At 42.4% G+C, this 116,355-nt stretch overlaps 2 protein-coding genes across 3 annotated transcripts; both read left to right on the forward strand.

Annotated features, from left to right (window-relative positions):
• The first annotated feature begins 2,699 nt into the window (after positions 1-2,699).
• Positions 2,700-55,123, forward strand: NCK2 (NCK adaptor protein 2). Of its 2 annotated transcripts, none has more exons than XM_083173994.1 (4): positions 2,700-2,851; positions 37,421-37,661; positions 46,748-47,469; positions 54,055-55,123. In XM_083173994.1, exons 2-4 carry the CDS (start codon positions 37,436-37,438, stop codon positions 54,247-54,249), a joined length of 1,143 nt encoding a protein of 380 aa, XP_083030120.1. In that variant the 5' UTR covers positions 2,700-2,851; positions 37,421-37,435; the 3' UTR covers positions 54,250-55,123. The 2 variants fall into 2 exon arrangements, with proteins under 2 accessions (XP_083030120.1, XP_083030119.1); XM_083173993.1 differs by lacking the exon at positions 2,700-2,851 and adding an exon at positions 2,859-3,009.
• Positions 55,124-95,446: 40,323 nt separating this feature from the next.
• ECRG4 (ECRG4 augurin precursor) lies at positions 95,447-108,131 on the forward strand. The gene is made up of 5 exons (XM_083171165.1): positions 95,447-95,601; positions 104,213-104,325; positions 106,476-106,523; positions 107,052-107,209; positions 107,624-108,131. Exons 2-5 carry the CDS (start codon positions 104,244-104,246, stop codon positions 107,783-107,785), a joined length of 450 nt encoding a protein of 149 aa, XP_083027291.1. The 5' UTR covers positions 95,447-95,601; positions 104,213-104,243; the 3' UTR covers positions 107,786-108,131.
• The last annotated feature ends 8,224 nt before the right edge of the window (positions 108,132-116,355 follow it).

Genomic DNA, 116,355 nt, shown 5'->3' on the forward strand with positions numbered 1-116,355 from the left:
TATATCTGTCTATCTACATATATGTCTGTCTAATATCTATCTATATCTGCCTGTTTGTCTAATATTGATCTCTGTCTGTCTATAAATGTCTGTCTAATATCTAGCTATCTGCCTGTATGTCTTATATCTATCTCTGACTGTATCTATCTAATACCTATCTGTCTGTCTGTCTAATATGTACCTGTCTGTCTAATATCTATCTCTCTTTGTATCTGTCTCTGTCTAGTATATATACATATATCTGTCTGTATCTATCTATCTATCTATCTATCTATCTATCTGAATCTATCTATCTATCTATCTATCTATCTATCTATCTATCTATCTATCTATCTATCTATCTATCTATCTATCTATCTATCTCTGTCTAATATCTCTCTCTGTATCTATCTGTCTGTCTAATATCTATCTCTGTCTGTCTGTCTATAGCTATCTCTGTCTGTCTATTTATTTATCTATCTAATGAACTCCCCTTCAGCGAACATGTTATAGTGTACATAAGACCTGTGCTGTTGGATGCTAAAAATATACTCACATGTACTGTATACTGTATCTTAAGTGAGGTAAGAAATGTGGACTGGTGGATACTATTGCCCTCACCCTTACCTGGTGAAAATAGGTATAAAAGGTGTATATTTCAGAATTTCCCTCTGGCAGTGCGTCCGATCCAGCAGTTTTAATTCACGCCAGACGTCAGATCAGGAAAATAAAAGTAGCGACCAGTGACTGTCCAGTGATGGTGAATGTGTTCTTCAATGTGTCACTTTCACGATCTGATGTCCGGCGTGAATCGAAAACTATAGGGCGCACCTTTCTTTAAAGCATGAGTTTTCCCTTTATGGGCTATGGAATGGGGGTGCAAAATTTCAGTTTGCAGGGGGGCACCAGACACCCGAGCACTGGCCCTGGCTGTACCTGAAACACCTCCTGCCGCAGCCTCCTTCCTTTTTGAGCCGCTAGCCGGATGCTGGCCACCGCTGACAAGTAGCTTCAGCGTGCAGCATCTGGCCAGCGGCTCAAAAGGGAAGGAGGCTGCGGCTCCCGCAGGCATCTGACAAGAAGAGCGCACAGCGCTACCCAAAAGTGTGGCTTCTGGGACCACTGGTGTGCAATGCACACACTTAGCAATAAGCATGAAACTCACCCTGTCAACAAGCATTTAACCACCCCCTTCCCAGGTAGCATGTAACCCCTGACGTCGAGCAAGAAATCCCTGGCATCAACCATGTAACTCCTAGCAACAAGCATGTAGATAGTTTGTAAGCATATATATAGATTGTAAGATCCACTGGGGCAGGGACTGAATGAATGTTCAAATATTCTCTGTAAAGCGCTGCGGATATGTATGCGCTATAAAAGAAACTGTTAATAAATAAATAATAAATAATGTAGGTAAGCCCCAGTTGTGTGGCATAGTATGTAATAGGCATTACGGTGTGGGGCCTAATATGTCATTGGCACTATGGTGGGTGGCGTAATGGGCGTCAGTGTGAGGCATAATGTGTAATAGGCATCACAGTGTGAACCAAAACTTGTAATGGGCATTACGGTTTGCGGAATAACGTGTAATGGGCATTATGGTATGTGGCATTTTAGGGGTTATTCTGGTTAACCAGAACCCACCCTGCAAATCGTGTTACACCCGCCCCCACCTTGTAGCGTGTGTTCGCAAGCAGGGCCTGAAAATGGATTTTTAACATAAACATCCATTCGCAGCCTGTGTGTGAATACCTACATCATTCGACAGTCGCCGACCTCCGAATGACGTGGAACGTGCACGCATATCCAAGTAACTCTTTGGTCACATAGATTTGCGTGCACCCTCTTGAGGAAGTGGGCAGGCTGCTGACATCTGGTGATGTCAGCTGCCCGACTACCATGGAAACGCTCAGCGTTTACATGGGAACGCCCATGAAACGCTTGGCATTCCCATGGGTGCGACTATCTGCCGCCGCCCCACAGCTACAGCCTTGGGTGTATGCACATGCGCAGAAATGCAGCTGCGCATATGCCAAACATCGTTCCCCATGTGAACAAACGCTGGCTGCGAACGGACCAGAATAAGGTCCTATGTGTAATGGGCATTACTGTGTGTGGCATTATGTGTACATAAGGTGTGTGTGTGTATTAATGCCCAGAAGGTGGTGATGGACACGCCCCTCCAATGGTGAACCCCCTAAGAACATGGGCTGCACACGCCTATGCTTCCAACCCCGTCGCCCTTATCCAAGTCGACCTTCAGTGGTTGACCTTAATAGTGTCGACCTAATGACTGTATCATGTAGCAGCATTTGCATACAGACACATCTGTAGCCATAACTGCGACCAACATGTTGCCAATAATGCAATACAACCACGAACACCCCCTATCCCGCTGCTGTATTGTGAAAGATATAAACTGTGCAGTATTCCACACAATCCGTGCAACGCGCAATGCAGTGACAGTACAATGGGATCCCTCATTATACAGCTACACACTCAGGGGCAGATTTATTACGCTTGGAGAAGAGATAAACTGGAGATAAAGCGGAGAAAAGGTAAAAGGAGATAAAGCACCAGCCAATCAGCTGTGTTTGAAAAAGACAGTTGGGAGATGATTGGCTGGTGCTTTATCTCCTTTTACCTTTTCTCAGCTTTATCTCCAGTTTATCTCTTCTCCAAGGTTAATAAATCTGCCCCTCAGAGTCAGCAGCAGCAGAATGGGGCGCTGAGGCTGGTCATGTCATGTGACGCACGGGATCCCGAGGGAGCACCGTACGATGTCAGGTGACGCCGGTTGTTTGAGCTGAGGAGGAGGATACGGGAGCGCGCCGGGTGGCGTGCACTAGCAGCAGGCGGGAGGTGACAGCCGGTGAGCGCGCTGTGTCGGTTGGCCGGAGAGGGAGCATCAGGGAGGAGGAGGAGGAGGGAAGAAGTGGGCAGGGACCGACGGGAAGAGCGATAGAAGGTGCCGGGCCTGGGAGCGGAGATACGGGCAGCCCGGGAATTTCCGAGGAGCGGAGCCCAGAGGTGTGTGTTAGTGCATGATGGGGGTGATGTATCCAGATGTTCTGTCCTGTCTCTCCGCCCCACCCACGGTCCCATTGACTGGCCATCCCGTTGCCCCGTGTGCTGCCCCGATCCCTCCATCCCTCCCAGCCTTTGTTGTGCGTCCTCCACTCCCCTTCTGTGCTACGCTGACATCCCCCCTCATCTCCCCTCCCCGGGGGTCTCTTCCTGCCTGCTCCCCGGGGCGCGCTGTCCTCATGTGACATGCCGGGCTCGTGTTATCACGGATGCCTCTCCCCGGGCCGTAGGGGAATGCGTGTCCCGTGCCTGCTGGTCTGACAAGTTTTACTTTCCCATAAGTTTTTTTTCTTTCTTTTTCCTTGGAAGAAACATTTATTTTCCACCTTTTTTAAAGCACGTTGGTTAGATAATTTCTCAGGGGGCAGGTGTAACGCTCCATGTGGTGCACTGCATCCCAACTGGCTGCTCTCTGCCTATGGGGAGGGACGCATGAAGCTAGAGTCTGACAGACAGTGGTGCACGTTTCCTTTGTTGATGTGTTGCACAGCAGTCGTTCTGCTTTGTATATACAGTGCGGGGAGGATGTCTTTCCCATAAGCTCATCAATGTGACATGCATGTAGGGTTATGGTGTGTACACACGGGTACAATCACCCTGAGATTCTGACTATATAGTAGGAATCGTATCGGTTTTAACCCTTGCAATCCAGATGCGCGCTCCCGTTTCGTATGGCAGAAAGTTTGGGCTGCCTTGACTATATAGTGCAGATCTGCACTATATAGTCAACATTGTATGCCATCACATGCATGCCATGCGATGCAAACACATCGGGTATCGCATCGCACGGCACATCTCACCGTGTGTACACACCATTAGATGCCACACATATGCTAGACATGCTCAGGTAAGGGCTGCTAAAACCATGTGGGTGAACATTATGCTGTGTACACACAGGCCCTTATTCTGGTTGGTGCGGTAATATCCGCGTGCGTTCGTGCCGCCGATGTTTTGTGTCTGCGCATGTGCAGAGGCGTCTCTGCGCATGTGCGAGCGGGACGCACGGCCACATTCCGCATGAAATGTGTACACTACGAACAGGGGGTGGAGAGGGGTGTGAAGGGCTGTTTGGGCTCATTACCATATGTTTACACCCCGCGTTTCATGGGCGTTCCCATGCAAACGCTGGGCGTACGTATGGTAATGCAGCCGTGACGCACGTGTAGGGGGCGGACATATGACGTTGCCGGATGTCAGCTGCCCGCCCAGATCCCTGCTTTTGCACAGAGAAATGCCCGTGTGGTCTGAGGTTGCGGGAGCTGGCGGACCACTCGTTCTGCATTCGATGTTCTGCAACCATCGAATGATGGGGGAGGTGCCAAGAGATGGAGGAGGTGTATCTGTAAGAAATTCACTCGTGCTCCGTGCGGTCGGCGGATTACTGCATTCGGACGGAGTGAGCGATCCGTACGAAAGGCGGGGTTTAGGTCCTGGCCGCATATTCGGCTCCGGCCGCACCGACCAGAATAAGGCCCACGGTGAGATCCCCTTGCTATTTGACTTAAGATTTGAGTGCTATGCAATATTTGCTATCTCTGTACTATATTTGCACTATATAGTCATTGCTGCCCTGTCTATCTGGATTTCGATTTGTGCTGCCACGGGAGCACACATTGGGATCGCACTGTAAAAAACCTGTGCGATCTGCACTATATAGTCAAATCTCATGCTGATTGTACCCGTGTGGCAGATGAGCATTTTTTTCATTGTGTCATTTTTATTTATTTATAGTTTCGGTCGGTACTTATGTAATATTTGGGCTCCCATTTTTCTTATGAGACCGCGTCCCCTCGCGGGGCTCACTGCGCTCACCACGCTTCGGGCACGGTGGCTCGCTGCGCTCGCCACACTATATAAAATCAACTCCATGCGTAGTTGGATAGTAGGGGTATGAAAAAATGGTGTGCATTTAACATGGGAGCCCAGATAATACATAAGTACCATAGTTTCTTTATAGAGCATCATATTCCATTGCACTTTACTATTGGAAACAGTGAAAAAACATACTGGGTAGTATCAAACCGACAGAGATCTGTGATGTGTTTTATGAGCTTAAGGTGCGTACTCACGGGGCAATATGATCGCTGGCAATATATCTGCATGTTTTTGCTGTTTCATCATCCATAACTTCTCTAAATACTGTATGTTGCACTGCTGATGTCTTGGGACTATCATAGGTATGCAACACATACTGTAGCACATATGAAATAACTTGTTTGTGAAGTCTTCTTTTTAACTTTTTTTTTATTAATTATTTTTCAGGTAGCATTTATTATGGTGCGCTTTTATAGATAATATTTTATCAGTCACATATGCTTCCACAATCAACTATGTTCTAGTCCTCACCACTTAACTGCCAGTTGTATGCTATTGCAGAGTATACCAGTGCTGTAAAGTAATACTGGCAATAATAAGGCTTGGCTTACTTACCCTAAAACATCCATGCTCACTCAGACAAGTGTTCACTGTAGGATTTTTTTAGGGCACTGTGCTGACCACCAGACAGGGCACTTTTTTCAATAGGGAGGGCACCTTTTATATTAGAAATTTACATAAAAAAAAAATAAATATATATATATATATATATATATATAACAGTCCTGTTAACCGGCACTCTTAGCAGACAATAGTAGTATCACCCGGTGCATGCCCTCCTGGCCTTAGCTGGACACATATTTCAACGATTCCGGCTGCACACTTGGGTTTTCACTCGAAAAAGAAACTGACCTCCATACGTGGGGTAACGGCTTTAAGCAACGTTTCAATGTTTTAATACATTTTCATCAAGCTCACATGTGAAATAGCGTTTCCGGATCCGAGACTGCACACCCGGCCGGGACGCGCTGAAATGACATCATCACGTTATCCCCGTTGCCAGGGAAACGATGAAGCTACCTAGTGAAAAACCCAAAACCGTTGGTATAATGTATATTTGTTTTGGGTTTTTCACTAGGTAGCGTCATCGTTTCCCTGGCAACGGGGATAACGTGATGATGTCATTTCAGCGCGTCCCGGCCGGGTGTGCAGTCTCGGATCCGGAAACGCTATTTCACATGGTGGGGGAGTACTGGTATATAAGGTATGTCGATTTATTTTGTATTGTGAGCTTGATGAAAATGTATTAAAACATTGAAACGTTGCTTAAAGCCGTTACCCCACGTATGGAGGTCAGTTTCTTTTTCGAGTGAAAACCCAAGTGTGCAGCCGGAATCGTTGAAATATATATATATATATATATATATATATATATATATATATATATATATATATATATAAACACAGGGAGCCCAGCACTCACTACAACAAACTGACTCACCTTAACATTCAAATAATCAATAAATAAATAATGGGGTTTTAGTTCATGAATTGATCAATGCATTTAAGCTTGCAGCCCATCGCCAAGGGACCCCATTTCACTGCAAGTCCTACACTAACAACTGTTTTTCTTGAGAACCTGGCACCTGCTTACACATCATAGCTAAAATGAACATGTGTTTTTTTTCCTGGGTTAATGCTCAACTGCCAAGTAACTTATGGCTTTTATAAGGTGAGACAATCCCAAACACAGCACCTGAATTAGTATTAAAGGGGCAGCTGTCACAGGTTTCAGGTAAATGAGCTTATCTAGGGTGCATGAGAAAGCTATGATCACAGTAACAGAGGTTAATTAAAAATCAACCCTAATATATAGATACAAAAGTACCAACACACTCGCCATTCCTAGGAATGGGGTGCAAACTGCACCCACATCCCAGGGTGGGGTGCGGTGGCCTGTGACCACACACTCTAGTAAATACAAACACAGGGAGCCCAGCACTCACTACAACAAACTGACTCACCTTAACATTCAAATAATCAATAAATAAATAATGGGGTTTTAGTTCATGAATTGATCAATGCATTTAAGCTTGCAGCCCATCGCCAAGGGACCCCATTTCACTGCAAGTCCTACACTAACAACTGTTTTTCTTGAGAACCTGGCACCTGCTTACACATCATAGCTAAAATGAACATGTGTTTTTTTTCCTGGGTTAATGCTCAACTGCCAAGTAACTTATGGCTTTTATAAGGTGAGACAATCCCAAACACAGCACCTGAATTAGTATTAAAGGGGCAGCTGTCACAGGTTTCAGGTAAATGAGCTTATCTAGGGTGCATGAGAAAGCTATGATCACAGTAACAGAGGTTAATTAAAAATCAACCCTAATATATAGATACAAAAGTACCAACACACTCGCCATTCCTAGGAATGGGGTGCAAACTGCACCCACATCCCAGGGTGGGGTGCGGTGGCCTGTGACCACACACTCTAGTAAATACAAACACAGGGAGCCCAGCACTCACTACAACAAACTGACTCACCTTAACATTCAAATAATCAATAAATAAATAATGGGGTTTTAGTTCATGAATTGATCAATGCATTTAAGCTTGCAGCCCATCGCCAAGGGACCCCATTTCACTGCAAGTCCTACACTAACAACTGTTTTTCTTGAGATGGGGTCCCTTGGCGATGGGCTGCAAGCTTAAATGCATTGATCAATTCATGAACTAAAACCCCATTATTTATTTATTGATTATTTGAATGTTAAGGTGAGTCAGTTTGTTGTAGTGAGTGCTGGGCTCCCTGTGTTTGTATTTACTAGAGTGTGTGGTCACAGGCCACCGCACCCCACCCTGGGATGTGGGTGCAGTTTGCACCCCATTCCTAGGAATGGCGAGTGTGTTGGTACTTTTGTATCTATATATTAGGGTTGATTTTTAATTAACCTCTGTTACTGTGATCATAGCTTTCTCATGCACCCTAGATAAGCTCATTTACCTGAAACCTGTGACAGCTGCCCCTTTAATACTAATTCAGGTGCTGTGTTTGGGATTGTCTCACCTTATAAAAGCCATAAGTTACTTGGCAGTTGAGCATTAACCCAGGAAAAAAAACACATGTTCATTTTAGCTATGATGTGTAAGCAGGTGCCAGGTTCTCAAGAAAAACAGTTGTTAGTGTAGGACTTGCAGTTAAATGGGGTCCCTTGGCGATGGGCTGCAAGCTTAAATGCATTGATCAATTCATGAACTAAAACCCCATTATTTATTTATTGATTATTTGAATGTTAAGGTGAGTCAGTTTGTTGTAGTGAGTGCTGGGCTCCCTGTGTTTGTATTTACTAGAGTGTGTGGTCACAGGCCACCGCACCCCACCCTGGGATGTGGGTGCAGTTTGCACCCCATTCCTAGGAATGGCGAGTGTGTTGGTACTTTTGTATCTATATATATATATATATATATATATATATATATATATATATATATATATATATATATATATATATATATATATATATATATATATATATATATATATATATATATATATATATATATAATGTTCACAGAAGAAGCAGCACATCCGCCAATTCACAAAATACTTTTCAAGGGTGCACTCCCAGAGGTCCCGTCAGAACCCCAGCAATATCTCCATTAGCGGTGGCACTCCCAAAGAAACGACAACAAGTCAGGTGTGTATATATATATATATATATATATATATATATATATATATATATATATATATATATATATATATATATATATATAAAGAGAAAAGGTGTAGAGGTGCGCTCAAAGGTAGTTTCACCAATCCACAATTGGGAAAATATAAAACATTTATTACGAACAGTAATACAATTAAAAAACTTTCATAAAAAGCTTCTCATTTGGAATACATTATACAGTTTCATGGTGTGTCATTGTCATCCAATATCGTTTTGATCATAGGTGTTTGAGAGATCACGCAGAACCCTACGCGTTTCGTCCACTAGGGACTTCTTCAGGGGTAATACACCAGGATCTAAAAAAGGGGGGTGGTGAAACATTGCCGTAAAGAAATGGAATTTTACCGAAAAAACTGGTTAAGAAGGATGTTTCTATCAGCACATGGAGGACCGGAGGAAGAGACAATAAAAGGAGAGAGCAAGAGGAGAGACATGTGGGCAGTTCCTCCCAGGGAACTGCAGAGTAAGTTTCAGGAAAAAAGTTTTTAAGTCAGGATTTCCCAAAATCACCTCAGTGAGTAACAGCGATAAATGATAAACATACCTATGAAAATTATGTACCTTGGTTCGATACACACGAAATTATATAGGGTGGCTCTTTTGAGAGTTATTAAGGGGAATGTGGTCACTGTAGTTAATCCGGTGACCTTGTAATAGTCCCCTTAGTAGTAGGTATAATGGAATCTGTAAATTGATATAGTGCGCAGAAATGAATACATACATCTTAATTTCCGATGGGGCCAATTTTTAACACTTCCAATAGGAAGACTTAAAACATATAATCATCCTCTATGGGTATATACGTGTCTTTACACATGGCCTGATGGTCAAAGCAGGGTACAGTTGGAAAATGTACAAAAACCACCAGTATGGTACAACGTATGTATGATTGATAATACAGGTACTTAGATTAAAAATAGAAATAGAATGGAGGAGAAAATGTACATACCGAATCAAGAAGCACAAAAAAACTCCTCTCCGACAGAATAACCAACTGCACAGTTAATTCTAAATATTGATAAACAGCAATCAGTTACAAATTCATACATAGGAAAAAACTTCTTATACTCAAGCTAACCACAGTGTGTCAGCCTAGAAAAAAAAAAAAAATGGCTATAGGCTTTGATAGTCCACACATGGGTATGGAGGTACATAAAATATCCATATAGTTTAGCTGGTTCTCCATAGCGCCTTATGCCAATATTCTACCACCTGCCCAAGGTCCACAAGGATAAAAAGAAACCCCCTGGAAGACCCATTGTGGCTGGCGTGGAATCTCTAAGTGCAAATCTGTCACACTTTGTAGACCTTCTCCTACAACCTTATGTGAAACTCAACAAATCCCATCTGAAGGATTCAACAAGCGTTCTACAGAAAGTTCAAACCATCAAGTGGCAAGAAGATTTCCACTGGCTTACGGTGGACGTCCAGGCACTATATTCGTCCATCCCGCACTCTAAGGGAATGGAAGCTGTTAAATGGACCCTCTCGAAGGACCCAAAGAAGTCCGTAAAAGAAGTGGATTTCATCATTTAGTGTATAGGATACATCCTTACACATAATTACTTCGAATTCAACGGTACTCATTATCTCCAACAAAACGGGACAGCTATGGGGACGAAGTTCGCCCCCTCATACGCCAACCTCCTAATGGGGAGGTGGGAAGAGGTATACATCTATGGCTCCAGATTTGAAAAACACATCAAATTCTTTTACAGATATATCGATGACCTAATATTCATCTGGCAGGGAGACGCTTCAAGTCTGGATGACTTCAATACCTATCTCCAGATAAACGACTATAATCTGAAATTCACTTCAAAGGCCAACAATAAAGAAATTGATTTTTTGGACCTCACCCTCAAGGGAGTACCTGGGGAGTTTATTAACACAAAAACGTATTTTAAGGATGTTGACGCCAACAGCTTCATCCCTTATAATAGCTGCCATCATCCAAAATGGAAAGATGGAGTACCATATGCTCAGTTCCTCCGACTTAGAAGGAACTGCACAGAACTCCATGACTTCATACAACAATCTGAAGTCTTAAAAGAAAGATTCATCGAACGCGGCTACAATAAGGAAAAAATCGAGGAAGCCAGATCAAAGGCCGAAAGATCGGACAGACAAGCAATGTTACGTGATAAAATGGAGAATAGGGTTCAAAAAACCTCATGTCGTCCTTTTATCACTCAATTCAATAAGGAAAACTATCGTATTAAGAAAGTTCTGGCCAAACACTGGCATATCCTATTGAAGGACCCAGTCCTGGGACCCACATTGCCCCCGTCACCCAATGTGGTCTACAGACGAGCCCCTAACTTGAGAAGTCTAATAGCTCCTAGTCATTTCCGTTTGGATAAAGCAACTCAGAAAAAGGGGAACCACTTTCTAAAGGATACCATCAGATGTACCCCGTGCACTAAATGCATATGTTGCAAGTACATGGAAAAGCAACCATTTCTGTGGAAGACCATCGAGAATAAATCCTACACTTTGAATCAATCCTGTACTTGTGTCTCGAACTATGTTGTGTATAGAATCACTTGCGGATGTGGCCTATATTATATAGGCAAGACCAAGAGAATGTTGAAAATAAGAATTCAGGAACATCTTAGAAGTATTAAGAACAAGCTGACTTCTCATAATCTACCCCGCCATTATCTTCATCAACATAGTTCCAATCCGGAAAAAAACTTTTCCTTCACTGTCCTTGAATGTATCCCCCAGAACCCCAGAGGCGGGAATAGATGATCTCGCCCTATCCAAGCGGGAGACATTCTGGATATTTACCTTAGGGTCTTTAGCCCCCAATGGTCTCAACGAGAACATAGACATTGTTTCTTTTTTGTAGAGTAACCAATAAGGACACATACCACTTTCCCTCTTCCTGCATTCTTTGCCTATACCCCCCACTCCTTCTTTAAATTTTTGAAATTTTTTTTGAATAGTGTGATGAAAAATGTTGAAAATATGTACATACAGGACCAATTGGGCTATAAACCTCATGTTTGTAACATTGATTGATTTAACCAACCAATGTTCTCCACCCTTTTCATACCCCTTATTTTTTATGAAATAGATTTTTTTTTTTTTTTTTCTTCACATTTCTAATATCCTCTACCACTCTCGGAAGATACTCCTTTAAGCTCGAAGGACAGTTCTATTGCGATAATGGGTTATAAGCCATGCTCGTCCTTCCATTTTCTTTGTATTCATTAAACCGTATCGACACTAGGACCCGTATAAATTGAGAAGGTTCCCTACCCCCACCTTCCCCTGCCCTACACACGGGATACCACATCGGTGTAGAAGTGTTATCATTTGACCCTTTCTCCCTTATTTGTTAAGATATGTCCCTTATATATCTTTGATATTTCATATTATCCACCTTAGGGGTTTAGTGTCCCCGTTTTTTTTTTTTTTTCCCCACATATTGAATGAATGGGAGCTCTCACCTAATGAACACCTGGATTACTGCACATTTATAATCTTTATAATAATGTATTATGGCTCTAAAACACCTTTTTCTAGCTAAAGGTTGAATAAATTATTAATATATCAGTTATGTGGACTATTTGTTCACTTATATATCATATATGCCACAGACCTATTTTAATAATTAAAATTAACTAATTTTCACCATTTAGGGACTTTTCCCCATCACACATATTTATTACACGTCAACAGGACAACTTGATTGATAGCCAATTACTAGAAACATAGTTACACTTGCACTTCCCCTACACTGCGTTTTCAGGGATTATTACATTGTTCACATTGTTTCATAATTAGAATATGGAGATACACTTGCCTCAGTATTAGAATATTGAGCGATACTTGTAATCCCTCCACCAGCTATTTTAGGGAGCATCACATCCCTTTATTAAGTGACATAGACTGACATTCACACTATCCGTATACTACAGGTCACTATGGTTACTATGGAACGCAAACTGACACGCAACACGTGATCAGTTAGACTTCATCTATATTGGTGGGTCTGATCTGCCATACAGCTGCGGCGCCCATACACACGTTGTATGTGTGGAATGAGGCGCGCGCCCGATAGCTTTAGGTCACGTCCAGCAGCTCATCTACGTGGTTAATACAGAACACGTAGGGTTGCTACGCAACCTAGCAACAATAAGCGGGCTTAATGCCCACCCCCTCCTGCTCACGTACAGCCGCCCATCGGAGGAATCCCCTTTACGTGATCAAGCCACTCAAACAGAGGGCTGACACGCAAAATGGAACGCAGAGCGTTCCTGGATATGCGGCATCTTATTGTAATGATTATTAACACTCATATTATTCCGGAGGACTGGGGTTTTGCCCTGTTAGAGTTATAAGTAGCTGTACCCCTATCCCAACACCTCTTAATAAGTCCGTTTACTGTGTCTGTTATTAATTGAAAAACCGGAAATGAGGTCATCTTAAGAGGGGTATATTAAGCCTCACTCCACAGAGGGTAATTATCTCTCCACACGCTGTGTAAGACTGAGGCTTGCAGTTTCAGGTAGGTTGCTCCCAATTGGTCTTGTATATCTCTGATCACTGTATGTTTTTGCTCTTTAATGTTCAGTGAATGTCTTTGCTGTTTTTATAAAATGTTAAACTATGTACTATTCAGATGTACTGGTATTTTAAAAAGCTCACATTGATTATGAGTAAAATCAAAAGCTACATATATATACTATTGTCCCAGTTAATCTTGGAGGCAACCAATGTAATTTACCAGCTTTACATAAGGTTTATATTATATTATATTGTAACCTACTATGGAGAACCAGCTAAACTATATGGATATTTTATGTACCTCCATACCCATGTGTGGACTATCAAAGCCTATAGCCATTTTTTTTTTTTTTTTTCTAGGCTGACACACTGTGGTTAGCTTGAGTATAAGAAGTTTTTTCCTATGTATGAATTTGTAACTGATTGCTGTTTATCAATATTTAGAATTAACTGTGCAGTTGGTTATTCTGTCGGAGAGGAGTTTTTTTGTGCTTCTTGATTCGGTATGTACATTTTCTCCTCCATTCTATTTCTATTTTTAATCTAAGTACCTGTATTATCAATCATACATACGTTGTACCATACTGGTGGTTTTTGTACATTTTCCAACTGTACCCTGCTTTGACCATCAGGCCATGTGTAAAGACACGTATATACCCATAGAGGATGATTATATGTTTTAAGTCTTCCTATTGGAAGTGTTAAAAATTGGCCCCATTGGAAATTAAGATGTATGTATTCATTTCTGCGCACTATATCAATTTACAGATTCCATTATACCTACTACTAAGGGGACTATTACAAGGTCACCGGATTAACTACAGTGACCACATTCCCCTTAATAACTCTCAAAAGAGCCACCCTATATAATTTCGTGTGTATCGAACCAAGGTACATAATTTTCATAGGTATGTTTATCATTTATCGCTGTTACTCACTGAGGTGATTTTGGGAAATCCTGACTTAAAAACTTTTTTCCTGAAACTTACTCTGCAGTTCCCTGGGAGGAACTGCCCACATGTCTCTCCTCTTGCTCTCTCCTTTTATTGTCTCTTCCTCCGGTCCTCCATGTGCTGATAGAAACATCCTTCTTAACCAGTTTTTTCGGTAAAATTCCATTTCTTTACGGCAATGTTTCACCACCCCCCTTTTTTAGATCCTGGTGTATTACCCCTGAAGAAGTCCCTAGTGGACGAAACGCGTAGGGTTCTGCGTGATCTCTCAAACACCTATGATCAAAACGATATTGGATGACAATGACACACCATGAAACTGTATAATGTATTCCAAATGAGAAGCTTTTTATGAAAGTTTTTTAATTGTATTACTGTTCGTAATAAATGTTTTATATTTTCCCAATTGTGGATTGGTGAAACTACCTTTGAGCGCACCTCTACACCTTTTCTCTTCATTCCTTACATTAGACTCCCATTAGCGGCGGAGCCTCTAGAGTTGTGCTGCTCACCCAACAAGCGCAGGATAGGGTCACAAACCCCCCCCCTTTCTTTATATATATATATATATATATATATATATATATATATATATATTGCACACTGCACTAGGATTACGCCCTGATTACGCTCTGCTATGCCTATTAATATTCTGTCATAATGACAATTACACATTGTGGCACACACACTGTATTGCCTCTTACACATTATACCACACACCATAATGCCCATTACACATGATGGCACACACCAAAAGTTCTCAGCGGCATGTCAGCACAGTGGGCGGCAGCGTAAGGGCACACAGTGCCTCACACAAAATGGGCAGGGTGCATTTTGAGGTTTTAAAAATGGACACAGTGTGGCACCCTGCAAAAGAAGCTTATACCCCTTTCAGACAGAAAAATCCCAAAAACCCAGGTATTTCCCGGATACAAAAACCCGGGTACAACTAGGCAGCAAGGGGCTGATCCCCTTTCACACAGGAGCAAAAACCCGGGTATTTCCCGTGTCGACCCCTTTCACACAGAAGCCGGATTTTTCCTGCAAAACTCTGTGTGTCATAAGAAAAGGACAGTTTTAAAGGCACACAGAGATGAGATCATGAAAAGTGGGAGGTGTCTGCTCACTGCATTGCATTAAACATGGCTGACAAGTTGCAGAACCTGGAGGTCATGAGTGCTCTGTGTGTTTTGCTGATTTCTTCCTCCCCTCATTGAGCAGCTCACGGATCTCCTCATCTTTCCAATGCGCCATGGCCATTTAGTGCTGCGCTGCACGCCACTGCCACGCCCGCTCAGCTAATCAGGGAAGCTGAAAAGATAAGCTAATCGCGCAGCGCCATGCTGCACAGCCAATCAGCATGATTTTTCAATAGTCGGGAGAAAAACACGGGTCGGACCCTTTCACACAGCCGCAAACACGTGTCTGACATGGGAAAAACCCAGGTAAATACCTGGGTCGAAGTCCCGGAACTTAAGACCCGTGTTGACCCTTTCAGACAGAAGAAAAACCCGGGTCGACACGGCAAGAGCAGGGAAATTCCCGGGTCTTTTTTTCTGTCTGAAAGGGGTATTAGAGGGAATATTAGACAAGCCTTTTTTCCAGATTTGCAAGCAGAAATCAAAATTAGTGCTTTGGCGTTAGTCACTGGGTTGCCATTTGCCGTAACAGCGTCGCACCCCACATTTAAACTGGGAGGTGCAGTTTACTGTGGTTAAGCCCCTGGTATTGGTCATCGTAAAGTGCAGTTCTCGTAAATTCAGTTACTTTTTTGCTCAGTTCCCTTTGAGTCCAATTCATAATTGCAGATTTGTGCCTAAGCAGAACAGAGAAATTAGCTAACGTGGTCACAAAGTTAGATGCTTTCAGCCAAACATACGGTTGTGACAAAGATTGGCTATGGAGCAAGTGCTAAAAGTCACATGATCTATCGCAAATAATCTCTTTGGAATCTGATGTGAGCAATTTATCCTCTTTAGGTGCCCATACATGGTGTGTTTTAAACTATATCGCATTTAATTCAAAACACATGCGATGTGCTAAAGCGCCCATGCGTTTTTAACTAGATGCAATGCGGGATGATGCACCCGTACATGGCACTGTGTATGGGCACCTTTTTCATTTTTATTAAATAGCGGGTATTATTTTGTAATAACATCCTGAAACCTCTGACAACATAAATTAGAGAGTTCGCTGCTGTTGATTTTCCACACCAAGCCCATCCCAATAACTAAACCTAGGCCATGACCTATACTAACCTTCAAAACTTTTCCCATCAAATGTTTGTTGTCAGAGGTTTGAAACTCAGTGGGGTAAATGTAATGAGTCAGAGCTGTCAAAATATGAGTTAAGTGCTAACTTAACTCTCTGATTTAATAACACAACCAATGTACAGGTTGAGTATCCCTTATCCAAAATGCTCGGGACCAGAAGAATTTTTGATTATTCCATATTTCAGAATATTTTTATATTTCAATGATTTATCTTAAGGTATCTTGCATTTATGTTGTACAAACACGTAAAATACACACAAATATATTTAATTTGTGAATAAAACAAGTTTGTGTACTATCTCAGGTACTGAATTTGGATGCGAAGCAATCATTTTCTTGCACATATTTAGTGGCAGTTACATATCTAGTGTTCATTCTAGCACCCTCCATCTTTGAAAACCCATGCAGTTCCTGTTCCCTGCCTGGGGTGTCGCTGTCTGCTGTGGTGTTTCTAGCAAAGGTCTGGTTTCATATCAGTCCTGATATACAGACCACACTGTGCTAGAAGCACTACAGCAGACAGCGACACCCCAGGCAGGGAAGAGGAACTGCATGGGTTTTCAAAGATGGCGGGTGCTAGAATGAACACTACATATCATACCCCCAGTAGTGCTTTTAGCAAGAAAAAATTGTGTTAATTTTTTTGGATACTCAACCTGTAATAGGATGCAGGAACATGTTTCTTACAGTCCCAGAAGTCTCTGGCAAAACTCGCTTCCAGATGTTAGAACTCATAGGGCTGTTTTCAAATGTTTGTGGGTCCGGCAGCTACTAGAGGTATTTAAATGTAGCTCCATTCAGGCGTGTCTGGCTGCCAATCTGCAAAAAGTCACCTGCAACCAAGGTTTGAATGTTTAAACTGGACATTTTTAATGGTGTGCCCATTAGTTTTAGTGGGGTTTAGCTGCTGTGTGTGATGCAAAGACATAATTTGCATATTGCCTCGCGATCTCCCGTTGCTTAAGATGGGAGATCGGTGCAATATGACAATTGACAGTGGTCTAAAGACACCTCCACCTGTGGATCTTTTTAAATGTGTCAGTCAATAATGAGTGCACCTGTTGGGTGACCTGGAAAACCTAACTTTGTTGGGTCCTGAGGACCGGGTTTGAGAACCACTGATTAAATGGTTGATTAATGATACGGATTGCGTAAGAAGTCAATTCTTAGATGTTAATAACAGAATGTATGGTAATTTAGGACAGTGGTTCTCAACCTTGGTCCCCAATGACCCTCTACAGTGCATGTTTTCCAGATCACCTGGCAGGTGCACAGGTGCTCTCATTATTCACTGACACATTTTAAAAGATCACAAGTGTAGCTAATTATTTCACCTTTGGTTCGGTGTGGAGACCTGGAAAAGGTGATCTGTTGGGGGTCCTTGAGGACCGAGGTTGAGAAACACTAGTTTAGGAGCAGTGCTTCCAATGTCCTTCTAGTCCCAGTAGTAGTTTTGCTGCAGAAGTCCGCTGGTGTAGAAGTGATAGTTGTCTTCCCATGGAACGCCACAATACAGGTTGTGTATCCCGTATCCGAGTATCCGTTATCCGAATTATTCCGAAAACCATACATTCCAGAAAGTGAAAAAAAAAAATTTTTTTTGCTAAAAACTCACTGGGGACATTTGTAACAGCATCACTGGGGACATTATATGTAACTGGCACTATATATGTGCAAGACAATGATTGCTTGGCATTCAAATTCAATATCTGAGATAGTACACACATTTTGTTTAATGTTTTGAAACCTTGTTTTTTGAACAAATAAAATATATTTGTGTGTATTTTATGTGGTAATAAAATATATTTGTGTGTATTTTATGTGTTTATACAGCATACATGCAAGATACTTCAAAATACATAATTGAAATATTAAAATATTCCGAAATACGGAATAATCCGTTATCCAAAATTCTCCTAGTCCCGAGCATTTTGGATACGGGATACACAACCTGTAGCAACAAGTGCTATCACAGAGGACGCTCATAGGGGATCGGTATAAAATCCCGACGCCGGAATCCTGACTGCCGAAATCCTGACAAGGGGGCTCGCTGCGCTCGCCACGCAGCGGGCCTGGTGCCTCGTTACGCTCGGCACACTCATTTATTCTCCCTCTATGGGTGTCGTGGACACCCATAGAGGGACAAAATGCCGGGATACTGACTGCATTCCACTGATAGAGGATGTGACATGTCAATGCATAGAATTTCTTTGGAGACCAGATAAATTACCTTACAAACAGATTATTGTCATTGCCAGCTGTTTCTTACCCCTATCGTATGTTTTGTAGCCTCCACAATGGTGGTGGTCCTTATTTGTTCATCTTACAAACTGATCTAGTTGTGTACAAAGTAATTTCAATATTAATTATTTTTGGTAGTTTGAATAGCTTTTTCTGCACCCATGATTATTTTTATTATTTAAGTCTATTGTTTTCTGAAGGGAAACTCTTGCGGGAGGCAATGCAATTGATTACTTTCCATCTAAAGTGATGGTGTGTTATTCAATTGATCTTATCTTATGCACTCCAATTGCACTTATCGTGGATTTCTGCTGGCTGTGTAAAGTAGGGATTCAGAACTTGTTAGTGCTGGACACACCGAAACTGCCCCCATCTCTGCTCAGCCCCCACCTCGTCCACATCTCGCCCCCTTCACCTCATCTCCTTCACACCATTTCACCTCCCTCTCACCCCTCTCTCCCACTTTCTCCCCACCACCCAGTCTTTCATTTTTTTTCTCTCTTGTACTCTCTCTCCCACCCCTGTCTTGGCTACCCTCTCACCCCTGCTGTGTCTCTCTGTATCTCTGTCTCTCTCGGTCTGTCTGTCTCTCTCTCTGTCTCTCTGTCTGTCTGTCTGTCTGTCTCTGTCTGTCTGTCTGTCTGTCTCTCTGTCTGTCTGTCTCTCTGTCTGTCTGTCTCTCTGTCTGTCTGTCTGTCTGTCTCTCTCTGTCTGTCTGTCTCTCTGTCTGTCTCAGTCTGTCTCTCACTGTCTCCGTCTGTCTGTCTCTCTCTGTCTGTCTCTGTCTGTCTATCTGTCTCTGTCTATCTGTCTGTCTGTCTCTGTCTGTCTCTCTCTCTCTCTGTCTCTCTCTCTCTCTGTCTCTCTCTCTCTCTGTCTCTCTCTATCTCTCTGTCTCTCTCTGTCTGTCTCTCTCTATCTCTCTGTCTCTGTCTGTCTGTCTCTCTATCCGTCTCTCTCTGTCTCTGTCTGTCTGTCTCTCTATCCGTCTCTCTCTGTCTCTCTCTCTGTCTCTCTGTCTGTCTCTCTCTCTCTCTCTCTCTGTGTCTGTGTATATTTCTCTCTGTGTGTCTGTGTCTCTCTCTCTGTGTGTCTGTGCCTCTCTCTCTGTGTGTCTGTGTCTCTCTCTCTGTGTCTGTGCATCTCTCTCTGTGTGTCTGTGCATCTCTCTCTCTGTCTCTCTCTGTCTCTCTCTCTCTCTCTCTCTCTCTCTCTCTCTCTCTCTGTCTCTCTCTCTCTGTCTGTCTCTGTGTCTCTCTGTCTGTCTCTCTCTCTCTCTCTCTCTCTCTCTCTCTCTGTGTCTGTCTGTCTGTCTCTGTCTGTCTCTCTCTCTGGGCCTTATTCTAGTTCACTCTTTCTGACAAAATCCTTCTTAGATGGACAAATCCATGTGCACTGCAGGTGGGGCAGATGTAAAATGTGCAGAGAGAATTAGATTTCTGTGAGTTATATTGTTTCTGTGCAGGGTAAATACTGGCTGCTTTATTTTTACACTGCAATATAGATCTCACTTTAAAGTAAAACCCCACCCAAATCTATTTATTTCTGGACAAGTAACATCTACCCCACCTGCAGTGCACATGGTTTTGTTCATCTAAGAAGGATTTTGTAAGAAAGAGTGAACTAGAATAAGGCCCTCTGTGTCTCTGTGTCTCTCCCTGAAACACACTCTCATTCTCTTCCCCCAACACCCCTCTACCATGTCTCTCCATGACACCAATAGCTGCTGCATTTCCCACCCTAGGCTTATACTCGAGTCAGTTTTCCCATTTTTTTGGTGGTAAAATTAGGTGCCTCGGTTTAAATTCCGGTTGATTTATACTCTAGTACATGGGTCTTCAAACTGTGGCCCTCCAGATGTTGTAAAACTACATGTTCCAACATGCATTGCCACATTTTTTTCCTATAAGAGCATGCCAAAACTGTCAGGGCATGCTGGGACATGTAGTTCCACAACATCTGGAGGGCCACAGTTTGAAGACCCATGCTCTAGTATATACGGTAATTAAAATAATCTAACAATAAAAAAAGAACCCAAATCCCAGAATTATAATTTAAGATATCAGATGTCCCATTGAGGAGTTGTGATCGCTGAAATCATTGATGGTTTTCCTTTTTTCCCCTATTTTCTCTAAAGGTGTTAAGCAGAGATCAGTGACAGTTTTTTTGTGATGTGTAGAATAATGCTCAGTAGGTTTAACAAAGATAAGGGATCAGATATAGTTAACGGAACAGTTATGGTCATCTTAAAATAGACTACATTCCAGAAATACCTAGGTACATTTATATGCTTTGCATAATTTTATAACCTGTACAATACCGTTTATGACCTCCCTTTTTTGAATGTTTTGTTGTTGTTTTTTTGAGATATGAACTAACCTTTGGTGAGTGATAAAATGTATAGAAATAAAGAACAATTTTCTCCTTACTGACATGTTACAGGCTCCAATCAGGCTAGGAGCGGATTGGAGAGAAAAACTACCAACCACTTTATCATTCTCCAAGGTTTACTATATCTTCCCCTTTATTTGTATATGTGTGTATATGCTATTTGGTGTTATAGTATTTCAGTCTTGTTCATTGGGGGACAGGGACTCCATTAAACTGGGATGCGCGTGCGTCGCACGCGCGTCCCAGTCTCTCAGCGGCTGGGCAGCGGCACCCTGCCAGTCTCTGATTCAGGGGGGGGCGAGGGGGACCGTCGGTGGCGGTGAGTGAGGCGACGGACGCACCCGCCCCCTGGGGGCTGGCAATAGAATCGCCAGCCCCTGCCAAGATGACAGGGGCTACATCTGTACTCGCAGTGACAAAAAAATTTTTTTTTGTAAGTAGGACTCTACTTTTTCAGAAATGACTACTTAACAGAGTATGCTTTCTTTCTTCAAGTTTATCTGATCATGGTTACTCTTGAACTTTTCAATGTAATATTGGACAATATAAACTTCTGCAGAAGTAGCGCTTTACCACCATTGGGTATATTCAATTCCAGTTGAAACTGCCATCTTGGCGAAAAGATGGCAGTTTCCGACTAGAATGGGTCGGAAAGGGTTCTCTCCTATTCAATTCTAGCTGCTTTTTTCCCGACCAGTCAGAATGTTCCAACCTGCCGGAATCCAGGTGGATTGGCGTAATAGCTGCCAATCCACCTGTTTTGGACGTGATGGGTTTTGGACCTGTTTCTGACCATCTCAAGTCGGATTGAGGCAGGGAGGACTGCGCTGGGTGAGCAGCAGCAGCGTACCCGGCGCCGTCCACTGGCCTCCCGCATCACTCACTTGTCCCGCCGCCGGGCCAAGTGAAAGCAGGTCACCCGGCACTGACCCAGCTCCCGCCACCTCCCGGCCGCATACCGACGTGTTCACCTAGCACTGGCTCTGCAGAGTTCTCCTGTATACCTCCTGTATACCCCTAAATCTTTCCATTGGGGAGTTGGTTGCTGGGAGATGCAATGATTTATTTTCTCTTTTAATTGAATAGGAAAAAGTTTTTCATATATCTGCGCACAAATGAATATGCCCTATAGTCTAGGGCTGAATTACATCTGCTACCTTCAGGAGAAATAAAGACGTGGCTTCCTTTAATAAATTACCAGTGTAATCAGTTACTAGAGTCAATGACTGAAGTAGTCACAAAGGTCAGCAGCGCCTTAATAGACAGTGTGTTCATTCAGTGTTTGCCTTCAGACAAAATGTCGTGCAGATGGCTTTCAATATAGTCGTGCTGAGCTTTCCCTGGTGTTCTCTGTCCTTAGAAAAGTTTACAAGTAGATTTTTATTTATTTATTACCATTTTTTTATAGCGCACACATATTCCACAGCGCTTTACAGAAAATATTTAACATTCGCACCAGTCCCTTCCACGGGGGAACTTAAATCAAACACTTGATTTGATGTACAAATCATAATATATTAATAGTGAATATAAGACTTCAGTTCAGACATTGTTTAACTTGCACTGTTAGCTATGCATATTATGTTATGTTGACATTTCAGTCTAGAAACTGGGTAAATCATTCCGTCTATATTACTGATTATAAACCTTTTGTTTTGGTTTAATGGTGTGCAAAAAAATATTGACCATTAAGAAGGCATTTGGCAAATGTAGTTTTGATTTAGTAATGGTTATGCAGCAGAGGTGCAAAGTTCCAACTATAACATCTTTGAGTTTCCCTTGCCATCTTGTGTTTTATTTTTCAATTTGCATTTTGTGTTTTGAACAGAGCTTGAACAGAGATAGTCTATTCATTCTGGGGTTGAAACTAGTTATGCAAAATTTCGGTACTTGTTTCCTAGCACGGCGCCACCGATTTTGATTGTATTGATCGGGTCGGAAAAATCGCGTCCATCGCATGCCAACTAAATCGCATGCGATGCGACCGACCCGATTTTTACATTGGAATCAATCTAAAATGGTCCCTGAGACCCAGTTTTACATTGATTTCAATGTAAAAAGCCCCAAAACCCCCATTGTTAACGCCACCCCACTATTGACGCCAACCCGAAGCGTGGCGAGCGCAGCGGTATGTGTCCTCCGACCTTTTCATACCCCCACTATCCACGTTGGCGTGGAGTTGATTTTATATAGTGTAGCGAGCGCAGCAAGCCACTGAGCCCGAAGCGTGGCGAGCGCAGGCGCATAACTTCACAGGTATACGCGTCCCCTCGCGGGGTTTGGTGGCTCGCTGCGCTCGCCACACTATATAAAATCAACTCCACGCCGACGCTGCGCTCACCACGCTTCGGGTTGGCGTCAATAGTGGGGTGGCGTTAACAATGGGGGGACATTAACCATACTTTCTAACCCTATACAATGAGAAATTGGCCATAATCTAACATTATTCTCTATGGGAAAATCACGTTGATCGCGTCGGTCGCGTCGAGGCCGATTATAATGGCCCGCGATGGACCCTATCAACGCGAGTTTGGCTTTCACCGGCAAATACACTGGTGATTGACATAAAATCGGGTCCATGGGGTTGATCGCATGCCTTAAGTACATTAAACTTAAGGCATGCGATCAACCTGACGGGCGCCGTGCTAGGAAACAAGTACCTAAATTTCAAAAGCAAAATGCACATTGTCTAATGAATTTTGCTGCTAATTTGCGATAGCAGTCGCATTCCAAATGGCAACTACTCCTAATATGTATGCTTTTAAAATCGAACCATTAACATGCGATATATACCTTGTGCGCAGCAGGCCATTTGCTGTAAACCAATACAACAATTTTATGGGTGGATATGGCATTGGATTGCATAGTAGTATAGTAACATAGGTTGAAAAAAGACGTTAGTCCATCGAGTTTAACCCATCTAATTGTCTATCAGACTAGTGAATAACTATGAACAGGAAAAAAGACCACCCTAGGGCGGTCAGAGGGCGCTGCCTTGGGATGTAGGTCAAATTGAAGCTGCTACTTGGAGGGACTGAGTAGGTCCCTAAATATGGAAAAAGAAATGTAGGAAAAAAGTAGCGCTTACCATTGAGGAATTGCAATGTAAAAAACTTTTAATGTACATACATAACAATAAAAATTACATAAACATAATCAATAAAAAATCTCTCATGTACGGCCCTTTCTATGTGCCACTGTGTAGATAAATATTGGTTAGGATCCGCTCCTATTGTGCCGCCTAAATAAAGTCCCAAATTTGGAACAATGCAGTTCTAAAGAGGGGGTAAGTTGGCTTTCCACTGGATTCAAAAGATGTTATTGGAGGTAGATATATTTACCACTGTTGGTCCCCTTGGAGTCTTGTATCCATTTAGGATTGCATGAAAAGCTGTGATCTCCGTTGGGAGGGGTAGGTGGAACTTTCTCCGCTTTAAGGAATCACGATGTCTGTGGAAAGCGATGTATATTTGTCCCAAATAAGCAATTCTCCAAGAGGTGAGGAGATAAAGATGGCTGGTTGGATCCAAAAGATACACAGTGCAGCGATGGCAATGAGGGGTCTTGAGAGTAACAGCTCCAACGTGTTTCACTGCCTCTAAGGGCAGCTTTTTCAATGATTTTTCTTAGTGAATAACTATGTCATTCCCTTTGTGTACATAAATGCATCCAGTTTTATTTTAAACTCCTTTACTGTGTTTGCTGTTACCACATTTTCTGGCAAAGAGTTACAGAACTTAACTGCTCTCACGGTGAAGAAACCTCTTCTTAATTCCGTATGAAATTTTGTCTCTTTAATTCTTAGTGCATGCCCCCACGTCCTAAGTACAGCCTTGTTACTGAATAAGTCATCTCCAAGCTGATTATAGCACTGAGTGAGCCACAACTCACTCTGCCAAGGCCATGGGGAGGAGGCTGTTGATGATGCCAACGGCCCTCCTTCACAACAACTGAAGAACACCTGTGTTTTCTGGGGCACTCCCAGAAAATGCTGGTGGCACGCCCACAGGGTGTCAATCACCTTGTGAGCAGCAAGCAAAGGCTAGTCTTCGCTCGTTGGCATGTGTGGACATTCGATAATTTGCAGCAAAGTGAACGGGTCTGAATGACTCCCACTATTAATTTTTTTTCTGCATATTGCTATTTATGCAGTAGTTTATCAACACACCCTGTACGTTACCTTGTAATTTGTTTTTTGTTTGCTATGTACGGCGCTGCGGACACTTTGTGGCACCTTATAAATAAACGTACTACTACTAGTACTAGTATATCCTTTTGAAAGATCATCTTAGATCGATTTTTGCTATTAATAACCAACGAGCATCAGGAATAGAAAAGTCCAAAACAATTCATTCAAGATCACTGAAGGAAGTTCTTTGAACAGTTAAAATGAATCAGGGAGCTGTACTGTCATCTCCATGATCAACATTTGTTGCTTAGGCGTCAACTGATGGACAAATGTGTGAGAAATGTCCAATACCTGTATATAAATTAAAAAGGCAAGTTTTCATTTTTATTTAGTAGTGCCATATTATATTACAGTGTGCACTATATCTATATATATATATATATATATATATATATATATATATATATATATATATATATATATATATATATATATATATATATATATAGACATTTTTTTTTATTTCATATTTACATCATGTGACTCCACATTTAGTACACATGGACACTCAAGCGCTAGTGCCACTTATTCCATATAAGTCTACTACTAGCTTAATATGGTAATGAAATGTTAGTTGTTGACATCATGTTTTAGTCTCTGTGACTCCTTGTATAATGCACTGTGTACTATATAATAATTCAGACCAATATATTCAAGATGTTGGTATGTAAGGTGTGGTGTTCTGGAAAGTGCTCCTTGAAAAATAATACATTTTAAAACGTGTTCTTCGAAACATTGGCTCCTGGCTCTGAAGGTGCCAATACACACTGCAATTTCAGCATGCGTTTTGAACTTTTAAAGTTCAAAACGCATCGCATCGGCTTAAATCACACCGTATACCTGCGGGGATGCGATGCGCGTCCTCGCGGGTACAATATTGTAAATCACAAAAAGTATCTGGAGGCAGTACTTTTTGTGCTTCATTGCATCGCATCAGTTTTGGAGTACATGCGATGGGATGTCCATTAGTGACTTTAACTTAAAAGAAAAAAAGAGGCTGAAATCGCATGGTACCTGTAAAGTTCAAAACGCACAGCACATGAATTTCGCAGCGTGTATGGGCACCTTGAAACACATTTCTTCCTATGTATTGTAAGTGGTAGTTAGCCGTTTTGGTCATATGTTGCAAGTAAATACAAGTTTAATGCAAGCATTTGCTGTTGAATAGGACTGCATTGGAATTTCAGTCGCATTATAAACTAGAGCTAGAACATTTCAAACCTAATATTTAATTTGCATTTTGCTCTCGTAATTAAATGGATCTATAAATAGTATGTGAATGATGCAGTTAATTAGCTATAGCTGAAAATAGCTGTATGAACACTACAGTTTCACAGCTAATTTAGTAGCTGCATTCTTTTTTTTTTTTTTCAATTTAGCACCAGTGATAAGTGTGTGCTGGTTTTGACATGTTTTTTTTTTTTTTTTTTTTTGAATATGCGGCTTTAGATAGAATGAAGTAGCCACATGAAGTTATATGATCTATACATGTTCCTAGGTATAAACCTCCCTATATTACAGCTCATCTTGAGGACTTACAAAAAAGAGAATGGCGTGGGTAACTAAAGAAATGGTGCTAAAAATATGGTACTTGTGTATTTTGGCGGCGCCCATCGCATCGCATACCATAACACATACGATGGTATGCGATGCAACGCGATCTCGTATGATAGTGCACGATGGCATACAATTTTGAAATTGTATGCCATTGTACATGGCATACGATGCCATACGATGCGATGCGATGCGATTAAACATTGTATAAGCACCCTAATGGGTGCTTATACAATGTTAAGCACCCAAATGGGTGCTTACAATGTTAAATGCACCCCCACGCCACCCCCCACTATAAACGTGAACCCGAAGCGTAGCGAGCCCGCGAGGGGCGGCGGTACGCGTCCTACGACCTTTTCATACCCCCACTATCCACGTCGGCGTGGAGTTGAGAATAGAATAGTGTGGCGAGCGCAGCGAGCCCGAAGCGTGGCAAGCGCAGCGAGCCCCGCGAGGGGACGCGGATACCTTCACAGTTATACGCGTCCCCTCGCGGGCTTCACAGGTGTCCGCGTCGCCACGGACACCTGTGAAGCCCGCGAGGGGACGCGTATAACTGTGAAGGTATCCGCGTCCCCTCGCGGGGCTCGCTGCGCTCGCCACGCTTCGGGCTCGGTGGCTCGCTGCGCTCGCCACACTATTCTATTCTCAACTCCACGCCGACGTGGATAGTGGGGGTATGAAAAGGTCGTAGGACGCGTACCGCCGCCCCTCGCGGGCTCGCTGCGCTCGCCACGCTTCGGGTTCACGTTTATAGTGGGGGGTGGCGTGGGGGTGCATTTAACATTGTAAGCACCCATTTGGGTGCTCAAAAGCACCCTTTAGGGTGCTTATACTATTTTTGGTCGTATAGGGGGTCAAAATCGCGTCGCATCGCATGCCATCGGGTGCATGGCATGCGATGCGATGCGATCTGTTCGTCGTACGACGGACATCGGGGGCGCCGCCAAAATACACAAGTACCAAAAATATTTTTTCTAGATTTTCTATTGTGCAAGACAACTTAAAAATTAGATTATTTTTTTTTTCTTTGTCAATTTTGAAAATAAGTCATTTACTTCTCGGAACTGGTAGGTTGTAGGGAAAAAAAAGGGGGATAAACCCCTTTTTTGTCAGGATACATTTACCCTTCCTTGAAAAGTAACTGCCTTTCATGATTTTGCTTTGCCATGAACAGGATAAAGTAATAGTATATGTTTAGATATAAACTGCATGTATTATTCCTGAAATGTAGAGCAGGGGTATCAAACTGGTTACACCTCGGGAAAATTGTGTGCTGTGGCAGAGCTAGTCAGTTTGCTTACATTCCAAATGTTTCAAATAGTATTTTGTTAAAAAAAAAAAGCGATCACTACAAGCAACTGCTTCTGATAGCACTTTTATTGTCTGCTAGATAAATGACATATCTGATTGGTTGCTTTGGTCACTTCCTCTATCCAAGGTTTGACGCATCTTCCCTTAACTCTTAAGGCAAATACACACTGGGCAACTTTAAGCTGAAAGCCGATCAGTTAACCCGTTGAGAGGCTTTCAGCTCAAAAGCCCGCCCATTGTGTACGGGACAGCAATGCGCACTGATGCGGACTCCCACATCATCGCTGGTCCAGCCGCTCATCTCCTGGTATTACCAGCAGATGCGCGGCAGAGTGAATGGCTTTCCATAGCATCCTGCTATGTAAAGCCGCCCACCATCGGGAAAAATCACTAAAACTGGCAAAAAATCCCAGCGATTTTTCATCGGGCACTATACACGCTGGGCAAAATCGCATAGTGTGTATGGACCTTCATACTAAATATGTATATCCTACTCTTTCAGGCTGAAGCAATAGATTTATGAATGCAGATTTACGTATGTGGGGGTATTTAATCCTGGGTTGCGACTGTCAAGATGTCCCGACAGTTGAAATCCAGGCCGTTTTTCGTTCCTTCTGACAGGAACTAGACAGTCGGTATTCAATGTACTGAGCGCCGAGAGTCCGAAAGCCTGCAAATAGGTGAAAATGGCCACGGATTGACAAAAAACTGCAGTGAATTCAACAATTGGCATCAGTTTCTGACAAAACACATCCGACTTGTTTTAAAGTTGGATCTGTTGTGTCGGAAACTGCCTTCAATGCTGTCAGTAATGGCTACATTGAATAGGCGATGGCTGCTATTTCTGCCGACGGATTGAATACCCCCCTGTATCTGTTAGAACAGGGCTTGACAAATGTTTTTTAAATCTAGGAGCCAGAATGAATGTGTAACTAATCGGCTAGGGGGCCAATTCTAGCCTTACTGTATTTTTGTTTGTCAAACTGTAATTTGGGGTACACCATTTTTGTTCACATATTTTACTTTGCTCATTTTACTTGAGGATCCTATTCACTTCAATTTTGATGCTGAAACTCCCTGTGTGTGTGTGGGGGGGGCTTTATATCCTTTATTTTTTCAAGCAGGGGGACTGCAGCGATTACTGCTTAAGTAGAGCCCCTTTTCACGCACAGCAAAAAGAAAAGTGTCCTGGGTACCCCTCACTTTATAAAAAGTTGGTGCCCTACTTCACTGTTTCTGGGTCCCATCACAATGCTTTTGAGGATTTCCCCCACCCCAGTACTGTCACTACGCTGCCTTTTTGGTGGGCAGAAGAAAGCGAGTAAAGTGAGAGATTATCTGGGAAAGAGCGTGAAGGCGAACAAAGAGTGGTGGGCAGGGTGAGAGAGCTTCATGGAAAAAGAGGAATTGAGAGTAAAGGTGCACATACACTAGTAAGATTTATCTGCAGATCTGGCTGGTTGGAACAAAAAAATGGTTATGGATGAGTGACAGTTTGTCAGTTTTCCAGCATTACCATGAAAATGGTCAACTGTCATTTGCTCTCATCCATAACCAGGTTTTTGTTCCAACCAGACAGATCTGCAGATAAATCTGCGTGTGTATGGCCACCTTAAAAGATGTGAAAGAGAAGGAATTGTGTGAGCATGAGTAAGAAAGTATGTCGGGAATAGAGAGAAAGACAGGAGCAAGTGTGAGTCAGGGAAAGACAGGGGAAGCGTGGGAAAAGGAGGGTAAAAGAGAAACAGAAGAAAGACCAACTAGGGGCAGAGACATCTACAGAGAGGGGGCAGAAGGAGGAGTGCAAAAAGAGGAGGGACAGCAAGCAAGGGTGACATACTGGGTGGGGGAGAGAGAGCGAAAGGGGAAAGAGATGGGCTGAGAGAGGGGAGACGACGGGTGGTGGCTTGGTGCCAAAGGAGTGAGGTGATGGGGACAGGGGGAGGTGACAGCGGACGAAAGGGGGTGAGATGTGATGCGGCAAGATGTGGGGGGGGGGGTCGCGAAAAGTTCCAACGATGCTGTGTCAAAGCACCCCTACATTATCTGGACCCTTAAAAACGATGTTAATGGCATGGAAATTGAATGGAAATTATTAGAATGTAAAGGGCTATTCCCGACTGTCATACTACTCATGTTCCAAGCAAGGAAAAAGGAGTCTTCAGACATATACTATAGTATTCGGAAAATAATTGTTGACTGAGCATGTGTAGTGATGAAGGCAGACACAGCCTAGATCCTGCAAGTGTGAAGAATTTTATGGGTTATCAGTGGCCATCCAGAAGGTTCAAATAACATCTTAAACAAAAAGTTATCAGAAGATAATTTGATTAAAAGGTTCTGTCAAGATATAAAGAGACTGAGGGGTAGATTTATTATAGCGGCGCTAAGAGCGCTGCTATAACAGTTCCTGCTTCGCCTCATTAGCGAGGCGAAGCAGGAGGGGACGACAAGATCTACTAAAATCTTGCCGCCGAAGCGGGGGAGCGTTAACTCCCCCTCCGGCGATGTCCCCTCCAACTGATGCGCTGTCTCCTTCCCCCCGGCCAGCTGGACTGTGCATGCGCGGGATCTCGCTACTCACGTGAGATCCCAGCGCAGCTGAGAGCCAGCAGCAGGGACAGAGCTGTCCCTGCTGTAGGCATAGGGCATCGCCGCCTGCAGCTGTCGAAGTCGATAGCTGCAGGCGGCGGAACGGTCAGCGATGCTGACCATTCATAAATCAGGCAGGGGCGCAGCATGAAATATCGTAGCTGCGCTATGCCTCCTGCCCCACACCGCCGCCGATAAAGTACCCGGCCAGCAGGTGTGATTGATCAGGGGAAGCGCTATCCCCTGCCTTAAGGCACGGGTATAGCGCATATTCCCCTGATCGTTAGTTAATAAATCTACCCCTTAGACCTTGAACTAAGTCATTCATTCCCTAATGGGATTTTAATTTGTTTCTCAATGCACTTATGTAACCTCCATTTGAACCACTGGATAAGGTGAAGTTGAAATTTCTAACATGGAAAGTTTTTTTCCTCACAGCAATTACATGTTCTAGAAGAATTGGAGAGTTACATGCATTGTCGGCGCAGAAGTCTTATCTTAAAATGTTTCCAGACAAGGTTGTTCTTCAAACAAATCCGTCCTTTTTGGAAATGGTGTTCTAAACAAGAACACATTGTGTTTCTCCCTGAAGACCATATTCTTTTTGTTAGAATCTAGTCAAGTCCTTTCTGAAAATAAAGATTTTCTCCTTCACCATGGTACTTGGCAACATGGTTTCATCAGTCAAGGGAGTCCAGCCTTCTGTTTCACTCTTGGAATTTTCAGTTAGTGCTGCTTCAGAACATACAATACTCGGTACTTCTGTAGTTTCACGGTGCCAGCATGGCGCCGTGCTACTTCCGGGTTCATACTGACGCCGTGAAACTACAGAAGTAAACAATACTCTTATGGCTTTAGAGTTTATCAACCCATATCTCAGGACGAAATACTTCCACCTTTGGTGGCTTTGCAGCCACAATCTGAATGTGTTCTGTTGCTGTCCTTTTTGGGCAATACATAAATAAATGGTAAACCTCATGTGCTCTAATAATAATAAAACTATGTTAAATGAGATGATTTAATTCTTTGAAGTCCTTTTGTATTCCAAACATTATTCTGAGGGTACCAAACCCCTTAGGGTTAACTACTCCCCACAAATGGGTGGGACACTAGCATAGCTTTATTTCATTAATAGACTGATGTGTAATCCTTTCTGTGAATGCCTTTCTCCATTTTTCTCCATTTGTTTAATCAGTGATGGTCTTTCTTTCACCATAGGAAAATGGATAAAAAGAAAAGAATGCTATCCTAGTGTATTGAATTAATTAAATTCAATAGATTCTGCAATGAAAATTTTTTTTTTTTTTTTTTATATTTTCAAACTTTCAGTTCAACTAAAAAGTAAAGCTAATGTCTGCAGAAATCTCCATTACAAGAAGTGGTGAACAGATGCACCTATGATTGCTTTTAATCATGTGAAGGCCTATTATTTTAGTGATTGTTAATGTATACCCTATTACACTGTTGGATTTTTCCTTTGAAACCCTCCGGTACAGATGACATGGTAATGCTAACTGCAGATTCTACAATATTTGCAGTCATTTGAGCAATTGTAATGCGCAACAGAATATGCTGCGCTATATCAGAAACTGCAAATAAATAAGTCAGATTGTTTTTGGAAGCCACTTGTAGAGTTTAAGAGTAATCCTCCTCCATTTTTAATCACAGTAGTTACACAGTATTATACTAGTGTTTCTCTCTATTCTAGGAAGGACAATCACATGCTGGAAAGAATATCACCTTTTAAAGTCTGTTGACAAGCACTTCACTACATAATTGATGATTCTAATCAGTTACATTATTTATCACTTTTAATGCACTATGTGGCACTCCTTGTAATATTACTGGAATTCTTGTGTGTCCGTGCCGGTTTTATTACATATTTGTTCCCAATTGTATGGTGCATCAGAATGGGTAAATGTTAATTTAAAAAAAAAAAAAATTTCCTCACTAGCTGCTTAAGTGGCCGCTTTCGGCAGCACCTTTTCCAATGTGACAGATAAATACAGCAGTTCTATTAGCTACAATTTTGTGTGATGGCAGAAACTATTTTTAAGCAACACTTAATATTGACTACTGCACCTTTTAACAGGTAGGAGGATTGAGCCACTCTCCTGAAGGTGCCCATACACTATGTAAAGTTGACCCTTTAACTTCAACTGGAAATGGACATGTCTCCTGACCACTGAGACATTGTCAAACTACAGTATCTTCAGCTAATGTTGTTGACTGTAATACAATGTCAAGTACAGGTACACCACCGATTTTCCGGCATCATCGGTTCCAGCACTGAGCCGGATTACTGATTTTGCCGGATTTTCGGTGGTGTACCCTGTATGCAGGGAGACCCCCGCAGCGTGACCCGCCGCAGCTTGATTCCCCCCTCCCCAACCCCCCGCAGCTTGTATAATGATTACAAGCCTCCGCAGCACATCTCAGGCTCACCTAATCAGCACGGCGCCGCCCTTCCCCGCAGCGTTACTCTCTCCTTCTGCACTCCAATACACTCCCACTTCCCTTCTAAGCCCTCCTGCTGCTTCTGCTGGCGTCCTAAGCCCTCCCACAAAATATTTTACAGACAAAACACATTAACTCCTACCTTCCCCCTGGCACCCGATGTGTCCGGATTAAAAGAGGTTCCGGACCATCGGTTTCCGGAAAATCGGGGTTGTACCTGTATTTCTATTCAACTTGATCTATAGAGAAGATATAATGAAGTCCTAAAAACTATGTGTTACCTATTACTATACTCTATGTAATACACCTTGCTTTTTTTTTTTTAATAAACTACCTTGCTTTAAAATTATTTTTAACTATAATACATTATCCCCCCACTTTAACATTTCGACTAACATTAATCTGACTATTGATAGAACAACTATTTATTTATTTATAGTTTCTTCTATAGCGCAGCAGATTTCGTTGCGCTTTTCAATAGTAGACAGTAATAAAACAAACTGGGTAACAGACAGACTTTGAGGTAGGAGGGCCCTGCTGCAAGCTTGCAATCTATAGGAATATAGGAGGGAAACACAAGGACAGGCACCAGTAATAGCATAGCAGCCCCACCAAGTTACAAGTCCAGAGGGGAAGCTATATAATACATAAGTGCCTTAGAGGGTTATGCGTGTAGAACTTAAATATGATAGGCTTGCCTGAAGAGGTGAGTTTTCAGGGAACACTTGAAAGTTTGGAGGCTAGCGGAGAGTCTTATTGTGCGTAGAACTAGCCACCAAGTACACTGCCTTGGCATTATTCTTGATTCCTCTCTCTTTTTTAAACCACACATTCAACACCTCTCACAATCCTGTCATTTCCACCTCCAAAAATATTTCCAGGATCAGGCCCTATCTCACCCAGGATGCTATAAAAACCCTCATCCACTCACTAATCCACTCCAGATTGGATTACTGTAATCTCCTACTTTCTGGCCTTCATGACAAACCCCTCTCTCCACCCCAATCTATCCTCAATGCTGCTGCCCGTGTCATCCCACTCTTCAAATGTACTATATCTACCTCCTCTCTCTTAAGCTGTGTACACACGGGTACAATCTGATGCACGCTCCCGTGGCAGCACAAATCGAAACCCAGATAGACAGGGCTGCAATGACTATATAGTGTAGATGTGCACTATATCGTCTAAATCGCATGCATGTCGGGTGGCTTGCCATGCAATTCGATCCCGATGCAATCTGATCACATCGGGATTGTATAGCAAGCATAATCGACCGTGTGTCCACACCATTACACTTGCTCCCCTTCAGAATACAATTCAAGCTCGTCACACTCTGTTACAAAGCCATCACCCTTTCCTCTCCCACCTACATATCTGACATTATCTCTTTTTACACTCACCTTCCCTTTTCGCTACCCTCTCCCTATTCCTGCCTCCAAGATTCTCTACCCCTCCCTATCAGACTCTCCACCTTCCTACAAAACTTTTAACGGGCTCCCAAGACCCGCTTCTTCATTAAATCTAACCATCTCTCATACTTCTCAAGAGCAGGGCCCTCTCTCCTCATGTGCTTTTCTTAGAATATATCTCTGCCACCCTGATGATTGCATCAGTGTCCTGTCCCCTGATAGAATGGCCTTTATTTATCATGTGCTTGTCCTAAATTGCATTGTAACGCATTTCGTTATTTTCTTGGTTTTCATCTATGTATTGTTAGGTGCTGTGGAACCCAGTTCACATTTTTCCAATCAGCTGGCAGGGGCACAGGTGCATTCATTACTCATTGACACATTTTAACAGATCCACAGGTGGAGCTACCTATATTTCTTTGGATTCTGGGGTAAATGTATAAAGCAGTGATAAGGGAGGGGAAGTGATAAAGTGCCTGGTACTGGCAATCAACTCCTGACTGAAGTTACAGGCTGGGTTTAAAAAGGCACAGTTAGGAGCTGATTGGCTGGTGATAAAGTACCAGGCACTTTATCACTTCTCCTCCGCTACCACTGCTTCATACATCTACCCCTCTGCCAGGAGACCTGCAAAACATGCACTGTGTGAGGACCTGAGGTCTTGGTTTGAAAACCTGTGGCTAAGAAGATTGGTGACTTGTATGATAATGATTCAAGAAAATAAGTAGATTAGTGAAATATAACTATCGTGCAGTTATTCTAATTTTCTAAAGGGTATCAACAAATCTGTTGCAGCTATTTTAGAATAAGAAAGTGTGGGTAGGGAGGTGGAGCGATGGCACTTGTCGCCTTTAAGTTGTCCAGAAAACCTGTGATCCGCAACTTGGTTACATATATTGATCTAAACCTTTCTTTTGTTGCAAGGCTGATGCATATTACCAGGGGCGGATACAGGAGAAAATGACAGGTGGGGCACTATGATTGGGGAGGTCGGGGGTTTTAGTGGTACCAGTGTACATGCTCAGAGAGTGGCGAAAGAGAGGAGGAGAGCAGATAAAGGGCAGGAATGGTATTAAATATATGCCCTGGCACTTAAAGTACCCAGGCCCACCTTGGCTTCAAAAGTGAAGGATGTAATTCTGTGCATGCGGAAGTCACGCATGCTCCAGAAAAGGGGGCATGGCCATGATTGTAATGTACACCACACCATAAACCATTTATACACATTATGCAACAAAATACATGATGGCACATAATGCCACACAGATTGAGCCAAAATGCACATAATGCTACACGGATTAAATGAAAGATTCACAACATGCTGAATAAACAGGGACATAGTGTGCCGAAGGCGCGGATCGAATATTGAAAACGTAATGTCAATTAAAAATTATGCTACATAAGTGCTGCTTACCTACATGCTCATTGCCAGGGGTTCCATGCTCTTGGCCAAGGGGAATACATGCTTGTGGAAACTGGGGGACAGCTGCACCGGGCAGAAGTGACAGATGGGCAGAGAGCTGGGGCTGCCTGGCTGTATTCATAGCACTGCAGGTCCTGGCTATTTGAAATAATACCCCTTTTACACCAGAAAATGCAGAGTCTTACCTAGGAATATTAGTTCACTAGAATGAACACTAAATATGGTCCCTAGATCATGCACTGACATTCCCGGATTGGCCCTGTTCACCCCAGCCTTGTACCTGCATTTTCTGGTGTCAGGGGGGAGAGAGAGACCTTCCCCCCCCCCCTTTTTTTTCCGGCTATATCTTTGGAGCCAATTGATCCATTTAAACAAGACCAGTATCATGTTAAAGAACTTTCAAGTGGGCTTTGAATGATAGTTTTCGTAAAACTGGGCTGCTTGGTTCCAGAGAACTCTGCCCTCAGAGAACATGAACCGCCATGAAATTACATTTCAGAAATAAAAAATGTGGATTATCCGCAATACTGTAACTCTGGAACCAATTGACCCAAATGTATCAGCCTGTATCAAATTGAAGGCCTGGTGATTTGGGTTCAAATGAGATTGAGCTGCTGTGCAGGGTTTGGATGTGGGGTCGGAATTAGCGGGTCCCATGTTATTAAAAGCCCCGGTCCTCCGCTACAAAATGAGTTATGTCAGAAATGACAGGGGAGGGGGGGGGGGGATGCCCAGGTGACCCATCCCTGAATCCGCCAGTGCATATTACTGTTAATATTATCAGACAAAAAAAATTGTGAAGTAGAAAATGCAAAATGCCGCCTACTTATGCGGCAGGTTCTTCAAGGATCAACTGTGATCCTTGAAGAAGCCACCGCATAAGTAGGCGGGGAAACGCGTTGATCTACTAAACGTCTCTCTGCTAAAAAGGTTCAGTCGGCTGGCACCTACTTTGGACTCCACTTCATACCTCTAATTGGAGTCTCTGGCAGCGATACAGCAAACTGGAAATGGTTTGGAGACCCCCTATGTGGTTATAACATCTCTTCCTAGACCTGTATGCTAGCTAATCAGCTACTGAGGATCTGATAACTATCAGCATGCTGTACTATTGACTTTGCTTTAACACCTCGTTTGCTGGACTTTACTTACTAATCCAATTAACAGATTGGCTATAATCACACTGGTCATCGTTCTATTATTTGGACAACTTAAATAAACTTGCTTCAAGTTGTTAATAATTTTAAACAATCTCTGGTGCACTAAAAATATTTTTAACCATTTTTATTTTATTTTCTAGTGGTATCAGCCGGTACCTTATGTGAATAGTATTGCTATATGTATACTGATGTATTTGTTTTTTTATTATGTTTACATAAATATTGTATTTTTGTGAAGATTGGTTGAACTGGCTATTGGTTTAACATACTGTAAGTCCTCTTAAGTGCATCTTTCAATTAACTAATGTTGTAATGTCTTTGTTTACAGTTTGACTCATGAAAAATGACAGAGGAGGTCATTGTTATTGCCAAGTGGGATTATATGGCACAACAGGACCAAGAACTTGATATTAAGAAAAATGAACGTCTTTGGCTGTTGGATGACTCCAAAACATGGTGGCGGGTGAGAAATGCAGCCAACAGGACTGGATATGTGCCATCAAACTATGTAGAGCGTAAAAACAGCCTAAAAAAGGGATCCCTGGTAAAAAATTTGAAGGATACTTTAGGTAAGGTCTTTTTATGGTTTAAGGCTTAGAACTTGGTAGCTGCTCCTAGTGCAATTGATGGATATTAACATGAAAGTCTACTCATGCCTGTCATGAGTTAGCTGTAAGGTCTCATATAACTAAGCTAATGTTGGGCGTATTTTTTTTTTTTTTTTGCCAAAAATGTGTCTAAAGCTGGATAGACACTATAAGATATTCTGTCCAAATAAAAATCTGGTGTTGTATGGGAGCAGATGACAATTGACCATTTGCTCCCCAACATGGGAAAGCATACAGAACTGGTCATTCAGACAAATTAGATAAATACAGTTTGATTTAACCAATTTATTCGAATTAGCATTTTTGGCCAATTTATGGCTTTTGGGAGCAAATAGTTCATTAATATTGTACGCCCAGACATTACTAGAATTTCGTTCCAACCAGACAGATAGTGTATATCCAGCTTAAAGTCTCATGCACCCGCCTCTCATTCAATTAAGTGAAACCCGGCAGTGATGCAAAAGATTGGTGCATGTGGCATATCGTTCACATCATGGTTCAACTATAACATGCTGCTATAAGCCACAGAATCATAGCGGGACACATCTGTACGTTGTGTGTAGTCTCTGGGACTCAGCCAAACACAGATATACAAGTGTCACATCAAATTCATAAGCACAATCTCTTTGTGTGCGTCTAATGCGGGATACACACCAGGACGACCCACTCACAATGCACATAGTGAGCGGGTTGTCCGTGTATCTTACAACCCGCTCATGATGACGCAGGGGCACGACCCGCTCACGATGTGCACCGTGAGCGGGTCAGATCCGATGGTGACCCACACCCGGGAGTATGGTTGTTTCCAGATCCTACCTGCTGCAGGTAGGGTCTGAATAACGACCAACCGACCTGCGGGACTGCGCATCATATCGGTATCGGACCACACCAGGACAGAAAAGGGCCCAATCACCAGAAAATCTACGTCCAATTGGTCGGAATTGGATCTAGATTGATGGGATCGGACCCATGTCGTCCTGGTGTGTACCCAGCATAAGTCACAATGTGTTGTGACTAAAGGTGGCCATACACGCAGATTTATCTGCAGATCTGTCTGTTTGGAACAAAAACATGGTTATGACAGTTGACCATTTGCTTGGAAATGCTGGAAAACTGTCACTCATCCATAACCATGTTTTTGTTCTAACCAGCCAGATCTGAAGATAAATCTTACTAGTGTATGGGCACCTTTAGACATGTGCAGGTAATTTGAAATGTGACACTTGTATAGCGGTGTACGACAGGTTCTGTATACTAAGCACAATAAAAGCCATGGTCTCTGCATTGCAGCACTTTTTGTATGCATGTTCAGAGGATAAATTTACTAAAGCTTCTAAAAATGAAAAGAGGTGATGTTGCCCATAGATATAAATCAGACTCTGTCTAGAATTTCTCTATCGCATAGAAAGTTATAGACAGAATCTGATTGGATGTGCCGAGGAACATCCCCTCATTTAATTTTTAGAATCTTTAGTAAATTTACCCCTGAGACTCCAGGGCAGATGTTTTAAGCCTGTTGAATTAATAAAGTGGCCGGGAATAACGCAGCAACCAGTCAGCTTCTGTCCTTTTTTTTTAAATCCAGCCTGTAACTTGATAGTTAAGAGCTGATTGGCTGGTGCGTTCTCACTTTCCACTTTCTCATTTCACAAGGCTTAATAATACATCTGCCCCTCAGTCACACATACATAGAAGTGTTACACATCATATTAATCAGCACAGTCAGACTCTTGGCGTGTCCCTGTTGCATAACATTGCAACAGAGATGCATTTTCGGGTAGAAAGGGCCACACGGAAGGGTCTCTTTGGCACAAATGCAGCAAAAGTAAACCGAGCGCACATCCATAGCAAAGCATAAATAGTTCAATAGCCTATATCAACAGAGTATGAGGAAATAGCAGCTTTGTGAAAAACTTAAATGTTGTAAAAAAGTGTAAATCCCCCCCCCCCTGCATTAATACCATAACAATTTTAAACCTAACGAATGTAATATATATGTATTCAGAAAAATGTACATAGGTAAAGAGTGTTACTAAAGTTTACCCCCCCAAAAAACAAGTAAAGCTCAAATCTTCATGTGGTTTATGTGAGGACAACGTGTTAAATCTATATGATAAACGTAATCTTGTATGTATGTATTTTTTTTTTGTATATGTATTTAGTGGTGCAGGTAAGACATCAGGGAAGTCGCAAGCCTCATGAATTTTGCGATTTCTATTTTATGTACCAAACTTTATTTTGTTTTCTGTCGCATACATTTCATGCACAATTGGCTTTTACCCACCGACCAGGATGCAGAGTGAAATTATAATTAAGATGTGTAGTAACAGCTAGGATTATATAGAACCACTTTAAATGTTATTCTTGGCTAAGATGTTATGTTTTGTATGGTTTTTTTTTTTTAGTCTTTAATATCGCATTTCTAAAGCGTCAAACCGCTGTGTGCCGGTATACGGATTTTTGCTCATGACGCAAGACAATTATTTGGGTTCTTAGTAGTACTTATTATTCACCTCTTCTTTAATGTTACTTCTTGTTGTGTATGTAATCACCCACTGAAAGTAGGCAGTAGAAATGCTCTGTTGGCTTCCTTGGTGGGCAGGATCCTTTTTAGAAGTTATCACCCAGTAAGCTTACATCTCCAATGTTTGTTATACTCCGCATATGCAGAACAAGTCCCGGGTCATAGCACGCATTGCCCCCTAAGCTGCAGCACAATTGACATACTGCAGCCATTTGAGGGGCCGGTGATGGAGACCATTTTTTAAAACTGGGACTTGCTGAGGCCCAGGTCTGCTTTTTCTGTTGTAGATTCACTGTCCCGAGCAGCTCGAATTCCCTGGCCATCTTGAGTAACTTGAAGGTAATTTAGAGGGCTGATAATTATGTCACAAAAGCCAGCAGGAGGCATCTATTTAAATAATAGTCCTCTGCAGCTATTGCATATTTTCATACAGCAGCTGTGTCAAAAGATGCAGCTGCTGTATGAACTGCACCCATCTATGAATCCTGTCCTCTTTTGAAGGTAATGTGTAAATATTATAAACTAGTAAGCCCGTTGTAAGCAAATGCTTCGAAAGATTGTCTTTTATGCATGTAAAAGAGAAAGAGACGAAGTTTCACTCGCTGCCAACAGATGGCAGTGTTTCGGAGACACACAAACGGACACTGCGTGTGTGTGTGTATATGTGTGTGTGTGTGTGTGTGTGTGTGTGTGTATATATACACAGAGACAGCGTCACTCCGGTCTGGAAGAAAAGTTTAAATAAACAAGACTGCAACCATGGTCTTTCAGCAACATTTCAACTCCTTTATTTGGAGTTTTTGTCAAGCCACATAGAACAAATGCACAGCATGCTCATTATATAGCAAACACAGACAAAACCAATTAACAAATCACCTCCCACATCCGGATAAGTCCGTTGGGGGCGATGTCAATCAAAAAAGCCAGTTAAAACACATAAATAAAACAATACACAAAAAAATACACAAAAGATACAACACTAGAACAAAAATACTTAATGTAACAAATTACATCAGAGACAAAGTTAAAAATCACAGTGATCAACAGTGATACAAATGTTAACCTGCAGGGCAGATGATATTAACTAGTTACATGTCGTAGCAAACTTATGTTTCAGTTTTATTAATTTAATGACACTTTATCATGTAAGCAGCATCAACATACAGGATAAACAGCAGAGAGTATATGGAAAAAATATACGGTTATTCACAAGTAACACTGTAGGCCGAGTGTCTCATTTAAACCTTTAGGTGCAAGAGTGTCGAGCCTAGTGATCCAGCGGGATTCCAGTCTCAGTAGCATTTTTTACCTATCACCGCCCCGAACTAGTGGGGGGACGTGATCGATGATACGATACCTCAGTTGCGATAGGCTGTGTTTAGCTAAGGCAAAATGCCTAGCAACAGGCTGTTCACTGTACCCCGACTGGATCGCTGCTCTGATGGCGCTGCGATGTTGATTCATGCGCTCTTTAAAGGTACAGTCAGTTTTACCTACGTAAATAAGAGAACAGGGACAGGTTATAGCATATACAACGAATTTGGTTGAACAAGTCAAATGTTGTATCTTAAACTTTTTCCCTGAAAAAGGGTGATTAAATGTGGCCCCTGTCTGTAAAAAACTACACGTAGTGCAATTAGGGCATTTGAAACAACCCAAATGCTGTTTTCTTAGAAAATAAGATGGTACAGGGGCTTTTAGTCTAGAGATGTCATTCTTAACAACCAAATCTTTGATGTTCCCACCCCGTTGATAGCATGGCATAATCAATGTATTTTTTAAAATTCTCAAATCATTATCGGTGGTAATTACTGCCCACAATTCCTTGGCTTTTTTTGCAGCCATGGAGGACAAATGATTGAATTTGTTAACCCATACATGTCTGTTTGTTTTGTTCCCGGAGGCAGTGCTAAGATGAATTTGATGGACAGGGATTCTAAGGATTTTATCCTTGACAGTATCAAGTGTTGCTTTTTCATAACCTCTGGCCAGAAACTTATCATACATCAGATCTAATTATCTGATGCCCTCGCTTCTGTCAGTTGATAAACATAATGCTCGTAGAAACTGGGAGCGGGGCAGGGCTTTCTTTAAAGGCTCGGGATGTGCACTGGAGGCCAGCAACAGGTTATTCCTATCAGTGTCTTTACAAAACAGCGTAGTTTCAAGATGTCTATCAACTTTTTTAATGGTTACATCTAAGAAATTCACTTGATCAGTATCGATGTTAAAGGTGAATTTCACCGGGTTCTCTAAAGCATAAGGAAATATTCACTAGGAATATTCAGGCGCTTTGACAGTGAGCTGATCCTACAATGTAAGCTGCTGCCTGGGTGTGAGGGTAGTCACTCCTCAATGGTACAAAAAGGAAGGAAATACTCGCACAAGGCGAGTTTAGGCAGCGCTTAAGTCAATGAAATGGAAACAAAATTTGTTTATAAAGGTATAAATCTTTTTACTGGTTAAAAAAACATGTATACACAATAATAGTACAATTTATAAACATAAAACTGTAATATAACTGAATAAAATTGAGAAGGTGGGGAATAAAAGTAAACTGGAATTAATGTAAATAAAGTTAATAAAGAAATATCCCGCCTCAAAGGACTTGTATTTGTGGGCAAATAGTGTGATCACTTGATTTGTGGAAAAACAGGTAAGTGCACTTTACCAATTGGAAGTTCTGGATCTTTGTAGAACAAATGGTGGTGGGAGCTGGATAAGTCCTCACAATAAATACGGCTGCTTGTCGTGCCGTTGGAGGGGTCAGGGATCGCTGGATGGAATCAGTCCTCTGTGGTGAGGTGTGAGACAGGTGGATAAACGTCTCCAACACCGGAGGGATGTAACTGTGGCGATGTGACCAATGGAGTTCCAGCAATGTTGGAGTATGGCTTCCGTGACCCAGGGATGGCCTCACCGGTGTGGATGTTGGTAACCAGTGGTGTCTGGGAGCATGGTGTCCGCCTTGTAGTATATTATCCAGATAAATAGCTGTAGATGGATGTCCACAATGGGGTAGATCTCACAGTAGGGTCCTGAGGCTGGGATAGGGCTAGAAGATCACCTAACGCGTTTCACTGCGTCCTGCAGCTTTATCAAAGGTGTGGGGGACTGTGTACCTGGTTCAGGTATATATACCTTCCTTAATGAGCAAGTTAGTGCACCTGTGAGGTGCAGTTTAACAATGCAAACACAATAAATAAATGAAACATCAATATGAAATATAGGTAGGCAGACATATGTCAAATAAAGTACCATAAATACTTAATGCACAATCAAAAATAATGTAGCAACTCACTTAAAAAGTCGGGTACTTGTGAGTTATCTGGGCGCCCGATTTCTAAATCGGGTCGGATCGGGCACATCGCATCGCATCGCATGCGACCATCGGATGCGATGCGATGACCCGATTTTTCCATAGGAATCAATGTTAAAATGGACTGAGTCCATTTTAACATGGAATTCAATGGGAAAAAGGGGTCCTTTTCATACCCCTACTATCCAAGTAGGCATGGAGTTGGATATAAACCTGTGGCGAGCGTAGCGAGCCACCGAGCCCGAAGCGTGGTGAGCGTAGCGAGCCCCGCGAGGGGACACAGAATACCGTCCCCTCGCGGGGCTCGCCACGCTTCGGGCTCGGTGGCTCGCTACGCTCGCCACAGGTTTATATCCAACTCCATGCCCACTTGGATAGTAGGGGTATGAAAAGGACCCCTTTTTCCCATTGAATTCCATGTTAAAATGGACTCAGTCCATTTTAACATTGATTCCTATGGAAAAATCGGGTCATCGCATCTGATGGTCGCATGCGATGCGATATCGCATCGCATCGCATCTGATTGTATGCCTTAACTTAAGGCATACAATCAAAAAATCGGGCGCCCAGATAACTCATAAGTACCAAAAGTCGTTTTTGCTATAATGAGCTACGGTCACGTGACTTGAAAGGGTCACGTGATCGGAACATAAACATGGCACATAGAGGAGTATTACATCAAAGCCGAACGTTTATAAATATATTTATTCAGGTGTCCAACACTGTATATCTCTATAAGCGCTAATGAGAGAGTAGAGAGATGTATAAATGAGTGTAAGGCTTTGATGTAATACTCCTCTATGTGCCATGTTTATGTTCCGATCACGTGACCCTTTCAAGTCACGTGACCGTAGCTCATTATAGCAAAAACGACTTTTTAAGTGAGTTGCTACATTATTTTTGATTGTGCATTAAGTATTTATGGTACTTTATTTGACATATGTCTGCCTACCTATATTTCATATTGATGTTTCATTTATTTATTGTGTTTGCATTGTTAAACTGCACCTCACAGGTGCACTAACTTGCTCATTAAGGAAGGTATATATACCTGAACCAGGTACACAGTCCCCCACACCTTTGATAAAGCTGCAGGACGCAGTGAAACGCGTTAGGTGATCTTCTAGCCCTATCCCAGCCTCAGGACCCTACTGTGAGATCTACCCCATTGTGGACATCCATCTACAGCTATTTATCTGGATAATATACTACAAGGCGGACACCATGCTCCCAGACACCACTGGTTACCAACATCCACACCGGTGAGGCCATCCCTGGGTCACGGAAGCCATACTCCAACATTGCTGGAACTCCATTGGTCACATCGCCACAGTTACATCCCTCCGGTGTTGGAGACGTTTATCCACCTGTCTCACACCTCACCACAGAGGACTGATTCCATCCAGCGATCCCTGACCCCTCCAACGGCACGACAAGCAGCCGTATTTATTGTGAGGACTTATCCAGCTCCCACCACCATTTGTTCTACAAAGATCCAGAACTTCCAATTGGTAAAGTGCACTTACCTGTTTTTCCACAAATCAAGTGATCACACTATTTTCCCACAAATACCAGTCCTTTGAGGCGGGATATTTCTTTATTAACTTTATTTACATTAATTCCAGTTTACTTTTATTCCCCACCTTCTCAATTTTATTCAGTTATATTACAGTTTTATGTTTATAAATTGTACTATTATTGTGTATACATGTTTTTTTAACCAGTAAAAAGATTTATACCTTTATAAACAAATTTTGTTTCGATTTCATTGACTTAAGCGATGCCTAAACTCGCCTTGTGCGAGTATTTCCTTCGTTCTCTAAAGCATTGTGAGTGTTAATGAGAGAGCTGAATTCTGCTGCAGACCCCCTCTAGACAATAAACAGATCGTCTATGTACCGAAAAAATGCTACAATGTTATTGGATATCGCACTTGAACTGAAAAACACATCTTGTTCGATCATGAACATGAATGAATTGGCGTACGATGGGGCCACGGCCGACCCCATCGCACACCCCTCGCATTGGAGGAAATAACTACCATCGTGAAAAAAATAGTTTTTACATAGCACCAACTCAAGTAACATTAGAAACAGATCTAATGGGGGACCTTTATATAAAGCATTATGTGTCAATATTCTCCAACTTCTGAAACGGGTCCCGGTTTCCCATACAGCCCAAGCTGGATGCACTGGACTAGAGATGGACTGTGGGTTAGGTTGTAGTAGGAGTTTGGATGTGGAAGCTATAAGCTGTGTACACACGGGCAAAAATTGCTGCCAATATGGTCGCTGAGCGACCATATTGCCAGCGATTGGAGTGTGCACTAGCGATAAATCGCCGGGTGCGCACACTCCCGTTTTCAGCCCCCTAATGGTCGCTGGTCGGAGGAGCATGCTCCTCCGACCAGCGACTTCCCCTGCTTCTTCTCCTGGGACACTGAGCAATATGATTGTTGAGCAATATATTGGTAGCAATATATTGCCAGCGATCATATTGCTACATGTGTACACAGCTTTAGAGTTGGAATGCCAAAGGTTTAGAGTACGTTGTACGGTAATAGGAATTGGGATGTGGAAGTTTTACAGTAGGTTATAATAGGAGTTTGCTGTGGAGCTACTTTATATGGTAGGTTGTAGCAGGAGTTGGGATGTGGGAGGGTTAGAGTTACTGTCATGTTGCAGGAAGTACTTGTAGTGACTGAGTTTTATTCATACTGCACTTACTATTAATACTTGTTCAAAACATAGCTGATACCTGTTTTGCTTATACTGTAGGTAGTACACTGTAATATACAATTTTGCATACACTACTGTGTTTATTCATTAAGTAATATTAAACTGTAGCATATATTTTACTATTTATTGCTATGTATTGAAGGTGAAAAATTTGTAAAAATTAGACATATGAGATATGACACACAACATGAATCTCAGTAATACAATGGTGGTACTATTGTAAAGCGCAACGGAATCTGCTGCGCTATATAAGAAACTGTAAATAAATAAATAAATAAATGATAATACTCTCTCAAGAAAATGCAACTAGTCTTAGCAGTTTAACTGCAACTGTGAATTAACTGCTGTAGGTATCAAAAAGGAGCAAGGTACTTCATATTATTTTATTGCATTACAAACATTTTGCTGAATACTGCATAAAGATGCACTAAAAGTAAATGTATTCTTTTATTTTATTTTTTTACAGGTCTGGGTAAAACAAAAAGGAAGACTAGCACTCGGGATGCCTCCCCAACTCCCAGCACTGATTCAGAATATCAGTCTAATGGTACCAACACTGACCGAATCTATGACTTAAACATACCTGCATATGTAAAATTTGCCTATACGGCTGAAAGAGATGATGAGCTTTCCCTTGTGAAAGGCTCACGAGTCATTGTTATGGAAAAATGTAGTGATGGCTGGTGGCGCGGAACATATAATGGACAGGTTGGGTGGTTTCCATCAAACTATGTAGTGGAAGAAGTTGATGAAGCCACAGCAGATTCCCCCAGTTTTCTCAGTTTGAGGAAAGGAGCATCTATAAGCAATGGTCAGAACTTTAAAATTCTCCATGTTGTTCAGACCCTGTACCCATTTAGTTCTGTAACTGAAGAAGAGCTGAACTTTGAGAAAGGAGAAATCATGGAGGTCATTGAGAAGCCGGAGAACGACCCAGAATGGTGGAAATGTAAAAATGCCAGTGGGCAAATTGGTCTTGTTCCCAAAAACTATGTTGTCATTTTAACAGATGGTCCTTCTTTAAATAGTTCTCATGTTCATCAAATAAGTTATACTGGTCCTGCTTGCATAGGTCGTTTTGCTGGCAAAGGATGGTACTATGGTGGAATTACAAGACATCAAGCAGAGTGTGCCCTAAATGAAAGAGGAATGGAGGGAGACTTTATCATTCGCGATAGCGAGTCTTCAGTAAGAAACATTTCAATTATTTATACATTACACCGTCTTTTTAAATACTAACCACTAAGTAATAATTTATTTAACTGGATTGAATGGTACTCCATGTTTTGCAGTACTGTACATTAATGTGTATGCATACTGTGCAAGTGATGTCCTTGTTTGAATCCACTCATTCTAGATTCCGGATGTTTCCTTAGATGCTGACGACTGTTTATTATAGAACAGTGGTTCTCGATTTCCGCCTGAAAGGCATGGCAGGCCATTTACGTTATTTATACGCACAACATTTGCAAAGTATAATATCAGTAATGAATATATTTATTATTAGTTAAATGTTTAGGTGTAAAAGTATATATTAATACTAAAGAGTTCACATATCCATTTTAAGGATTTTTTTAAAGCTATGTTATATTCTATCAATTTCTGGGATATACTTTAATTTTTTTCACATTTTCCTTTTATTTTACTTTTCTTAACTTTCTGATTAAGACTGTTAAAACCTACTGTATGTGGACATGCTATATCATAGGCTATAGTCAGTCACATTTTCTGGCATAAGGAGGGGCATGGTGTTATACATTTATCTGGATTTCAATAAATCTAGATAATCTGGTTTATGCAGGAAACACCGATCAGGTCACTGTAGTTTCCTGCATGTTGTTAGTACACTACTGAGAAGCATATAGATGGGGACCTCTCTAGGATATTGCTTTCCATATGTTTCTTATTATTAGCTAAATAATCAGTCTGCCCTATTGCAGGATATTTTTTGCATACCACAATAGGACCGCTGTTCTAAAAGATTAATTTCCTGGTAAAGTGTTTGCTAGTAATAAGTTTTCCTTATGTGAAATCTCAGACAAATTGAACTGCTAGATTGTGTTTTTTTGTTTTTTGCAACAAATGTCCTAATTCCTAATCTTATTTAAAAATGAGAAGTAAATTACGTGAGCTTTTCCTCCTGTATGCCAAGTGTAGACAACTGTGGCACTCCAACTGCTTTGGAACCCTGGGGCAGATTTATTAAGCTTGGTGAAGTGATAGTGTCTGGTTTTTATCACCGGCCAATCAGCTCCTATCTGTGAAGTTACAGGCTTGGTTTGAAAAATGACAGGTAGGAACTGATTGGCCGATGATAAAAAAAACAGACACTTTGGGCCTTATTCTGATCGGTGCGGCCGGATCCGAATATGCGGCCAGCCGTGCGTGCGAAACCCCGCCTTCCATACGGATCGCCAACTCCGTCCGTACGCGGTAAAAAGCTAGCCGAACGGACCGCACGTGTATTTTTCATGGAATACGCCTCCTCCATCTCAGGGAACCTCCCCCATCATTCGATGGTCGCAGACCATCGAATGCAGGACCGAGTGGTCCACCAGCTCCCGCAACCTCAGACCACACGGACATTTTTCCGTGCAAAAGCAGGGATCTGGGCAGGCAGCTGACATCCGGCGATGTCATATGTCCGCCCCCTACACGTGCGTCACGACTGCATTACCATACGTACGCCCAGCGTTTGCATGGGAACGCCCATGAAACGCGGGGCGTATGCATATGGTAATGAGCCCAAATAGCCCTTCACGCCCCTCTCCACCCCCTGTTCGGAGTGTTCACATTTCATGCGGGATTTGGCCGTACGCCCCGCTCGCACATGCGCAGAGACAAAACATCGGCGGCACGAACGCACGCGGATATTACTGCACCAACCAGAATAAGGCCCTTTATCACTTCACCAAGCTTAATAAATCTACCCCCCTGTTTCACTGTTAATCCTTTGAGTGCCAACATCTCTTTGAGAGCGGTGCAAAATATCCACTAAAAATGCCAGTGGCTCTCACATTAATTATATAAATTTAAATAAAAAATGTTTTGTAAAAATGATTATATTTCCTGTATAAGGTAAATTAAATATTATGATGAATAAAAATGTTCGCTTGGCAATTCTCACACCTATTTTGACAAATTCACTTGAAAATAAAGGGTGGTACTTGTGTAATATCTGGGCGCCCGTTTTTTTTCATCTGGTCGGAAAAATCGGGTCCATCGCATGCGATGCGATGGACCCGATTTTTACATAGGATCCAATGTTAACCCCTTCAGTGGTGGGTTTTTCTGGGGCAGGAGTACCTAAATAGGACAGGTTTTTCCTGTCCCAGAAAAACCATCCACTGATGGGTTAGAGGAGTCCTAGTGCTCCCCTTCCCTCCTGTGACCCCCCCCCCCCCCCGCCCCTCCGCTCCAGTGATCTACAGCGGAGCTCCCCTGCTGCTGCGGCCGCTGTCAGTCATAGCAGCACACTAGCAGGCAGGCTCGGCTAGGCTCGGGAGGACTCAGACGCCTAAACACCCGAGCGATCTGAGTCCCCCGAGCTGTGCCGAACATCCCCGAGCCTGCCGCCATCTCTCCCACAGTAATGGCGGCGGCAGGGGAGCTCCGGCGAACGATCGCCGGAGCGAAGGTATGGGGGGGGGGGCACAACACTGGACACTGGAGGTGGGGAGGGACTCGGAGCGGCCTAGTGAGGGTTGCTGCTGAGGTGATGCGCTAGTGGTGCACACCTGCAGGCACCACTGGCGCACACCTGTAGATTTGTGGCATGGCCGGAAATTTTCCGGGACTGCCACGGAAGGGGTTAAATGCCCCCAGACCCCATTTTTAATTGTATACCCACCCTTTTCATAAGCCCACTATCCACGTTGGATTTTATATAGTATGGCGAGCGCAGCAAGCCAACGAGCCCGAAGCGTGGCGAGCGGGCGCGGAATACATGTTAAGTAATCCGCATCCCCTCGTGGGGCACGCTGCGCTCGCCACGCTTCACACTGGCTGCGCTCGCCACACTATATAAAATCAACTCCATGCCAACGTGGATAGTGGGGGTATGAAAAGGGTGGGTATACAATTAAAAATGGGGTCTGGGGGGCATTTAACATTGGACCCAATGTAAAATCGGGTCTCAGGGACCATTTAACATTGGATCCAATGTAAAAATCGGGTCCATCGCATCACATTTGATTTGGTTGCATGCGATGCGATCGACCCGATTTTTCCAACCCGATGAAAAAATCGGGTCCATCGCATCTGATTGCATGCCTTAAGTTAAGGCATGCAATCAAAAAATCGGGCACCCAGATATTACACAAGTACCTAAAAGGTTAAGACATGGCCGAACTGTAGGATTTATAGTATCACAGCAGCTGGATGCTGTCGGTAGGCTGTGTGAAAGTGCCTCTATATCAAGTTGTAACACAAATTTGTTGAGGGGAATTGTGCTGCAGATGCCTTCAGAGGGTGTCTATTTAAACCTAACTTTAGTTTGACATGCTGACAAACCTAGATATCAGTAAAGAGCTGATCTTTCTACTGAATTCTTTTGAATCAATAATGAATCATTAGTACCAGTTGCTTTTAGAACTACTATCAAGGAATATGACCACATTCCGTATTTTTTAGGTAAATTTTGTGGAAAGGGGAAACAGTCATCTGTCAGACCACACTTAGGTCGACAGTCATTAGGGTGACCCCGGAAGGTCGACTGGCTCCAAGGTCGACAGGGTTAAAGGTCGACATGGGTTTAGGTCGACATGAGTTTTTCACTGTTTTTAGAGCCGACGTGCCTACAGGCGGTATTTCATGCCCTGCCATCCACTAGGGCATCACGAGCAAAGCAAGCAATGCGAGGGGCTGCGGTTCAACTCCAACTGTGTCCATGTCGACTGTCGACATTCGGGTCAAAAAAACAGTGAAAAACTCATGTCGACCTAATGACTGTCGATCTAAACCCATGTCCACCTTGGGTCATGTCGACCTTGACCCATGTCGACATTTAACCCTGTCGACCTTGGGGCCAGTCAACCTAATGACTGTAGACCTAAGTCTGTTCTGAGAGATGTACCGATTCCGTGGAAAGACTAGTATTTCTTATATTATACCACACTGCAGACCTCTACTCTCACACAGATGTGCAAATGTACAGCACATTGCATTGTAGTAAGCTCTAAAAAGGGGAATTTTGTATTAAGAGCTGTGGTTGAGGGCTTTGCAGGTGAATTGTTAGTATTTTACATGGATTCTTGAGGCTGTGAAGAGCCAGTGTAGAGGTTTGCAGATTGGTACAATAAAAGACTAGTCTTTCCACAACATTGTGTATAAATTATAGTAATAAATTAGAGAGATTAATGCAAGATAGGAGGTGGTTGTGTCTGTGCAATAAGAAGGGCATATCTTTAAAATATTTCAAAGGAAGAGGTTATAACTGGAAGTAATAATAGTGGTGTTAAATGTAAGAGATTTCAGGGGAGATGGTAACTGTATGGCGGAGAATACCTGGGCGTTGATCATTTAAAGTAATAAGTGGTTGTATCAGAGATTGGTTGTTAAATGAGTAAGTCAGAGTAACTTGCACTATTAAATCCCAGTGCTGATTTTACGCCAAAAAAACACATGGATCGCCAATCCTGATTCGCTAAAAAATGTGATCTGGCATCTGTGAAACTGGACTCAAAAATGGACAGAAATGCCGATGATTGAATACCGATCAGCGATTTATTGCTGATCTTTTTCACCAGGCCAGGAAATTCGGACAGGATTGAATACCCCCCATAGACTTCTATGGGACCTGGCTACAATTCAAATGCTTGCTTCATACTGAATCTTGATCACACTACAGCATGCTGCTTTATATACACATGTACAAGGGCGTAACTACCATAGGTGCAAGGGGTGCAGCTGCTATGGGGCCCAGAGCTGAAGGGGGCCCATCTTTGCTGTCTAAGTATATGTTTTACACACATTTATCACCATCAGTTGCTAAAGAGGGGGCCCTTACAAACTTTTGCTATGGGGCCCACGATTATCTAGGTACGCCTCTGCACATGTAGCCACTCCTAGGTTTGTTGCGATGTATACGCACCATGGCAAACATCCAGGTAAATCAGCACTGATACGGATACCAGCATACTGCAATGCTATACGTAAGTTTGTCCCACCTGGGACCAGATGTACTATGCTTGAAAAGTGATATCATGGAGAGTGATAAACCACCAGCCAATCAGCCACTAACTGCCATGTCACAGTGTGTTTGAAAAATGACAGAAGCTGATTGGTTGGACGTACTGTATATCACACTCTCCATTTTATCACTTTTCAAAGATTACTACATCTGGCCCCTAATGAGGCCAGGACCAACAGATTTCATTACACGCAAACTACTTGGACATACCACTGTCTTGCACAGAGCCTCTATATATACAATCTATACAGTATAAGTTGAATGACCAGCTGAATGAACTGCTATAAATAGAGCCTGTAGGCCAGTAAGCCCAGAAAAGCGATAAAATGGAGAGTGATAAGCCACCAACCAATCAGCTCCTACCTGTCATTTTTTAAACACAGCCTGTGACATGGCAGGTAAGAGCTGATTGGTGGTTTATCACTCTCCATTTTATCACTTTTCAAGCTTAGTAGATCTAGCCATCTGTACGATATAATTGTGCAAAAACGCTGGCACTCAACTCCAGAAGGAAACTTTTTGCCCGGTGCCTTCAGTATAAGTACAGGCAATGCTGTCCCATGTAGATAATAGGAGAAGACTGCGTCACTCGGGACTGGTTCAATAACAAACAACTCATAGCCAGACAATGGTTAAGTTGACGTTTCAGCCCTCAGGCTTTTAAGCTGAGGGCTGAAACGTCAACTTAACCATTGTCTGGCTATGAGTTGTTTGTTATTGAACCAGTCCCGAGTGACGCAGTCTTCTCCTATTATATATATATATATATATATATATATATATATATATATATATATATATATATATATATATATATATATATATATATATATATATATATATATATATATATATATATAGTGGTGTGTGGGCAGATTGGCACTCGTCTGTACTGTAATGCTTGCTCCGGTGCCCTATAGAACATTATGTATATACTAGTCCAGGAGAGAAGTGGCACTCGCAACGTTTCAGGGTCAAACGTACCCCTTTATTAACAATGCTGCACCTTGATAAAGGGGTAGTGTTGACCCTGAAATGTTAGGTTTTGTACACGGTCTTTATGGATAAAATAATTCCGACATTAGGCTGGATGTATAGCCTATATATCCAGCCTAATGTCGTTATTTATGTTCGCGTGCACACCCTCGTCTGCCTATTGAATTTTCTGTAAGGGCAACAAACGCTACTGATCTTATTTCATTGGAAGTGCCAGACCCTTGATTTGCTACAGATATAAAATGGATGGATGGATATCTCTGGATGCGATATTCGAAGTCCGATTTTAGTTTTTTTGTGAGATTTTGCCAAAAAATTGCACATGTCTAAAAATCGCACCCTATTACATGATCTCAACTCAGAAGCTCATGAGACAGTTATAAACCTGCCTCCGTATACTCCATCCTCCCTCACCTTGTCTGTAAAAGAAAAAAGATAAGAAAACAAGGGTAAATCCGCCAAGGCATTGTTACCCTATAGTCTAATGCTCTTCAAGAGAGATTGGGGGAATCATTACTTGAATATGTTTATAAAAAAGTAAATGTATAATAAAAGTATAAATATGCATGTTTATTTATATTTTTCAGCCAAGTGATTTATCCATATCTCTAAAGGCATCAAGGAAAAACAAACACTTCAAAGTGCAGCTGGTGGACAATGTATATTGTATTGGACAAAGGAGATTTAAGAATATGGATGAACTAGTGGAACATTACAAAAAAGCACCCATCTTCACTAGTGAACATGGAGACAAGTTGTACCTTGTCAGAGCACTAAAGTGACAACAGACACTGGCCTCCAAAACTTCAAGCCTTAGTTCCGATAAAAATTACTGTCATGGAGCAGAGCCATCATTACAAAGGAAGCAGTCTTAACAATACCGGCTCCTCTAATACTACAAACACTCTTACATAGTACTTTTATCTTTTTTATTTGTGTGTGTGTGTTCTGTCTTTTTTGTTTGTAAGTCATCTTGCCCTCAGGTTAAAAACCTCACTTAAGTGACCACTGTAAGCACTCACTGTCATGCCTTGGTTTAAGGTCTCCTATTCTGCACATGTTTACAGTTCATAGCTAGTTACAGCTAGCAGTAAGATTAGGAGGCAACTTGAAACAGTGTTAACATACTCCCAAAATTATTATTTTATCATGTTAAAATCAAATATTTATTATAAACATTAGACACAGTTGAAATGCACTGAATCTACAGCAAATAATGTAGATATGCTGTATCGATTGTGGCTGTGAATGTTGTAGCCTTGTTGCTTACCAGGTAGTTTTATTATAACAGATCATAGGCTCTAGAACCACAGAAACACCCCTTACACTGTGCAGTACTCTGCCACTACAATAACTACTCACTTCGCTGCAGAGTACACCAAGTAATGTAAAGCAGCAATGCATCTGAAACTTTTTTGGTAAATGATTGTGGTTAATAGTGTATTAGGTAAAATTATAGGATGTTCATAAGCAAATTATTTTTTCAAGTTTTACATGAAAAGTAAACCAAATGTGCCATCCACATATTCCCTAGCCCTCCTCCCACCACACCTGTTATAATTACACAATGAAGTATTTAATTCTAAAAGTAAAATGTATGTGTAACTGACTGTTTATGCGAATACAGACCAATAAAAATGTGTTTTTGAAATGGTTGCTGCAACTGATCATAGTGTTTTAGTACTTGATGAAAATGTTTATGTTCCTTGGCTCGTCTCTGCCAACAATTTGGGATAGCCTTTTACAGGTTTGGCTCACTGGTTGTTAAATATCATTCCATATCCACAGTGATTTAAGGTAAAACTTCCATAATTTATCTTTGCATATGAACTGCAGAAAGAAAATCTATTTACAACATTTCCTAAACAGTTGGTGACTTACATTTGTACATTATTATTCAATCCCGGGCGCTATTTCCGGAATTCTCTGCTATTTTTTGACAACTCTTGGACTTTCCGACACTCAAAACATGAATTCCAACTGTCGAGTTGCAATCGAGAAAAAAAGCCTGGGATTCCAACTGTCGGGACGTTCCGGCAATCGGAATCCCAGATTAAATACCCCCTAAATCATTGATACCAACCTGATATAATCAAAAATTATTGTGTCAGAAACCCCAAAAATAATTTCAAGGCATTTAGCTACATTTAGTTAATGCTTTTGCGCATTGTGTCCACATCCCTAGTCAGGATAGCCAAAAATGCCATTATAATTTATATTTAAACCACGGGTCACAACTGCCTGTACGTCCCGACAGCTGTGACCCTGGCCCATGTTCATTTCGCCCACCTGAATATTGGCAGGCGGGATTCAATGTCCCACCTGCTGATCGGAAAAAAGGGGGCGTGTCCACGTAAACAGCCGTGGATTGTCGAGATACAGCCATGAACTCGTGACAATTCTTGGCTGCTCTCGGCAAAACACTTAAAGTCGGACACGTTCTGTCGATCTGCCTCTTCAATGCTGTCGGGAAAGACAGCATTGAATAGGCGCACGCCGCTATTTCCCCTGTTTGAAATGGCGGGGGGTATTGAATATCCCCCTTAAGCTAAATTTGTCTTTTCAAGTTAACATTTTAAGAACATTCAAACTTTTTTTTTAAAGAACATTTAGATAAAAAAACAAAAGCATATTGACATTCAAAAAAGTTAAATTTTATTTTTGCTTATTTTAGATAATAATTATGGTGTTTGGCTGGAATGTTTCCTGAAAGTTTCACAATAAAATATTTTCTTGTTTTATATTAAGTACAATCTAATTAATACGAAGTGTTGATATTTGAAGCTCAATAGATATTGTATTGCAAAATATAGTCTCTAATACATTTTATTTTTGCAGCACTTTTAATATGCAATAAATCTGTATAGCAGACCAATTTAGTGGTACAGTATTCAGATGCATAAATGTCTATGCAATTAGATACCTGGGTTACACTACAAAGTCACATTTTAACATGGTCTTGTAAGATGTCACTCTCTCAACACAAATCTAACAATGCTGTGTTACATGTTAAAAAGTAGTCAAGTGTCTCTTGCTCCTGCCTTAAAATTTAAGCCATCCTTTCTTCAAGTGCAGAGAGTATAGCTTGATGAGACAGTTTTCAGTTTACTACAGTATATAATACCGTACTGTGGAATGATCTTCCATTGAGAAGGCCAGTCTCGAATCATGAATCCTCCCAAAGTGGTGTTGCTCATTGCCATTTGCCTAATCTGCTTGGCTTCATTCAGTAAGCAACTTTCATTTTTTTTTATCAGACATTTGTATGTGTATTTACCTTGTTCTACATTTTTCATGTTACATCATTTAGTGTATGTATGTATGTATGCTTCGCCCACCATGCATTGGGCAAGGTGCATTGCTCTGCACATTTTACCATCTACGTGGACTAAGATTGGGAACGGTAAAGTATGGAAAAAATAAAATGATAATTTGAGATAAACTGGGTTTTTTTTATGCTTGCTTGTGTAGACCTATTGAATCTCAAATTAGTGCATGTCCATCCAAAGTCTGATTCTCTCTCTGTGCAGTCATCCTTCTATATTATATATGCACATTTATTTAAATATTGTTTGTAAATTAGGACTGATTTCTTTTTGTTTTTTTTTCTGTATGCATTCTCTATTTAAAAGCAGGCACGGATAGGAAAATACATTTCTTGCCATTCTGTCATTGCAACAACTAATATGTACTCACACATCATGGGCTACTTTTCTTGACTACAGCAATAACAAATATGTGCATGCTGTTTAAGTTTTGTTTGTTTTTGTTTCAAATTAAAATCTTATTTGCCATCTATCTGTTCAGGTGCAAAACATTTTTAGGATTGGTGTAGACAGATGTGGTTGGTGGGAGTTATATTATGTGTTGGTTTGGTATATTCTACATCCTGGGTCACTTATAACGGTACTTGTGTAGTTTCACGGCGCCAGCATGGTTCTACGCTCGCCACAAACTATGTAAAATAAAGTCACTTAACTCCATGCCAACATGGATAGTTCATACCTCCACTATCCATGTTGGCATGGAGTTGATTTTAAATAGCGTGGCGAGCGTAGTGAGCCACCGAGCCCGCAGCGTGGGCGAGTGAAGCATGAACCATGCTGGCGCCGTGAAACTACACAAGTACCCTTATAACTGTGTGTATGTGTTTCCCCCATACAAAATGTGTATGTCAAATACACAGTATAGATATTTGACACAATTTCTATGGGCTGGAAAATTTATTGGATGCATTACATTTTATTTTTACTGTTTTTTAGCCCTTAGTGATGGTAGAGTCTCAGGATGGACTTCATCCATGCCTCACCTGTCATTCAGCAATTCTGGATCATTATAGCAATGATCCATTACTAATGAGGGGCAGGCTCTAATATAACCCATCTCTTGGATGAAGTTAAATTGAGTCTGTGCTTTACTGATCTTGTGGCCAGCCAGCACTGGAACCAGAGGTGGTGCCTGTCCTATTTGAACACTTTATGGCCCATTGCTTGTTTCCAGTGTGTCCCAGTGATGACACTGGTAAAGTATATGAATAAGGTCCTAAATTACACCCAATAAATATTGTTTGGTCATTTTTATTTTAGCACAAAAGCATTGTAGCTCGTTCACCAAAACATTCTGATTCGTTCTTATTCAATATTTGGATACTCTAGCAGCCGATGGATAATTTTAATAGCATTTTTTTATGTTTGTATGAACATTGGCATTTGAATGCCAACAATCCTCACAATACAGTCTATGCATTATTTATTTATTTTATAACAATTTCCAATTAAATGGACATGGGGTCATAAAGGGTTAAGAGCCAAATTTGTATCTTGAAAGACTAAAGGTTGAAGGAGTTACAAAACAAAAAAAGGCATATGACTGGATGCATCAACATTTTCTGTATATTTGACATCACCTAAGAAACCTCCCTTGTGGTGATACATTTATTTGGTCTCAGATCTGACACTTTTGAATATCTAAATATTGTACAATCTTTTTAAATTACTGCATTAAGTAGCTTTTGTGTATAATGCCATTATTATATATCTTTAGCTAATGTAATGTGTATTTGTACCTCTTCTATGCCTTGTATTTTATGGCATCCCCCCAGGTTAGACTGTATGTAATGCTTTTCGATGAAGGTTAACTGTCACTGCTGGAAAAGGATGCCATTCCTTGGAGATCAGCTTTGTATTGGCAAGTGTTGATGGACTGTTGCTCATCAGTGGACCAATTTTTCAGCTATACCAGTGGGGAAGAAATTGTTTAATTAAAACAGTTAATGATCGCTGATTAATGAAAGCTTGACTTTACCACAGTCCACTTTTGGAGAGATAATTAAGGATTCCCATGGGTTGTGACAAACCACCATTAAGTGATAATGCTACTCGAGACAACTGACGGGTTAACATATGAGCGTTCTAACCTTGTCAAAGCAAACTCGGTCTTCAAGGACATTTTCTGATGCAGTGCCTGTATTTTTCAGACCTTTTCGATGCCAGATGCTATGAATTACCATACGGTAATAACAATTTTCAATTAGATTTCACACTTCCTCCAGAAATAATTTGTATTTGATAATATTTTTGAAGCAACAATATTTTGTTTATACAGTATATTAACCCTTGAACACATATAGGTAATGAAATCCCCCCCCCCCCCCCCCCCCAAATTTATATATGTAGTCTAGGTTTAAGAATGAATTAGGTTATTTAAAGTTTTCACAAATATTCTTTACATTTTGTGTTATACACACAAGAAATAAATACATACTATTTCTGATTATTATTATTATTTTTTAGGCTTATAATTTTTTTTTTGCATACAGCACTTCGAGAAGTACAGGACCTACTGCTTCTATAAAGTTACAGACACATTAAGCTATTCTAATTATGGTCTGGGGGTGTTTCTGTTGCAGTGTGTCGATTTGGTGTATTTTTTTTATTAAGAGAACTACACAAATATGGTTAAAATGAAAACCACTATGCCTGGTGCCACAACTTACATGGCATTTGAAAACATCCTATACTCTTTTAATTAATATACACATCAGGAGGGATTCTGAACTGGGAGCAAAGTAAAATCAAAAAGTAATTGCACCCTGACACACATTGTTGAAATGTAAGGGGTTCAAATACATTTTATTGCATGCCAAACACGTTCTGGACAGATTTATTTAACACTGCAATTCACTGCAGGTATTCCCCCATCCCCCCTTAAGTCTAAGAGGGGAATTCAATTAGACCTGCGTGTGAAAAAATATGGAAGCCTTGGGCTTTAATGTCCAGTGTAATTCATTTAGAGACCATTTTTTTTTTAAATGATATTTTACCCTGTTATCGGGTTTTACCCTGTTATCGGGTTTAACACGCAGAAACCCAGATATGTTCCCAGACTTTTGTGTTAACATGGTTTGGACACTTGATAACAGGCTATTTCAGGGATTTCTTTTCTGGTCTCAGACCCCAAAAGAAATCACATACAGTGTGAAATTATTTTGTCAAGGTGAAGTAATGTTCTCTTCTTTTTTTTTGTTTACTCTCAACCTTCTATGCTGCAATGATGGCAAAAAACCACAAACTACCTCGACTTCTTCCCTTTAGTTCAGAAAAGTGTTATTGACAACAGAATCGTGCAATCGAAGCACAGAAATGAGTAGTTCTGAGGCTTCAACTGTCTATTACAGACATTCAATATCATGTATCAGGAGATATTAAAATAAGTTGTGGCATCAGACATGGCACTCATGTCAATAGGGAAGTTCAGGAGTAAAATAGAAATCACTTGTAGGGGTCCAGTAAGAATCCATCATACAAATGTTAGTATTTGAGGCACATGCCTCTTTATAAAACATTTGACCTTTTACTGTAGGTTTGCTATTTCATTAATGTTTAAGAGTTGCAGTGCTCCTCCAATTTTGGAGCAGAGCTGTGCTGTGTACAATATTTGCTCTTTACATGAATTGTCTGTTTTCCAAAATGGAGTAGAAGTGCCCTACATTACCTCAGATTGTCCTTCCCATACGGTTGGTATATGCTATAGGTCTAATCAGACTTCTGGCATGCCACCGGTGAGAGGCCATGCAAAGGAAATTAAAGGAGATAAGTAAAGTACAAATATTTCTAAGCTATGTTAAAGGTGGACAAGATTTGAGATGAATTTTGCCATATTTGATTCCCATTTCCTTCTATGCAGCATGGAAATATACCAATATTATCTTGTATTGTGATGCAATAGGTGATGTAGAAATTCCAAGATTATGAACATTTCAATATAAATTACATGACATGTGTATCAGAATGTTTATGTATTTTTCTTATGTACATATTAATTTATATTTACAACCTCTTGTTACTTTAGGTTTTGAAGCTGCCATAAAAGGCAAAGGTATGTTTTATGTTGTTACTTTAAGTGCCTAAAATACTGACTATCCTATAGCACAAATGCATGCATTTGTAAAATCTGTTTGTTGCATATGATTTCCTAATGTGCAAATTCTGCTGAAAAAACACCAGCTAGCAATTCTATATGTACTACAGCTGAAAAGTGATAACCATAAATTCCTCATTCAGACATGTAATGTAATTTGGTCTGTACTCTGACCCCTCCCAGCATAAGGATAAAATAGAAAAACTTGAGACTTTGGGGCAGATGTATTAACCCTTAAGAGATAAATGCAAGGGTGATAAAGAGAGATAAACGTCCAGCCAATCAGCTCCTTACAGACTTTTTTCAAACACAGCCTGTAACATGGCAGTTAGCAGGTGATTGGCTAGATGGTTATCTCTCTTTATCACCCTTGCATTTATCTCTTGTTAAGGCTTAATACATCTGCCCCAATGCTTCTACTCTTAAGGCCCCAATACACTATGCGATTTTGGGACGATTTCATCCGATTTCAGCACTTTGGGCCGATAACCGGGTGAAATCGGCCCAAAATCGCAGGTGTGTGATATCTGATCCGATGTGCGGTCCCGTGCGCATCGGACCGGATCAGGGAGTTCGGATGGTCTGCACATAAGATCACGTCCGACCTCCCTGTATGCATATGCCTGCCCACCTGACAGGCAATATGCATGCAGACAACCGGGGGAGCAGTGTGACGGGCAGCGGGTCCCTGATGCTTGGCGGGCGGCGGCGGCGGCGGCGAGTGCTGACCTGACCGGTGTGATGATCACAGTCTCTCATTCAGCAGCGCTGCTGGACGGGACGCTCAGTGGCGGGTATTAGATTTTTTAAAAACCTGTCAAATGACTGTCTGTTCTTTGATTGGCTGAGAGCTCTGTTGTATGTACGCCAAATTGAATGTGAGCCTCCCGGGGAGCTCCCAGGCGGCTCACATGAGAATTAGGTCCGACGGCCTAATGCATGGGGGCCTTTAGACAGGGCTCTTCAGCTTTTCTGAAGTCCTGCCATAACTGACTGGAAAAGTCTTCACATTACCCTGAGGCCTTTCCACTACTTTAAAACATACTATGCGATAAAGGCAAGCAATATGCATGATAACGATATCTTTAACAATGTTATCTTTCAGTTAACTATCGTTAACGATTGCATGCTCCAGCTGGTCGTTAATGATAACCTTTCATCTGAACATGCAGTCACATCTGACAATATTGTCCGTGAGTGCATGTTTGGTAGGGTCCCAGTGACAACACTAAACAATATTGTTCATTGTTTAAGCGCACATCATTTGTTCATTAACGATATCAGAGGTCCCACATATCGCATAGAGTGTAGGGAGCTTTCGTCTCACCCAAGTCTTTTAAGGCTGAAGTTCCCCATGTCACTACCTTTTCGAGTACAGAGTTTTGGCAAAGAATAGATACCAAAAAAAGGTAAAAAAATAAAAAAAAATATTAAATTATAAATTGCTTTGAGCAACTTCTCCAAAGTCTGTCATTTTTCTAGCAAAGTCTTTGCTCACCAGTAGAAACTGATTGCTTTCAGCAAATCTTTCAGTGATATTTTGCAGGGGGTCTTTTGCCCTGTGATTCCAAGATCCATGTAGTAGTGGATATGAGTTAGTTGTAATAATTATTAAAGGGCAATTAATGGGCCATGTTCACAAAGAATTGGGCCTAATTCAAACCCAAACACAGATCTCTAAAAACCACACATCACGATTTTCGGAGATCTGTGTGTGTACAAACACAAACTGCAAGCAACTCTCCATCGCAGTTTAGGTTAAGACTGGGGGTGGCAGCGCTGCATAGTGTTCCCTGTGAGCGGCTTAGACAATAGACACACAGCTGCTTCGACCCAAAACTTGGCCAGTGTGACGTTGCAGCTGGGCTGCTGGTCATTTGTGGGTACATCACTGGGCAGGACTCTGACAGCAGGGTGGCCTTGCTCTGTACTGAGCTCCCCCCACTCCCACTGCAGACTACCACTAGGAGTTGCAGTTTTGTGAAATTGTACAAAACTGTAACAAGGTTTGAATAAGGCCCATAGCCTGGAACTCTTCACACCTGTATGGAATGGGCGGCATATGGGAACCGCTGCCATGGGCTGTGCAGGAAACTGAGGAGAGAGAAAACTATGCAAGAGAAGCACTCCTTGGCTTCCTACATATCAGAGTGGTGAAAAAGATACCGTTTCATCCAGAGATGGGATGCGGTAAAAATCCTGACCGCCGCAATGCCGGCATAGAGGGAGAAAAAATTAGTGTGCCAAGCGTAGCAAAGCGGCACCCAAACCCCCCCCCCCCCCCCTTTGCCGGCATTGAGACGGTCAGGATTCCGGCGTCGGTATTTCGGCCACCAGGATTTCATACTGATCCCCCAGAGACCTATAGTCTTCAAAAACATCTATACCCTTCTGTTTTACAGCAGCTTTTGTTAATAGTGCTTGTTTGCACTTTTAATATAGTTTTATATATTTGTAGAGGAACTGTTTTGTTAAGACCATTTTATTTCATGACCATTATGCGCTGTCCTGTGTCTTCCCTGATTCAGACTCCTGCCCCGTTGTCTTTCCCTGTCTACATCCCATACCTCTTTCCTCACTTTATGCAATCCACTGCCTTTACTTCGTGTGTTGCACATGCTTGCAGCCAATTAGTGATGGAGTTTACTTTACAATGCCTAATCACCTGGAAATGCGCAGATTATCTTGGAGGCCTCTTGGTTAATAATAGCAGGTCAAGATTATGCGATTGCAAGTATCATTTCCATCCACAAGATGGCGCTTTGTACTCTAATACTGCATTCAAAATATGTCAACATGTTTATTATTTATTTACAGTTTCTTATATAGCGCTGCATATTCCGTTGTGCTTTACAGTTGGAATATGCTGTGTATGTCTTTTTTTAAAAAGCCTTTACTTTTATTCCAGCATCTCACTTTAGGGGGGGGGGGGGGGGGGGGTTATTTATTAAACCTTGTAAAGAGAAAAAGTATTTTCCTCTACCTCCCCATGGCAGCATACATATGGGTTACGCCCTCTTGGGTAGATATCTGGAAAGGAACACAAAAAACAGACACTGCCCCTATATAAGGACCTCCTCCCCTGGGCTCTGTGTCTTTTTTTCCTTTCCGGGTAGATGTGCGTGGCTTACCCTGTGAAGTAGCTGTGAGCTGGCTCCCCTGCCGAGTGCAGTAAGGGGTAATGGCGTTTCTGGACCCCCGCTGTCGAGGGCAGTTGGGAAGTCCGTCTGCTGGAGTACCCCGCCGCCAGGAGCGGTTGTGGGTAGCGACGCCGGCATCAGCAGCAGGCATGGAGGAAGTATGCAGGGGGAGAGTCGCACTCCGGTGACGCGGCGCGTGATGACGCAGGGCGTCACGCGTGATACATAGGAGACGCCGGTGGCGTCTGAGGTCATCGGAAGGCGTCTCAGCGTGGATGCCGGTGATCGCCTGTGGGACTGTGTCCATACGGAGGTGCGGACAGCGCAAAGCGGGTGCACAATACCAGCAGACTGGGGTAAGGTCCCGACAAGCAGCGGCGCTGCTGGGACGTGGCTGTTGCTTTGTTTACTTACCTATAACGGAGGTCTCATGTTTTACAGTGAGCCTGTGATAAATATAATAATGGAGGATGAGAAAAAATAGCCGAGTAAGCCAGGGTAAGCCACATTGGAGTAGCGCTATTTTTGCCTAAAGGGAATTTTTTTATGCATATACCTAAATAAGGGTTTCTTCTGCTAGGTCTGAAACTGGCAAAGAAAAAGGAGAAGTTAAGGCTAAACACAAAAGGAAGTGTTCATCCTGTGATAAAATGTTGCCGGATAAATGCTCAGGTCCCGAATGCAGCAAATGCAGGAGTTCGGTGCAGATGGGATCTATACAGATAACTGATTTAGTAAAGTTGCTTAAAACTGAGCTTGCGGACACCTTTATGTCTAAAGAGGAGTTTGTCAAATCTTCAGGGAAGAGGCCTAGGGCAGCACGATCTGACTCAGAAGGGTCAGAGCCAGGCCCCTCTGGAAAGCCAGAGGAAGAGATGGAGGAAGGCGAAGTATTCCAGGAAAAAGATGGGGTGGACTTCAACCCGGACTTACTGGAGAACCTACTTTGCTTAGTCCATAAGTCACTCAATATAGAGGACCCTCAGGAGGAGGGTAAACTTCAGGACCTCTTGTTTAAGGACAAAAAGAGAAAAAATAAAGCCTTTCCATTATCTAAGACACTACAGGAAGTAGTGGAAGAGGAATGGGGGCACCCCGATAAAAAGGTGGCGGTACCCTTAAGAGTATCTAAGATGTACCCTTTTGACCATGAGCAGGTTAAAAAGTGGGATGAGGCACCCAAGGTGGATGCGGCGATAGCACGCATCTCAAGAAAAACTACGCTCCCACTAGAGGATGCGAACATATTTAAGGACTCAATGGAAAGAAAAATTGAGATGAGTTTGAGGAAGCAACATACTACAATAGGGGCTTCTATGAAGGCTTCATCAGCCACAGCAGTGACTACCAGAGTTCTAAGATCATGGTGCCAGGACCTGGAGTCCGACATGCTGGATGGCATTAAGAGGTCAGAGCTACTGAAGGTGGTACAAAACATACAGGTGGCTGTAGAGTTTTTGTGTGATGCTTCTCTGGATATGGTACGATTGGCAGCCAGGTCTAATGCTACAGCTGCGGTTATAAGAAGGGCCTTGTGGCTGAAGCCCTGGGCGGCGGACAGTCAGTCCAAAAATAAGCTGATCTCTTTGCCCTTCCAAGGGAGTTACTTGTTTGGGCAGCAATTAGACGAGATCATTACTAAAGTATCAGGCGGTAAGTCGGTATGGCTACCACAAGATAAAGCCGCAAGAAGGGGGTCATTCAATAGATCATCCCGGTACCAGTCCACGGACTTCAGAGAAGCAAAAACATATAGGCCAGGCAGAGGCTTTCGCAGGCCTTGGCTGGGTAACAGATATAATTTTCGTGGCCAAAGAGGCAGAGATGGCAGGTTTGCCTTCAGGCAGAACCAGCAATGACGCCAGAGACAAAGTTGGCGGCAGGCTGATGCAATATCAACACGCTTGGCATCAGTCAGTACAGGACAAATGGGTACTGGAGGTAGTCTCATCGGGCTACAAAATAGAATTCGTTACAGTACCAGGAAGCTGGATGGAAGTGTCACCTATTCCCAGCAATTTGGAAGAAAGGGCGGCCTTGTTCAGCAGTCTACAGACCATGATAGAACAAGGAGTGGTCATAAGAGTTCCCAAACAAGACGAAGATCTGGGATGGTTTTCAAGATTCTTTGTCGTAAAAAAGCCGTCAGGGGGATTCAGAACTATATTAGACCTAAGACGGCTGAATACCTATGTTCATGTGAAACGATTCAGGATGGAATCAATAAGATCCATCTTACCAGACCTAGAAAGAGGAATGTTTTTAACAACAATCGATTTAAAGGATGCATACTTACACGTCCCGATATTTCCTCAGGTTTCGCCTAAAGCAAATAACATACCAGTTCACATCGCTGCCGTTCGGCCTGTCTACATCCCCGAGAACTTTTACAAAAATTCTGGTGGTGCTGGTAGCCAACCTAAGGGTGTTAGGAATTGCAATCTGGCCGTACTTGGACGACCTCTTGATTGCGGCGGATACCAAAGAAACGGCGGAAGCACACACAAGGATAGTGCTGGACTACCTGAGACAACACGGGTGGTTGATCAACATCCAAAAAAGTCAGCTAGTACCGACACAAGAGGTAAAGTACCTAGGGGTCATTCTGGATACAAAAGAGATGACTATAAAGTTAACAGAAGACAGACGACTAAAGCTTTTACAGGAAGTAAAAGGAATGTTAAGGAAAAAGGTGGTATATTCGGAAGATTGCATGAGGGTGCTCGGCATCCTGTCGGCCGCATTAGATACGACCAGCTGGGCCAGGTTCCACATCAGGACGCTGCAGAACTGCTTTCTGAGACAGTGGAATGGGGATGCGAAGGACCAAAGACAGAGGATATATCTGTCAAAAGGAGCAATAGAAGACCTGCTCTGGTGGTCAAAGGCACACAGGCTGACCAAGGGGAAGTCATTCGCGACCGGTCCACAAGTAGTGGTGACAACAGACGCCAGCGAGACAGGATGGGGCGCGGTGTGCGAAGAGCAGTCGACACAAGGAGAATGGGGCCAGGCGATGTGCAGGAAACATTCAAACGTAAAAGAGATGCGGGCGGTGTTCTTGGCGTGTCAAGAATTTCAGGAGCTGATAAGAGGCAAAGATCTGATAATAAGATCAGACAACCAGTCTGTGGTCATGTACCTGAACAAACAAGGGGGTACAAGGAGCCAGAAACTAATGGCAGAGGTCACGCTGACCCTGAAATGGGCAGAACGCCATGTCAGGAGCATCTCCGCAGTATTCGTGGCAGGGAGAGAGAATGTCAGGGCAGACGCTCTGAGCAGGTACAGGCTAGTCCCAAGAGAGTGGGAATTGTCAGCAGAAGTGTTTACACAACTGAAGCAGGAATGGGGGGTACCGGAAGTGGACCTGATGGCGACGGCAAGCAACGCAAAGGTTTTAAGGTTCATCTCCAGACACTGGGAGCCGACAGCATGGCAGATGGACGCACTCACGGCGAAATGGAGAGCGGAACTGGTGTATGCGTTTCCCCCATTTACAATCATCCACAGATTCCTGAACAAGGTACAGAGAGAGACGGCCACGGTAATAACAGTCCTGCCCTACTGGCCAAGAAGACCCTGGTTTGCCAAGCTAGTAAGGATGGCGATAGCGGGGCCATGGTTCCTACCCGACCACGAAGATCTCATCGGGAAGGGCCGGTTTCATCAACGGCAGCCAGCAAGCTGGAGACTGGCGGCTTGGTTACTGAAACCAGGACATTAAGAGGGAAAGGATTTTCCCAGAAGGTAGTTGACACACTACTGAAAGCAAGGAAGATGTCGACATCCGCGACTTATTATAGAATATGGGGCAAGTATGTATTGTTCTGTAAAGAAAAGAACAAAAACCCTAGATTAATACCTACCATTCTAGACTTCCTGCAAGCAGGATTGGAGAAAAAACTGGCGGCAAACTCTTTAAAAGTACAGATTTCGGCCATTGGGGCGATGCTGGATACCAGAATTGCGGACAATAAATACATCCAGAGATTCGTGCAGGCGATCAAGAAGATCAGGCCAACATTCCATGGCCCCGTGGGATCTTAATCTGGTACTTAATGTGCTAACGGAGGCTCCATTTGAGCCTATAGAGGAGATATCGCTCAAGTATCTGACTATGAAAGTGGTCTTTCTTGTGGCCATTACATCAGCAAGGAGAGTGTCTGAGCTCCAGGCCTTGTGGGTGCAAGAACCATTTTTAAATTTCTTCGAGGACAGGGCAGTGCTGAGGACGAATCCTACCTTTTTACCTAAAGTAGTTTCCAGCTTCCATCTCAACCAAGAGATAATCCTTCCTTCATTTTGTGCGAATCCTAAAAATGCTAAAGAAGAAAGGCTGCACAGTCTAGATGTAACGAGGGCCTTAAAAGCATACATAAGAAGGGTACAGGCTTTTAGGAAATCAAAAAGACTGTTCGTACTGATGGAAGGCAGGAACAAAGGGCTGGGAGCTACCAAAACTACCATTTCAAGGTGGATTAAAACATGCATCAGAGAAGCATACAAAATTAGGGAAGCGGAAATCCCGGTGGGGCTTAAAGCTCACTCGACCAGGTCCTTGGCAGCGTCCTGGGCCGAAAGGGAATCCACCTCAATAGAAGAAGTATGCAGAGCAGCGTGCTGGTCATCTGCACACACGTTTACCAAGCACTACAGGGTAGACGTCACGGCATCCCAGGATGCTAGTATGGGGCGCAAAATATTGAGCGCTGTCGTATGATAGTAATACGTACAGTCTACAGACGGAGGTGGTGAAGTAACCGTATCCTTTTTTCATTTTACTAATTATGTATCGTCCCACCCAGTGAAGTAAAACTGCTTGGGTATACCCATATGTATGCTGCCATGGGGAGGTAGAGGAAAGTACAGATTAGTACCTGTTAATAGGCTTTCCTCTACTCCACCATGGCAGCCGTTTTCCCGTCCCATTAAGTATTCAAGTATTGTGTTATAAGGAGCTGTTTAATAAGACACAGAGCCCAGGGGAGGAGGTCCTTATATAGGGGCAGTGTCTGTTTTTTGTGTTCCTTTCCAGATATCTACCCAAGAGGGCGTAACCCATATGTATGCTGCCATGGTGGAGTAGAGGAAAGCCTATTAACAGGTACTAATCTGTACTATCCAATTCGCTTTTATTTTACAGGCTTTGGGGCAGATGTATTATAGCGTCGCATAGCGCACCGCTATAATACTTCCTGCTTCGCCTCATTGATGATCGAGCGAGATCCCGCGCATGTGCAGTGAGCCAGCCGGGGGAGAAGCAGACAGCGCGTGAGGGGTAGATTTATGAAGGGGGCTGTTGTCTAAATGCGCTCTCTCTGTGCGCTGAAGCAGGGGATAGCGCATCTCCTAATCTATCATACCTGCGGTGCGGGTATTCTAATGGCGGCGATGGGAGGGCGGGGACATAGCGCATGTACTATTTCTAGTACAGCTCTCCCCAGTGAAACCTAATTTCTGAACGGTCAGCATCGCTGACCGTTCCGCCGCCTGCAGCTGTCGACTTCAATAGCTGCAAACTGCGATGCCCTATGCCTACAGCAGGGACAGCGCTGCTGCTGGCTCTGAGCTGCGCTGGGATCTCGCATGAGTAGCGAGAACCTGCGCATGCGAGTGAGCCAGCCGGGGGAGAAGCAGACAGCGCGTCAGTGTTAACTGACGCGCTGTCAGCTGGAGGGGACATTGCCGGAGTGGTGGAGTTAGCGCTCCCCCACTAACTCTTGTCGGTGTCCCCTCCTGCTTCGCCTCGCTAATGAGGCGAAGCAGGAACTGTTATAGCGGCGCTCTTAGCGCCGCTATAATAAATCTACCCCTGTCATCCTAGGAAGCCAGCATCTAGGTTCCCTAAGATATCTGGTGGGTCCCTAATACTAAGGGGGTATTCAATCTCCCGCAGCCATCTCCCGACGGGGGAGATGGCTACGGGGCCCTATTCAATGCGGTCTTCCCCGACAGCTTTGAACAGGGGATCTCGGCAGAACGATCCTGACAAGCAGTCGGGCTCATTCTGCCAAGAACGGCTGTGATTTAACAAGCTGTGACCGGCTCTTCCTGGACACCGCACGCAGCCACGCCACTTTACCTCCCGCTGAAGGCAGGACATTGAATCCCGCCTACAAATTCTCTGTCGAGCAGACCGAGAACTGGACAGGGTCATGGCTGTCGGGCCTGCTCGACAGTCATGAGCCAAGATTGAATACCCCCCTTAGTTTGAATTCAGGGTGCGGGACCCCAAAAAGCCATCCAAGGCCATTCTCTCAGGCAAAAAATAAAATGTATTAGTGGGTAAACAAGAAAGAAGCAAAAGCTTTTGGTTAAAAATTGTTACATAAGTAAATAAAAAAAATAAAAAAAGCATAATACTAGTAGGAAGTAGTGCTAAATAAGTCCTATGGTGTGCCACCCCAAGGCAACCAGCCACACCAACCCAAGAGTAGCCGTATCCCTAAAACTAATTTATATATGCCAATTGTATCCTCTCTAGAATACAGCTACATCTTTGTAAGAAAAGCAATGCATTGTTTTCTTCAGCTATTGCAGTATTAGGATATATTCATTTTACTAGCTGTGGGACATAGCCGTTCCCTAACTCTGAACATGGTACTGCTAGCATGAGGAAAGGTAGACATTTGCATTTGTATATTTGAAGCATGTTGCTTTTTTATATTAATAGTTATATTAAGAATAAGTCTGTAATCCGTAGTTACTTAAGCATTTAGGAGAACTAATCACATATGTATATGTAATTTAATCATTACAAAAACCTAGGTCACTCTGCATGTCACTAGACTGGCTATCAATTGTCACCTTTTGCAGGTACTGTATCATGTTTTGAATCCTGTTTGCACCCCCTACTGTCAGAAGCTTGTATTAGTAAACATACCATAGAGTACACCCTTGTATGCCTAAATGCTATTTTCCACCAAACAGTGCTAATGATGACTGTACATGATTTCACTACATGAATAGTATTAAAAGCGAGTGTGTGTGTGTGTATATATTATACACATATTTATTTATAATATTTTGATCATTTGTTCCTGTGATTGCATTGTAGCTGAGGTCCGAGAGAAGCGAGCTATGCCAAACTGGAGTATGTCTTCCTCTGACTTCTATGGCTGGGTGGAAGAGCTGCGTAGATTGGCTGCCTATGACCAGACCGATGAACTGGCCAGGACTTACTGGGCTCATCTTCCAATTGCTTCTCATTTAGGTTATGACCATCCTGATGATCCTGATGCAGAAGAATAGTTTTGTCAATTACATCAACACATGAAGTTAATGTAATACTGTAACCACAGTCTACTATAAATATATAGCCTATAAAATGCCTCTTTAGAAAAATTAGTTGCTTTTCTAAAACAGCTATTCAGGGAAAGGAGTGGGAGCAAAGTGTCATACATTATATAGAGTACATGACTGGCATAGGACCCTGCTGTAAATGAACAGGTTATTGTCTGATTGTAAAATAAAGATATGACTTTGTATTGTGAGTACAGTAGGGGTCTTACTCTGAGCTGTGCAGCTGGTTGTCCCAGGACCAAGACTGTCAAATAATAATCATTATATTACTGAATTAGGTAAAAAAAACCTCTTTTACCGTTTATACACCTTTTGTATTTGTAATGGATGTTCCTTTTTTTGTTGTTATGGGAATGAAGTGTGTAAATATGTTAATACCAGTGTAGCATATGGTATATATGGTTCTGTAACTCTGCCAAGGAATATGCACACCACATTCTCTTCTCCACAGAGGTAGATGGACCTATAACACATCTTAAGTAAATATCAGTCTATGTTCTATGGGGCTATAGCCATTCAGTCCCTTTCCTTAGAAGAGTCTATGGCATTGGTGCTCAAACTATTTTTTTCTGGGACCCCGTCAGACAATAAAAATTATTACAGGACCCCAGCAATTTACTACTGAATGGCCGACACGTGTGGTCAGTGAAGTGAAGTGACCACTTTTGTGACAGGGAGGCAGTGGGTAATGGGGGGGATGCAAAAGGGAAGCAGTGGGTGTTTACTTAATGAGTTATACCATGTCCCCCCTCCACAGACTCATGTGCTTGATGATCAGCAACATAGAGTCGTGATCCCATGCTGAGGTGGTCCGGACCCACAGTTTGAGAACCGCTGCTCTATGGAGATAATAATCAACTGTTGTAATTTTTTGATTGCTCAGTTGTTCCATTTAAATGGCCTTTAATGGCAAGCTACTGAGGTGAGACTTTGGGATGGTACAAGGCAACTATAGGTGAGCGATGTGACAATTATCTGAAGTAGTATTCTCTTCACAGAACACAGTGATTATTACTGACTGACAGGGGTGACACGTGAATGGGTATGCCGTGAACGTGGAACAGAGGGTTAGAATGACAGTTGGCTGAGCTTGGAGAAGAAGTAGGTCTTGAGAGCCTGTTTGATGTTTTGTAGAGAGGAGGAGTCTGATTAGAATAGTTAGAGAATTCCAGAGAAAGCGAGCAATATGTGGGAGGATTTAATTGGTGACCAGGGGAGTTGGCATGCATTAGCCAAAGGAAAAGGACGGGCTGGAGTGTAAAAGGAGATAAATGTAAATGGGAGAGCTATAGGTGAGGGCTCTACTTGAGTGTGAGAAGCTTGAATTGGATTTGGAAGAGGAGCCAATAAAGGGCTTGTAAAAGAGGGCAGGTGAACATAGTACATTTAGAAAGGAAGATGAGTTGGACAGCAACATCGAGGCTAGATTGAAGTGAGGAGGTGGTTGTCAGGGATGCTAGATAGGGCAGGTGAACATAGTAGGTTTAGAAAGGAAGATGAGTTGGACAGCAACATTGAGGCTAGATTGAAGTGAGGAGGTGGTTGTCAGGGATGCTAGATAGGAGCCTGAACCTGGGTAATATTTTTGAGATGAAAACAGCAGGGTACTGAATGTCTGGCTTGGAGAGGAAGGAGTCCAGGATTATTCCAAGACTGCGCACTTGGGAGCTAGAGGAGATTGTTGTGCTAGCAATAGATAATCAAATTGTGGGAAGAGAGGTTATGCAAGAGGGGAGAAGATAAATCAGCTCAGTCTTAAAGCCCCCATTGCCGCAATCAATCGCAGAAAAAGAGCCCAAATTGCAGGTGACTGACAATGCGGACCCTCAGAGTCACCCCCGCAGACTGCAGAATTGCTTCGGGCAGGCTCAGCAGGGATTATCACATGCAAAAGAACCGCATGGAATATATAGCATCCGTTCCTGAGTTTCGGGCGGTTCAAGGGAACACTGCATTCAACTTTTCAGAGGGGAAAATATGCCACAGTGTATGGGGGCCTTTAGACATTGAGCATTAAGAAAGCAATGGGACATCCAAGAAGACGTAGCAGAGAGAGCATTGGAGATACTAGACAGATCAATGGCATCATGTCCGGTATCAAATGACTAAAAGCTGCTACCTTGAGTGCTCCGTAATGAAGCAGTGAAGAGTGAGCCCTCTGTCGAAAGCACTAGAAAATAGGATTTTCACTGCTTTGTGTCAATTATCACAGGGTTAACATCACTAGGTAATGCCAGCAATATATGACATTTCCAGCAGTAGGAATCCAGCAAAGCCTTTCAGCCTTGCTTGATCCTTGCCAGGTTGAAGAGCTAAACCTTTACTGCATTTGACAAGCTCCCAGCAATACAGGAGAACATCGTTGTGAAGGGAGACACCACAGGGCCTCATCAGATAGGGGATTATCAGTATACAATGTGGTATAAAAGTAAATATTGCTGCAAAGAGAACCAATACTAAATGGTATATAACAACTGCAATTATCTATACTGGTAAATAATATTCAGCTATTTTTACTTAGGGCTCTATTGCCCTAAGTAAAATTAGATGAATTTTATTTCACTGTAGTAAAATCTGAAAACCACTTCACTGTTGGTAGTGACATAACAAAATAATCCCAGGATACATCTGTTCCTAATCACCATTCTACAAATTAGATTTTGTATTTAATAGAATTTCTTCAAAGTCACAAGGTATAACATTTCAATGCTCACATTGCCAAATAACAAAATATTGGTTCCCAAACTACTGGAGTTATCCAATAATTAAACTGCTGAGTACGAATAAAGATTTGTCAAACCCTTTCTTTCAATGTGATATGACATGCCAATTATTCCAATTTGCCAGCCTTTTGACTGCTTGCTTTGCACTCCTAACCCTCAACAACTGATTGAAGGGTTTACAATTCATTCTCACCTACATAATTTAGCAGATACGGCTAAACCAGAAGATTATACTATATTAAAGACATTTTCTGAAAAATTCTTACAGATAATATTCTTTTAAAAAAACAGCATAAAATGTAATGTAACTAAAGTGATTGTTACTCTTTCTGACATGTCTATTAAATACAGGTCTGAGATAAACTGCTCTAGAAACCTGGAATTAAGTAGATTTCCTTTGTGGCAACTTCAGTTTGGATTTTGCACATCATTAGCATTCATGATGTTTGCGAAGTGAGAAGATGCATGGATGGGACCAGCAATGTGAGGGAAGGCAGAGGCTCTTTAGTCATACTCCAGTATACTACAGAGTTTTGACTGTAAAATGTAAAAAATATATAAAAAGATGTTTTTACACCTTCTTTGTATTATTCAAATTTTTATAGTCAGCCGAATTTGGCTGGTACGAAAGATTGCACAATAGAACACGGCCTTATATGGCCATAGTGTTCTATGTGATTGGCAAATTTACAATCATTCATACCGATGAATTCGGATACCAATTATTTATTTATGCGATTTTTTACACAGGCCAGCATCGCACACATCTGATAGATCCATATGGTGCCAGTAATATGGCAGTCAAATAGGAAATGCCTGTGACATTTGCAAACACGAATCCCAAATATACGGCAGGATTGTAAAATTGACGTATTCTCCATTCGTATTGTCGGGCCGTTCATGGCCGATTCCGTGTGCACAGGGATCAGCCATTTATGAGCGACCATAGTAAATTTACCCACATGTGTGTATTCCAATGAGCTCACAATTCTGTGAATAAGCAGCTCCAACATTGTAAGAGTGGGCTCCACAAGCCAGAGAGGTAATGCCACAGCCAGGGGACTACCCTTGCCAAAGTATTCAGCCCCTCAACTAGTCAGCCCAGGGTGGGGATTCCTGGGGTCACATGTCAACATCACGCCATTATGCAGTGTGTTGCTGCTTCCAGGTTCTGTGACACGCACGTCTGGTCATCATGCAGGTCACATGGTGGCCTCTAGCGGTTTGGAGCATGAAGCGCTGTGAAAAAGAAAAAGGAAGGCAAAGTGAAAAATACAACAAACTTTAAGCCTTTGCAAATGTGTAAAACAAAACTATTCTATAATGGGGTGCCTTATTTTGAAAAGAATAAGTAAAGTTAAGCTAGAAAGAATGGAAATAGAGGGTTAATAATACACCTTGGAGGACAAAAATTAGCGCTACATAAATATATAATCTGGTAATGGGACTCCACTTTAGACTAGGTACCCATTGCAGGGGTGAATTATACATGCAGATGTTTTTACTGAGCAAAATCAAACTTGCTAAAAATATCATAAAAAGATTTGTGCTGAAATCTAAGTCAAACAAATGGCTACTAATATATGCGTAGCAATACTAACAAATAGGGAAGAGGGTAAGAAAAAAAAAAAGAGGTGGGACCTCTGGATGTAAAGAATATGTCTGACCAGAAAAGTGGGCACACAAACATTTGGGGGGAAATTTACTAAAGGAAATTTGTAAAAAATAGGTGTATTTGTATCCAGAAATACACTTATTTTTGACATTTACTATCCCGAAAATACGGCAATTCGTATTCGTATTGATGTACTATCAATACGAATACGAATTGCCGTATTTTCGGGATAGTAAATGTCAAAAATAAGTGTATTTCTGGATACAAATACACCTATTTTTTACAAATTTCCTTTAGTAAATTTCCCCCTTGATTCCATATTGTACATGGATATACGTGTGATAATTATATTTCAGTGCAATATGTTAAAAGAGAATTTCTCTTTGAGACCCCTGGGTGCCACAGTGTCCAAAGTATGTTTCCATTTTGTTTCTCTCTGGATCTGGAGTTTTTGTCTATCTCCTCCTCTAGGCAAAGGTGGAATGAAATCGGTGATTGTATATTTAAGACTGGCTATGGGTGTCCGGCTGCTTTAAAGTGGATTACTCAGTAAAGATTTGGGTGCAGAGTGTAGTCCACTCACAGACAGAAATCCTAGATGCATACTGATGATGTGTTACATAAACCATCATCTTTCATAACCGTAAGGACAATTAAACAATGCCAGAATTAGCCTTAACAGGTCTAGACTTGGGGTTCCACATATACATGCAATTACCAAAAAATAATAAAAATAGCCGAACAAAGAAATCCTTTATTGTTTCTTACCAAGATGTTCTTTGTTAGTAATAAATGTTGTGTTTTTTGTTCCTTAGCCTTTTCTATTATCCTCCTGGTGATACTGTGATTGCTATACCTGTCCACATGGCTTAGCCACATATCCTGTCGAGAGATTTTTTTTTCCCTACCATGACATGACTCCAGAGAGACAGTTTCTGCATTAGGGCTATATACATAGAGCCTTGTCCATCTCTAGCCTGCATGGAAAAGTGGAGCCTGGGGTTATACAGATGTTACTCCAATATATTTTACTGCTGCATTAAAGAAACGTTGTATGGAAAGTATGATGAGTGAAATAATTTGGACACATGTATCCTAGAGGCCCTGTCTCTGTCACACTCTCACTCTGGGCTGCTGTAACATATTTTTAAGCCAAGGATATATATATCAGGAAAGTCTATCAGCAGTAGTTTTCCACTGGCAGTAATTATACTGCTTCAGGATTTGATTTTTATACAACTCATGAAAGCAAAATCACCTTTTTAGACCATGAACTAAAATTACAGCCAGTGATAACACTGACTGAATTGGTGCCCTAGGCATGATTTCAGGTTAAATAGATGCTGCAGCCACCTCAAAGCAGCACTTCACCAACATCTGGAGTGAGAAGGAAAGATTTTGTCTGGAGCCCCATAAATTCCAAGCAATCCTGAGTATCAAATCAATATAATATATAAATGATAATTACAAATTCACTACACAACCCTGGCTTCCTTCTCCTCAACAAAAGAACAGCAAAAAGTTGTGTGTCATGCAATTATCAGCAGCTGGCACAGGGGTAGTCCCTCCCGTAATAATATTGTGTACAAAGAAAGAAAAAAGTGTGCTAGCGCTGGCTGAAAGATTTACTAGACAGTTTCGCAATTATCAGCAGCTGCACAGGGGTAGTCACTCCCCTAATAATTAAGATGTGCAAGATATTTATTCTGTATATACTGTACTATTGATATCTCACTTTGATATTAATGATACATTTACTTGACTGCCTCCTCATTATATGGGTATAAAAAGTAAAGTTTTGCAAGAGGGTTTATTGTATTGATTCTGTTTAATACACATGTGTGCACCATTCCGATCATTGGAGTGGTATATATTGTGCTGCTTCTAACTTAAGCTGGCCATACATCAGAAAGATCGATCTTAAGATCGATTGCGCTCATGATTGTGTACAATTTCCCTTGAAATCCCCGGCAGTCCTTGGTGGTTTTTGGACACACAAGCTACTCACAATCCATCATACAATCCATCTGCTGTATGATTGTGTACACAAGATGTGCACACAATCTGCATACAATCCATCATACAATCAGTCATACAACCCATCTGCTGATTGATTGTATGATTGTGTAAGCAAGATGTGCACACAATCTGCATACAATCCATCTTACAATCAATTGAGATTGTATGATTGGGTACAATGTCTTTCTGATGTATGGCCACCTTTAGAGTATACATTTGCTCCTGAGGAAGCCAGAGTGTTGCATCCGGGGAAACGTGTTGAGCTTTTTCGAAATCGCCCCCAACTGGCAATTATCATCCACTAGCTGTACTTCTGAGAACTCACCACCTAACTAGACTTTGCATCTGGGACATTTGCTTTGCCCCTAATTATCCAGAATATAAAGGTGCAGTTTCTCAAGGACTCTCCAGTTCCTGGTAAATACCAAGTACACTAAAGGCTCATATACACTAGACGATTTTCAGCTGAAAGTCGCTAGTTTTGAGCAATTTTCAGCTGAAAAACTCCTAGTGTGTATGGCCCACCGATGGCAGACTAGCCTAGATGCACGCCCCCGCATCATGGCTAGCAAAGTCTTCCATCTGCTGGCTTTACCAGGATGTCGGCGATGATGGATGATTTATCTTCCATCATCATTGTGTGTGTACGCTGCCGGGCTGAAAGATGAGACACTTTCAGCTGGCTGCCTGCTCCGCTCCTTCCCCCTGGTCCACGGAGCATACAGTACACGGCCCGCCCCACTCGCCCGCCCTTCTCACAGTACGCTTCTTACATTGACCGGCTTGCTCCACACTGAGCATGCTGCCCGCTCCGCTCCCTCCCCCTGGCTCACACGGAGCATACATATGCAGGGGACACAGGCTGGCTACAGTACCCGTCCTCCTGCATGTTTACACTGTCAGCCCTCATTCGCAGCTTGTATACGCTACAGTACAGGCAGTGTCTGACTCCTCTATGTGTACACTGACAGTGACAGCACTACTATATGGGGGTGGGGTTCGGGTACATTCGGTCAGTGTCCGCTTTCTGTATGGGACTATGGGTACCTCTCCACCCACTTGCATTGGTACAAAATGTATTTCCTGCATGATTGTACTGCCCAGTCTCCTTCCTGGGTACAGCGTCTGTTTTTTTTTTTTTTATGGGTACAGTGCCTACTTCCTCCATAAGTAAAGTGCTGACCCTTCTGTATAAATACCCAGCCCTCCTGCATAAGTACACTGCCCACTAGACTGTATGTGTACCATGCCCGCTCTTCTGCATGGTATACTTCCTGCATCTTCTTTGGGTACAGTGCCCATGCTCATTGTGGAGCTGCAGTGCCAGCAATCAAATACTGACGTATTCATCATGCTCCCTGTGGCACCTTGCCATATGACAAATTAATAATTATGAGACACACAGACATTGGCACTGCGCATGCTTCAAAATTGGACACGCGCTGGAACGGGCTATATAGAGTCATACATGTTTCACATGCATTGATTACACTTATAGGACCTTTTTCTGGTTGACACGCAGTGGCACAAAGTTTGCATCGCTGCGTGTCTTCTTTTAGCCCACCTGCCGCTCGCATTGCCAAACGACCCACTTCGCAAGGTGAATACGCCTGCACGTTTGCGAATGGATGTTTTGCATAAACATCCATTCGCAGTCTGTGAGGTGACACCGACATCATTTGATGTGGTGAGTGTCCTGTGCGAGGACAGGGCGGGCAGCTGACATCCGGTGATGTCAGTTGCCCACACCCATGCCATCGGGGCATAAGAACGCCCAGCATTTTCTTGGGAACATCCTATGGGAACATTCCCCGGACCACCGCCCCAAATTTGCCGTTATGCCACTGCTGGCGCAGGTGAATGTATTTCTCCCTCGGTGTACAACTGCAAAAAAAATGTAGCCATGCACATGGGCAGGATTTCAGCCGGGTGGGGCGGTGTTTACTTGATTGATGGGCTACGAATATAGGTAGACTAGTGACCAGTTATGAATCAGGCCCCAAGAACAGATTGCAATGAATAAAATGGCCCCTGCTCCCACCCTTGGAATTCAAACCCCGCCCATTATGTAAATAGCCTTTCTAATGAAAGATTTTCAGCAAAATCTTTTGCCTCCTGAAAATCTGTTGACCTTTCAGGAAAATAGCTCAGTGTGTACGCACTACTTTGTTGAAAGCTATATCTATCACAGATTTTGGGAAAGTCTTTATATGAGGATTAAAGGGACACGTCTGCAGACGTAAGATGATCCATTTCCCATCTCCTCCAGTTTGCAATATTTCTTCCATCATCATGGAATGAGTCCACCAGCCTATACTCACCATTGTGGATTGGTAATTTGCTCAAATGTTGGAACAGTGTGACCTCTTATAAATTCATAGCAAACACAGCTCTAGAGACAAAATACTCATTTTTATATTGTATGTTTTTTTTATTATGTTTTGACATGTTTATTGTGATGCAATTTGTTTAGAATGTTGTTTATTTATTAGGAATTAAAACATTAAAATTTTAAACCAGCGCTGGCACACTCTTTTCCTCCCTTCTCCTCTGCCTACTTCCTCTTCCCTACCAACCTCCCTTTTCCCCCTGGCATCTGTGTGTCCATTTCTTGGTTCCACCCCTCCTCTTACTGGCCCACCTGTGTCATCTGCATAGAGTATATAAGAACTGTCCGAGGTCTTTTTGAAGAGATTTACTGCGAAAGACAACGTGGTCCCTAGAACCTCACTGGATGACTACATAATGAGCCTCGCACAAATCCTTCTTCTTTATTTGAGGCCGATAACTTTAAAATGATTTGAATAGCTGAAAGGAAGGATGATCTTTTATATTTAGTAGGCAGCAATCAAAATTAATTAGTAAGTGATCATTTTTTTTAATAACTGGATTCTAATGTTGTCAAAGTAGTGTTTTCTGGTGCAGTAGTCCAAAAAAACTGCTGGAAGGCATTGGTGTAAGTTGGGCACATACAAAAAGATATATCTGCAGATCGATTGGACTGCAGTTCTGAAGATATATCTGTTGTTTAGGACATCGGCCAGTTAATATTTGCTCTCTACACACTGGTAGGTCATTGTCATGGTATGCGCCAAACATTCCTGCAATTAACATTGGCTTAGTAGTAGTACGTTTATTTATAAGGCGCCGCAAAGTGTCCGCAGCGCCGTACATAGCAAACAAAAAACAAATGACAAGGTAACGTACAGGGTGTGTTGAAAAATACAGTATAAATAGGGGTATAGCTGGTAGAGATAAAATCAGCATCAGTTCAGAAGTAGGTGTCAAAATTGTCGAGGAGACTGAAGATGAAGTAGAGAAAGGGAAGAACAGGAGCACAGGTGAGGTAAAGAGGTAGGGTGAGTACGTGAGGCAGGAGGACCCTACTTAACATACTAAAAATAGGTGGGTGGACGAACGAAAAACAACAGGATAAGTAGGAACGGAGGGGAACAGAGGCAGGATAGGAGGATCAAAAGAGGTTAGGAGGAGGGATAGGCTAGTCAAAAAAAGTGGGTTTTGAGGGAGCGCTTGAAGGAGGTAAGGGAATCAGAAAGCCTGATGGGTGTGGGAGGTTGTTCCAGTGCAGGGGAGCAGCACGAGAGAAGTCTTGGACACGGGAGTGGGAGGAGGTGATTAGGTGAGAGGTCAGTCGGCGGTCAGCGATGGAGCGAAGAGGATGGGAGGGAGTGTGGATAGAGATCAGTGAAGAGAGGTAAGGAGCGGTGGAGGAGGAGAGAGCCTTGTAGGTGGTGGTGAGGAGTTTAAAGAGAACTCGGAAAGGAATGGGGAGCCAGTGAAGAGATAGACAGAGGGGGGAGGCGGAGGTAGAGCTTTATGAGCACACAAGCAAAGGAAAATGAGCTAGCAATAGTCGAAGAGGGCAGATAAACAATAAGGATGTGCCTCTGGAATTGTAGTACCAAAGGACAGAATGAGGGGATATGGGGGAGTGTAGAGGGTTAGGCAGAGTCTAACAAAGGAAAGAGGTGGGCAGTGTAAGGGGAGAAGGCGAAGTGTGGTGGGACGAGGGCTTCCCTTTTCCTATCTGAGAGAGACTATTTAGCTGTGGGGCGGAACCAAGCAGGCCTCATTGAGTCTGGAAATAGGCCCTTTTTCCTCTGTTTTCTAACTTACTGTCTTTCTCTCCCATTAATTACATATTCTGTACAAGTAAAACTGGCCAGCAGAATTACAGAATGCACTATACAAATACTTAATGATTGACTCATATGCACAGATTATTCCTGGTCAGAGGATAGCCCAGGCAAAGTAATGGTTACATTATAGCACCCAAAGGCATGTAGTTGGAACCCCAATGGACAGGATCCCAGCGACCAGAAGGCTGAATCCTGACAGCTGGAATCACAAAGGTAAGTTTGCCAGGGAGTGTTAGGGTTCTGCCCCGGCAGGGCCATCTTAACAGCAGTGTGGGCCCCTGGGCAAAGCAATGCACTGGGGCCCTTACCCATTCTCCCCTCCTAGGGGTGGGGGTGTTATCAACAGCAGCTTTGATGTCCCATGGGTGGCAGGGGGTGCTCTATCTTCCACTCAACACGTAGGACCTTTAACAGTAACTTCTGCTAATTACTCCATTACTGCACAGGTGGTGGGAGGGTGAACATTAACGTGTGGAAGAGGGCACTGAGCTGAATGAAGGGTCCCTTGTAAATGACTTCCAGGGAGGTAAAGGGTGTTTTATACGCAGGGGAGGGTTGGATAATGGAGTGGGCTTAATATTTGTCATTTTCCGGTGGAAGGGCAGCTTGTTTGACTGCAGATATCGCCATTATCTGGAAATAGATTTCTTAGCCTTCAGGAGGTGCTGGGGACTTGGGGATCAGAGATCAGAAGCCAGAGCAATCCATTGACAAAAATATAAAACTGTACACCAGACGTTTGGAGCTGGAGCTGGAGCAGGGACCGGCTACTGGAAGGCTGATATCTCTGGTTTTGGGCATGATAGAGACAAGCCGCTAGTGTCGGCAGAAAGAGGAGAGTCCCAGCTTTTGGAATCTACTCTCAGGAAAATTTTAATGCTGCTTTCAGACCGCATCTCTGGCTTTGACCCTGTATTTGGAAACGTTTCCAAAAACGGGTCTGCCAGATAAAACCCCTTTCACACCGCAGCACTTAAACGGTATATTACCGTTTAAGTGCCGATTTTTTGACACTCGCAGACCCGTTTTCGGAAACTTTCCCAATACATGGTCAAAGCCAGTGCAGCCTTCAGCCCCCCCCCCTCGCGCGTGTCGACCGAGAGCGTGTCGACGCCCCCGCGCATGTCGACGCCGCCGCGCATGTCGACGCCCCCGCACGTGTCGACGCCCCCCCGCGTGTCGACTTACCCCGTGCCGGTACCTCCGTTGTGGATCCCGGCACTGCAGCTCAGTATGCTCGGAAAGCACTTATGAAAAAAGTGTCTTCCAGAAAATGGCTGCCCCATAGGAAACCCTGTTTAAAAAAACTGTCTTTCGTATGGGGGCAGCCATTTTCTGAAAGACACTTTTTTCATAAGTGCTTTCCGAGCATACTGAGCTGCAGTGCCGGGAACCACAACGGAGATACCGGCACGGGGTAAGTCGACACGCGGGGCGTCGACACGCGCGCGGGGGGTGTCGACGCGCGCGGGGGGGTGCTCCAGTGCTGTGAATACTTAATGAGCGCTCATTAAGTATTCACTGTGCTGAATTTAGGACCCAGCTCATTGGCTGGGTCCTAAATACCGTTTCAGAACCGATTTTGAGCCTAAAATACCGGTTCTGAAACGGGTAGGACCCTGCATTTTAACCGGTTAGAAAAAACGTTTTTTTCTAACCGGTTAAGTGGTCCTGCACCTTTCAGACCGCACACATTACCGTTTTAAAACGGTAAAAAAACGGCAATATACCGTTTTTAAAGTGCGGTCTGAAAGGGGCACTAGTCAGAGAAAACCTGAGAAATATGACTCGGAATTGCAATTAACAGGTCGGATGTGGACTGCTGCTTTGAAGTTGGATATCTCCAGTTCCCCACGGCAGATTTTCAAAATTCTGGTATCCCTGTAAAAAGGGGATCCTCAGCTATCAGCTTAAAGACGGCCCTGTGCCCCGACAGTGGGCCTTATTCTAGTTCACTCTTTCTGACAAAATCCTTCTTAGATGGACAAAACCATGTGCACTGCAGGGGTGCAGATGTAAAATGTGCAGAGAGAATTAGATTTGGGTGAGTTATTTTGTTTCTGGGCAGGGCAAATACTGGCTGCTTTATTTTTACACTGCAATCTAGATCTCACTTTGAAGTAAAACCCCACCCAAATCTAATTCTCTCTGCACAAGTAACATCTACCCCACCTGCAGTGCACATGGTTTTGTCCATCTAAAGGCCCCCATACACTATGAGATTTATCTGACCTGTAAAATTGCATCTGATTTCCCTTGAATTTCCCTGGCAGCTTCCCAGGAGGCCTACATACAATTTGACACTTGATGTGCCATTTTTTACATCAAATTTGTGTCAGATAAATCACATATGATTTATCACATGTGATTAATCACGTGATTTATCTGACGCAAATTGGATGTGCCATGAGATTTATCTGATGGGGTGGCCCTAGGGAGTGGCCTGAACAGGGCTATACCTTGCAGGTATTACTGTTCTGAGGAAAGGAGAATGGCGGTATATTTATATGTAGTTCGGGGGTGTCGTCACTCGTACAAAAAGAGCATAGAGCAGGGGTGGGGAACCTTTTTTCTACCAAGGGCCATTTCGATATTTATAAAATCCTTCGGGGGCCATATAAAAATTATCAATATATTCATGCGGGTATTATACACACGGGCAGCGGTATATACACATGTTGGCATTATACACACAGGCAGCGGCATATACATGTGGGCATTATACACATAGGCAGCGATATATACATGTGGGCATAATACACATCGGCAGCAGCATATAAACTTGGGCATTATACACACGGGAAGCGGTATATACATGTGGGCATGATACACACAGGCAGCGATATATACATGTGGGCATTATATACACGGGCATCGGTATATACATGTGGGCATTAAACACATGGGCAGTGGCATATACATGTGGGCATTATACACACAGGCAGTGATATATACATGCGGGCATTATACACATGGGCAGCGGCACATACATGTGGGCATTATACACATGGGCAGCGGCACATACATGTGGGCATTGTACACACGGGCAGCGGAATATACATGTGGGCATTATACATATGGTCACACGGGCAGCAGTATATGCATGTGGGCATTATACACACAGGCAGCGATATATACATGTGGGCATTATACACATGGGCAGTGGCACATACATGTGGGCATTATACACATGGGCAGCGGCACATACATGTGGGCATTATACACACGGACACATGGGCAGCGGCAGTGTGGAGAAAGTGACAGTGTCACCCCCCAAACAGGTACTAGATAACAGACACCACTGTCTGACACTTCTCACAAGCTAAAGTTTATTTACTTTTACACGAGCAGGGGAAAGGAGGAGGGCGGTCCGGGCTCTGCTCTGCTGCCTGTGGTGTCATTCATTCATTCAGCAGGGGAGACGGGGGTCTGGGCTCTGCTCTGCTGCCCGTGGTATCATTCGTCCAGCAGCAGGGGAGAGGTCCGGGCTCTAAAGCCCGTGCAGACAATCAGGAGAGAGGAGAGGGGGGGGGGGGCGGCTCGAAACCCCGTTCTTATATTCAGCAGCAGGGAAGAGAGAGAGTCCGGGCTCTGTCATTCCAGCTTGAAGCAGGGAACAGTGTCACTGCCGCCCCTCAGCCCTCTTCCCTCCAATCGCGCCTGCCCCTTCCTGTGACGCCGGCTGCTGCTACTGTCACTGACACTGTTGGGGGATGGCCGCGCACCTAAAGGAGGTACCTAGAGTTCTACATATAGATATATCGCATCTGAAACATCGTGGGTGCTAAAAAGCACCCACGATGGCTCAGATTCCGATATATCTTATGTTCTGCAGGTACGACCACCTGATCCAATCTGATGAGCACGGGAACGCGCATCAGATTGGATCAGATGTCACAAACATGCGATTTTGGTCCGATTTCATCCGATTTATCGGCCCAAAGTGCCGAAATCGGGTGAAATCGGACGAAAATCGCATAATGTATGGGGGCCTTAAGAAGGATTTTGTCAGAAAGAGTGAACTAGAATAAGGCCCAGTGGGAGGTATGCATTCTTTCCAACTTTGTGGATGAAGCAAAAAACTCATCATTACGTGTTCATCATGAAAATGCTGTGAATAGTTACTATATGCACACTTCATTGTAATTTCAAATGTACACTGCGTTTACCATTGTTGGGATCTTCCAACATCTGCAATGGTGTGACCAAGGCTGCCCAAAGGGGAAAGTGTGTACTAATTACTCGGGTTTGAGGGACTGCCATTCCCCCCCATCCTCCTTACCTGTCAGGGCTGATCTAACATTTAATTTTTGCCTGGCCAGGTAGGCTTTTTTTTTTCTTTTCGTTTTTTTTTTTCTTAAGATGGCTTGGCAACACCTCCTGCAATTAGACCACACCTACAAAGATGGCCCTGGGCATGACTGAAGAAACATTTCTTTTCTTGGGCCAGATGCACCAAACTTCTAAATGTGATAAAGTGGAGAGTGATAATGCTCTAGTCAATCAGCTTATAACTATGATTTTTCAAACCCAGCCTGTAACATGAAAGTTAGGCGCTGATTGGCTGCTGCTGCTACTGTACGGTCCCTTGTTTCATAAAGAGAAATTCACAAATGTTGTTACAATTTGAATTGGCAGTACTTGTGTATTATCACGGCACCCACGATATTAAGTCGTACGACATATAATCGCATCGCATGCCATACACTCGATGCACAGCGATGCGATTTTAAATTGTATAAGCCCCCTATATGATTTTTAATTGTATAAGCACCCTAATGGGGGCTTACAATGTTAAATGCACCCCCACGCCACCCCCACTATGAACGCCACCCCGAAGCTTGGCGAGCGTAGCGTGGCGAGCGTAGCGAGCCCGCGAGGGGTGGCGGTACTCATCCTCCAACCTTTTCATACCACCACTATCCACGTCGGCATGGAGTTGATTTTATATAGTGTGGCGAGCCACCGAGCCAAAGCGTGGTGAGCGCAGTGTGCCCCGCGAGGGGCCGCGTATTACTTTACATGTATTCCGCGTCCGCTCGCCACGCTTCGGGCTCGGTGGCTCGCTGCGCTCGCCACACTATATAGAATCAACTCCACGCTGACGTGGATAGTGGGGGTATGAAAATGTCGGAGGAGGCGTACCGCTGCGCTCGACACGCTTCGGGTTGGCGTTGATAGTAGGGGTGCCGTTGGGGGTGCTTTTAACATACTAAGCACCCATGATGTTTAATTATCTTATAGGGGGCACATTTAACATTGAAAAACCCATTAGGGTGCTTATACAATTCTAAATCGCATACCATTGTATATGCGATACAATGGCATACAATGCCATACAATGCGATGGTATACAATTTAAAATTGTATAACATCGCCTGCCATCGCGTAACATACCATCGTATGCCTTATGGTCTGCGATGCGATGGGCGCCGTGCTAGTACACAAGTACCGAATTGCCAACTTGGTCTAGATAGTCCATAATTTCATAATAATGTCTACAAAAGCAGCATTAATTAGATAGGGAGGCAGGCTGGCCGGGTGTGGACTATTAGGCTGACAGTGTCTAGGTCGATAGTCATTAGGTTGACCATGAATAGATGACAGTGAAAAGGTTGACACATAGAAAATAGGTTGACAAAAGCAATAGGTCGACGTGGAAATGGTCAACACAGGAAAAGGTCAACATGAGTTTTTTTGTGTCTATGTAGACATCTATCAACAAGGACCCCCAATTAGTGTAACACTTCATTCGCCATGCTTCGGGTATGGTGCCTTGCTCAGCACATTTTGCCGTTCCCAATGGTAGTCCATGTTTTTAGTAAATCATGAATAAGATGTGATAGAAAAATATTGTGTAAAACTAATTTAAACCTTTTCATATGTTGACCATTGCCATGTCAACCTATTGATTGTGTCAACTTTTTGTCAATGTCGACCTTTTGTCCACATCGACCAAGTGCAGGTTGACCAAAAGTGGTCAACCTAATCACTGTCTACCTAACAACCAGAACCAAGCTGGCCAGTAATAGTGCAGTAAAAATGACACCAGTTCTGTTAGCAAGCAATGTATTGCCTGTGTATTTATATCATAAATGTAACCAGGACTGTGAGAGGTGTGCCATTGTAGCCACTGCCAATGGCATAAGGCCAAGTGGGCAGCTCATTCACTTCCTCTACAGAACAATGTTCTACATTGAAGTCACCCTGCTGCATAAAAAGGGACATCTTCCAGCTCCTTCTGCACATGTGATTTCATGATGTGAGGAGAGGTGGGAGATGCTGGACCAGGCAGCAGAGGTGACCTGCCACAGTACTGGCAATCACCAACATCTGACATGGCACACTATGCTCTACTACAATATAAAGAAGTTATTATTAGAATTTAGACTATTTCACAGTCTTATTGTCTGTGTGACTTATTTGATATTAGAGCTTCTCCTGGTTTTGTGATACATGGGGCCTTATTCTAGTTCACTCTTAGAGGCAAATTCCTTCTGAGCTGGACAAAACCATGTGCACTGATGTAACATGTGCAGAGATAATTAGCTTTGGGTGAGTTATTTTGTTTCTGTGCAGGGAAATACTGACTGCTTTATTTTATACTGCAAAATAGATCTCACTTTGAAGAAAAACCCCACCCAAATCTAATTCTCTCTGCACAAGTAACATCTGCCCCCCTGCAGTGCACATGGGGCCTTATTCTGCTTGGTGCGGTAATTTCTGAATTCTTTCGGAGGGCGCTTTTTAGCCGTCTGCGCATGTGTAGGCAACGATATGCGCATGTGCCACGCATGGTCTCCGTACTCGTTCTCACTAATACCGTACAGAAATGTCCACCGAATTGACTCGGGAAATATGGGCGTTTTTAGGCGTCATTCGGACTTACACAAGGGTGTGGTTTCAAAGTGGGAAAAACTGGGCGTAAATATGGGCGTACACGAGGGAGTGCACGAACTCTGGTAGGCGTGCATTCGGACAGCACACCGACTACAAACGAACCAACATGCATGAAATATGCAGTCTTCATAAGCAAGTTTCACTTTGCGGAGACCACTTGTTCATGCGCTAGGCATACGGTTCGCCCAATTAGTACGCCCGCACCTGAAGCACTGTCAGCTGAACACAATACAATCCACTCCTCTACTCATTACTCATTAATTACACTCTTTTCATTGCTTCAATTGGAAGCATTGCTGCCTAAAGGGACCATTACTTAAAGGGGTAACAATGATTGAATAGCACTTCACATGATGTAAGGGTTAATGTAAAGTGATAGTAATGTGTTTAAGTCTCAAATAGGATTTAATTGATTACAATTACAAACAATCCCTTTTTTATGAGGTAGCCTAATTGCATAAGTGTGTCATGTGACAGATTTATGAGTTCAGATAATAGTTGTGAGTTTTGCGTTTGTTCTTACAATGTCCGCACAGCGTGGCGTGCGGTCCGCTCCGAAAGAATTCGGAAAGTTCCGCACCAACCAGAATAACCTCCATGGTTTTGTCCAGCTAAGAAGGAATTTGCCTCTAAGAGTGAACTAGAATAAGGCCCCATGGCTCCTAAGCAACCAAACTTGTAGCTATTATTTTTAAGATTGCAACTGGTTATGAAAGTCTAACAGCGATCTGCCAAACATCTGACATAGTTTTATGACAAATAACATCATCTCAGTCTCTAAGGATCATTTTGTCTTTGACCTCCCATGTCAGATTTTAAACATTCCTTAGATTGTTAGCTTCCCAATAAATTTACTCTTGTTTAAACTGGTTCTTCCATCTTGAAGTTGTGTTAACATTACTGGGAAGTTAGGAAAGACAGTTTATGAGCTAATAATATTTAATCAGTTACATTACATGACATCATTGTATGCTTTGTATAGGCAATTAGGCTTTGATAACTGAAGAAATCAGTGTACTAAAATTAAAATGTAACCTTAGTGGGTGATTTAAACAATGTAAAACTGGCCGATGGCTGCCTATCTAGCCTACATACACACTGAATTATATTGTTAACCATAGTGCCGGACATGCTGCCGCTACCGCGGAGTCGGGATTGAGCTGCATGTATACTGTAGATGGCAGCACAGGGAAGTTGGGAGAGAGGATAAAGAGTGCTCATCGTTAACAATCTTTTGTGCACACACTAGACAATATGCACAATATATTGGTAACAATATAGTTATTTTGCATACTGCTAACGATGAATCGTCTAGTGTGTATGCTCTTTAGTTTTATACCACCAGTAAATCTGGTTGCATTGTATAATCAGGGAGATGAATAATAACACATGGGATAAGCGTTATAGGTTTCGATTATGCCACAATTTTGCCATGGGAATTTCTTTTTAAAGGCAACACCAACTGGAATCTGGCTTTAAATCCATTCATAAAAATGTTGAAAAATCTGCACTATTGCAAAGTCAAACCCTGTTATATTTTAAGAAAGAAAGGAGATGACTTCGTTTTTTTTTCTTCTTTATTACCGGTACTTTACTTACTGTAGCCTTCTTTCTTTCTTTCTTTGACAGCATTATTTTGTCTTTATTATCTATATTTATAATAAAGTTGCGGTTTTTGTTTGCCTGTTCTTTCAAAGAAAACAAAGATTACATTTGGATAAGTTTCGATCACGTTTTGAAGGTTGTATAGCTAAGTGACGAAAGAACAAAAAGAATCATGGCTTTAACTCCTTGAAGTCTGGGAAAAAAGTACAAAAATTATTACTACTGTACATTTTAAAACAAAATATGGTACTTATATGTTAGTTGGGCGCCCACTAAGCTTTAGTTTTCCGCTACGCTCGCCACGCTTTGGGCACGGTGGCTCGCTGCGCTCAGCACAGTATATAAAATCAACTCCATGCAGACATGGATAGTGGGGTATGAGTGTAGTAACTATAGTGGGCGCCCAACTAACATATACAGTAAGTACCCAAAATATCCAATTCTTTGTGAACATATCAACCCTAAAACTTTTTTTGAAATCGTTAAAAAACCTTACTAGCCCGCCTAATCAAGCTAATGGTCAGCTATATGGCTTCAGTCAAAGTCTAAGATATTCTATAAATGTGGCAGCAATCACATGCAAATGCATAGAACATAAAATAAGAGATTCAGAAACTGCAACTCAACAATTGTTATCTATGGGTGATCTAAAGAGAAGACATCCCGATTCATCACTGTGAGGTGCTCCCGAAAAATTAAGACCATTACTATTATTAATGAATGTCCCATGGGTGTCAATAGAATGGACATAATAGGAATGTCTCAAAAACATGTCATCAAGTGGTTTTACAAAATGGCTGCCAATCAAAGCAGTATGTGGATCCATTATGGGCGTCCTGTCAACCCTGAAATTAGCCTATATATATACAGTATATATATATATATTCCATGCTGAGTTTGAATTGGGAACACATCTCCAAACTGAGAGGTACTATTGGGCTCACATAGAGATTCTCTGGTGAGAACACCTTAATAGATAGGATTCCTAAATTTTTATGAAAAGTGAATGAACCATTGTTTGTACACAATATTGTCTGAAGAGGGGTAGGAGTTTCCAGGCCTATTTAACTTTTTGTATTCCATCCATATTGAATATGGCCTTATTATGATAAAAGGAATACACTACTGGGTTTAAAAAAAAGTCAATTGGAAGGGACCCCAATTTGCTGGACCCTTACATCTTTCATTTTCATTTTATATGGTCTGGTCATCTAGATTTCTGATTGTACCAGAATCTCCTCCATCTTTTAGTACCTGATTTCTGATTATACCAGAATCCCCCCATGTTTTCCAAGATTTTTGGTTGAACTTACCAAGATAATATAGCAAACCCCTGATGAAGCCTTGGTATAGATGAAGTTGGGTGATGCAATTTATGTATCTTCATGCTCTGCTGCAGATACCTTCAGTTGTTTGTGGGTCTTTTTGCCTTTAATATTGTCTTCAGCAAGTGAAATATATGCACGATTCGCTTGAGATCAGGTGACTAACTTGGCAATTGTAGAATATTCCATTCCTTTGCCTTAAAAAAATCCTGGGTTGCTTTTACTGTATGTATTATGTTCAGCATGTTATGTTCATCTGTACTGAGAAGCACTGTCAAATCAACTTTTTTAGACTTCGGCTGAACCTAAGAAGACCGTATACTGTATATCTTTATACACTTCAGGATTCATGGCATACTTGGATAATATCCCTTTCTCCTGGAGAGTGTTCTTCACTTTGGTAGAAGCTTGCAGTTTTTTTCTACAATGGAAAGATCATCAACCACTGTTGTCTTCTGTGGATGTCCAGGTCTTTTTGTCTTACCGATTCTTTTTTTTTCCAGAATGTACCAAAACTGATGATTTGGCCACTCTTAAGGTTCCCGCTATCTCTCGGATGGATTTGTTTGTTTTTACACCCTAAGGGTGGCCTGTTTCACATGAATTGAGTGTTTCTTTAAACCCCGTGATGTGTGGTCACAGTAACCGCTTCTAAATGTAAAGGCCACACTTAGAAACAACTACAGTCCTTTTGCCTACTTAATTAATGAATAAATAACAAAGATATAGCCCAAATCTCCAATGAAACAACTTTTGAGACAATGCCCAATTACTTTTGGTCCATTGAAAAAGAGGGGAGTACCTATAAAACAGTTTTCATTCCTAAACCCTTCCTCCAATTTGGATGAGAATACTATTAAAGCTGATAATCTGAACTTTAAAACCATTTTCATTATATAACTAACTTAAATATATTATAAATAATTAATATATTAAATAATATAACTCAAAGTTGAAATGACAAAAATTGTGTCCAGTGTTTATTTGGACCTAACTCATTCTTGCTTACTCTCCCAGAATGGTTTGGAGGCTCATAAAAATTGTGTGGTGTTCACAGCCCCATGGAAAACTGGGCAGCGGTCCAGGCCGGGAGGCTCAAAGAAATGGCTCCTGGCCTCTGTAGGCAAGCCTCCTGCATCCCCATCCAGCCGCTCAAACCCCACACCAGCTGCTCCCACCCCCCTGCCGCTGCCCATTTACAGAGCACACATGGGTGCCAAAATGCATCATCATAGCCCCGCCCCTCTATACAATGCTTGTTCTCTCGTCACTGTACAGTGGGGGTCAAAGTCACAATGATGCCATCATGCCATCTTGCCGTCGTCCCCCGCACAGCCCACCTTTGCAGCTGCCATGCCCCCTATGCAGGGCCGGTGCCACCACTAGGCAGGTTTAGGCATTTGCCTAGGGCGCCGGCCACTAGCAGCAGCAGCTGCAGCCGGCCAGTAGCAGCAGCAGGAAGGAAGCTACCGCAGAGGAGAGCCGGAGGAAGGAACTGAAAGCTGCCTGCAGCGATCAACAAGCGGTGAGTGATTTCCAAAATCCCCCTTCTCTCCCTCCACTGGAGCCGGCCCATAAACTTGCTGTAAACTTGCAGTCACAGTCCCCATCCAGCAGCAATGTTCGGCGGCATGCGGGGACCACCCCCGCCAGCTAAGTCAGCCGCAATCCGCTCCCCCCCCCCCCTGTGTGCTGGACTGACACCAGCCGGCACACACAGCAATCTCCGGCGGGTGGAGGAGCTGCCCCCCTCCAAGCCACCCGCCCACCCAGCAATCCGCTGCCCTGGCTCCAGGCTCCAGTCAGTGCCCCCTGGCTGCTGAGCCTGGCTTGTACAGTACACACAATTTATAATAACCCAGTCACTGTGTGATATCGTTACACTGATATATATATATATATATATATATATATATATATATATAGAGAGAGAGCCTATACTAACCTTATATTTATAGACTGTTATTTTTAATTACACAAAAGGGTGTAAGAATCAGGACAATCCCCATAGCCTATATGATATAGGCTATGGGGATTGTCCTGATTCTTACACACTTTTGTGTAATTAGAAATAGCAGCCTATAAATATAAGGTTAATCACACAGAGCATACCAGTTTGCTCAGTGGAAGGGGAAGTGCTGTGGTGCAAGTTTTTTTTTCTTTTGTGGGGGGGGGGGGGGGGGGGGTGGTATCCTATAGGTTTGCCTAGGGCTTCTAGATGCCTTGCACCGGCCCTGCCCCTATGTGTGTCACACTTAAGGGGTTTTGTGGGACTGGCAGGAGAGGAGGAGCTGAGGACATGATGGTGGGTTTGTGATGGAAGCTTGGTAGCTTGGTGCTTTCTCATGTACAAGAATACTGGATGAAACGGAGGAGAGTTGGATAATGTTTAGAAGGTTTAATGAAAAACTCTTGCAGTACAGTTCACATGACAATGAAATGCGAAACAAGCATACATATACAAATAATTGATAATGGTGGAGGGTACTGGAGATGAAGTGGAGCTGGATTAATGTAGAATATTAAACTGAAGATAAAATCTGTATAGAATAACATGAAGACTTGAAGATTGTGGTAGGAATACAATGATAAGAATACTGGAGGGTTGGGATAAAGAAATACTGTAAAGACTTGCGATGATGATTTGTAGAATGATATTGAACACTGTGCAACTGTGATTAGAGGCTGGGATTGAAGAATACTGCAGAAACTGGGTAACGGTGACATGGAGATGATGTTGAAGAACAGACAGGAACAGCAGCAGGACAGAAACAGCAGCAGATTAGGCAAGGGTAACTGTAGGAGCGCAACACCAGAGAACGTTACTCCAGAAGGTAACTAGAAGCACTGGCAGGGAGTCATAGGCCGCACCCCCTTTTTGAAGGGCAGAATGCACAGGACTGGCTGGAAGAATCCCTGAAGAGGGATTGGAGACACCTACAGATGGAGCATCTCTCATTCAGTGCCAGGGATCGCTCCATTTAACTGGGACGCATGAGCGTCTCGCACGCACGTGCGTCCCAGTTTTTCGGCAACGTGGGATGGAAACCCTGGGGCAGGGTTAGGAGGGGGGTGCAGGGGCTGCAGGCATCGATGACAGAGCAGCATTAAAGTGGCGGAGGGCTCTGTCGGAAGGGGACACGTCTCGTGCATGCGCGTCCCCTTCCGACGGCTGGCAGGGGATGGCGGTTGGCGATACCAGGTGGCCAATGGGGTGTGCGCCGTGGCCCATGCCGGAGGAAGTCTCCATGTGCTCACAATGTGTAGATCGGTCTGCTCTCTTCAGGGAAGGGGACGGTCAGCAAAGTCAGCAAGCATGACCTAATTGTATTAGCTTGATGTCTACGCACAACATTATGATGGAATGCATGCTACTCTAGAAATGTTTTTTTTTATTATTCATTTACAATTCATTTCAATATTGTAAGCTTGCAAGCAGTCCCCTCCTACCTCTATGTGGGTTTCTTACTACCCAGTTTGTTTAGTCACTGTGTCCATTTGTAAAGCGCAACGTAATATGCTGCACTATATAAGAAAATAAATAAATAAATATAGACTGAATTTCTAAAACAAATGGTGTGAAGATTTGCATAGAGATATAAACGTTTTCCACACATCTGCTAGTAATCCCAGGTTAGGATGTGGCATTTGTGATTATACAGAAACCTGATTCCTCATGCTTTCAGAGTCCAAAGCCAAACTTTTTTTTTTTAGAGAGGGTCTGGTATTCATAACTTATGTTTTTTTCTTTTTTCATGAAAGTGCCTTTCATATGAGTTCACCTCCTGTCCAGCTAGACATCATTGCAAGACGTTAGAACACTACCTACAGAAACGGGGTATATAAGGAATACTTTGTGCTGCAGAGGAATACAAGACACCATTGTATACTGACAAGCGCTTGGAAAGGACATCATTTCGGAGGTAAAGTAATAAAAAGTTTGCGATTTTTTTTCAGGAGTCAGAAACACATTAAGAAAACAAACACATGCTCATTCCAAGCTCACATATGAATAGAGTTTTACATATTACATGTTAGTGATCTATTGATCAAACAGAGTATGTTAAACCCATAAAGTGGGATTTACTACAGGGCGTAGCAAAAAGTTACTTTCGAACAATTCTATGATTTATTGCGTTCAGCAGTTATACAGTAAGTTTGCAATTCTGACTGGAAAATGTTTATCTCCTTTCATACTATGGTACATACATGTTATTGTTCCAAACTCTAAATTATACATTTTAAGAAATAATACAGTAGATAACACATTTAAACCCAAATTAGTCATTTTAAAGATTTTGTACACATATGACCAAAGACTTGAAACTATTTATTTTCACTGCATATTTTCAACATATATCTTGTTTTAGACTATATACCATAGACAATATCTATACGATGGTCATCACCTATTCTCCTTTGCATATTCTGATCTTGTCTAGCATAATGACATTTCAAATTTGTATCTGATTTTCCTTATTTATATTGTGCTAAAATTAAGACTACATAATTACCTGTTTTGTATATATATTTGTGTTTATTCTTTTAAATGCTTTGGAATGATTACACATTTAGGGGATGAGTCAGGCTGGCTTGGAAAGTGTAAATTGAGCGGACACCCGCCTCCTGCGGCACAAGGGCATGCAAATGGATGTGTTTGCTAACATAGCCATTCAGATGTAGCTGTCTGCAGAAAAGAATCAGTCTGAGCTGACTTTTATCTGGGCCGGAGATGGCCGAAGAGGGGGCGGGCGTTGACACCTTGTTATGTCAACCGCCCGCCCTATGCAGGCTTTGGCATGACTGCATTCACATGGGGACACCCAGCTCCAGCCCCCTGCCCACACCGCTGTGTGTGAACACCTAAGTGACTGAGGTAGTCGCTGAAGGTGTTCCCACTGTGGCCCTGCAAATGCGCATATTTGCCAATACGCATGTGCAGAGCCGCACCAACCTGAATCAGGCCCTTAGTGCAGAAATAGTATATTTGTAAGATTAATAACAAATCATGTTGTAAATTTAAATAGTGTCTAATTGTTCTGTAATTTAATGTCTTGAATACATTTTGAACACTTTTTGAATTTAATTTTTAATTATCCATATTTAGATATTGGGGATTCTCTGGTTTGTTTAATGGGCTCTACTTAATGATTCTGTGTAATATTGATCTACCAACGCTACTTTTACAGTATTACATTAAGTTTACAGTACATTTTACACAACAGTTAGGAAGGACCACGTACTGCTGTTCTTAACTGCATGGGCCTGTCCTCTGCCTGGGAAAGTCCTAGGGCCAGATGTACTAAGCTTGAAAAGTGATAAAATGCAGAGTGATAAACAACCAGCCAATCAGCTTCTACCTGTCATTTTTCAAACACAGTCTGTGACATGGCAGGTAGGCGCTGATTGGCTGGTTGTTTATCACTCTCCATTTTATCACTTTTCAAGCTTAGTACATCTGGCCCCTAGTGACATCACTGCAGTGACATCAAAGGATCTCCTTTCCAGATCAGAAAGTAGTGTATAGAGGTAACTAATGCTGTCAGCTGTGATTTAACTGATAGAAGCCAAATGAAAAATGACAAAGCTACGTTCTATACATTTTCATGTTAAATGACACTACTGTATGTGGGCTTCTTTAAAAATGCAGTGCAGGGTTATGTCACCATTCCAACATTTTGAATCAGCAGACAGTTTGTAAGTGGTTAATTCTTTTCTAAAGCCCTGAGCAATATTCATTTATAAACAAACAATTGTGTCGATGACGCCTTACTACATCTGACTAAACTGAATCCTAAGCAACATAGGCCATTGCTATTATTCAGTAGATAAAGCTTTGTGTTGCTAATTTGTTAATATTAAATTAACTCCACTGAAAAGCCACATTCCTTACTGCCATTTGTTTGCAATTTGGAATGCATTTTTGGGACAATGTATCAGACTCAGGAAAGAGTCCATCTGGGCAAACTTAATTCTTAATGGTAGAGTAATTGCTTATTGCTTATTGTTGACGGATTAATCTCCAATTCTAATAGCCAGTTGTAGCCATCTAGAGATAGACATTAGCTTGTGCTCAGGAAATGTAAGCATTTGGAGCTTGGTAAGGGCTTTAAAGCAGTAGGCATAGATAACTAATGGGGCTGCTTAGCAATGGGCCTGATTTAGGTTCAGACTAAAAGAACATTGCTGCTGTCTACTTGGAAGCAGCGGTGATGCCAACATACCTCCCAACTTCTGTGTTGGGGAAATAGAGACACGCCGCGCGAGCGCCCGAAAAGGGGGCGGGCGTATGCAAATGAGGGTGCAGCTTATGCTAATTAGCCGCAACCTCATTTTCATATGAGAATAGACGCTGTGCGCATGCGCACAGCGTCTATTCTATTAGATTGGGGGGTCTCCCAACTGCCACCCCCCGCAGCGGGACAATGCCTGCCGCGGGTGGGACAGCGGGACAGGACCCGAAAATCGGGACTGTCCCGCTGTAATCGTGACAGTTGGGAGGTATGTGCCAACAAACTGTATGGTAATGCAGTGAGAGGCATCTGGTATAAGTAGAAACCTTCTGCATGCATGGCAGCCATCAGGAGGAAGGGGTCTGCGGCAACTCCAGTCCCAGGCAAAAAAAGGGGCCCCAGTACTGGAATCTATCAAGTTCACATTTCCCTTAAGCAATATAGAGGTTGAGTAGTGTGGCCAGGGCTGCAGACACAGGTCTCACCAGGCAAGCCGGGGGTTCGAGAAAGGGAAGGAAGGAGGTCCCTGCTTATTTTGTCAATCCCGTGCCCTACAAACTGATGGCAGCCTAGTCTGCAAGCATGTTAGCTGCATCTGACGTTGCATCATCACACCACCTGCAACACCATTGGCCGTCTGATTTATTCACATGGGTATGCAAACCAGCCACAGCAGCTCCATTGCTGAGGTGCTGAGCCCAGATAATGTGTGTTGGAAATGGAGACCATTATCAACACCTCCAAGCCCCCAAATGTCTGCAGGTCTCAATCAACCGACTTACTGCTTCCAACATCCCAAGACTTAAAAACATTGCGGTCATTCCCTTTACAGCGACCAGACCTGAATCGCTCCCAAGCTACTTGCTCTGTTTTACCATTTTGATAAGAGACACCAATACTAAAACATGTGGCATCCCTCCATTTTTGGAGAATTATCAGCATTTGTAGTATAATTAATAGTCCTATGTATATTGAGGTTAAGTGAACTTCCATAAAACGAATATAAAAACATACAAAAGAACACATTTTTTAACATATTTGTTATTTTTACCAGAGCTTTGGAAATTTATTTTTAATGTATTTAACAAATATTCAGCATAAATAAAGTATAACAAATGGTAAATGACAACAATAATTTGTCTTCTAAAAGCCTGTAGAAGTATTTCCCTATTGTGAATTTTGGGGGTAAATGTTACTTAAAAATAATTTATTCTATATATTCAGATACATTTATAAAAAGTCAATGATACACCCATGGGTTTCTGGATTTGTATTTATTTATTAAACAGTAAGTTCAAAGATTTGTTCTTTATAAAACGAATTTACTGTAAAATAAAATAATTATGAAAATAAATGGGATTGTCCACTAATGGGTACAGTTGAATTAGAAATATTAAAACACACTGACGACTTCATATAATGTACTGTACAATGTTAACTAATGTTTTCTGTCTTCACTTAATTAACAAATGTAGCAGCCACATGGACACAATAGTGAGAGTTCCCAGGCAACTTATGTGTTTAGGCAGGAATGCTTGCAAGAAGGTGTCATGTGTAGTCTGAATGGCATACACATGAAAATATGCAATGAAGATACTAAAACCTGAATGAACTTACTACATTTATTGATTGTGTTAAAAATATATTGCATTCTACAGGACTATGCAGGGGAAATCAAAGGGGAAGTAATTGAAGGTAAACTAAAGGCATAACTATTGGATATGGGATGTGCTAATCAGGACTGCCATCATAAATTGTGGGGCCCAGGACTGGCTCTAATGCCCTCCTTCCCCCCTGCCCTTATACATACACCCCAATACATCCATATAAATACATTGAAAAGGCCAGCTCCATATCAAATACAATAATAAAGCCAGACATGCATAATACATTACAGTTCCCCTTGTGTCACTACAGCCCCATCATGTGAACCCAATATCCCTTCATGTGTTCCTACAGCCAGTCCCATGTGGTGTCCTACCAGCCAGCCCATCGTAGTCAATCCAGCCAGTCCCATGTGTCCTACCAGCCAGCCCATTGTAGTTAATGTGCCCCTCCAGCCAGTCCCATGTCTCCTACCAGCCAGCCCATCACAGCCAATGTGCCCCCCCAGCCAGTCCCTACCTCCTGTGTACCTCCAGGAAGTTTTCCCTTATTTGTCTTTCCAGATAGCCCCCTATAGTGCCTCTCCTGCCAGCCCCAAACATGTGTCCCTCCAGGCAGAACCCTGGAATGTGTCAGTCCAGTCAGCTCCCTCATGTGTCCTTTGAGCAAGTCCCCACTTCATTCCAGGAAGTTTTCCCTTATTTGTATTATCAGCCAGCCCCTATAATTTGTTCCTAAAACCAGCCCCCAACATGTGTCCCTCCAGTCATCACCCCTAACATGCCACTCCAGTCATCCCCCCTAAAATGTCCCAATACTTCTAGAGGAACCTCTTGCAAATAGTTGTTACATTTATGCCTATTAAAAGTGCTCTAGTTTATCTTATGATCCATAGTAGTGCCTTGGTTCTCAATTTGTCACATTGTGGGGCTGCCAGTACACATTATGAAACACAACCCCCCCTTATTTAGATTACAAGTTAGTGATCCCAGTTCATATTACACCACATTACAGTGATGCTTCCAGTTCATATAATGCCTTCCAATTCATTTTATACCACATTACAGTGAGTAGGTCTAAGGGTGTACCTACTGTCATAATATTAGAGGAGCCATGGCAAAAGTTTTTAAGGGCCACTATGTACCATCCAATGGTGACAAATGTATATAACACATGTGACCGTGAAGGTGGGCCCCTCTCAGTTCTGGGCCTCATAGCAGCTGCAGTCACTGCAACTATATCTATTTACATATGTTTAGCAAGCCATAAAAATGTACATATGTTCCGTTTATGTAAGTCTTGTCTGCCTCATCTGTTTACTCCTGACTTTATCCACCTCCATTTTAGTTTCCTCTGTAGTTGAAAACATATCCACATATTCCCTTTCTTAATGTTCTCAAATACTTTAGTGTGTAAGTCCCTAACAACCACCGCATAGACACATTTTATAACTGCCTATCTTCTGCCCAACCTGAAAGCAAACTCTGCCATTTATTGCTGACCTTTTACCTTTACCCACAAGAAACCTTTCAATGATCCTGATGATATTAGTGGGACTATCCTACATAGCCCATTTGTACCTCATTTCTATCAATAGCAGAGACCTCATCACAACCCAAATAATTCTCAAGTTATAAGCGGTGCTCACCAAAATGTGTTTAGTCAAGTCAGCTGTATCCACTTGGCTTCCAGCCATGGTTAACCATGAAGTCCTCGGTTTCCATGTTGTGGTAACACACACCTGAAGTCTGCCCACTGAGGCCATAATTACCTGGAAGATAGAAAGCAATAAAAGATTACCGAATTGTGGAAGTGCTGGATACCCAATATTGAGTAGTAGTAGTAGCAGTAGTAGTACTGGTGGTCATCTTGGTAAGGGAGTGAAGCATTATCCCCATATTCTAACTTCTAACAAATACATCTTGCCCAGAGCCATGAATTAAATATTAACTTTTGCATTCTGTAATTTGTACCCACTATTAGTATTCAACTACAGTACAGTATTCACTGCTGAGTTATGATTATGCATATTGGATGCTGCAGCACTATGAGGTTGTAATGGATCATTTGTGGTGCCAACAGGAGAGTGGTGTGCAGCTGTCCCAGTGATGGGATGCACACTGCCCTGCCACTTTAGTGTAGAGTTACATTATATCTGGATTTCTTCATTAACAAAATGCTAACACTTAGGGGTATTCAATGTCAGGGGTACGGCAGCCGTGCCCCTGTCCCGTTCTCGCTTAGCTCGACGTGAGCTCGGCGGTCGGGATTCAATGTCCCGGCCGCTGAGTGGCGAGAAGTGGGCGTGGCCGTGAGCTGAGGACGGAAATAGACGAGCTCCGGCCGGGAGCTCGCCTATTTCCGGCTTTTCTCGGCAGAACGAGCCCGACAGCTTGTGATGTCGGGCTCGTTCTGCGCAAAAAACCCGTTCAATGCTGTCGGGGAAGACAGCATTGAATAGGGCCCCACAGCCATCTCCCCCGTCGGGAGATGGCTGCGGGAGGTCGACCATCATTGAATACCCCCCATGATCTTTAAACAGATTACTGGTAATGAATTTAAACTCTAATGTTGACCATTACACCATTTACCCAATTAATAGATAAGAATAACCAGTAGTCAACTTACTGGGAACATTATTAGGGATATTGCTACTGTTAAGATCAACAGTATTACTACCAATGGTCATATTACTTTGGGTGGCTGTATTATAGCATATATTACTCTTGCTGGATTATATAGCTTTAATTTGTTTGTATGCAGCAGCTACCGGCCTCCTATTAGTTAGTAAATGTTACAGTATTGCTGGCATCAGGTGCTGAAGATGACAGCAGGCCAGTCAAACACCTCTATCTGCCCTTTCTCCTTTACCAGCACATTATAGCATGGGCCATATGGTGACTTGGAGGAGCCACAGTACTACTGACAAGACCAAGTGATTACATTGTATGTGGCTTATTTAATACCATTTTTGCAAACATTGCAAATGCATTATTACAGAATTATTACTGGACTGAAATATTTTACAGACATTAACTTTTTACAGTGACTCCCAACCTATGACATAATTCAGTAATCTTTAAGAATTACATTTACATCTTATTGTTGTCATTTACAATTATGACATGTACATGTCATAATTGTATGCATTTGATGTTTTAAGGATTTTCCCCAGTTACTCCTAGGGATGGCCATTGGTGTAGTCGCCATCGATAGCGATACTGCAACCAGCCATCGATAGTCATAAACTATGTGATGGATAACCATTAATAGTTTTAGCTATCGATGGTTAGCCATTATCTTTGACGGAATGGCCCATGGGCAAATCAAAACATGGGGGTTGGGGCTTCAGTGCTGTCTGTGGTGGAGCTATGCTTAGTGTCCTGGCACCTTGGAAAAAAGAAAGAAACATTGGTTCCCCTGTACCATCGATTTAAGGAAACCATCTGGTTCTCCCACATCGATGGCAAAAGTATTCAACATCGGCCATAAACCATCAATGATTTAACATCATCGATGGTAGATGTCCATCCCTAGTTACTTCAGAACAAATATAAACCACCATTTGCATATTCAATAATTGTTATTAGGTTCAACTACAGTATCAATGAATTCTTGTAAACAAGCTTTCAATGAGGTGCAATTTAAGGGGCTAGTGGGTCAAATCTGTAGGAGAAAATAAAGGGCAGACATTTGGCAAGAGGGAAGACATGATACAAGGGACTTTAAATTCTAACATGGGAGTATATTGAAGATGGGATGTTGCCCATAGCACCCAATCAGAATCTACTTCTTATTTTATAGCACCTTCAAGAAGACAAAAGATAGAATCTGATTGGTTGCACATCCCATCTTCAATACTACTCTCATCTTAAATAAACCCCAAGGGGTCAGCAGATTTAAAAAGAAAACCGCAAAAAGTTGAATTTTGACTGACAAAGGGATAGATTAGATCACGATTGTTGAGACATCCACGAAAGAGGTGTGGACCCCCCCACCCAACACATTCAAATCAACATGTTAATTGACTAATGCAAAACATTTACCCTACGGTGTGTGGTGTACATGGATGCTAATGCAGCCGCAGTAGCCAATGAGCTTCCCAATGAGACACCCGCTGGCTGGGTCTTTAATTCCCTGCTTGCATACAAAGACTCATTAATGCAAAAAAATGGCACCCACGTTTGCTTTACCATTGCACAGTCTACTGCATATTTTGTGGAGTGAATAGAGCTGGGGTGACAACTGTCAGTGTTATCCTGCTATAGAGTGTGGCAGCAGTATGACTAGACCACTTCAAACCAAATCTGGCCACGGAAATATCCTAGACATGGACAAAATGTGGAACTAGGCAAATGCTTTGCAAATATTTAGAAAATTACGCTCATCTCTAGCCATAATGAAGTCTCAGTTTTCCATTTGATTTGCATAAACATTCAATATTACAGGCAGTGTGCATATAAATCACTGTACACAAGCCCAAGAAAAACATATTATGTGTTTCCATGTCATACACACATGCCGATTACTGCCTGCATTCATTAGGATGAACTGAAATAACCTTTCACAAAAGGGGTCACTGCTGAAAATGTTATTCAGTTCTGTGCCTCCCCTTCATCCCCACCTACTTAATGGCATTATACTGATATGGGAACTTATTGAGTTTTCTCATTGACTATTGCTCACACTATTGCAGGTAAGGAAGGTCAGGATTTCTCACAAACAAGATGGGACTTCTCACCTTCTTCCAGCAACGCTTTGGAGTCTCCTGTTTGTTCTTGATACTTGTTGTTGTACTTGGTTGCCCTGGTAAGTATTATACTGTAGCTGCCTATTACATAATATTATTTTGCTTTAAATATGACAATTTATTGTATACAAATATAACTAGAAAAGTGCACTTGAAATAATACTTTTCACTTTGTGATAAGTAAATAATGACATTTTCACAAAGTGGAACATAAATCTTGTTCTATTAGTTCTGTCTGTCAATTCTCCTTCGTACTGTATGTGCCCACACATTATACAACTTCCTGCAAAGAGTTGAGAAGCACCTCTACTGCAGTATGCTGGTGAAAATGGAGATGGCTTCATTACTAAGTGTTACATAATTATATACATTGTGAAACGATGTTCTAACCGCTTTCCCTGGTCATGTGTTAGTGGGCAGAAATAGATGCTAGTGTCAGCACTCATCAGTCACATATTGTAGAAAGAGCTGCACAATATGCTGAATGACTTATACCCAGACTGCAATGTATTATTCTTATTATTATACCAGTCTTATTGAAGACCACAAGCTTGTCGTACCATTGTGGCATGCAGTCATCAATATAATAATAAATGGCATTTATTGGTTGCTAACAGTTACTTGTGTAGAAGTTGTACCACTGAGGTATAGTGAGGACTGAAATAGCGGGAAAGGATATACAATGCATATCAGAGATAAAGAATGTCCACACAATGATGTTTGTTCTATAACAGACTTATTCAGCACCAAACTGAGGTGAGTAACAGACAGAAATGACAGAGTTCATTATCCATATAACCCTATAAGCACTGTGGGTATACTGTCAATTGTGGAACTATTTGGTTCCATAGCACCAACACATATCGATCACAACACGGTGTGGCTGTAGACCCCTGTTGTGGGTAACAAAGTAAATCAAGGATATGAGTAAAGAGATTTTCTTACCTAGAATTCTTATTCATCTGGCAAAATATGCCTCCAAAATATTTGGCAGGAGTCCCCAATGCCCTGCAAGGTGTAAAGCTGGCCATACACCTAAAGATTTATTGTGTTATGGAGCAAATAACAGTTGACCATTTCCTTCGAAATGCTGGAAAACTGACGAAAACTGTAATTTGGATACTAGCAGATTTTTGTTCCAACCAACCAGATTGGACAACAAATGTTTAGGTGTATTTCAAATAGATTTTTAGCACCCACGATGTGTTGCTCCAATCCCTAGGTATGAGCACCGCTGTCACACATCTATGTGCAGCAGCAGGGTCCGGGCAGAAGCAGCTGGGAAGCCGCGTGGGCAGTGGGGTCCCTGCGGAGCTGGGCATTAAGTCAGCAGGCCCGTGCCGCGGTTGGGAACTAAGTAGCTCTATTCACCGGGAAGCAATGCTGAATTTGAAAACACTGGATGGTTGCTGATTGGCTGAATCTCAGCCTATCAGCATCCGGCCAATTTTTTCAAATTCAGCAGCACTTCCTGTGCAATTTCGCTGGGTGGTGGCGTGGAAAACGCTGGTGAATTTGAAAACATTGGCCGGACGCGGTTTTCAACTTCAGCAGGGCTTCCTGAGCTGCCACCCGGCGAATAGTGATACTCAGTTCCCATCCGCCCCACGGACCCGCTGATATAATGCCCAGCATCGTAGGGACCCCGCTGCCTGCCCCACGCTGCAGGGAACCTGCTGCCCGGCCCACACCCCACGGACCACCCTGCCTGCCCCCCAGCACCGATAGCTCCCCAGGGATATACATGCAATAAATTGCATGCAATAATATTGCATGTATAATTAGGCACATCAAGTGCAGCCTTTCAAGGGCAAACTGGTCCGACTTGCCTTTAGAACAAGTCGGGAAAAGTGTATGAGGGCCTTAAGTTTTACTGTAGATTTTGCATCAATATAAAGTTGTATTTTTCACAATTTTAGGGGACATGAAGTACATATTTTTGAAATAGGAAGCTATCCTTATATCAGCAAGAGATACACCAGGGCTGGGCAACACCGGCCCTCCAGATGTTGATGAACTACACATCCCAGCATGCCTTGCATCAGTTTCAGCATGGCCACATAGCAAAACTAATGCAAAGCATCCTGGGATGTGTAGTTCATTAACATCTGGAGGGCCGGTGTTGCCCAGCCCTGAGATACACAGATGTTCTGTAACAAACCTTTATCTTTTGGACACAGGCTATACTGAATACATTTCATATTTCTAGATCTTTCAAGTGGGAACAAACTCCGAATGATGCTGCAGAAAAGAGAAGGTAATTTCCATGTCAAGACTGACTGTTTAATGGAACATTTATATTACCATTTCTTTTTGAGCTATAATTTTAGTGTTTCCCAACCATGGTCCTTAAACACATTAAGAGGGTTATTTACTAAAATGGGAGTTCTATTTCAGATGGGATGTTGCTATGGGCAACCAATCAGATTCAATTATCTTCAAGAAGATGCTAGACAGATTCTGATTGGTTGCTATGGGCAACATCTCATCTTAGTAAATAAATACCCAACAGTGCAGGTTTTAGGGATAGCCATACTTAAGCACAGATGACAATCAAAACAAGTATGAATTAAGCCACCTGTGGTCAAGTATGGCTATACTTAAAACCTGGACTGCGCTCAGATACCCAAGTACAGTATTATGTATTAAAGCTGGTATTTTCATCTGTTCAGATAGCATTAATTTAGCTAGTACAGTATATGGCAGATGAACACATTAAATGAAAGAAAAGTATGATTTTTGTTTCTGAGCTTACTTTTTATTATTCCATGATGACTGGATGTAGCTAAGGAACCTGCAAAACCCATTGTGGCTGTAGAAGGGAACAAAGCTAATGAATTTTTAAATACACTTAAGCGACCAAAGCGACAACTCTGGGACAGAAGTCGGCCTGAAGTGCAGCAGTGGTACCAACAATTCATCTACATGGGCTTCGATGAAGCTGTAAGTACTGTACTGTAATATTTTAAACAGTTAAGTTGCGCTGCATAATATTAGTACCAATTTGCTGTGCACAAAGAAACCGGACACACTGTTTAAATTTAAATATAATGATTTATATATGCAAAAAAATCACGTCCGTTTCACCGACCTAACCAGAACAAGGCCCATAGACCAGTATCACTACTTTTATCTAGAAATCATTAATAATTACACCACTTAGGAGATATATTTTTTCATCACATTACAGTAAATTGTGACTGAAACAAATTTGCACTTTTATGCCATTATGCACCTACAAATACTGTCCATGAGAAACAAATACAGGACTTTTCCAGCAAATGCATTGGGTTGGCAGATGACTACAAAAGCAAACAAGAATAACATTTCCCATACATGCTTTCATTGTTACCACAGAAATACGAAGATGATATGTCCTATTGGATGAATCAAGGGCGTGCTGGTACGGAGTACTATGGAGGTTTCCACCAGCACCACTATGACGAAGATGCACCTATAGGACCTCGTAATCCAAATACTTTCCGACATGGCGCCAGTGTGAACTATGACGACTATTAGCTTCTGGAACATACAACTGCCCCAAAACTGAAAAGTATTAACCAGATCATGTTTAAGAAGTCGCATGCCAGTAGACAACTGCTGGGTGTTTACCAACTTAAGAAAAAAAAAAAAAACATGGTCCACTATCTTATTCGTGTATACGGTTATTATAGTGGATATGTTATATAAGTGATTTGCCAGTGGTCACATTTAGCAGCGCTAAATACAGACTACACAATTAGAACCTAGTCAGAAGAAAGCACTCATTTTTTTGGACTTAATAAAGAGAACTATGCTTTCCAGATTTGATGTGTTCTCTCCTGGTAATAATAAAGGATAAGTAAGACTGTTTTCGAATACAAGCAGAGAGCATTATATATAAATATATTATCTGTAACACCATATAAATGTGTAACATAGTTTTAGTATTCTGCAAAAAAATTATATATATATATATATATATATAAGCACATGAATAAAAGCACATGTATAAAAAAAACATGCCCCTTCACAGAAAAAAAAGTCCTGATTTTTTGACACCAAAATAAAAAAAAAAAACCTTTTAGTTTAAAAGTTCACATTCCAGCTCTCCATGAAAAGATGGAGAATTGCTACACGGAGAGAATAGGGTTGCTCGCTTTTGGAAAGCAAAATGCTCCGTCCAAGGCGAAAAAAGCACAAATTCGCCATAAAACAGGACGAATTTTTCTCATTGAATACTGCCCATAGAATCCTTCTATTAGGGGCATCGCCTATATAAGTGGGGCACAGTGGACAAGTGGCGTCCTGCAAGGGCTCATAGAAAGAAAAAAAATACATAAAAATCCCAGACTTCTATTTTTTTGGGAACAATTACTAGAGAATATGTATGTTCTACAAGAAATGGAAACATGAAGTTCTTTCCAAGCTGAGATAATATGCTGCAAGTCATAATTTCACAAATAATGTTCTGATGGAGCCCCTTCCTTCATTCATTAAATAGTGAGATAAGGTAATTACTATGAAACTAAACTGAAACTTTGTCCCAAGGCTTTACCATCATCCCAGTCCTAAGATATTTGGCTTTGCATAAATGCCTACAGATATGAAAATCACTCTGTCATGATTTAAACAGCTTGCCATTTCTAAAAAGGAAGAGAGTATAACATGAAAATATTTGTGTTCTTGAACGAAAGGCATACAGGGGTGATAACAGACCAATTTTTATAGTGGTCAAGCAACCAGAAAATTCTAACTTGGACCACTTGAGATGGATTGAGCCTAAAAAGCTATTTCTCTGAAAAAAAAAAAAAAAAAAAAAAAAAACACCAATCCCCCATATCTTAATAGTGTAACACCTGTAAGTAAATTAAAGGTTTTTATTAGGCAATGAAAAAAAAAATACTTTCATGTTGAAAATGAGGGGGGGGGGGGGTTATTCAATTTCCCGCAGCCATCTCACGACGGGGGAGATGGCGGCGTGGCCCTATTCAATGCTGTCTTCCCCGACAGCATTGATTGGCTTCCCTAAAAAAAAAAATGCCCCGCATGTTTACTTACATGGGCATGGTGATGTTGCCGGGAGGGTGGGCGTGAAGCTGGGAGGGGTCGCCGGGAGCAGGGTGGGTAGGCGGGGTCTCTGGGAGCCAGCCAGCCTGTTGTCTAGGACAGGACCAGGCAGGAAGCTGGGTGGGGGAGAGAGTTCTCCGTGAGCCGGGAGGGTAGGTGCGGTCTCCGGGAGCCAGCATGCAGGACACTTCTTAGGCTGTCTGTGCAGGGTGACCTATGACCTTGTCACGCTGCTCAGGGCCGCACTGCCGGGTACAGGGGAAGTCGGGCAGCGTCTGCCGGTTGCAGTTCGCCTCTTCCTGGCCGCAGCTCGCGGCCACGCCCCCTTCTCGTCCCACAGCAGGCGGGATATTGAATACCGCATGCTTTTTCTCGGTCGAGCAGACCAAGAATGGTACAGGGTCATGGCTGTGAGGCAACCTCGACAGCCATGACTCCAGATTGAATACCCACTTAGTGTACTGGTACAAAACTAAGCTTCCACAACATGTAAGACTATGGTGGTATTTAATCTGTACCAAATTTTCCCATAGTTGGAAAATCTGCACTATGAAGATTTTGGGTCAAATTTACATTTGACCTATTCAATCAAAGGGACAATTTTCGACTGTCGAATAAATCGTCACGGTCAGAAAACCCTTGGATCAGGGAATTACTCGCCAATCCACGTGTTTTAGTCAAAAAGCATCAGTTTTCGACTATTTTCTGCCAATGCAGGTTAGATTTTAAACAAAGTTGAACGCGCATCGGCAGTAAAGCTATCCGAAAATTACATAAATGAATAGGTATAGCCGAAAAATCTGGACAACATTGAGTACCCCCTGAATCATTCTGAATCCTGTGAAAAGTATTAAGCTTCTTCATTTAGACTACAGGTTGGTCACGCAATATAATTTTGAGTTGCCACCAACAATAAAAATAGGTACTTGTTTCCTAGCACGGCGCCCATCGCATCGCATACCATAAGGCATACGATGGCATGCGATGTTACGCGATGGCAGCCGATGTTATACAATTTTAAATTGTATACCATCGCATTGTATGCCATATACAATGGTATACGATTTAAAATTGCATAAGCACCCTGTGAGAAAAAATGAGCGCTAATTGAGATTAAAAAAGGTTTTTTTTAGAAGCAGTAGAAAAGAGAAAAAGGATAGATCTTGAAAAAGTGCGCTTGGCGCATGAAATGCGTTGATCCCTGCTGCCCGTGGAGGAGAGAAGATCCTGCCGCTTTCACCCCGCTACCCAGTCCGGCGAAGAATTCCATCAAGCAACGCCGAAACACGCTGACACGCTGCAGCAACGGAGCGGAGACAGACGCGGCTTCTACAAACACCGCCGCCCGCTCCACACACGCTGTAAGCTACACGCAGTCTGGATAGAGGTAGGGACAGCAACAGGGCTCCCCACGGACTTCAACACAAACACTCCTACAAAGGAGCGTAAACATTGCTTTCATTAACCCTTTCTTTTACAGGTGCTTTTTTGCCTTTTATCTTCTTCATCCTTTTTCTCTTTTCTACTGCTTCTAAAAAAAAAAAAACCTTCTTTTTTAATCTCAATTAGCGCTCATTTTTTCTCACAAATGTGTCGCCCTTAATTTGGTTGACCCATACTCGTTTTGCAAGTAAAGAAGTTACACTTTGTAAGCAAATCACTACACTTTCATATTCTAAAATCAATATTGTATCTAGGTCCTACTCATATGGTGCCAGATGCACTAAACTTCAGAGAGGGAGAGGGATAAACAAACAACCAATCAACTCCTGCCTGACATTTTTCAAACAAAGACTGTGACATGGGGTAGGAGCTGATTGGCTGGCTGTTTATCACTCTCAATTTATCACATTTGAAGCTTTGTGCTCTGGTCGGGAAGAGGATGTGTTCATGCAAAAAACCTACAAACTGCGACTGTTCAAGTACCGATCAAAGGTGGGTAAAGAATTCACTGCACTTGTTTTTTTTTTTTCTGTGCAAAAATTATTTAATGAGATGTTTGCCCAATGGTGATTTTCTGTCTATCCAATTATACCAGGATACCAGGAGTGAAGTATTCAATATGCCGCCGCTATTCCGACAGGGGAAAGAGTGGCGGCTCCTTAATCAATGCTGTCTTTAGCGACAACATTGAAGCGGGATCACTGCAGAACGGGCCTGACTTTAGAAGCGGTTGGGCCTGTTCTGCCGATAATGTCGCGATCCTGGCCGCAGATTGACAATCCATGGCCGTTTTTGTGGCCACGCCCCATTTGTACCGAGCTGACCGCAAACGGGCCAGGATCACGGCTGTCGGGAGGGATCGACAGCCGTGATCCTAGATTGAATACCCCCCTAAGACCTACAGCTAAAGTTGCTGTGAGCCATCCTAAAAGTATAAGCTAAAAATGCTCAGAGCGACAGGTTCTTTTAGTATAAATAAATACAAATAGACAAGTCAATTAAAGTTTAGTTAAATAGTTAAATATTGCACCCAAAATGTGTGTGTCGCTGTGAGTGGCGCTGGCATTTTTAACGGATAGTTTTAAGATTTCTCACAGCAACATTGGCACTCAAAGGGTTAAATAATACAACTGAAAAGGCACATTGGTTTAATTCAGTACAGTTTTACATTATTATTATAATGATTATAATATTCCAACAAAGTTAAGCAAGCAAATAATTTTGCTGCCACTGGACAAAAACTGTACCCTAATTTCCAGATTTCCTTATAAACTAGCAACAGGCATATACTGTAAAGCTAAAGATCCACCCGGAACCACATAGGGTGGTATTCAATGAGGCTGATTCGCCAGGTTTTTATGGCGATTTTGTGCTGTAAGGCGAATTTTTGACTAAAACGGTGAATCACCCTATTCAATGACCAGATGGCGAATACATTTCAAGGTTTTTTTCGCCATGATTCACTGAGTAGCAATCGCTATCTTTTTATGGTGAAGTGGAATGTGAACTTTTAAAATAAAGTGTTTTGTTTTTTACAATTGGTGTCAAAAAATCAGGAATTTTATTCTGAGGAGGGGCATGCTATTTTTATTCATGTGCTGTAAGCACATGAATATATATTTAATTTAAAAAATATATATTTTTTTTTTTACACAGACCAGCCAGCAGGGGGGCCGGGGCCGAGCCGCTCATTAGATATTCATATATTCACTTCACCCGATCATTACATATGCATGATCGGGTGTAGTGAATATACCCGGTCCCCTGCTGGCACCCCCCGGGGGGGGCAGCCTGTGCTGCCTGGCACCCGGGGAGCCCACCTCCCCCCCACAAACGTTCTGGGGCAGGCAGGGAGACTTCCATCTCCCTGCCTGCCACCGTCCTCAGGCTCCCTGCGGCGTCCACCGCAGGAGCTCAAATTCGCCGGTCAGGGGCAGCGAGCCCCTGACTCGTTGAATACTGGAGCCGGCGAGGCTCCGGAACGCGGCGGGCAGTGGCGAATGTGCAGCGAATCCTAAACAGGATTCGCTGCACGTCGTCAGTATTCTCATTGAATACTGCCCATAGAAGAAAGGGTACATACCTAATGTTCAGTAACTGAAAAAGCAAAAACAGTAAAAAAAAAAAAAAGACAATCAGCAGTACAGTGATAGAAAAATTGAAACATTTGTTAAAAAAGGACAGACTGTTCAACAGATTTACTGTATCGCGTATGTATGGGGTTATTTTAAAGCGCTCTTGTACAAAATGTACAAAATGAAACAGTTAATTGCAAATATAGCAATCCAGCTAAGGAAATACTAGCAATGTATGTATCCTAGTCTAATGGGACTTACACATGGGGATATGTGCTGATGAGCACCCCGTTTAGGATTCGCTGCACATCTGCAGTGTTCCGGAGGGCTGGAGCATTCGCTGACAGCCTCCCTCTCACCCTATTCAACGCCGCAGGAGCTCGCTGCCCCTGATGGCGATTTTGTTCACCTCAGGGAGCCGGACGGCGGCAGGCAGGGAGATGGAAGCCTCCCTGCCTGTGCCGGAATGTGTGTGGGGGGAGGGGGGCTCCCACGGACACAGGCAGTACAAGCTGTCCCCTAGGGAGAGCTGGCAGGGGCACTGTGGAGGGAGCCGTTGCACTGGTCCCGCTCATGTATATGTAATGAGCGGGACCAGTGTAAAGTGAATATCTAATGAGCGGCTCCCTGCCCCCTGCTGGCGAATGTGTAAAAAGAAATATGAAAAATATATTCATGTGTTGCAAGCACATGAATAAAAATAGCATGCCCCTTCACAGAATAAAATTACTGATTTTTTTACACCCCCCCAAAAAAAAAAAAACACCTTTATTTTAAAACCTCACATCCCAGTTCACCTTAAAAAGATGTTGAATGCAAAATGGTGAAGCATGGCGAAAATCATGCTGAAAGCAGTTCTCCATCCTAGCACTGAATACACTCTCGGCGAATCCCAGTGAAAACCCCATTGAAATACACCAGCGAATTGCAGCGAGCATAAAACGGAGAACTGGCCGGCATTCACTGTTCGCTTTCGGCGAACAGTGAACATTGAAAAGGGTGAATCATATTTTCAGGGGAAAAGATTCACTGCAAGGAGTGAAAACAGACCGATTCGCCGAAAAAACCCCCGGTGAATCGGGAGCAATGAATACTGCCATAGTGGAATTGCTTAGAAAATGCCCCTAAATCGCTTTGTGTTGACCTCATGAGGATCAAGTAGGGTTCATGTTTTCATAAGGTCAAAAAAGGCAGACTAGATGGGCTAAGTGGTTCTGATCTGTGGTCACATTCTACGTTTCTATAGGCCTTATTCTAGTTCACTCTTAGAGGCAAATTCCTTCTTAGCTGGACAAAACTATGTGCACTGCAGGGGGCAGATGTAACTTGTGCAGAGATATTTAGCTTTGGGTGAGTTATTTTGTTTCTGTGCAGGGAAAATACTGACTACTTTATTTTCACACTGCAATATACAGTTATGCCCAAGTACATCGTGGCTGCGTTGCGCATAAAGTGCGCCATGCAAATCGCGCCTGGATCGCGCCTGCTCCTTGCGCTATAGTCCCGTTATAGATCGCGTTATAACGTAACGTAATCTTGTAAATGTAACCTGCACTTACACTCATTGACCACCAGATGTCACTTTTCCCAAACAGTACAGCGCATGCGTAAAAATCTCTTCTACAAAACAGTGGCCGCCACGACTTTTCACTACGGATTTTGTCCTTACTTTACGGACAGAGTGTTTTGTATTTATTCGCAGAAGCAGCTACGTACGGTCATTTATGTAATTGGTACAGAAGCCATGCTAACCTTTGCTATTGCTAGATGACTACTTAAAACATTATTGGAGGACCTACAGTATCATACTTTACACTACGGATTTTGTCCTTACTTTACGGACAGAGTTATTTTCTTTTATTCGCAGCCGCAGTGACTTACTGTATGGTCATGAACTGTATGTGATTGGTGCAGAAGCCATGCTAACCATCTGCTGCAGTAAAATCACAGGCAATAGTGGCCTAGCGGGTAGAGGCACGGCTTCACTAGTAGTTCGATCCTCAGTTGGTTACATTATATTTTTATTTTTTAAACGTTCTTTTTTTTTTTTAAACCAATACAGGTACTGTAGTTACAGTAGTTGGTGCTTATCAAATTCTTTCGGACTTTTCCACAAACAAAAATTCACAATGGCAGGCCTCCATGTACACGATAGTTAATACCCATACTGTACATACTGCGCTACAGAGAACGTTTTTTTTTTCGCAAAATAGATTTAGCTTTTCAGGTAAAATTCCTTGCCTTGAGGACCGTGTTTCGGGATTAAATTCGCTAACCATTGCTAACCAGCCACTTTTCACTACGGATCTTGTCCTTACTTTACGGACAGAGTGTTAGTACAGTATTTATTCGCAGAAGCAGCTACGTACAGTCATTTATGTAATTGGTACAGAAGCCATGCTAACCTTTGCTATTGCTAGATGACTACTTAAAACATTACTGGAGGACCTACAGTATCATACTTTACACTACGGATTTTGTCCTTACTTTACGGACAGAGTTATTTTCTTTTATTCGCAGCCGCAGTGACATACTGTATGGTCATGAACTGTATGTGATTGGTGCAGAAGCCATGCTAACCATCTGCCAGCAGTAAAATCACAGGCAATAGTGGCCTAGCGGGTAGAGGCACGCCTTCACTATCTCAGTATCAGTAGTTCGATCCTCAGTTGGTTACATTATATTTTTATTTTTTAAACGTTCTTTTTTTTTTTAAACCAATACAGGTACTGTAGTTACAGTAGTTGGTGCTTATCAAATTCTTTCGGACTTTTCCACAAACAAAAATTCACAATGGCAGGCATCCATGTACACGATAGTTAATACCCATACTGTACATACAGTACAGAGCTACAGAGAACGTTTTTTTTCCGCAACAATAGATTTCTCCAAACTCAGACACAGACCGACACCTCAGACAATAAGATGTTGATTGCAGTCATATGTTAATTGCAGTCTGCCTTTTTGTTTCGCTGGTAATTGTACATACTGTAATTCAAATGCACCTATCAGCTTCATGAAGGATTTCCTTTGTCTCTGCCAGCATAAATTCAGCTACAGATACTAAAATTGTCAAACTATCCAGTTTGTAGTTCTCACTTTAAAGAAAAACCCCACCCACATCTAATTATCTCTGCACATGTTACATCTGCCCCACCTGCAGTGCACATGGCTTTGTCCATCTTAAGGTGCGTACACATGGGGGGGGGGGGGGGGGGGGGGAGATATATTGCTTGCAATATATTGCTCAGTGTCTCCTTTTCATCAGCGACCAGAGATGGTCGCTGATGAAAAGGAACCTCTGCTGGGGGAGCCGCAGAGGTAATTAGCTGGTCGCAGGAGCAAGCTCCTGCGACCAGCGATTACAATGGGGCAGAAAACGGGAGCGGGCACACTTCCATCACTGGCAATATAGTCGCCTGCGACCATATTCCCAGCGATTATAGCCCCCATCGCCCCCGTGTGTACACAGCATAAGAATGATTTTGTCAAAAAGAATGAACTAGAATAACCCCCTATGTT

Source organism: Crinia signifera, chromosome 2 (genome assembly GCF_055691185.1).
Source record: "Crinia signifera chromosome 2, ASM5569118v1, whole genome shotgun sequence".
Taxonomy (NCBI): Eukaryota; Metazoa; Chordata; class Amphibia; order Anura; family Myobatrachidae; genus Crinia; species Crinia signifera.

What these genes read in the sequence shown, in the direction of transcription:
- NCK2 (XM_083173994.1), top strand. Translation starts at nt 37,436, where the DNA reads ATGACAGAGGAGGTCATTGTTATTGCCAAGTGGGATTATATGGCACAA. An exon ending in AAATTTGAAGGATACTTTAG is followed by an intron (nt 37,662 to 46,747) that starts GTAAGGTCTTTT and finishes ATTTTTTTACAG; the next exon opens with GTCTGGGTAAAACAAAAAGG. An exon ending in TTCGCGATAGCGAGTCTTCA is followed by an intron (nt 47,470 to 54,054) that starts GTAAGAAACATT and finishes TATATTTTTCAG; the next exon opens with CCAAGTGATTTATCCATATC.
- ECRG4 (XM_083171165.1), top strand. Translation starts at nt 104,244, where the DNA reads ATGGGACTTCTCACCTTCTTCCAGCAACGCTTTGGAGTCTCCTGTTTG. An exon ending in GATGCTGCAGAAAAGAGAAG is followed by an intron (nt 106,524 to 107,051) that starts GTAATTTCCATG and finishes GACTGGATGTAG; the next exon opens with CTAAGGAACCTGCAAAACCC. An exon ending in ACATGGGCTTCGATGAAGCT is followed by an intron (nt 107,210 to 107,623) that starts GTAAGTACTGTA and finishes TTGTTACCACAG; the next exon opens with AAATACGAAGATGATATGTC.